Source organism: Phoca vitulina, unplaced genomic scaffold (assembly GCF_004348235.1).
Source record: "Phoca vitulina isolate PV1807 unplaced genomic scaffold, GSC_HSeal_1.0 scaffold17, whole genome shotgun sequence".
In the NCBI taxonomy this organism is placed as follows: Eukaryota; Metazoa; Chordata; class Mammalia; order Carnivora; family Phocidae; genus Phoca; species Phoca vitulina.
In genome coordinates, this window is record NW_022589720.1 from 4,017,544 (window position 1) to 4,161,722 (window position 144,179).

The 144,179-nt window shown below is 46.6% G+C and overlaps 1 protein-coding gene across 1 annotated transcript; it reads left to right on the forward strand.

Moving 5' to 3' along the window:
• Positions 1–10,534: 10,534 nt before the first annotated feature.
• On the forward strand, positions 10,535–70,558 carry ICE1 (interactor of little elongation complex ELL subunit 1). The gene is given in 20 exon segments (XM_032415171.1): positions 10,535–10,844; positions 23,044–23,102; positions 23,629–23,663; positions 26,166–26,184; positions 26,939–27,050; positions 28,546–28,622; positions 29,569–29,606; positions 31,211–31,293; positions 31,489–31,528; positions 31,610–31,666; positions 38,570–38,656; positions 41,427–41,836; positions 43,945–47,931; positions 47,933–48,742; positions 49,978–50,146; positions 52,734–52,894; positions 56,502–56,692; positions 58,623–58,729; positions 64,509–64,607; positions 65,419–70,558. Coding segments are annotated over 20 exon segments (6,807 nt in total). The 5' UTR covers positions 10,535–10,760; the 3' UTR covers positions 65,601–70,558.
• The last annotated feature ends 73,621 nt before the right edge of the window (positions 70,559–144,179 follow it).

Below are 144,179 nucleotides of genomic sequence, written 5' to 3' on the forward strand. Positions count from 1 at the left end.
GGGTATCTCTTCCACAAACATGGGTTTCAGTGGAGGAAAGCCCTCCACAAATGGGTGATGGCAGGTGCTACTGAGAGCTCGGAAGACAAGGAATCTGGGGAAGGGACAGAGATTGCCCAAACTTGCTGCTTTGGATGGATCTGTGGTCACATGACATTGCAGCAGAGACAAGAATGGGGTAAGGAGAGAGGACGGCAGAGGTCAGGGAGAAGAGCATTCTGTAAGAAGGAAGAGCGACACAAAGGGACAGGGGGTGCCTGGTGCCCCTCCTCAGCCGGGAGACTCCCGGGCATGATGAGGGTGCATGGGAAAGTGGGGTGGGAAGGAGGACAGGGAGGTCACAGGTCTTCCAGGAAGGTTGAGACTTTCCTCTTCCCTGGTCCACAGAGGAACCTACGCTGGTTTATGTTTGGAAGCATCACTTGCATGAGTATGTGGGACAGACGTGAGGCACAGGGGTGGGAGTGATGGGGACTGCAGGTGCTTTGACTGCCCAGCTGTCAGGGGCAGCTGGACGAGGGGTGAGGGAGACTCCCCAGCTCTGGGCTCTGCACATGCAGAATGTGCCGCCCTGCAATGCAGCGAGCTGGGGAATGTTCAGGATTCCTGCCACACATTGTAGGAGAGAGCACATGGGCCCCCGAGCACCTGCCTCTAGAGTTTAGGCCAGAGGCCTCGGCTAAAACTGATCGCTCTGTCACATGGCTGGAGGAAACCACCCGGGTTTGGGTGGGAAGGGGGAGAGAGAGTCAAGGGCCGAGCTCCAGAGCACTCCCACATTAGGACTGGAGATGCAGAAGGGGCAGGGGAGCCAGGGAGAGCTAAGAGGGAGCAGCCTGCGGGGGGGTGGGGGGCATCCTGCCAGAGGGTCCGAGGCCCTGAGGACATGGGGTCAAGTAGGAAGGGTCGTGACAAAGGGTGCTGCGAGCTGTGCCAGAGATCAGCTCAGGCCAACATGTGTGCCCCCAGCTTTATGGATCTGTCTCCTGGGGCAAGGGACAACTCTTGCAGGGCCTTCTGGGCCATTGGAAAGTGTCTTATTTTATTCTGAGGGGGAGGTCCAACATTAGAAATGACCCAGGAAGAGCTCCATGGGCCTACACTGTCGTCAAGTTCAGGGACAAGACATGTTGCATTGGATCCTTTTCCTCTCACCTTCTTTTCCAGGAAAAGAAAAAAATCTCTCCCTTGACTCCATATTCCCCCTTCCGGCCACTACAAAAAACTTAGAAAGCAACCACTGAGCTGCAGAGCAGTGGTCCCCCCCACCCAGGACATGTGGCGAAGTCCAGAGAGTTTCCGTGATCTCGGCGGGGGCGGCCAGGGCGCTCCTGGCATTGCATGGAGTGTGAGGCGCGAGGGACGCTGCAGCACAGGGCCCAGGACAACCCCCCGGCCGAAGCCCCAGGAGACCCACCCAGAGCAGCCACCAGCTCCAGGCCCTCCTGGCAGAGCCCAGGGGAAACGCCATGGCAAGCTCACGAACCGATGACAGTATTTCCCTGCGTGGGACTGAGGACACCCACGGGCCGGCTGTGTCAAGCCTCGAAAGGGGATCCCGAGAGCTCAACTTCAAAAATGAAAAGATGGCGGTGAAATGCGGTTTAGCGTGATGACCATCGAGATGTTTTAGTTAAATGGACAAGGGGTCCTCCCAGATGACAGTTAGCAGGGAAGGGGTGCTCAGAGAGGGGAACCTGGGAGTCGGCAGGCAGTGTAGACACAGACCATTTCCAGAGTGGGGCCTCAGGGGGCATGAGGATGCAGGATGCACAGGCAGAAGCCGTGGGACCGAACCCGTCTGGCTGTGAGGACGCACAGTGGAAGCAGGTGGGGGGACAGCCAGGAGCCCAGGGCACAGAGAGGACGGGAATTAGGCACAGTCTCCAAGGAACAGTAGAACACAGAATGCCCAGAACCCTGTGAAGACCGTGGCTGAGGGTGAGCAGAGGGCTCAGACTACCTGCTGAGGGGTTGGGGGAGGTGGCAGCAGACACCCGGGGCGGGGACGGAGCCTCCAGTGTGCCTCCTCCAGGGCTGCTGGGGGGAGAGGGTGGGCAGTGCGGCCAGGCGGGGCTCCTGGCCCGGAACAGCTCCCCAGGTCCAGGAGCGCCTGCTTCTATGCAGCAGCTGAGACTCCCATGAAGTAGAACACGGGAGCCCGTCCTTAAAGGAGCACCACCAGCCTCGGACAGTGGCCATTAGAGACCCTCCTCCAGACCTGCCTAAAAGGATCAGGGGGTCATACGTAACTTGCAGGCAGGTGCCAGTGGACGGCTTTAAGGTACGGCAGCTCTTAGTGTGGATCTCTTGTGCAATCTGCCTTGCTCCTATCATGGGGTGCCGGAACGCACTCTCTCGGCCTTGAGGTGGTCATACCAGAAGGTTCTTTATAGGGCATCTGATTTGGAAATGTCCTGGTGGACTTCCTAGGAGCAAAACCCCTCTCAACTGGCTTTGGCTCTGACTCTGGCAAAGGACCCCGTTTCTTCTGGGAGTCAAATCCCTCCGTGATGGCATCTTGGAGAAACCCCAGTGGCTGATCTGCTCCGGCAGAAGTGGGCATGAGGGGACAGTAGCTGCCTCTTGTTCTGACAGTCTCTCCTGACCCAACGTTGGTGATGCTCTGAACTCTCAATGAGGCCCTGACTCCTGGGCTTCTGTGCTCATCTCTGCACTGTCCAGTCTTATCCAGAGTTCCACTGAGTCAGTCTAACCAGAACCCCCTCCCTCGACATCTGGCCCTCTTGAATCTAATCTACTGTTCCTCTGGAGATACCTGGTCATCTGGTCAGGCTGGCTGCCTCTGGCAAAAATCCTGTTAGTTCAGTTTTGCCTGAAGCCCCCTCCCCCTGATGTTTGCTCTTAGAAATGTTCATTCTTTACATCATGAGCACTGGGTGTTATATACAACGGATGAATTGCTGAACTCTACCTCTGAAACTAATAGTTCACTATATGTTTATTAATGGAACGTAAATAAAATTAAATTTAAAATAAAAGAAAAAAGTGTCCCATGCTTGAGCTACTCCGGGGTCATACTCAGTATGTCCCAGGGCCCCCTGGAGTCTTCAACTTGGCCCCAGGAGACTGGAGTAATATACAGCATGGGTGGGAGGGGTCCTGTGTAGCCAGAATTGTGAAGTGCCTGGACAGACAGGTAGAAAGGAGAAGCACGAGACCTGGAACCAGAGTTTGGCGAGGGTGAGAAATCGGTCAGTGCCCTTGGACTGGCCAGATGCTGGTGCCTAGAATGGGGAGCAGGACTGGGGAGATAGGGGCAAAGCTCCACTACAGTGCGCTGAGTCTGAAACAGAGGGTGGGTTGGCCATGACTCTGGCCCGGGGGGAGGTGGGACCACGTGGGGGCTGGGAGCAGGTCAGGCTGGGAGGCGGCTGGCAGCACCGCTCCCCTGGGGTGCGATGCATTCTCACCAGGGCTCTACTCTTGTTCTCACGCTTTGCTGCTGGCATCTTAAAAGCTTTAGTAAGTTTTGAATGAGGGGCCTGGCATTTTCATCTTGCACTGGGCCCCACAAATTGTGTAGTCAGCCTTGGTGCTGGAAGGACCTAGAAGCTAGCTGGGCCCGAAGTGTAGGTGCTTTCAAGAAGCAAGCCTGGTGAGGCGGGTCCAAGCCGACAAAGCGGCTGGGGAGTAAGGGGGGGAGCAAGCTGCATGAGGGCAGGGGTGTGTGTCCCATGTCCCCTCCCTGAGGCTTCCCCCTGTGCCTGCGACAATCCCCGGCACAGGTTCTCATCCAGTAGCCTTTGCTGCATGATGAACAAGCGCTGGGGAAGGTACGAGAAGGTGAGTGACATGTGCTCTCTGTCTCCGGTCTCAGTCAGCACACAGGTGAGCAGGGGCAGGCCCACGTTAACGTATAATTGCAGCATAAAGACCCTAGCAGATCCCAGGTGGACCTGAGGATATGCAGGAGGGAACCGGGCAGAGGTGGGGAGAGCCCGGGGGACCCACAGATGGGAGGTAATGGGATATTCGGGCCAAGTCCAGAGAAGAGCCAGGTGGAGGCCGAGATGGGGCGCAGAAGCATGCAGGGATGCTAAGTGGCCCCGCGGATGCAGCTCTGACACCTGCTCGCTTTGAAGAGGGAGACAAGCCGCTTCATGGCTCCTAGTCTCAGCTCTTTGTTTGTAAACTAACACCCACTTAGAGCTGCTGAAGGAGCACACCTGCCCCCTCGCAGAACAGGAGCTCTGGGCTCCCTGCACTCCCTTTGGCTCTGCCTTTGAGAAACACAAGCTGGGCAAGTGGCTGCTCCCTGGCGCCCGTTCCGGGAGGACAGGGACAAGGCGAGGCCCCTACACCTCTCTCACGTCTATCTTCTTCCCGGGAGAAGTGGGGTACTATTTCCTTCTTCACTGTTGTGAAGGAAATACAGGAGCCATATGCGAGGGGCATGTGGGCTGAGATCCGGACCAGGGAACAAGCCCGCCCCAGGAGATCTAGAGGACAGTGGGGGAGCATGCACAAAGGGGGTATGGACCAGACCCAGGGGAGCCTTGCTGGCCTTGGAAGGGGGTCCCAAATTTGTTTCTGCTGCAGTGGAGGTGATGCAGGGAATCCGGAGCCTGTCCACCTCTCTCCTCTCGGCTGCATCGCAGTCATGAGCCCCTGGACGTCACTCATGCTGGTGGCAAACAGCTGGGGCTCACTCTGAGGGGCTCCTGGCCACCACCAGGAGCTGGTGGTCCCTGGAAGCTAGTGGCGGCTGCAGGGGCAGGGAGGTGGATGCCTGGAGACGTGGCCCCCACAGGGCCTGATGATGCTCAGCTGTGCGGAGTGGCGAGGGGAAAAAGAGGAGCAGGAATGATATCAAAATAAGACCATAAAATGGGACATGAAGGGGCACCTGGATGGCACAGTTGATTAAGCGTCTGACTTCCGCTCAGGTCATCATCCCAGGATGGAGCCCTGCATCGGACTCTGCGCTCAGCGTGAAGCCTGCTTAAGATCCTCACTGCCTCTCCTTCTGTTCCTCCCTGAGCCCCCCTCCCCCGCTTGCAATCTCTAAAATAAATAGATAAATCTTTAAAAACAATGAGACCTGCAGAACAATAGCAGGGAGATGCCCAGAGGAGGTGTGCGGGCAGGAGCCTTGAACTCGAGCCAGGACCACCTGGGACGCCGAGCGCCACCACTCCGAGCTGGGCCTGGGGTGGCGAGGTGTGCGCACTGCGGAGCCGGGCGTTGCCAGGTGCCCGGTGCCCACGGCGAAGCGCAGCACAGCGGGCGTAAGAAGGAGGACGGCGCCCGCACAGCGCACAGCCCTCGTGAAGCCGCTCCTCTGAGTTTTCAGTCACCATCCCTGCCCTGCGGCTCTGGCTCCCCAGGGCCTCGCTTACCCTAGACCACATCTCGGGCCTGTGGCCTCGCAGATGTTCTTGGGCAACACAAAGTCCAGCACGATATACTGGTCACTCATCTTCTGTCTTCAGCTTGGAGCTTCTGCCATCCCTGGAGCTCTGGCCTGCTCTCAGATGCCAGCAGGAGGGGTGGGGGAGAGAAAAGCCTGCCAAGCCCACCATCCCCAGCCAGGGTGGGGTCCCTCCACGGTTGGGCAGGGAGGAGAGGGGATGGGGAGACAAAGGTACCCTCTGTCACGGCTAGTTCTGCTGTGACTTGGGTTCACCACCTGCTTGGATCAGAGTGCGAGCTGGATGAACCTGTTGTTGAGGTGAGTCCCCTCCTTCCATCCCTGCAGGACCTTCTGTGTTGCAAGATGTTCCTGCCACCCCTCAGGCTGTAGGCAACCAAGGGAAAAGGATGGGAGGAGCAAAACATGGACACTTGGAGGGCGTGCCCGCTGGAGCTCAAATTCAGACATCGGAGCAGGGGTCCTGCTGGGCTAGTGCTGGGTCTCTGCACTTGGAGACAGGGTCCCCTGTGTCTCAGAGGCTGATTCTGCACATGTCAGAGAAACTGAAGATGGAATCAGATGTGGCCTGGGGCAAAGCAAGGACGAGAGAGAGGGACAGGACCCAGAGTCCAAGGAGAGGAAAAGCGAAGCCCCTCGCCCTCCTCCCATCGCTGTGGACCAGTGCACTACCTGTGGGCAGAGTCTGCCAGGCCCCAGCAGGCAAGGTGGCCACGTGGCTCCGCGCTCCCAGTATCACAAAGCAGGGTACACAAGGGGAGGTTTGGGGTTGAGAGACAGTAGCTTCATGGCTGGCTCAGTGCCCTGGGGTTCATCTCCGCTTCTGTGGGCAGGAAGCAAAGATCGTGAAGGGGCCTTACGAGCCAGGCCCCTGCTGCTGACACTCAACCAGGAGAACATAGTTGCATGCCTGTTTCGAGGAGGGCGGGGGAGTTCTTGGACGCCTCGGAGAAACTGAAACAGACTTTGCTGAGCAGCGGATAATATACACAACTCCGGGGGTGGCCAGAGCCGGCCCTTCGCAGCTACACTTTTTCTGATGGTGGGTGTGGGAGCCACGTTTTACTTCTGGCTGCCTGCTTCTACTCTGCCTTGGGCCCGGGCATCTAGAACACCTGCTAGGCATCTTACCTCCCTCCTGGCTGTGCTCTTGGCTCCCTGGAGAGCTTCCACTGAGAGGTCCACAGTACCTAGTGCACAGAAAACCTTCCCTTTTGCCCCATGCTGCAGTGCACCTTGCTCCCAGTGCTCCCTGCCCCACTTCCCACAGGCCCCAGCATCTCCCACCACTCTGGCCTTCCCGGGCTCCCGTGGAGTCACGCCAGGGCACAGGTCTAGCTTGGAGTGGTTCACCCCGCTCCTCCCTCTCCTGCCCTCTTCTTGGGGGTGGGTGGGCTGCACCCTGCCCACCAACCCTCCCTAACAGAGTCCTCTCTCCCTTGCCCCTCTTTGAGACTGCCAGCCACCTCCCTTCTACAAATCCCCGGAGACGCAGGAAGTGTCTTAGGAGACAAGCTGTTACAGCTGCCTGGTGTTTACAAAATACCCCAAAAGGGGAGTGACCCCCTTCTCCCCTGAAGGGGGTCACACAACCCTGAAAGTCCTTTAAGACTGTGCTTCATCATTAACAGTCATGTAGGTTCTGCGCTCTATTGCAAACGATGCTTGTTTGGGGAAATGGATTCTTCTGCTTGCTGAGTGAGCTCAATCCTCCAGGAAGCAGCCATCCTTCCCCTAACTCTGCATCACTTCCAGGGTGGGAGCTGGGCTCTAAGCAAGGGTCCAGGGCCTACTGCTGCCCATGGGGACAAATCATGGCCTAACCCAGGACAGTAAGAAACACTGGAGCAAAGATAACTTAGGACCATGCCTGGGGGACAGTGAAGGGGCACAGGTGCCCTGCAGAGTGCCTCCCCTGGGATGCCTCAGAGGAGAAAACAGAAATCTGTTGGAGAATTCCATTTGTCTCTAGGACACAGGGAAAGACTGGCATCCTGTGGCCATTTATTAGCATTACATCACGGGTCGGAAAATGCGTAGAACTTAATCAGATACTGTCACTGAATCCTAAACTGTTGGAGCCGCCAACGACTCCATAAAACATATCTAGGGGCTTTAAAAGAAATAATGTAACATAGTTTATTTTTATTATGGGTAAGTGCATCAAATGAAAGAATGGCTCTTCATGAAGCAAAATATAGGAACTTCCAGGGAACAAATCGCTTTCCATTTTGAGTTCATATGATGATAATCTCCTTGGCTTCTAGACCAAATCCATTAACCATTTCAGTGGAAGCAGATGTTAATAAATCATCAGTTTAACTAGCCTCTTAATTATGTTACATTCTAAAGCTTTAATTTGGAGAAGTGACCGAGTATCTGGGAGGTTGTGAGGCAAGAACTGAGACTTTTAGAGTCAGATCCTCTGAGCAGTGGGCTGGACTCCAGAGCCACAAGGGTGCCCCCACATCAGAAGCCAGAATCTAGACATCCCTCCACGTCTGGCGACACTGACAGAAAAATGCAACATTTTTCTTGGAAGTTTGATATGAAAAATGACTTAAAAAAAAAAAAAAAGAGCCACACCCCCAAACCAAAACCACCCACTATTTTTCTGTGAGTAAACTAAAGACACATTTGTTTTCCAAGATGGATCATGACGTCAGTAGCTTGTGATGAACTACTCTCTGCATAGTAGATCCTGTGGATTTGGCCCTGTCCTGGTCGCTTTTCACTTAAATGACATCTGATGCTCTGTAAGGGAGTACCAGCTCAAATAGGCTGCTCACTTGAGAACGTAAAGCCACTGAAATGGTTAATTCACTGTTCATGACTCCGCAGTGTAGACGCTTGTTTCCATCCCAATGACCAATGGGTGTGGCTCCTCATGTGGGAAACAGAAAAACCTGATTTTTAGCCTTCCTCAGTCAGTGGCCTCCATCAATTCCCATTATTACCTATGACGTGTTTTTGTACGGCCTGCAAGGTAAGGATGAGTTTTACATTTTTTTAAAAGATTTTATTTTTAAGTAATCTCTACACCTAACCTGGGGCTTGAACTCACAACCCTGAGATCAAGAGTCACATGCTCCACCGACTGAGCCAGGCAGGCACCCAAGTTTTATGTTTTTAGGTGGTTCTTTACCAACCAAAAACTAATGACAAATAGGCAGCAGAGATCTGTCAGGTCCCCTAAGCCTAAAATAGTTAACATGTGGCCCTTCACAGAGTTTGCTGACCCTGCATTACACAAACAAGACTTTTTTTCTCTAAATGTCCTAAGGACTGGTTTGAGGTGGGCAGAAGTAGAAACAAATGCATTTTAAATTTTGCACATGAGTGCTTTTTTTTTACCTTCAATTAGTTGCAGCAAATTTGGTCCACTCTGACATTCACTGAGCACCTACTGTGTACAGCACTTCACAAGGTTTAAAAGGAAAACTAAGAGGTCTTAGAAGACATAAAAATCACTGCGATCCAAGTCAAAATGGTTTGTTACCAAAAAATTAGTGCAGAAAAAAAGGTGGGTGTCAGTCGGGGTGTTGGAGGTAAAGTGTGGGACCTGGAAGGACTCCCTGGCTGATTGCAGCTGGTGAAGCTGGGAGGAAAGCATTCCAGGCAAAGGGGAAGAAACAGGCGAAGACACAGGCAGGAAGGCAGCAGTGAGAGTTCTGAGTGCCAGGGAAAGGAGGCGAGCTATGGGTGTGGGTGGACAGTGTAGAGGGAGAAAAGGCTCAAGGCTAAGCTGGTGTCTCCTCCACTAAAGTAATTTGGAAAAAACAAACAAACAACCCACTCATTTGGGAAACCTTAAATAAAAGGGAAGTTACTGTGAAAACGTATTTGTCAGGGATCTGAAGCCAGAAATGGAAAGTCATCAGGACTCATACATGGTCTCCTCTCCCCTCTCTAACGGGTCCCACGGGGGGTCTTCCAAGGTGCTTCCCGCTGTGCTGCTCACTTCTCCATTCCCTTTAAGGCCTGGTCTTGTTTTCTGCTCTTGGGTAAATGGAGCCATCAGAGCACTTCCTCTCTCAGGTGCCACCTGAAGTGTCGGGGACAAGAAACCCAGCGGTCAGGTCTAGGATACCCGGTCCATCACTCCACAGCACGTGCCAGCCACGGATTATGTACTAAAGGGCAGGGCTGTGGCATTTGGGGAGGAACCAGACGGCTTTCTCGGAAGGGTTTCCAGCTGCGATTCCATACTGAACATTTTGGAAAGAGCTGGTGAAGTCTGGACGTCTACTTAACACGTGCATTGACTGCACTGCATGCTAAGAACCTGGACTTCATAACCAGACGCTGGGAAGCCTCGGGAAGTTTCTGAGTAAGGCAGTGATCCTTGAAAAGATGATTCTGGTGGCGGAGGATAAGGTGAAAAACCTCGTTCAAGATGAGGATCTGGGTCCGAATTTACCCAGTAACTGCGGCCTGGGAGAGGACTTTTTTTAATTTTTTCCCCTCAAGAGGCATTAACGTGGGATTTGGCGGTGGCTGGCTATGGTCTCTGATTGGGCTTCGGGCCGCGGGCTACGGTCTCTGATTGGGCTTCGGGCCGCGGGGAGGGTCCGGCAAGCGGACAAATGGACCGCAGCACGCACGGAGAGCTGCCGGGAGGAAAGACGGTCCCGCAGGAAGGACCACTGTCGCGAGGGCGGCGGCGAGGCGCTCAAGCGCACCGGCTCGGCCGGAGGATCGCTCCGGGGCGTCCGCCGCGCGGGGCGTCGGGAACCGTAGTCATCCAGCTCCTCTGGGTACCCGGCAGGACTCGCACAGAGCGGCTCCCTCCGCTTACAAATCCCACACCTGCCCGTCCGGGTGCGGGTCCTTCCAGTCTAGCAGGCGCCTGAGTGACGTCATCAAGGGGGTCACCGCCCCCTCGCTGAAGGCTTTGGGTGTCTGTGGAAAGTCTGTCACACAGCAAGCCGACAATAAAAGATTAACTCCCTACCCAGCACAAGGAATTCACCTCCGATGCCTCTGATCTCTCTGGCTCTTCCTTAGTGGGCGTCTCTCCGGCCACCTCGGCCCGCTCCCCTTCCCATTTTGCTCAGGCGGCGCCCCGGGCAGGCCCACGCCGCGGCGAGGGGCGGGGCGAGCTCGGGCGGGGCGGGGTCCTGGCTGGGCGGTGTCGCGCTCGGGGGCCGCGCCGGGTCGCGTTTCTCTCTAGTGCCTGAGGCGGCTCCGTTTGGGAGAGCCTTTCGCCAGCTCCACGGGGACCTCTGTGCACGGATGGACCCGCCCGGACCCGGCGGGAAGCGGCCTGGCAGGCGGCGGCCCCGGCGGTGTCAGCAGAGGGAGGACAGGGCCGAGGCCGCGGGTCCCTGAGGCGCGCGGGCCCACAGGGCTCGGCGTTGGCACCATGATGCCGGGCGAGACCCACTCGGCGGCGCCCGGGACGGCGGCGGACCTCTCGCGGTGTCAGGGCTGCGCCTCCCTGCAGCAGGTGCGGCGCCTTCCCGGGCCGAGGGCGCGGAGGAGCTCAGTTGGCCGGCCAGGGCGCGGGGCTGGGGGTCCGGCCCCGCGCTGCTCGCACTCCGCGGCGGAAGCTCCCCCTCCTCCCCTTCCCACTCCCCTTTCTACTGCAGTGGTTTGGGGAGCCGCCTCTTTTGTCTTATTTAGGCCTGTGACCCAGGACTCGTTTGCCGTGATGCGGCGGTGGCGGCGCGGAGCGAGCGAGTTCTGGAGGGCCCCTGCACTCACCCAGTCTCGGGGCTCCCCAGGCCTGATTTTGAGGTTGACGAGGGGCGGGTGAAACGCAGAGGGAAGCTGCCTCTCTGAGGAATGAGATTTTCGATCGCTCTGGCTCATCCTGAAATATTTTTTGCCGGGAGGCGCGACGTGCGGGTTGGCTGGAGGGTCGTCCATCCATTAAAGGCTTGCAGTTACTGGAAGTTTCTAACAGCAGAATGGACTGTTGTCTACAGTGACAGAAGAGGCGTTGCTGGTGTCTGGCTGCAGGTCTTGTGAGGTAGTGGGGACAGTCCCAGGTCCTTGTTTCCGGCTAGACCCTCCTCGCTGTCTGATGTCGAGAGTTTCTTAACTCCTAGGCTCAGTGCCTTTGATGGCAAAGTGGGACATCACCCCACCTCCTAGATTGAATTAAATTAGCACCGTTTCCAACGTAGTGTTCTGGGCACCAGGGTCACGGTGGTGAACGAAGTAGACGATCTGTTCTTAAAAGGAAGACACGCTTCCAAGTAAGACTTTGGGAGGTTTTAAGTATTCTGAAGAAGGTAAAGGAGGAGTCGGAGTGGTGCTCTTGGCTGGGTTGGTGGGCAGGGTGTTTGTGGGGAGGTGAGGTAGGGCGATCTGAACGGTGAGCAGAAGAGGTGTGGGAGGAACTTCTCCGTGGAGGGATTAACAGGCGGGAACGTGGGGAGGTGAGGGGGCGCAGGGCGCCTCTGAGGAGCGGAACAGTGTCCGGCTGCCGCGCAGAGCAGAGGGGAGATCAGAAAGGAATGTGGGCACAGGCCCTCCAGATAAGCTTTTTTTTTTATTTTAAGTGCATTATCTATGAACTGATCCCAAACGTTTTAAGTGTTGAGAACAGGGGAGAGAGACAGGGATCATGCACTGGCATTCTGGATGGAAGGAAGACCGAGAGTTAAGTATTGAGTTGAGCTGCAGTGTATAGGCATGTATAACGTGCTTTTATTTAGTTTTTCCTTTAAAACCCCAGGAGCATGAGTGAAGTTCTCTTGAATCTTTAGTGAATTGTATTTATTCTTTGTGCCAGTTTCATCTAACACGTACTTGTAGGTCATGTGCTGTGTTTTAGGCAATGTGATTATAGCAGCAGGAAAAAAGGCCAACATCCTTGATCTCTTGGAGCTTCCGTTCTAGGAGGGGGGAGGAGACAGATTAAACAAGTTACATGAGAAGATAAGACGGTAGAGAATAATTAAGCAAAGAAGGTGGAAAGGACCAATGGGCGAGGAAGGGCCTGCTGGCTGGTGGAACTGATGTGGGAAGTCCTTTCTGAGAAGGTTGTATTTGAGCGGAGGGGGTGACAGAATAAGCTTTGAGATACTTCAGGAGGGAGTGTCCCGTGCAGTGGGAAGGTCAGGTGTGGATGCCTGGCGTGCTTGGGAAGGCGGCCATTGTGGCCGGGGTGGAGTGCATGTGGATGTCTGAGTCTGTGCTGGGTTGCTATAACAAAATACCATAGACTGGGTGCCTGATAAACAAGAGGAGTTTATTCCTTGTAGTTCTGTTAACGGGGAAGTCCTAGATCAGTGAAGCATGGGCAGATTTGGTGTCTGAGGAGGGCCCGATTCCTAGTTTGTGGCTGTTTTCTCGCCCTGTCACCTGGTGGATCATCTAATGGAAGGGTGAATCGAGCTTTCTGGGGTCTTTTGTAAAGGGCACTAAACCCATTCATGGGGGCTCTGCCCTCCTGACCTAATCGCTTCCCAGAGGTGTCACATTGGGGGTTAGGTTTAAACATACAAATTTGGGGAGCGGGGCACAAACACAATAGCCAGGAAGTCCGATGACATCAGTAAAAGAAGGGTCTGATTGTGTGGGCCCTTAGAGACCATCGAAGGATTTGGCTTGAAAGGATAGTGAGTTGTGGCTTTTACTCTGAAAGGATAGTGAGTTGATGGGGGCCTCTGTGCGGGAGAACAGCATGAGTTACACTTTTCAGTTGTGGATCTCGTCTTTCTCCAGAAGCCTGGTCTACCCACAGTAGTCTTCATCTTAGCTAAAAGTAGCACCTGGCCGGAAACTCGGTGTCATCCTTGGTTCCTGTCTTTCTCTCGCATCCTGACTCCACCATCATGATCCCCCTCAACCCCCACTGGTCCCCGCTGCTTCCAGCCCTGTGTGAACCCAGTGTGCTCTCTGGCCTAGAGATTCTGGCTCCAGTCTCCAGAGAACCCCCCCTTTTCCACCCTTGCCGCATTCCTACTAGTGGTTCTCAGAGCAGCAATAGGAGGAATCCCGTTAAATTCTTCAGGGGTCTGCAGACTTGTTCCGCAAGAGGCAAGATCCTCAGATGGAGGGCTTGTGGTCTGTTCGCAGGTCCTCTACCCATTGGAAGGTACAAGCAGCGCAGGCAGCAGTCAAGGGATGGGCCTGGCTGGGGCCTTGGCAGACCTCTTCCCTAGGTCAGAACACTCCACTGCATTGGGGTGTTTGCCTGGAATGGCGTTTTAGGGGAAGAGGATGATTAGTCACGTGTAGAATCTTGAATGAGTCTTTAATTTTGCAAAGGAAGGCTGGAAAGATAGGTACGTGGCAGATTATTGAAGATCTTGAGTGGTAACCACCAAAAAAAAAATATACTTATTTTTGTCTGTGTTACGGAGTAGAGAGAGGTTTTGCACAATTACCACACAAGAGCGGTGTTTTTGGTAAAAATAGCAGGTGGCGGTGAACAGGCTGGACTGGAGGAGGTGCAGCTAGCTCCAGAGCGTTATTTTACTCATGCACACTAGTGATAGCAAAAGCCTGGGTGAATTGAAGCTTCCCAGGAATGGGAATAAAAAGCAAACGGTCTCAATATGAAAAACTCCAGAATAGGTGGATTTCAGATCTGGGGGATAAAAGATCCAGCGATTAAAACCCGAGTCACTGAGAACTGTTAGAGGGAAGAGAAGTGGAAACCGAGACACAAGAGGTGTTGGAAATGTGGGATTGAAGTTCTGGAATGAGGTCAGAATTGGGAATTTTCAGCGGCTTTCACAGTTGTCGTTAGTGGAACACAGGCCTCCAGAGCACCTGACGGCCTGCTGAGAAGATAGAGCAGAGGCCTGGGTGGGTTGGCGCGGAGTGCCTTGTAAGAATTTTTGGGGGGGAGAGATGGTGATAGGAGAATGGGGGAGCACATTCTGTCACTTGAAGAGATTTTGAGAACCTCTGTGGCACGGTATGAGATGAGGTGCCGTCCTCAGGAGTCAGTGAAGGAGAAGCTGCTGGCTACTGACGGAAGGCGGGCATGGAATGGCGAGGAAAGGAAAGTAACTGGGAAACAAGAAGCGCCTAGGAAATGAGGGTGGGAAAGATCGAGAACGGAGCAGACAGGGATCTGTCAGTCAGGATACCTCACCTTAGGATTGGGTGCTGGGTTCCCTACTTGAGAGACACTGTGTCAGAGAGCCTAGGGGTGCCCTGCACAGAGAAGGTGGCCTGCTGGGTGGTTTCGCGCGGGCACCTCGCACCTGGCCGAGAACGGGCAGGCAGGCTGCAGGTGTCTCCCCACTGGAGGTGGTCATGGCCATGCTGGGCTCGTTCTGAACCGCAGTGGGAAGCTGGCTCTCTCCTGAGCGGAGCAGTCCTTTCCTCTTGCTGGAAATCTTCTCCCCTGTCCTCTTTGCATTGGTGTTGACAAATGGGGCTGGCTGTGATCGTCGCTCCATTCACAAGTGTGTGGATTAACCACGCGTTAGGTATCCTTTGTTTTGTAGTCCCACAGCCCACCTCCTGTCTGTGCCCACCCTCAGTGGTGGTGCTGGTTGGTCACTGAGCTCCAGCCCAAGGTCCCTGTGGGTTGCCGGACTTGAGTAGTCACATCAGAGCAGCGCGGGTCCTTCCTGTGGTGAGAGTGTGCACTTACACACTTCTTAAGCTGAGTTTTCAGTCCAGCAGCACAAGTTGCTCTGTCCTGGTGGAGGAGAGGCCCCTCTTCACCAGTTCCATTCACTGCAGAGCAAAACAGTTTAACCCTTGGGGGCCCTATGAGAGTTCAGAGCTCGTGGTTATACTTTTGAGCTCATGCCACTACAGTAGGTTCAGAATAGATGGTGTTTGGCTGCCCTTGGTGCAGATTTGAGCCTGTTATTTATATAAGCTTGTGTTGGGCTCCCACTGATAATTGCCAGTGGTTTAAACTTCATCATTTGGAACCTAAACCATGACTTCTCTTAGACATACTGATTTGTAAATGATTATATTACAAAGAAGGCTCACAAAATTGTAATTCATTCAGTGAGCAAACATTTCTTGAGCATCCCTGGGTCTAGGATGCCATGCTTTGTTTTGGAATACAGTCATGAACAGAAGAGGCTTGGGGCTCATGTTCTAGTTGGGGTGACAGATGGTGAGAAAACCACCACGGAAGGAGTATATTAGTAAGTACCATGCTGGGGGGCGCACAGGGGACCCTGAGAGCACCTAGGAGGGACAGGGGAAGGCTTCATGGAGGAGGTGAATCTGAATTGAGGTCTGTCTGAAGGGTGAGTCTTAGTTGAGGAAGAGGAAGAGATGGAGGGGATGTGTTGTGGACAGAGGGCACCATGTGCAGAGACCGGGGTGGGAGAAGGTAGTTTGTGATGGATGAAGCGCAATGTGTGAGGTCAGGGCAGCTGAAGACTAGGCATGTGAAACTGGGTCCTCCCTTCCCAGGAAGCAGAGCCTCTCAGCTTGTTTGGTGGGAAGTTCCCAGAGTGGAGTTGGGGGGTGGGGGTGAGCATTCCTACCTTCCTGCCTGTTCCAGTCCACTCTGAGCCAGAGGACATCACGTGGGGTCCTTGCTCACCGCTCAGGAGACACGCTCAGCTCTGATGCAGGTCAGTGTAGACTTTACATAAGAGCAATGGATAGAAAGTGAACAAGTAGGAGGAGGAAATGTCGTAAATCAGAGAGGATGCGAGCTGAGCAGTGAGCCAGACCACCCCCAGCAGAGCAATTAATGGGATTGGTGTGATTTTTAAAAATAATTTTTTTTTGAAATAACTTAGAACTTAAAGAAAATCACCAGAATAGTACCAAAAACTCTGGTATTCTCTTCACCCCGTTCACCAGGTGTTCAGGTGTCTCCTCGTTTGCTTTGTCATTGGCATGCACACACACACTTTCTGTGTCCCGCACACCGCAGGGTGTGTTTCCCCCGCAATCTGAACACTTTCCGACAGAGTGAGCCCATAGCCCTCCAGCCTAGACATTGGCATTGGTGCCGCCGCTCCATCCCATCCCTGGGCCCTTCAGATTTTGCTTGCAGGCCCAAGAATCCCGCCTGCCTTGCTGGTTCCAGGTCCGCTCGGGGACGTGGGTCATAGAGCACTGTCATGTCTCTTCAGCCTCTTCCAGTTGAGTCGTTCTCTGCCTTTCATGTGCCTGGAAGCTTAAAGAGCACAGCCTTGTATTCTCGTTGGCAAGGTCTGGAGACACTGTGGGAGGTCACACTGTATCAGGGATCCCTCACCCCCAGCTCAGGGTTTTCCTGCTCACCGGGTGGCTCATTATAGTGAGAGCATACAAAGCAAAGTCTGCCAGGAGGAAAGGCCATGCATGGGGTGGGGTCCCGAGGAAGCCCAGTGAGGGTGAGTGGACTCACTGAAGTTCTCCAACAGCGTGCTGTGACATGGCACAAAGTGTCTCTTGGGCGCTGCTCACATGCATATGCCTACCTAGCACATACCCAGACGCCAGGCTCCCAGAAGGAAAGCAAGTTCCAGCATAAAGTACATTGTGCAGTTAAGCACAGGGAGCCACTCTTGGCATTGAGAGAATGGTGGGAAACCTCTAGAAATCCAAGTTCCCAGATACCACCAAGGGCCCACCTTGCTAGCACACCTTTCCAGGGACAGCATCTCAGACCTGCTGTGTTCACTCTGCACGTACACCTTGGTGGTTGAGGGAGTACTCTGGCCACCTAATGAGTAGAGGACAGAGACGCTGACGAACATTTGCTCGGTGCACAGGACAGCCACCACAAACAATCTTCCAGCCTGCAATGTTAATGTTGAGGTTGACTTTGGCAATGTACTTGTCCTGTTATCACCTGCATTTATCTGCTATGTATCTTCACATTGTACTGACTCCTTTAGTATTGCCATTTTCCCAAGCACACTTGCATCTGCTCTCCCCGCCTCTGCCCCACGAGTCCTGGCTTGCCCCTTGGCCCTGGGTTATCCTGATGCCCCCTACTCGCCCTGTGTGCTCAGCCACTGTGTTGATTTCACTTCTCTGAGAAGGGAGGGAAAATGAGCACAGATGGATTTCTTTTCTTTTTCTCAAGTGCTAAATGTTCACAGTGACATTCCAGAGGGTATTGTGTGGATAAAATTAAAACAGTACGCTTTGGAAAAGGAGTAAATGTGGAATAAGTATGAGTAATAGAACGTGCTGCTTGGGAATTGTATTAGTGAACAAGTATAAAGTACAGCTTGAGGGACTAAGCCAGAAGCCAGAGAAAGAAGAAAGATGGTGGTTAGGGGAGAGGACTCGGGGGAAGCCTGAGCATTGCAGTGGGAGTTCCAGAAGAGCAAGACCACTGGGAGAGAAGCAGCAGTCCGGAAGCACGTCACTTCAAACTCTCCTGGATGGGTGCACCCCACACCTTGCTTCCAGAGGCTAGATGGTGGTGGGGTGCAGTGTGCCCCCATAAACGCACACAGGCCGCTGCGACCCAGCCTGCTGCTTGCTCATGCTTCCGAGCTACATTAGAAACGGTTGCAACCATCTTAAGCAGCGTTTGGACCAGATTGGAGAAAAACAAGAGACTGTGTTATTAGGGTGCTGCGTTATCTGCCTGAATTTGAGCTCTGAGAAAAAAGTCAGGGCCTAGAATGCTGTAGGGAACGGAGACTGTACTTAGTCTCTGGCTTTTCCTTTGTAATGCTGTTTTGTGGTCTTAAATTCTTTATCAAATATACGTGAACACAGTTTAGAGAGGTAGCTAGATGTACAAGACGTGTTAAGCCAGCCCGGTGTCCCCAGCCGCATCTCTCCCCTCCCACTTTCCATTGCACTGTGTGTTTTATGATGAGCTTTAGTATCGTTAAGTAATAGACTTGCATTGCTACTTCTTGTTTTTCAGTGTAGGGCGGCATATTGTTCAGTTTCTGCCTTTGGAAGATGCAGACTGAGCTCTCCTTCCACCCTGTGCCCTACCTGCCTAAGCATTCCTCCGCTGCTTCCCCAGTCTTCTCAGCCTACATAGGATTTTGGTTAAGTCACTACTCAGAGTGGACGTTATTATGACTATATGTTATTCAGAGCTATACTCTGGAGTAAATTACGATTGTTTTTCCTTTCCCATGTGTTTTCTTGTTTCCCCTGATGAATGATGGTATCCTTAATTCAACTTGCTCATCTTGAAATGTTAAGGACTATTTACCCTATGCTAGGGACTGGGTTAAACCCTTTCTGTGGCTTTTCCTATTTACTCCTGACAGCTGGCCAGCTCTGCCCCTCCCTGAGTTTCAGTCTCCTTATCTGTAGAATTGGAAAGGGTACTGAGGCAGGGGGAGGCTAAACAAACTTGCCCAAGGTTCACTCAGCCAGAAAGAGGTGGGATAGGAATTTGAATCCAGCTGTGTGTGACTCTAGAGTCAGGTTTCTGGAATGTTTCTTGCATAGTACTTAACATTACAGAATGGCATCTGGAGGCAAGGTGGAGAAGATGAGGCCCACTAGGAAAGAACTGGAAAGAGGATGGGGGGAAAAATAAAGGAAGAATCACTTGTATTAAAAAAAATCCTGATTTAAATGCATGGTGAATACCAACTACATTTATTTGCAATTCTCTGTGCCAGTTAGGTAGAAATGCCGTCTTAATGCTTTCACTCCACCAGATATTCTGTCGCTTTCTTAAGGGAAAAAATTCCCTCCTGAGCCTTTGGATCTGCTTTATTCTGGGGCACAGCTGCCTTCCTGGATTCCCATTACCTCTGTCTTGGATGCCACGTCATCTTGTCTGGGTTTACTTGCGATTTTGGTGGATCGTGTTCACATCCTTCAGTACTTCCCTAAGTAAGGATGTAGGTAGCTTGGAATTCACGTTCCTTCAACATTTTGAAGGCTCGCTTTCTAGGTCTCTGGATTGTTGTTCAAGGCTGAAGCCATTCTGATTCCATATTCTTTGTGTTTGACTTGTTTGGTTTTATATTTCTCTTGGGTTTCCTATAAGGTCTTTGCTTGTCTCTGATGCTCTGAAATTTGGTGCTGATGTTTCATGGTTTGGATTCTGTTTGTATTTATGTGCTGGGATCTTTCAGTTTGGAAACTTCTGGCTTCAGTTCTGAGATTTCTTGAATATCACAATTTCTTTGACTATCTCTCTGTCTTTTCTATTACTTTCTATCTGGAACTCTTAATGTTGGGCGTGTGGACATCTTGCACTGATACTCCAATTGTTTTTATTTGTTTTTGTTCTTTCTCATGTCTGTGTTTTGCATTATTTGGGGGAACTTTTTTTTTTTTCAATTCTTTCATCAAATCTTTTGAGGCTTTTATTTTGCTTCCCTATTTTTAATTTAGTTCTGACCGTTTTATTGAGATATAATTCACATAAAATTCATCCTTTTTGTGTGTACGATTTAGTGGGTTTTAGTTCAGTCACAGTTAAGCAACTCTGTCACCACTTTGTAATTGTAAGACACGTTCATCTCCACCCCCACCCCCACCCCCATACCCCTGCCAGGAACCCTCTTAGGCATTAGCAGTCATTCCCTGTCTCCGTTACCCCAGTCCCTGGCAACCACTAATCTACTTTCTGCCTCTGGGTCTCTGGATTTGCCTGGTGTGGACAATTCATATGAATGGGCTTGTATGGCATGTAGCCTTTTGTGACTGGCCCCTTGCATGTAGCTCAGGGTTTATCCCTTTCGTCAGAGGTGTCACTCATTTGTTTTCATTGCCGAGTAATCACGTGGTATGGCTGCGTGACATCTCATTTATCCCTTCATCATCTGATGCACGTTTAGCTTATTTCTACTTTTTGGCTAGCATGGATAATGCTCTAAGTCAGAGTTTGGCATGGACGTGTGTTTCCAGCTCTCCTGGGCATAGACCTCGGAGTGGAATTGCTGAGTGACGTGGTGAACTCTGGAACATTTGGAGGAGTTAGGAGACTGCTGTGCGCCACAGCCGCTCCACATCATCCTCCGCACAGAATCCGAGGCTCCGGTTTCTCCACATCCTCACTGACACTTGTTGTCGTCTGCCATTTTGGTTTCAGCCATCCTAGGGGGTGTGGATGTTTTTAATTTTTAGGAGCTTTTAAAAAAATTTTCTAGGAACTCTGTTTATTCCTTTCAAAAATACTGTTGCTTCATGAATATAACATTTATCTCCGATCTTATTAATCTTTGCAGTTTTCTTCTCAGTTTCTGTTTACTCCAAGTTGCTCTGTCTTGTTTTGGTCTCACTTTCATGTTACAGGTTTCTCTCTGATGTGTGGAAATCCATGATTGTTCCTATTAAAACTGTTGGCTAATATGTTGGCTGGAAATGCTGAGTGTGTGGGGCATCTGGACCTTGAGCTTCATTGCAGAAGGTCTGGTGGGCCATTTATTTCAAGGATATCTCATGTCAGTGCTGGTTAGATATCCTCAGAGAAAGCACTTTCAGTCTCCTGCCTGGAGGGCAAAGGATTGGCTGTCACTGTCTGGGAGCTTAATGGGGACAAGCAGGTGGTCAGTGTCAGGTCAGCGTGCATAGGGCTGCCTCATCCCTTTGTTTTTGGCACAGCGTTCGCAGTGTCCGAGGCAGAGAATTCTTCAAACAGCAAACCTTTTGCTGGACGGTGGCGGGGCAGAGAGGTAGGAATTTGAGGATTTGCTTATAAGAAAGTTTGCCACTAGTTCTGTGAGTGCCGCCCCTGCCCTTCTGTGTCAGAGCACCCTAGTGTCACGGACTCTTCCCCCTTCCCAACTCTCCCGCTTTCTTGAGCCTGCTAAGTCAGTATTCTTGAATCTGCTTTCCAGTTTCCACTTGTCTTTTATTCTACTCTCATCTTTGTGGGTTTTGCCTTTGGGGAAAAAGTTTCTTGGCTTTAGTTTTAGCTGGCTTTTAGGGAGGGAGTAAAAGCAGATGCATTATTTACCCTCTGTGCCCAGAAATCTGTTGTTGTATGAAATTTATTTTGTATATAATGAAAGATTGTTTTTGAATGTGGAAAGCAAAATATACATTAAATACAAATATGGAATGGACCACTCATTGTCCTTTTGACTTACAGTGTTTAGGGTCTACTATATAGAATATTAGAATGGTTAAAGATATAAATACAAAAAATAAAAGCATAAAAGTACTAGAACAACATAGAGAAAAATCCTTTTATTTTAGCATCTTGGGTGGGATAGAATTTTCTAAATATATCAGGAAACCAATACTTTTAAAAAAAAGTGACAGATTCAGCTCTGTGAATATTTAAAACTTCTGCATGCCTGTGTGGTTGTATTTTAGTGATCATGTGACAGACATTATGTATATATTTGTAACATTTATTGAAATGTTGCTATTGCTCAAATATTGCAGCTCATAAGAAAGTGCAACCACACCAGTGAGCAAACAATGTTAAGGAGCTTTTAATAAGAGAAAAACTAAATGGCAAGAGATTTCTCAGTCATACTTGTAAATAAATATACATGGAAAAATGGCTCTAAGATTTTCAAAGCTCATCACTATCACTAATGCAGGAAATCTATTTGGACTTGATCCTAAGGAAAGATAGTATCTCACAGGAATGGTCAGGGACACTCATGGTGTGCAATGGTGGAGACAGAAATGAACCTGAATGGCCTTCAGTAGTGAGTTGGTGGACTGAGCACATCCAGATGTCATTTACAAATGCAGGAACTTTCTGAGAGGAAATACACAAGGAGGAATAGAGATTTTTAACTGGTGGTGGGAATATAAGAAAGACTTTTTTTTTTTAAGATTTTAATTATTTATTTGAGAGCGTGCGTGAGCCTGGGCGGGTGGTGGAACAGAGGGAAAGGGACAAGGAGACTCCGAGCTGCACATCAGTGAGCATTGAGCTCGACATGGTCTCGATCCCACCACCCCAAGATCAGGACTTGAGCCGAAACCAACAGTTGGTTCCCAACCAACTGAGCCACCCAGGCGCCCCGAACTAAGACTTTTTATTTACGTATTTCAGTGTGGACCTTTTTTATTGTAACTAATACCGTGTTACATGTCTGACTGCAAAGAAGATACACAGACTACTGTAAAGGGAAATATTTCTGTAATTCTCAAAATCATTTGGATTACCTAGAAAAAAGATGTTTTGGGATAATCAGTGAAAAATAAGTTCTTCTGAAGTATTTACCAATGAAATATGAAGATATTAGGGGAAAAAGTCACTTGAAAGAAAAAAATATCTGTTTTTAAGTCTTAGGAACATTTTGAGCAGTGTAACTAATGATGTTTTCCCTATTGAATTGATAGCAGTAATTTAGAGCCAGATTTGTAGTTGGTCCCTTATAAAATGAATTTTTCATTGAATTTCATCCCTATTTTAATATTCCTATTTGTTCTTCCCATGTTATTTTTATTTTCTTGCTTTTTTTTATATTTATGTGACTTTTTGATGTCTTAAATCCTTTCAGAGACAATGCAGAGTGAGTTGTAGACGTGATTACTAATAATTAGTGAACTAAAATAGTGAGTATGTACCAGATTCTCACTGATTAAGAGCACACGGAGAGTCTGCACAACCCCCTTACTGTCAGAGAGAGAGAGCGCCATCCACCTAAAGAAAGATTCAGAGAGATACAGCATGGGTTCAAGATCACACAGAGTAGGTCTGTGTTTCTATGTAATGTAAATAATATCTTAATGTATTTCTATGTTTATGTGAGAGTAAATATGCTCATGTTTTACAATAAGTCACACGTTACAGAAGATACATTTAGAGTCATTCATATTACAGAAACAAGTAGCTGATTGTAGCTGTTTTTTTCTTTCAGAATTTAAACGAATATGTTGAAGCACTAATTACCTTGAAGCAGAAAATTATTAATACAGAGTGAGTATGTTTTCATGTGTTCTGTTGAACTTCGTGAACCTGACAGACAAGCCAGAGCAGGTGGTGTGTTAGGCCTTTAGTCTCTCATCCAGGGCCCATGGGCTGTGGGTCGTGGTGGAACCCTGGTGAGCCTTGTCCACAGGCTGAGGCTGTGTTGTTGGTCCGCAGCCCTTTACAGCAGGCCTGCGGGTTAGGAAGTGAGTTTTGCTAGAGTGGCAATTTTTTTAAAGCTGTTTTCTATCTTTTAAGCCTTCTTAGCTTTAGCACTGGATCTCCGATTTCCTCACAGTATTTCACAGCCATGGTAGGGGATGTATTTTTATTTTTTTTAAAGTTCATATATCATTGCAGCACTTTTAAGGAATTGAAGGTGATATATATGTGTGTGTGTATTCATATTTAATTAATTAAACATGATTTGTTGCAGGAAGCCTAGGAAGAAAGGTGCCTAGCATATTTTGAAACATGATCTTAACAGTATATTTTCTAGATCAAAAAAGTAATGTAATTCTTTTCTTTGTTGCAGTAATTTATTAACAGAATATCAGAAGAAATGTGATGATATCCTTTTACTAGCTTTTTCCTTGGAGTTTTTAAATTTACTTATTTATAGTTTCTTAGAAGAACCGTGGGAATTTTCAGTTATCTTTGGAAGGTAATGTTTACAGCCTCTAAGGAAGGAACCCTTCTGAGCAACACAGTGAACAGGAATCTTTTCCTGTGAGTACGTGTTTCATGATGAAGACTCCTGGTCTCTCTTTTAGAATGTTATGTTTTTGTCACTGATTTTGATTTTCTTCAGGGCGCCTCCTTTTTAATGGGTAGGTCTTTTTCGTTTGTACTGAGGATGTGACAAGTTCTGCAGGCTTAGCCATGAACTTAAGCTGAATAGGATACTATGAGAATTTCTCAGGATTTCTGTAAGACCTGCCGTGTAGGAATATTCAAAATGGTGGACAAGTGGCTTTCGTTAATTAGCTTTATGATTTGTAGAGAATGACTATATATATATATATATATATATATATATATATATATATGTATGTATGTATATACATGTATGTCCATAATCACAGTGTGATTTTGTATTTACAAGACAGATTTGGTCAGCGTTTGTTCAGTAACCATTCAGAGCACCTGCAGTGTAGTTGGCCTCTGGTGAGATATTTTACTGGTAGGGTGAAAATAGTGTGCGTAGTTGTCTTTTCTGCATTTCGTGGTGAAAACACCATGAGTGAAATCTCCCATGAAAATTAGCGTGGGTATATTTTTAGGGATTCACTGAAGTGCAGCTTCAGCTTAGGTCTTGGGACAGATGCTACTCTTCAACTTTGGCAGGAACCCCAGGCCTGCTTTGATATTACTTCTGGCCTCCCTGAACTTACACGTGACCACTAATTATTTGTTTGTGTTGGTACCGTCATGTCTCACTTGTGTGATTAGAGTAATAAAATCAAGGCGTAAGACTTAGATTTATTTTTAGTACTGAATTTTTACATTAAAAAATGTAGGTCAGTGAAATCCCCCCCTTGTGCTTCATTTGTTAAAACTCTCAGTCTGTTTAACTATAAATGTATATTATCACAAGAGTAATACCTTTGATTAGGAAACCTGTATAGAAACAGTTATTATAAGTACTTTTAATTAGCTAAATAAGAAATATAGGTAGCCAATTAATTCCAGTATTAGGAGAGTATACTTTCATTATATCCTTTTTAGCATAAACTTTTTGAGGTAATTACACATGTAATCTAGCAGGGAAATTGATTTACTTTTTAAAAATTTATAAAATTTTTAAATCAAAATTATTAGAATAGTTTATTAAAAATTGATAAACCTTGGGATTATTCTGGAATACCCATTCGGTGATACGATAATCTTCTTCAGCCTCAGCTACAAGTAAACACTGATTTTTTTTTTTTTTAAAACACATTTGGTATTTGCCCCAAATACATATTTTTTGTACCTTAGGTGTGCAGTAGTTTGCTCTTCCAACCCAAAGTGCTAATGGTGCAGGTTTCAATGGCTTTGTTATATAACTTGATTTTTTACCTTTTTTTTTTTAGAGATTTTTATTAGAGAGATAGCAAGGGGAGGAGCAGAGGGAGAGGGAGAGAGAGAATCTCAAGCAGACTCCCCGCTGAGCACTGAGCCCCACAAGGGGCTCCATCTCATGACCCTGAGATCACGACCTGAGCCAAAACCAAGAGTCAGATGCTTAAGTGATGGAGCAACCCAGGCACCCATTGATTTCTTACTTTTTTGTGTAATTCTGACTGTTTTGTTAAGTTTATTATTTCCTTTTTTGGAAGGAGAGGGTATATTTTATTTCATCAGGTATTTTGAACTTCTCTTTTTTGCAACGACTGCTAACTTAGGGTGAATGTAGTCCTTAATCTGGAGAAGTCTGTATTCTGACAGAGGAGGACAGAGGCGTGTCATTATAGACATTTGCCACCTCATGGTATATGCATAGAAACTTGTAGGAGGTGAAATTTAAAAGGGTAATTGTTTTGCTGTCCTAGAACATTTCACTGGCAGCATGAGATGGGAAATGAAGTTACATTGTGTAAATTGTAAAAGTGAGAGGTTATCTAGGTTTTATGTTCTCTTGTTTCTTTTCTCGTTACTCATTGAGTATAGTGATAAATGGTTCTCATAAGTATCTAACTCTTGTTTGCTGGAATTATGCTCTGGACTATTAAATTCAGGATAGGCTGTTCAGGGATTTTGTTGTTTATAGGATCCAAGGTAGTGTTCATTCATTGAATATTGCTTTGTGTTTATTCTCGGGATTCAGTATTAATCATCGATGTAATTGAGTACCTATTTTAATTTAGAGAAGTAGATATTTTGACTTTAGGTACATGTTACGGTAAATAGAGTAACCTAGTAAAAATTTTTAACACTGTGTTATAAATGGACCTTGGAATATTGTTTTCTAGGAATTGTGAATTTGCCTGTATATACATTGAACAGAGATTATTACAGGTAATTTTAAAATGAGTTTAATCTTCTGACAAGTTTCAGATAAAACTGAGAGTTTTCTTTAACAAGTTTTACAGCTGCAGTTTGCAAGAAGGTAAGTACCTGTCTTCATGGTTGTTTTGGGGTAGACATTGATCAGACTAGATTTCGAAACAGATTCAGTCAAAGTGCCACATAGGACTGACCCATCATATTGAATGTTGCTTTGATGGTCATAATAAAAGAAGATTTATATTTTCCTTACTATTGTATTATCCAAATGAAATTCTTACCAAGGTCTAAAGTTACGGGCTGGTATTTGACTTTATTACTTTTACTGATGGTGTTGCCATTGAAATGGAGCTTATTGTTAATCAAATTATTGTCTGCCTGAATTGGATTGTTTAATAATGAGGTTATCTTGTGTATCTTAAACAATTTAAAATGGAGTGAAAATTTAGCAGTGTTTCATATTCTGAATATATTCGTCCCCTAGAAGAAGGCAAAACATTGTTACAAACTGGATCACAAAATGGCCTGTGATTTAATTTGGATAAACGGGGATTTAGTTCAAGATTGGAAAAACCTAATTATTTGGCATATTGTCCTTTCATATATTGTCTATCAGATTGAGAATCTACTGTACTTCTCAAGTAGTTTATCATATACTTTTATTAGAAATAGATTATAATGTCAAAATATTAGCAGTATGAAGATCATGTTGGTATAAATAGAATGCATTTAAAGAGAGATTCTTTTATTACTTTTTCCTTCCAAGTTAGAAAAAATAGAATAGCAGCAGTCAATATATTTAATGATTCGCTGTAGATACTTCTGTATAATAATGCTAATGCATTGTCAATTTTTAGAGAGAATAGTACTCTGCATCACCAAGTGGAACAGATGCTTCAAAAAATTTCTCCTCTGCAGAAATGTCAGGAAGAATTGGGATCTTTAAAAGCAGAGCTGGAAGAGAAGAAGGTACCTAAAGGAATTTTCCTGTGAAGGTTTATCTGCCATAAATGAAGATCTGTTTATTCACTGTCATTGGCATGAGGGGGTATTTTACATCTTAACAGAGGAAACAAGGGGTACTCAAAAATCACAAAGTGTATTCCTCTGTTTAGAGAACATCGAACTAGTTGATTAATGGCTTGGTCCTCACAGTAATTACTAGCTCTGTGATGCTGTGTTAGTTGCTTATGTGTTCTTTGAGATTCTGCAGAGGAACCTTCTAGCTGGGACTTTTTAGGGCTCTGTGTGTCCTGCGTTGGTTGCCTTTTCACATCGGTCTTGCTGTAAGTGTAAAATAATCTGCAAGAATTTAAACTTAAAGGTGAAGAGATCATGTTCTCTGTTTCAAAATCAAGTGGCAGTAAAACAGTCATTTAAAATGTTGTAAGCTTGGGGGCAGTACAAAAGAAAAATGCTGTAAACTTGCTTTCTGGTATAAATTTTGGTTTACTCTTTTCAGGAGTCATAGGAGAGAATTCATAGCTTTTACAGATAACGTAAGTTGAAGGCCAATAAAGTTAGTTGGTTTGCATGAGACATATACTATCCGAGCTGGAATGATGCCTGCTTCTCAGCTGTTCTCAGAGCTCTTTTCATGATGGTGTCTCTGCCTCTCAGGCATCGACTTGTACTATTTTAGTAATGCCATGCACTGATCTGAGGTCTTATATATTTCAGCAGTGATTGGTTTTCCTACTTCTGTAGAAAGTCTTTATTACATTTTTAACTACTTGAAGTTTAAACAGAAACAACTACAACATTGAATTTTGTCCGCCTCTAATATATAACAGTCTTGTCAGCCATATCTGAGAGGAAGCATCCACTTTGGAGTCGGACCTCAGTGAGAAGTGCTAATTACTCATTCTCTGTGACTTTGGAAAAATAAGTCAGCTGGTGGATCCTCAGACTCCTCATCTATAAAAGGGGGCCATAAAATCCATCTCAGAGCTGTGGCAGTTAAAGATCTATCATATGCACATTGTAGTGGGATACAGTGCTCAGTGACAGACTCTTTCCCATTCCATGGTGGCCGTCAGGATGTACCTGCTGAGTGGTGGTAGCACATTTTTCCCAGTGATTGTTAAGTATAATGATTTGCTTTATATTTTTATGTAGTAGTAATGATAGCTTATATTTATTGAGCAGATTTTGTTGAATTTTAACTGGTTGAGAAAAATATTGGCTATTCAGTCTTAGGAAGATTTGGAGTTGCCCTAAAATTAGTACATCTTAACTTGTGTAGCTTTGTTGGCTGAGACTATTAATCATATTACATCTGTTAAGGATCTGGTTATCTCTATTAAAATGTTCGAAGAATATACTTTGGTTTCCTGTCCAATATATGTATTCATTTGGTTGATTTCTTACTGTTAAATGGTAATAATTTCACTTACCAAGGTCCAAGTAAATTCTCAGTGATGGTCAGTGACTTTCAAATTGACAACAGCTATCTTTCTCTTAGAGTTCTCTGAAGTTGTACCAAGATACTCACCAGGAATACGCACGTGTAAAAGAAGAATGCTTGAAAACTGATGCTCAGTAAGTTCTAAAATGACTGTGGACATACGGTTTTCATGTCTGAAAATGGCTGGTCCTTAAATCAGTACTATCTCTCTCCTCTCTGTCTTTGGGTTGTGGGCTGTAACTGTGATCTTAAACTAGTTAGTCACTCAGCATTAGTCTCTAGGTCTGTCAAGTGGAAATTATACCTCCCCTGAAGGATTATAAGTCTTGATTTGTTAAAGAGCTGCATGAGAAAGAACTCCATAGAAGTGTTTATGTCTGTACTCGTGCATACACACACCTGTCTGTGTGTTTTCAAACATGATCGTCAGCTCCTTCCTCTGTACTGGGACTTTAACAGGTATCCTGTGGAATGGGCGTCTTTGTTACCATTAATAAAAAAGAGCTTTTTGAAAGCATCCAAGTGATTATAGTCACATGATTCACAGATCTTGTGAGCTACACACACAGTAGTCAAATGTACGTGTGATGTAATGGTACCTCAGAGACTTTCTCAGAGTTACCTGCCTTCTCTGACCCAAAAGTCTATCTGAAAACTGGTGCAGCTCTCCAGCCTCTGCCTCCCATAAAATGGAATTGTGAGCACTACTGCCACGCGTGCTCCCAAGAGTGACATTGCTGATGTAGATGCTGGACTGGTTCTAGGAGACCACTGGGAAACATCAGCTTGGCCTGGACATGAGGCCATTGTGGCCCAGGGAGACTCCCAGATGTGGCATGGCAGAAAAATACAGATTTCTTTCTAGAAATATTACACACTAAATAGCGTACTGTTCTCTCTTAGTTTACTATACTTTCATAACAGTTGTTGATGATTTCAGTGGTTGATGCACAATGCTCATCATGACCAACATTCCTTTGTTATATTTCAATAATTAAAAAATAAAGCCACGAATTGTGTGTGTGTGTGTATGTGTGTGTGTATTTATTTATTTATTTTTACTATTTATAAAATTATTAGGAAGAAGAAACTAGAAGCCAAGGTGAAGAAGCTGGAAGGTAATTAGCACTATTGTTGTCTGGCTAATGGAAGTCATTGGTCTTCACACAGATCACTGATGCCCGTACAGAGTTGTAGGACTTGATTGGTAGCTGGGTCATCGTGTTTTCGAGGGTGCATCCCGAATGATCGCGCTAAGGCCACCATTAAGGAGAAGTTTGAATACTCCTCTCCGTTTCCGGATAGGAACATGGGAATGGCATATGCCGGATCTTTGAAATGTTGTGCACTCAAAATACTGGCAGTCCATATTTGTACCTTAGAAAGCAGCAGTCAGTAAAAGGATTTAATTTTGAGATTTACATGTTACGGGGCTTTTCATTTTTTTCCTGAAGTAAGTGGTTAGTAGAAAGAAAAGGTTACTGCTTTTAGTACCGGGAAACTTGATGTTTTTAGATAGTGATGACACAGTGATGGTGCTCTGCCTCAGAGCATGGTTCGTTTTTCATGTGGAGTGTGAAGAATTTAAATTTAGCTGGATCGGGGCATATAGAAGAGAACTTGCTGAAAATACTTCCAGTCATGAATTTACCTAGATTGAGCCCAAGGTTTTTAGATTTAAACTCTACAAATATTTTGGTAACAATTTTTCCTCTGATTTGGTTTTTGCACAAACACTGACAATATGGCAGTAAATATGACATCACTGTGTTCTTTTTAAGTATGGCTTTCTCTTGCTGGTATGTGGAGATAAATTTCTATCTAAGGAAATGTTTTAAAGAGATCTGAGATGCCTGTGCATTTCAGACTATGTGCACCTTTTAGGACAGATTTCCTTTGAAGAGAATTGTAGCCTTTATTTCCCATGTGACAAAAATATTTTCCCCTAGTGAGCGATGTGGCCTAATAATCAGGTAAAGAAATACTCAAGCTCATTAGAGGAGTCAGGAAAGGATTGTTACTATGGTGTTTTATGGGATTTTAGTTTTCATGGCAATTGTGTATGAACATACTCAGGTAAAGTTAATGCTGGTTAGATTCTTAATAATATATTTGGACCATGTGCTTCAGAACCAAAAACCAGACTGAAGAATTTGCTGAAGATCCAGGGAAGAGCTAAAACAATACCTTAAAAGTAGATCTAGAACAAAGGTATTAGCAGCTAGAACTATTAGCTTGTTGAAGGGAGTTCCAGGAAGAAGTAACACTGTAATAAGCATGGAGAAGATTGTCCCTCCTCCTCAATACAGAGGATGGTATTGACTATATTCCGAGATGAAACCACAGCGCTAAAATCTCTGAAACATGAATGTTGGTTATTGCTGAAGAGCAGGAGGGAGCAGTGCCCCTCCTTCTCGAAAGTTCATGTGTGTTGGGTTCTTGCCTGACCAGAGGGCGTGGGCTGGCTCCTGCTGGGATTGCAAAGGCGTCTTGGGGCCTCTGCCAAGTCTGTGGTTTTATAGATAACAGTTTAAACAAACCATGTTCCTGCATTTATCCCTGACTGAGGAAGTGCTGAAGGAACAGTAACTTTTTACAAAATTTGTTTCAAAGTTTTATGAAATGAGAAAAGCTCTCAGTAGATGATATTTTGAGTATTTCCTTAGTGGTAGCTGTGAAGTTGGTCAATTGTTGTGTGTCTTGTTCATTGCGCTCTTTAAAGAGGCTGCTGTCAAGCAAACGCAGGACTTCAAGCAGCTGAGGAATGAGAAGAAAATACTTGAAAAGGAATTTAAGAAGACACAGGTAATAGATAATAGTGTGCACCCAGGTGACACTCGTGGCCTCAGGGCTCCTTAGTGTCCTCATCACATGGGAGTCGGGCGGGGCCGCCTGGTGGAAGCCGTCCAGAGCGCCGCTGGGCTACCCCCTTAGACTGGGTGTGGGATGCCTACACTCCCCCTACCCCTCACAAACACTGTCAGCACTTTGTTTCCACAGGAACGGCTCGATGAATTTTCTAAACAGAAAAATGAAAAGGGTGAGTATTCACTTACTGCTTGAAAATTCTGTTTTGACATGCAATATTCTTTATTAACTGTATTTTTCCCCATGATTTTAGAGTTGAGACACATTGGAACACAAATTTCAAGTGATTCTTATGGAAGCATAGATAAAAGTGAGTATATTACAGATTTCTTATTAATTTCTGTGCCGTTCAGTGGTCTGGGAGGTTGCTTGTCACTCTTACCTGTAATTGCAGAATTTCTAGGTTTAGCAGATGTTCATGTTAGAGAAGTCATACCCTATTTTACGTATTCATCAGATCTGTTGTATGTATTATATTACCTTGCTGTCTGATCACATCCGGTGAATGAAAAAGTCAAAAAGCAATATTGTTTGGGAAATGAAAACTAGTCCGTGGTATAATTTCCATACTTTGCAATAAATAAGTATAGTTTTTATTAGGTTACAGTTTGCCAAGTTAATTTATAAAATTTCTTGGCTGCCAAGTATATAAAAATTGTTAAGGTCAGGCAGGAAAACTGGAATCAAAGCCCTCCAGTGTATTTTTGGAGGGAAGCCAAGTGTTGTAAGGGGAGGTAAGACAGTGGTCGTGGAACAGGGAAGTCACAGATGTTTCAGTCTTCATTTTGTCACGCAGTGTGTTAACGTTGTAGGCGAGAAGATGAAACACCAGGTGCTGAGAAATTGAAATGTTTGCTTTAATGTTTCTCTTTATTAGTTGTGTGATCCTTGGCCATTTACTTCTCTGCGTTTCATTCTTCATTTTTAAAAAAGGAGAATATGGATTTCTTCTCTACCTATCTCACTTTCTTGGTGGAGATGGAATTCAAATGATAAATAAGGAAATAATGGTATTTTTATGTTACTGATGTGTTATTTTTCCTCCAAGTAGAGATTACTAAAACCACTTCCATTGTTCCACAAGGATATAGCTTATTTTTAGAAGCCTCCTTTACCCTGTCTCTTCATCCTTTACTTTTGTTTTTAATTCAGAGCACAAGATCACCTTTTCCTGTGCTCAAGACTTTAATAGTTAACACCTTTCGGTTGCCTGGGCACTTGTTTGCCGTTTCCCACTGTCACTGCTGCCTAGGTCCACATGCTTCAATCCTCTGCCTTGCCCCTCTGTGTGGAAGGCCAGGCTTTGAGTCCTAGGTGCTGCCCAGGGAAGTGGAGGGCTTGCCGGGCTTGGTTCTCCCAGCCAGCGGTCAGCTGCTGCTTTCGTCATCTTCTCTTTTGGACCAACGGGTTTGTTTTAGGATTTGACTGTTCTCAAGCCTTGCTATTTAAAACTGAACCCTCCCCCCCTGTGTCCTCGGAGTTGCTCTCTATCTCTGCATTCTGTTTTCTCTTCCCACACCATGAGGGTGATTGTTTTCTGCTGTACATTTTACTTCTTCCAGGTAAATACATGAAGTCTTTAGGAATCTGTTAATTATTTACCTGTGGACCTTGGGGGATTTAATTCCTAATTGCTAAGTATATCTTTAACACTTTTCTCTCATCATACAGTTGACCCTTCAGCAACACTGGTTTGAACTGCATGCATGTCCACTTCTATGTGGGTTTTTTTCTATAAACACAGTGCTGTGCTATGAATGTATTTTCTCTTTCTTACGGTTTTTTAACATTTTCTTTCTTCTAGCTTACTTCATTGTAAGAATATAGTATATGATGCATACAATGTATAAAATACATGTTATTGCCTGTTATGTTAACAGGAAAGGTTCTGGTTAACACTGGGCTATTATTAGTAGTTAGGCTTTAGGGGAGTCAGAGTTACAGGTGGATTTTCAATTCTGTAGAGGGTCAGCACCCCTGTCCCCCATGTTCAAGGCTCATCTGTACTTCTGAAAGCAATTCACAAGTTAGAAACTATTGGGTTGACTTCACTTTTCGAAAGGCCACCTGAATGCCACATTTGCCTTTCCTTCCTTCTAAATCCATTAGAGATGGCAGAAAATTAAAAAAAAAAAAAATACTCTTTTTAGAGTTAAAATTTTACTACCAGTGGAGGAAAATGTAAAGCAGATGGTATCAGTTGGTGGTGAAACCCAAAATTACAGAGAAAACAGCAGGCTTCATAAAGAAAGTTTGATTGTAGAAGCCCTCCGTTTCTTTAGATCAGAGGTGCAGGGAGTGGGAGACAGAGCAAGACATTAGTGGTTTGCCAGGTAATGGATTCAGGGCGAAGAATGTATAGCCTTCTGGTTTCAAAAACAGCTTCTGGCATTTATCCACACGTTGTGGCCCAAAGTTTAGTTCTGTGAAGTGTCATTTGCAACATAGGAGGCGCTCTGAGCGGGTGTGGATATAAGAAAATCAGAAAATTGGGTAATTACACCTGCTTTGAAGGATAGCCACTCCTGTTCGCAGAAAATTAGATATTTACGTTCTCCGTATAAATCCTTGTAATTGCTTCACTCTGCATCCCTTCCCTCTGAAGGCAGGGTCCCTTAGGTCCATGAAATGAGAACCTGCATGTATTGCCAGAGGAATGTAGGCTGATGAATTATATACTGGCTCTCAAAGACGACCTGCCTCAGGTTTCATCTAAAACTGAGAAGCAGAGTCGTGGGGAAGAAAGGCACCAAGGAGAAAAACCCTGAGGAAACGGTATTGAATCACGAATGGGAGGGAAGAAAATGTTAAGAATATAGAGTTAGTGTCCTTAGAGAATCGGCTGCTGCAATGAAATTGAGCCAGTGGGATTCTCAAGTATGGAAAACAAGATCGTAGATGTCACAGTGGTCACATACCAGGACCTCTCCGAGGGGAGGCCAGAGCCCTAAGGAGGGAAGGTCACCAAGAAATAATTGAAGGACCCATCTCAGAGCAGGATACACATGTAATATTTATATTGGAAAGGCTTTTCAGGTGTTGAGCATGATTTTGTGTACGATCTTTATTTCTGGCATGTTAGTAGGAAGTATTTTTAAAATCAAATGAAGTGGAAAGATTAAATGTAGAGAGATGGATAGAGAAATTTCGAGCAAATGCTAACGTGAAAGCAGTAACCAGGCAAAAAGTAATTCAAGCCTAGAACTGAGTTTACATGGTTTAAAAGGGAATATCCAGGTTTCTTAAAGGTACAGTTCACCAAGAAGATGCTACTGTCATAGACTAAGAACACGAAACTCTACGGTAAAATGCCTGGAAATTCTAGAGGGAATAGTTACCTGTTTCCATGGGAGGCTTTGGTATGTTTCTCAGAGACCATTGTTTGTAAAAGCAGACAAAATAGGTGGAATTGGATTTGTGATTTTAGGATTGACGATTTATATCTAACTCTTTTAAACCACAAACCTAGAATTCTTTAAAATACTTTCCAACTTACCCGAAAGCTGACTCTTTGCTAGACAACGGAAACTCCAGCCTAATATGAGATATTATTATGATACTGATATTTAGTAAGATATTAATAAAAATCTCTCCCTCCCCCTGACCCCCCCCACCCCCCCGCCAAACCCCACGACTTTCCAAACCTGTCTGGTAAGTGAGCATGCATTAACACAAACAAACTCCTCTTGGGTAGCAGAGAACATTAAAATTGAAATAAACAACCATAGGGCAGTATTAAAATCTGAGATACTCTCAGTATGGTATTCACAGGAATGAGTAATCTTCCGTGATTATTTTAGAAAGCAAGAACTACAGAAAGCAAGAATGACAGGAAAGTAGGAAAATGCAACAGAAACATGAAAGTGGAAAGAAGGAGTTGATGAAGAAGAAAACCTAAGTTAATGAGCCAAAGCAGTTGATTTGGGCCCATTAAAACAAACAGCTGGATCTTTGCAGAGCTGTTGAAACCGACAGCTCTTCGGCAAGTCTGATCAAGAAAGGAAGGAACAGAAACACAAAAGCAGCATGACGGAGAAAGCCATGAAAAGCCACAGTGAGAGAATTTCTGAATTCACACATTTATATTCAGATTGAATCATGTTTGTGAAATGGACCATTTTCAAGGAAAACATGCTCAGATTGACTTGGGATCGTTGTTGCAAACCTGAACAGAAAAATAATGCAGAAGAAATTAAAAAAAAAAAATAGTTAAAGATCTAATACCATACAAGATCCGAATGACTTACAAGTGAGTTCTATAAAGGCTTCAGTGAATAAGACTAATATCTTTATTGTTATTTTGTTTCTCTGAGAACTTAGAAAAATATAGACTACTTTTCATGTCGTTGTCTTAGACTCAAATAGCCCTGCGCCAGAGCCAGCTAAGAATGACATGCACACACATGCGCTGTCACTTAGGAATACAGCTGCAAAAATACCAAATGAAATTTTGAAAACTCCAGTCTCGTAGTAATAGAGAATACAGACACATTATGATTTAGGGGTTTATCTCAGGAAGACCACAACCACTGGTTAAGAGAAAAATGATACGATCATCTCAAATCAGCACCCATTCCTCATTAAAAAATATCTGGTGAGGTAATGATAGAAAAACACATTTTGAAATTGAGGAGGATGAAAGCTGAAGAGCCTAGTCTTCACCGTCAGACTACCGTCACACGCGCTTCTTGTTCCCTGCGTTCCGTACGCACAGGGCGGGGGGCCCTGCTCTGTGCAGCGGAGCCAGTGGGGGGAGAGCAGGGTCTGTACGTCCTAATAAGGAAGAGTCAGAATTGTCATTATTTCACAGATGAGACCGTCTAGGTAGACTCAACTTGAAAACAAGTATGGGAGTTTGGCAGAGTGCTGATACATACTTTGAGCACACCGAGTGCGCCATCCTCAACCTATCAGAATAGGGACGGAATGAGAACAACCCGTTAAGGCGACGGGACCGTCATGCCTAGGAAGAGAAAACCTAAAAGCAGGCGCCAGGCTTCTCTGAGGAAGCCCGTGAAGCCGTGGAAGAGGGTGAAAGACCAGAACACGTGAGTGAGCATTGTTACTGGATCAGAGGCTCACGGTGTAAAGATGTGAGGTTTCCCCAGATGTATTTCTAAAGACCCAGTCTTACTCAAATCCCACTGAGGTTTTAGATGGGAAAGGACAAGCAGATGGTGAAGGCTTAGCAGGATAGAATAGATGTTCGGAATAATCAAGTTTTTGAAAAGGAAAAACCTGAGCAAGGCTCATGCCCACACAGATTGTCAAACACAGTTGTGACGGTATCACAGTGAAAGCCTGGTGTTCGTGTAACGCCACACAGCTCAGTGGAGCAGACGAGTGCAGAGACACTCATGGACGCCTTAGATTTTGATTCAGGCAGGATTGTACGGGATTGGCGGAAGGTGTGCAGTTCAACATAATGAGCTTTTCTCTTCACAGCTAAGGAATGAAGTGGTTTTTTTTTGTTTTTTTTTTCTGCTTTACTGGGAATGGATAGTCCTGTTTTGTCAGATTAGAAGTAGTGAATGAGTGCTCAGTTAGAATAGGCATAGCTCTGCTTAATAGCCTCCATAGGAATAGAAAAGTAACTTTTTCTCTTTTTTTTTAAGGTTCCTTGTTTGCTGCTTTGGGTATACGTAATAAGCAGGGATCCTGGTCAGGTCATTTAAGCAAAGGGGATTACAGTATTTGGAAGCAGGCTTTTGGGTAGGTTAAATCACAATGTAGATAAGTTACTTGATCACAGAATTTTGGAACTCAAGAATGGACGTGCCTCATACACAGTGACAGTCAGAAGTTGATTGGGCTCCAGAGAGGCTGGAAATAGGAAACTTTTTAAGCTTGCCTGTTACTATGTCCTCACCACTTACCCTGGTCCCCTCTTCTGGGGACAACGCTCTTTGTGGAGTGACGCTGTTTGCCAGCTTAAATAGGGCTGACCTATTTCAAAATTTGTGAGTTCTTGCAGATATTTTGTGTTAGAAGGTTGGTCTTTTATCTTCTCTAGAACTAGATCAAAGATTTCAGTATTTTCGATACATGCTTCAGGCCAATTTAAGAACTTCAAGGAAACTATAATAGAACTTGGGGTGGCCTGAAATTATCTAATACTTAAAGCTTATCTTTAGTTGAATTTTTATTAGTGTGGTTGGTCTTTTTATGCATATTTGACCACAAGTTATTCATACTTAAATTTTTATGAATAGTTTTTGTTCTGGGAATTTTTTGGGATTGTATGTACGTATTAATGTTAAACTCACTTTAAAACCATAGTGTCATATTCCTAAAGTTTTATGAATTTCATTAGGCTTGGCATAGTTAAAACGATCTGAATTCACAGATCATTTAGGATCTAAATCTGTAGAAATATGTACCTTTCAACCTCAACCAATGGTTCTTAACTGTTGTAGGAATCCTGACCCTTTTGAAAATTTATAAAAATTCCAAGGCTTTCACTTTCCTTCTAAAAACATGTGTTTCTCTGTGTGTCTGCTCGTTTGTGTGATAATCTCTTTCTTTCCATGTGTTTATACACACGTTTTTGTCTTCCACCCTGTTACCCCTTAAGACTATTAATGGATTTTCTATTGTCCACAAAGCCGCCAGGTTAGTTAGAGCTTGGCCAAATCTTTTTTTTTTTTTTTTTAAGATTTTTAAAGTAATCTCTACCTCCAGTGTGGGGCTTGAACTCCCAACCCTGAGATCAATGAGATGCATGCTCTACCCAGCATGGTCAATTCTGATGGGTTTTCTGACACCCTCATGTCACTGAGGGGTGCTTTTCTATTATTGTTTAGAGTAAATGTAGAGCCAACATCTCTTACATCGGTCATTATATCTTTGCTTCTATCCCTTATCTCTTACCACTTTCTGTAGAAAGTGCCAAGAATGTGTATTTGGTCCATTCATACAAAAAGGTGATAAAGACCTTTACCAGCAAGTAGATTTAGTCTTTTGAGTCCTGTGCCCTCCCATTCCCCTCACCCCTAGGAAAAAATAAGCCTGTCTTCAGCATTCAGCTGGAGCGTTGCAGGCCTTCCCATCAGCAGCTTAGCCAGTTATGCATAGTGGTTGGATTTGGGGAAGATATCTCAGTGCCTAGTTATTTCCCCAGCCCCTGAGAAGTCCTGATTTCCCAGGTGTGTGTTTCGGCCTTTTGTAGATTGAGCCAAATGACATGTCTTTAATACTTTACTCTTTTTCACAGGAAAAGTAAAGCTACTTCTGAAGGAACTCTGGCTCTGCATAAACACAACACACAGACTACCTGGTGAAGGCAGCCGATGTATCACAGGTGAGAGAGAAGCTTCCAGAAGTACATTTCATGCATGGAAGTAGAAATGTTTACCATGGGTATTGTATGCCTTCAGCTTTTACTGTCTCCTGAATCTGACACTGAAAGAATGAAATAAACTGGATTGGGTACTTTCAGTTACAGAGCTCCTTTCCAAACTTCAGTGTGGCTTCTGGTCTCAGTAAGTGTATCCGGCTTTTACTTTCTTAATAGTGGCTTTCATCAGAGGACATGCGAAGCTGGAAGGACACACAGGGGAGTGTCTGTGGCAGGAACATGCAGAGGACTGGGGAGGCATGGTGCTTTCTGAATCATTTCACGAGCGTCACCCATCCAGTAGCGGCCTCACTGAATTTACTTTTCCTGTAACAGCACACAAGCCAAAACTGAACTGATAGCGGCCGATCTGTACATTCAGTCTCCTTTAGAATACTGGTGTTGTCCAATAAGCGGTTTCCTTTCCTGCTGTCACGTCACGTCAGATGATTACTCTGCAGCACCGTCCGCTAATTTTCAGTTTTGACTTCATCTGTGGGCTATCTTGATCCGCAGGCAAAGCTGTGGAGGCCTTCTGCCATGTTCTCAGTCACACCCTACTCAGGATTTAAGATTTGGAAATAGGTATTAGTCATCCCAGAATGGATGGGGAGAAGTTAGCCTTCATGCATAAGATTAAAGTGCTCCTTAACTCTTTTTTTTTTTCGTTTTACTGGTTTCTTATCATTAGCTCCTGTGAATTCACAGATCGTTGAGGATCTAAATCTGTAGAGATGTGTGCCTAGTTTTTGCTCTCAGGCTTCTGAAGGCAGAGTTCCCTCAGAAAAATGTTACCAGGCAAGTTGCTGATTCTCATTTGTGCTTGACGCAGTGAGGTTTTGTGAGGTGGAGAGAGGCCTGTTGGATTGTCGCCTGCTGCGTGGTGGCACTGCAAGTGCAAGCAGGTGGCGCCTGCGTCTCGTGAGCCAGCCCCTGCGGTTCACGGTCCGTGTCTTCATCTGTTCGCGCAGCAGCAGGCCGGGGCTCTAAGTCTGCCTCGGCAGCTAGCAGTCGTATTTTATCCTAAGCACTTGATTTCACGTTGTTCAAGGTACTATTAAAAGGGCTCTCCATTTCATAATTCGGTGTTTTTATTTAAAAGCAAACTATTTTGAGGGATAAGTGTATTGCTTTATGTTAACTTTTTCAAGTAGAAAGGAAAGCATGGAGTCTTTGGAATCTTCAGTCTTTAAATACACTTTTTTTTTTTTTTTTTAGTTTTTTGTTTTTATCTGAGAAAATTTTAGAAAACAGTGCAGAGAATTCCCTTAGACTCCTCATCCAGATTCCCCTGAATTTATCCCTTGGTGCAAGACTGTTAGCTAAGCGAAAGGTCACATGGATGTCTCTGGGCATGTGTCCCTCCCCGGAACCCACGTTGCACCTAGCAGCCCTCCGCCTTCCGCCCCCCTAGTCTGGCAGTTCATCTGTGTCGCTTTGTCTCCTGTCTTACCCACTTTCAGAGAGGAAGCATCATTTCATAGGAAACCTATCAGTTTTGGGTTGTGTGCTGTTTTCTCATATTAGGTGAAGACTTCTTTACAGCAAGAACTCCACAGTGGTGTCTTTGCGCTCTTCTCCGCACTCTGACATTGTACCGGGGAGGGGATGGGGGGATGGATGACATGGGTGAGAGCAGGACCACTTGTTTAAGGTGGTGTCTGCCAGGTTTCTCTACTGTTAGGTTACTGTGAAACATCTTGCGGGAGACATATGGATACTCTGCAGATAGTCTGTTTTTCTCCCACTCTAGCCCGCTGATTTTAGCGTCCACCACTGAAGCCTGCTTAGTCTAATAGTGATTTTGTATTTCTCTCGTTCCTTCTACATTAATTAATTGGAATTCTTTATTCTCTGCATTATAATTCATAACTACCATTATTTATTTCATCGTTCAAATTATTCCAGCTTTGGTTATCGGGACTGTTTTCAGGTTGGCTCCTGAGCCCTTGAGGCATAGCCCAGCCTGTTTGGAGAACTTCTTTCTGACTCTGCAAGATGTTTCAGCCCCTGTTTGTATTTTTCCCTCTCCAGCCCTATAGTCAGTCACTTCTCCAGGGAGCCTTGAGTCCTTATGTAAAACATATTTTTATAGCTTTAAGGTATTACAAATGGTTATTTTTACTTATTTCCATGTCTTCACTGATAATAAGTACCACTTGAAGTTCACCAAAATCAAGACCCCCAAATCACTGGCTTTTTACAGTAACTTTCCTATTGCACTGTAATACACAAAGTATGTATGTGCCTTGTTGAGTCCCTTAATTGCAGCATTGTACAAATATCGTTATTGGGTAGGCTTTATGTTGGCTGATTCTTGATTGTTTTTCAGACAGAGGAAATTGTGTTCCCTGTCAGCCTCCCTGCACAAAGCTGTGTCTCCGAATGCTGCTGGTTGTGTGGAAAGATAGTTACTGAGAGGGGGAGCATGCCATCCAGGCCCGTTCCCACCACCACGATGCCTTTCCACCCGTGTGCCCTGCTGCCCGTGGGCCACAGGGCATCGCCTCCACCCGCCCGCCTGCCTTCTTGTCCTGCTTGTTGTGAGGGAAGTGTACCTACATGAAATGTGTTCAGGTCTTACAGAGTAATCTGTAGGAAGGGATTGGGTGCCTTTTAAAAAACGTTTCTCCTTATTTGGGTTTCTTCAATAAAGCATTGTGAACAGTTAGGATAATTTTTTTAAGTTTTCTTGATGTTACAGATGTTTGGTATTTACTTTTTTCTCCTACAGAGAAACCTGCCAAAGAAAACCCCGGACCCGCAGAGTCCAGGGATGACGGCCTGCCTCCTCCAGCGGGAGGCCGGCCGCTCAGAGCTGCGGCTGTGCAGACGTGCCTGGCACAACTGTCCATGGAAATAGAGGGCGACTTCTCTGCGTGTGGACGTGTGGGGGGAGAGGGGCCCAGTGGAGCCGCGCACTGTGATGACCACGTTTCTCACGAGGGCCAGCATCCTGCACTCGCCGTGCCGAGGAACGACGAGGACAGTACTGACTTCTCTGATCGTGATCACTGTTTTGATGAAGATCTCCAGGCAGCCGTTGATTTCTTCAGACTTCCCCCTCCTCTGTTGTCTCCAGTGCCGTCGCCCCCTCTGCTGTCCCTACCACCCCTGAGCACATTACCTTCTTCGCTCGCGCCTGTGAGTTTGCACTTGGCATTTGAGTTATCATGCGGGCACGTTCCCCATGCTGACACCTTAGCCATACTCAGGGGGTGCTGCTCAGTGATACTCAGGCCAGACTTTACTGGGGACGGACGTGAGAGCTGACTAGGGCATGCCAGTGCTCTTTGGATCAACGTGGATCCCATGACATGTTCACTTAAGGTTGCATTCTGTGTGTCTTTATCCATGACCAAATTCGTAGTCCCTTATGGGAGGACTGTGTTCTAATTGTTCTTCTTTCTGCCGCCTGGCACCTAATGCAGTGAATGGATTAAGTGCACGTTTGCGGGTCTGGAGTTTTTCAGAGATGGGGAATCCATGTACGTAGCATACATGCCCATTAACCTGTGTTTGCCGAATTCCCCGCTTTTGCTTGATGACTTCAGCACCTTTACATGTGTTTGCAGAGTGGTTTATTGTAAATTCTTAGGAAGTTAGTCTTGAGAAGCAGATTTGTATGCTTTTTGGCTTAAGGAGCAGATAAATGCATTGCTCTGAGTCACTCCCTTCTTTCAGGAAGCAGTGTACGTCTGTTCTGTTCAGGGGCTGTGCTTGGCCTGGGAACACGGACGTGACACAGGCCATGGTTACCAGTTGCTAGATCTTGTGTGGCAGTTGGGTGGAGGGGGGAGCAGGCAATTGCACCACTTTGGTAGAGACTGCCGGGCTGGGGGGCACACCGGCTGGAGAGGACACAGGCCAGAGGCTGGCTCCCGAGGGAGGCGGCTGGCGGGGGGCAAGGATGCTCTGGGAAGACAAGGCCCAGCTGAGTGTTCAGGAGGGCCGGGGTGCTTCAGGTGGGGGAGCTCTTTACAGAGTCATGGGACTGAAGGTGAGTTTGTGCCAGAGAATGTTCACACTTCCCAGGTCCGCAGAGGCCATCTGTGCCCTTAGGACTTTCCATTTTATCGTGAGGGCAGTGGGAAGTCCTTGGTGGATCCTGGGAAGTGGACTTAATGATAGATGTTCAGTTGTAAGTTTCTATTTAGATTCCGTGTGATCGAGTAGGGAGTGGGGGTAGTCTGGACAGAGGCAAGAGCATAGCGCGGGAGATCCCTGACTGAATCAGCAGCTGCCAGCATTCTCGAATTCTCATCCCTGCAGCAGCACTGGGTTCAAGAGGTGGGGCTGGTTTGAGAAATGTTATGAGGGTGAATGAGCAGCGTTTCACGAGGTTTTCAGTGTGGTGTTTAGGGAGGTGGAGGAGGTGGGGAGGCTGGAAAATAGCAAAGAAAAGCAGCAGCCCTGCTTGGGTGGGAGGGTGCTGTGTCAGGTGTGGATCCGAGGCATGCATGGGGCTTGCAAGGGGACTCGTGCAATAGGATTTTAGAACCATGAGCGTGGTGCTCAGAAGGAGGCCAGGCGGTTGAGGAACCAGCTTTCCTGCTGGGCCATGTGATGGGGGCTGTTCAGCCAAGACAGCAGGGGCTGCCCAGGGGTTGTTTAGGGTTTCTGGGGCAGAGATGGAGAGCGGGCTGTGTGGGAAGGAGCAGTGTCAGTGTGCATACTGTTGAAAGAGGTAGAGCCTGTCTGCTTGGTAGCAGCATCCCAGACGTAGGCTAAGCATGAGGACCTGTGGGCACGAGATACGTACAAGATGTCCCCCAGAGTGGTGGCCGGTCCCGCTGCGCTGGAGCTGGATGCCTGCGGGGGAGTGACCTGGAAGCGGGGACGAGAGGCTGTGCAGCCCGAGTCGGACACCTTTTGTGCCGGGAACCGGGAGGGAGAGCTGGAGACTCGGAATGTTTGGCCCTTCGGAGAGTAGACCTAATCCTGGCTGTGTCTACTGTGGGAGGAGCGAGTGGTGGGAGTTTGGGGAACTCGGGGGCACAGGTCAGGGAAACGGCGGCAGCTTGGTGCTCAGACTGCAGTTCGTCTACCTACCGCTAGCTTCCAGACAGGGAATCACCCTTTCCTCGCTGTGTTTTAAAGGATTCTTCAAGAATGCATTTAATGGGTAGTTATGTTTAGTAGGTTCAATTAGTATTTAGTAAGAATCACTTTTTTAAGGCATTTAATTGGTAGCTATGTTTAGTAAGTTCAATTAATATTTAACTAATAAGAATAACTCATTCATTTTTAAGGAAACCTACTTTGGAGAGTATACAGATTCCAGTGATAATGAATCGTCCCAACATAGAAATTCTGCTGAGTCTGTTTCAGAAGATGAGACGTCTGAATCACAGTATTTTGGTTCATCCAGAAAAAGTAAAGGAAGTAGTGGTCCCTGGGAGGAAAAGCTCAAATCACATGAAGCCACCCAAGCTCTGACTACATTGGAAGTAAATGAAGTGACAACTGTTGGGTTTGGGACATTCACAGCAACACTGAGAGAGCCTTCAGCCACATACTCCTTAGCTCGTGAGAAACACTGGATGGTGTCATCTGAATCGACGAGTGATAGGAGAAGAGGCGTTTTAGATGAGGCACAAAGACAGAGAGAGGTTAGAGAGGCGGATAAGTCAGTGCAGACTGAGAACATGCTTCATGAGCCCATCAGAAATGTGTGTGTTGAGACGTCGTCTGGCAGCCGGGCACAGGGCAGGGGAGAGGCCCTCCAGAAGTCTGACGTGTGTTCTCCCCTCGGCAAGAGGCCATTCAGTGAGCTCATGGATTCTGAAGGAAAAACCCTACTATCCAAAATGATAGGATCACCCAAATCACAGTTTACTAAGTGGATGCTAACTAATGAAATCCCTCTTGAATCAGATCATCTGTCGATCTCTGACCACTTTCAGGGAATGTGTAGAGTATTGGGGAAGGAGAGAGATGTTCAAGGGTTCATTTTAGGAGCATCACCTGAACCAGAGGACGATGCAGGTGATGCAATGGGTGCCACAGGGCTCAGTGTTGACGCCAGGCTTTCTTCCTCTTCTACCTCGGGAACATCGTCTGTCTGCAGTGACTCCCCGTCTTCCTCTGGGTTAAAGTATGGTCATGATCTACACATTCCTGCTAAAGTTACCCCTATGGAACTGCATCACTCTGAACAAAAGTTACAAGCTGAAACCTTGAACATGTTAGATCTGCAGCCTGAGCCCCCAGAGTGTCCTGCCGGACAGAACCATCTGGAGAATAGCTTGTGTGCTTTGAGCCCTGAGTTGGGAGCATCAAATTTTAATAATCAGAGCAGTACTGAGGTCGGGTGCACAAACGTTGTGAAAGGCATGCCCAAAGTCTGTTCACTTGCACAGTCCGTATTTATAAAAGCTATGAAAGAGGCACAGTGTGGAAGTCAGGGTCCCAGAACTGAGCTCCCCCTGACTAGGGCGGATTCTACACCATTGCTAGAGTCTCAGCGTGGCTTGACCAAGAGTGGGTTTGGGTTTGTTAAAAGCCCTTCATGGCACCATAGTGATCTGTTAAGGAGAGGTGGGGAAGAAAGGCTGAGAGCTAAGTCAGAATATGAACAGAAGACCAACCATCAGGTAGAAAAGGCAGTGCCATTCTTAGAGAGTAGAGGATCCACATCCAAGCCTGAACTTGCTAGAGAAAATAATGCTGTGGGGCTCAGGGCTGCTACATCACTGTTGCCAAACCAAGTGTCCGTGATCACCAAGCAGGCCAGGCCTGACACGGCACAGAGTGCTAGACCGGAGTGCTGGAGGCGGGGGACTGAGTCTGCCTTCGGAGCAGCACGCGCCGGTCCTGGGGCTGCACCCATGTCATCTGTAGCCGGCCGTGGCAGAGAAGGAGAGGACACGGCACGGGATGCCCAGGGGGCGGCTGCTACTGAAGGGACCTTGCCACAAGTTTCCGCCTCATGGAGAAAATTAGATTTCAGTTTTCCAAGTGCTTCTTTACCAGTAGGAAATTCTCATTGTTCCACAAATAGCGGACTGTCTTTCTCTGCTAAAAACATCCCGGTCCAAAACCAAGACGTCGTGACGGAAGCCTCAGCACAGGAAGCAGTGCAGAAGCAAAGTCTGCTCCTTCATGCCACGGATCTGGACTCCTCTGGGCTGGATGGGGATCGACTCTTTCCCGCCACAGAAGTGCCAGTGTCGAGAAGTTTTCCTGTGGACGAAGTACCCTGTGGTGGCACGGGCAGATCTAGTGGTGAGGCCCTGGCCGTCCCAGAGGGTTCTCCTCGTGTCCGGCAGAGCCTGGAGTCTCTAGAGCTGCCATCTCAGACTCCTGGCAGTGCTTCTCCTAAAGGTGCAGGCACTACAGGGACTGCTCTTCCATCGGCCATTCTCAGAAAAGATGAAGAGACGCATGCTGTCCCCCAGAGTGGCCTCGCTGGGGCTCTGTGTTACACGGGCATTCGGGAGGCAGGCGGTGGCGACACTGAGGTGGAGGAGAGTGAGGCACCTAGCTGCAGCGAGGGGGAGAGTGAGTCTGAAGCCGCGATGGGGGACAGACAGCAAGGTGCCGCCCGTGCCTCCAGAAAAGATTCAGGAGCCCGCGGTGCTGGCGCAGCCGAGCCCAGGCCTTCTGTCGAGGTGGGGTGCTTGACCTCCGCGCTGCAGGACTTCAACATCAGTACTCTTCCTGAGGTGGACGGACTTTCTACGTCGGAGGTCGTGATGTTTCTCGAAAGTTGTCAGTTAAGAGATTATAGTTCAGGGGACTCTGTTTCAGAATGTTCGAGCAAAGGAACCCTATATAAAGAAATGAACAAAGACTTAAAGGCAGGTGAACTCTCAGGAGGGAAGTACAGAAAGCAGCTCTGTGAAGAAGAAACCCTTGAAACCTCCGAAGAGTGGATTGAATCTGAGGAAGATGACGGTCCTCTGAGGAGCACGGATCAGCTCACTCGGCGTTCCTTGGAAACGCTGTCTGAGGTACTCACCAGGGTCGGCCAGGCGCTTCAGACCAGCTGTGAGAGCTCTCCTGGAAAAGACGCCGGTAACTTGGTGCTCTTAAGTACGCATGACGGCCTGAGCACTAAGCCTGTCCGAGAGCACGTCGCACCTCAGGAGGTGAGTGGCTTCCTGCCACACCCTTCAGGAACACCCTCTCCAACAGCCAGCGTGGCCGGCAAGGGCCGTCCTCCGGCCAGAGGCACATCGAGTAACAAAGTCACTCCAGGCAGTCCTAAGGGTGTTCCCGATGTCACCAGCCCGATTTGTGGTGGGGCAGAGGTCCTGTCGGAGCTGGCAGAGCCCTCCCCCCAGCGCTCTGACTCCATGGTGGGGCAGACCACGGAGGGCAGTGCCGAGGAGGGGGCAGAAACGACATTTCAGTGTCAGATATCAACAGTGACCTCCGAAGTCATAAACGTGCTCATCAATAAAGATCAGAATCTCGTCATTGAAAAGGGGGACCACTGGACCATCATAAATGGGGTCGCTCTCATGCCAAATGTGGACCAGGTCATACTGTGTGACAGTCCCGAGGACATTCCTGTTTCTCCAGATCGAGGAGACCTGGGAGCTGGCTTCCTTTCCGTTACTTCCTTGGACAAGTCCCCAGAGACCAGTCACCATCCATTTCAGGAGCCCCAGTGTGGCAGCAACCTGTCATGTGCCCAAGAGGAGATTTCCAGCAGCAGCCAGAGCACCAACTTCGATAAAAGTCGTTTGCGCAATAGGCCTGTCAAACCTAGTGTAAGGATTAGTTCTGAAATCTATGATCAGAACTTTGAGTCTCAGACTATTGCGTCTGATCACACATACTTTAACTCGAAACTAGAGCCATTCAGCAAAAATAAGAATCGATCAAAGATTTCAAACAAAGATCAATCAAACAAGCCGGCAAAGGCTTTAGCATCGAGCCGAGTTGAAGCTAATCAGAGTGAAGGTTCTCAGTCATTTTCAGGAGAAAGAGAGAACACAAAAACTCAGAAAAATCAAACTCAGACCATTCTAGCCAATGCTGACACATCGACTCCTACAGATTGTTCTGATACTCTGAGTAAAATCCGGCAGGAGGTGGGGCCTCCCCTGCCGCCCTTGCTCGCTCCTCTGGTCGCTACACCTCCAAGGACTTCGCAACCAGTTTCTCCTCTGATAGCAACTTCCTCTCCCTCCTCACCTACCTCTCCTATTGGCCAGATTTCTCCCTTGTGTGAAATCCCAGTGCCTCCTATGATGTCTCCTTTGCCAGAAGAGCCGGGATGCCTCTCCCCCCCCGTGCACGTCTCCGTCCCCGTCCACTGCCCTGGCCGGCGAGAGGGTCTTGTCATCACCCTTGCAGTTCTGTGCTGCGACCCCGAAGCATGCCCTCCCTGTGCCTGGCCGCCTCCCGCCCTTGGCACCTGCGCACACGGCTGTGGCCGGAGCCCCGGAGAATTCCGTTAAAATCCTTGACACCATGTACCCAGAGCTGTCCGCCAGGGCCCGCACCCTCAGCATCCTCAAGGGGAGTATTCAGCTCACCCGAGGTCCGTCTGCAGACTGTAAAAGCTTGGCAGGGCCTGTCAGCGCGATAACAGGATTCAAGGCAATTACCTCAACGTCCACGGCCTTTGTGAAGACGGGGGGCGGCTCAGGGAGCGACTGCAGTCAGGAGAAGCCCAGAGATGGGGGGGCTCGCCAGGATGCAGGTGGGAAAAGGACGTGGTCTGCATCTGCGCCGAGGAGCGCCAAGAGACTGCGGCTGGACAGCGGGTCCCCAGAACCAGAAACTGGGGGTGCCGCTGCGGAAGGAGTCAGCAAGACCCTCCGGAGGAACCTCCCTCAAGCTGAGGGTGGGACGACAGAGGAAGAAGGTTCTCTTCTGACCATCAGTACGGTTTCACAGGTGCCTCCAAACCCAAAAGAAACCGTAGAGTCCCATGACCAAGCCATAGCTGGTGCCCTGAAGAAAATCGCAGAGTCGTCTTTTGATCTCTTACCTGTCATTCGGAGTCATGTGTATGTGGGAAATATCTCTAAAAAGCCTGTAATGAGAGATCAAGAGAAGGAAGTTGTTTATGAATTTAGCACAACCAAAAAGGTACGTGGCTGCTTTTCTCTAAGAGCGTTAGGAATTACATGTCTTCAGGGATAGGTTGTCTGCTATCAGCAAAGTGGTAGATTGCCCTGAACAGAAATTTTATTTTAGAGATCGACAGTTATCCATATGAACATTGTGACCTCTACTTTGTTTCTAGTCAGCATTTTGTACGCTTGAGGCGTGAGAAGACACTGGCGATTTGATCATTTGTATTCATCAAATACCTTAAAATTTTGAAGAAGTAAAAGTATCTGTCAGGACTACAATTGCATTTTTCCCATTAATTCTGGCGTGTTTAAAGGCTCGAAAAGATTTGCTCCAAAGCATCAAATTATTCTCCTGTAACAGAGCCTTTCTTTTCCGTGAACAGCACACACACATTTGAGAGTTTGAGGGTCTTCCAGAAAGAGAGTAAGGGGTTTCCCTGCCCCTCCTTTAATGCCTGTCACAAATGAAACGGGAACAAATCCTGGTTTCAAGATAGGGACAGTTAAAGTGGGAGCATTGTGCAGATTCACACACCTGGTTTATTAGGACTCTTACAGGGTTATATTTTCCAAGTGTCCATGTGGACACCTTGTATGGATTATTTCCAGTGCCCCATGGATCCTGCTGTACTGGTTATCTGCACATCCTTGGAGTCATAATAGTGTAAATATGTTTGTATTTTTCTTAGATTGTTTACTTTCAGGAAACAGAGTAATACATGTAACTTTGAAAAGATACTTATTTTCAAATGAACAAATGGATCAAATTATTTAATGCCCTTTTTCTTAAGTAGGAAAAAAAACGTTGCCCAGTATTTGTAAGACCTAAACAAGATAAATGTGTAGGGCACATCAGAATTCAGAAAACAGGAATGGGAGAAGCATTAAGAGTGGGTGTAATGCACACACACAAAATTATTTTAGCCAAAACCAAGGCAGTGTGCTTGCTTGGCGTGGTGGCCGTGACGGCGGGCAGGCGGGTGTGCTGGGACGTGGCCTGTGGCACCTGCAGGCAGCCCGCAGGTTTGGGCCTCTTGCCCCGCACACCCAGGCGGGGGTGTTCACGGCCGAGTCAGGCAGGTGGTTGGCCGCAGTGACTGCTCTTCTCTCCTGTCTGATACGGTGCCCGTTTTACGGCCCTAATAGATAATTTTGTCATGTTTAGCTGTTCTTCAGTAGGCAAAAGAAATACCAGTGTACATTGCCTTTTCTTTCTTTCTTTCTTTTTTTTTTCCCCCTCCTATCCAGCATTTAGCAGAGTGCTTGCTTCACTCTATTCTCTCAGAACTAAAAATTCAGAAGATCTCTATGGAGCGCAATTACATTCACGCCCTCTGCAGAGTGTATGTGGGTATTTGTCGGCAACTTGGAGACTTGGAAAGAGCTCGTTTGTTTTGCTACAGCCTACTGAAGGAAGGTATGTTTAGATAGTGACATTTCTGTATTGGAAGTCTGCTACTGCTTTTTACCTCATCATTACACTTGGATCTGTATTTGCAGCTAAGTGATTGCTGCATATCTTTCAAAATAGCATTAATGTTTGGGCATTTACCAGAGGACACGAAGGGCGTTAGCTGTGCCAGGCCGTGCCTGGTTTTCAGTGGGAGAATTTACATGACTTAAACTTACTTCTTGTATCAGCACATACATTTCCGCTGGTACATCATCGAGGGTCTCTCATTACTGCGTTGTCTGTCTCTTCCTGGTGCAGCTACTGAAGAATCAGACACAGGCGACACGAGATAAGGGGATGATTGTAAAGTCAGTGACCACACTGCCGCATCCCTGGCTGGAAAAGGCAGAACTCTAAAATGGACTAGTGAGCCCATGGCAAGAAGAGGACCAGAGGGCGGTGGATAGGAGGGCTCTCCTGGGGTCCCCTTTTCCCTTCCTCTGCTTCCATCCCCGCTAACGGGGCAGATCAGGAGTCATCCTTTGTAATAGGACATCCTCAGGGGAAACATTTGTAAACAGGGAAATGATACACAAATGCAATGCAATTTCATATCAGAAAGTCTTCTCTCGACAATGAAGGTTTTCCATCCTAACAGCATGATGTTCACAGGGCTTGTGAAGCGGGTAATGGAAGGTGCCCATAGCATGCAGACCTGTGGATGAGGCTGCCGTCTGTTGCCCTCTTCGTGTCTGTGTTTACTCTTTCAGTCATTGGGGGGCTCCATAGTAGTTCACGGGGTGCTCGCTAGGTCGTAGGGCCTGGCTGGTGACTGGAACCTGATGCAGACCGCCCGTATGGTGAGGCCCGTCCTTGCCGGTCACGTGGCCCTGGCACTCGTGGGGCTCCCTCAGCGGCAGGTACTAGCAAGGCGAGCAGACAAGGTTCTGTTCTTGTCACACACCGCCAGCCCCCTCTCCCTTCAGGCTCGTGGGGCGCAGGTCTCTCCCTCAGAAGCTTTCCCCATTATCGGGGCTCCCACAGCCATTCTTCGTCCTTCAGGCTCCTGGCTTTTTCTTCATTGGCGCTTATCCCCTTGCCTTGTAGCCTGAACCCTTTTGTGTGCTGTCTCTGGCGTCCCCAGATTGCGTGCTCTGTCAGCACAGGGGTTCTGTTTGTCTTGTCCCTGCTTATCCCTACCCCACAAGAACGCATTGTACGCAGCCACTGAGGATCTGTTGCGTGAGGGACTGTGCCGTGGAAGGGGCTTTGTGAGAGTCTGGGGGGTCAGGGAAGCTCTCCTGGTCAGAGCGGCTTCTCAACTTGAGGCGTGGAGCTCGATGCCAGCGAGCGCCTACGAGAAACGTGAGGGAGAGGCTGCCGGGCAGAAGGAGCAGCATGTGGGAAGGTCCTGGGGCGGGAGGACATCCTGTCTCCGAAACAGCTGGTCAGAATAGACTGTGAGCCTCTGCTTTGACTTATCTGCTCTGGAAACACAAGATGTGGCTTCCTGCCAAACGGTAAAATCTGTATCTACTGGTTCAACCAAGTTGCAAAACACGGACAGTTTCTTATAAAATAAAATATTCATTTATCGTATGACCTCAAAATCCCGCTCGCAGGTCCTTATCTAACAGAAGTAGAGACTGCCCTCACCTAGCCTGGTACTCACATAGCCACAGCATCTTCACTGGTCGCTGCCCATTGCTGGACACAGACGTCCGTCAGCAGGTGAAGGAAGCACAGGTGTGCGGTCTCAAGCAGTTGAATACTTGGTGGCCACACAGAGTGAGGGGCCGCTGATGTGTGTGGCAACACAGAGGGATTGCAGAATCATCCTGCTGAGTCAGGGAGCCAGACAGAAAAGAGTGCGTGCTATCCGAATCCATTCATGAACATTTGAGGAAAGACAGCCAATTTACAGTGGCAGTAAGCGAATCAGGGTTGTCTGTATCTGGGGTGACGTGACTCACTAGAAGGGGTCAGGCCATGGGAATTTGGGATGATGGAAATGTTCTCTGTCGATTGTGGTACGGGTTACATGGATATATTCATTCATCAAAATTCATCAAACTGCGTGCTTAAGAAGAGTATATTTTATTGTATGTGAGCTGCATGTGGGTTAGGTTGATTAAACAAACAGCCAACCATGGGAAAGAGCATTCACAGTAGAAGATTATCATCCGTAATGTATATAAAAACATCTCTTTAAATCAAAAGCCTTTTATGTGTTTCACAGGTGAGTTCTGTCTTCCAAATGCATAAGAAATAGCCTGAATGACACTTCACAAATGGAGAGGTTCTAGGGTTGTGGAAGTCTGGAGAGACAGGCTTACCTTTGCTTCATGTTTGGGATTTTATGGTTCTTTTCATAAGACAGTGCTGTATATCCAGGCATTATGTTTCAAATTTAATTAAGGAAGATTTGCCAAAGTGAAGGGGCTGGGGAAGAAAGAAGCAGATTTGTAAGAAGCAGGGCCTCCTCGGGCACCTCCTTTCAGTGTTAGGAGACCTTGCAAGGCACAAGTGAAATTATTAAATAAAGTAAGTTCTTAGCTTGTAATTTATTCACTTGATGAGACTTAAAGGTTTTTTGTCTTTTTTCTCATAGATTTTCCAGAGTCAGAGAAATTGACTTTGTTCATTGCAAACATGTGGCATGATATATTTATTTCCCAATCGGTGATTAATAAGGCAATGCAGTTGGTTGCCAGGCAACGTGCTAAAGGAGAGGTTCGGAACTGTTTGAGAGCCTTTCTCAACTGGGAAAAGGTGAGGTTTGTTTTTATTGCTCAATTGTCAGACCTTACTTGCAGATCTCACATGAATGTTCTTACTCGGTTTTGTATTTAGTGTCCACTTAGTTCATAGGCATTTTAGAGACAGGACTCTTCCTGTTCGATCCTTTAAAATGCCATTTTAGCCTAAGCTTATGCATTTAGTTCGGAAAATACGCATGAGGCACTTTGGTAAGAATTGGAGATGGAGGTGTTGTGTTAATTTAACAGAAGTTTATTTTGTTCACTGGTCTACAGCTGATGACCGTGTAGAATATACATGTGTGTGCAGGGCTCACGGGAGCTACATGGCATTTGCTTCTATGGTGGGCACTTGGAGAGCTGAAAAATGGCATTGCAACTCCTTCCTGTTTTGACTTTTTTTAATCTAATATTGTGTATTTTTCTTTTTGGTTGATGGAATTTTTATTTAAGTATTTTGTTCCTGTGTGTTGTTCTCCTTTTTTTATTATTTTCTTTGGTAACTGGGTGCTAATATACCATCTAGATTGGTGTTCTTTTATGTCATAGTTGTTTATCTAGTGAGAATCTCTGGAGGTTGAATTGACAGTGCTAAACTCTAAGGAGATGTCGAATTCAGTGAGGGGTTGATTTCGGTTTGTTTTTTATTTGTTTATTTAGAGAGAGTGTGTGCACGTGTGTGCAGGAGGAGGAGCGGAGGGAGTTTTTTTTTTTTTGAGAGAGAAAGAGTGCAGAAGGGTTACAGGGGAGAGGGAGAGAGAGAATCCCAAGCAGACTCTGTGCTGAGCAGAGAGCCTGATGCAGGGCATGAGTCCACAACCTTGAGATCCTGACCTGAGCCTAAATCAAGAGTCCTGATGCCCAACTGACTGAACCATGCAGGTGCCCCGTCTTCTATTTTCTTATGAAAAGTAAAGGAAAGGGCTATTAGTAAACAAAAGTTAAGGAAATACTAAAAAGCAAGTCTGTAATCATCTTTTCAGCAACTCATCCACAAACCAGAGTGTAGTCCTGGGAGGGTCCATCGGATTCAGGTCAGCGGCTTAGTCAGAAGAGCCCTTCCACCTCCTGTCATTGACCTGCCTCAGTCACGCCCCCTCCCCCAATACCTGCAAGGCCCCTCCCCCCAGGGTCCTGCAGGGGGACTTGCATCTGCTTTGGTCTTCCTTCTTTGGCCTGGTCGGAATGAAACCACATATGGTAACTTGGTGATAAAAGACATTATAAAGAAAATAGAATTTTAATAAATGCGTTTGCTCTATATCATATCAAATAAAAATATAAAGTCAAAGGTATAAAAAAATGAGTAATACTTGGGGTAAAAATACCATTATAATATAAGACTTCCAAATTTTCTCTCACAGAATTCAGCAGATCAGATAGACAGAAATGAGTAGAAACAGTGGAATTCAGTAAAACAAAATGTAAACTTGAATGAAGAGTATTTCTTTGTATGCCTATGGCACATTTATAAAACCAGTCATGAATTTGGCCACATGAAAACTTTAATGCTTAAAAAGTAAAGATTCCATACTCAAGATTCTCTGGTAGTAGTTAAGTGAAATTCGCTCTAAGTAATTCAAAGATTCCATAAACACTACTTGAAAGTTGGCGTACATGGTCCTGGACAATCTGGGAATACATAGGAACTCAAAAGTAAAATAAATTTTTTAAAAGTCTTTGGAAAGGAAAACCCGTCATACCAAAGATCTCTAGTTTTTACAAAACTTATTAAGGTAGTTTAAATGTTTTCATTATTAGATAGTAAGGTGGCTGATTATCATCTTAGAAATTAAATATCTGAGAAGGAATCTAGGAAAAATGGAATAGAGTATAAAAGGTAGTAGTAATGAAGCAGAGAACAAAAGAACACAGAAGAAAAACACATTGCCTTTAAGAAATAGTAACAAAACAGATAGCTTCCAGGTCAGATTAATGAAAAAAGAGAAAATAGAAAATACTGAGGATTTCAAAAATGAGAAAGAAAACAGACTCCAGATGTAGGAGAAAGATTGAGAAGACCACCACCTGCAGCTCTGTAGTGACAGATTTGGAAGCCGAGGATGATTTCTTAGCAAAATAAAAATTATCACATTTGGTTTTAGAGGTAGAACACTTGATAAACCAGTTGTTTTCAGTTATCATAAAACAAGTGGAAACGTTGATGTAAAATTTACTGTATAAAAAGCATGTGTAGATTCCATCTGAATTTTGCCTAATCTTTTGAAGAACCAAATAATTCCAGCCTTTTGCAAGTATAAGATTGAAAGCATTCTGTTTATTTTTATTTTTTTAAAAGATTTTACTTATTTATTTGACAGAGACACACAGCGAGAGAGGGAACACAAGCGGGAGGAGTGGGAGAGGGAGAAGCAGGCTTCCCGCAGAGCAGGGAGCCCGATGCGGGGCTCGATCCCAGGACCCTGGGACCATGACCTGAGCCGAAGGCAGACGCTTAACAACTGAGCCACCCAGGCGCCCCTCTTCCTGTTTATTTTTTATTTGTTGAATTACATATTTTTTTTATGTAGACTCCACGCCCATTGTGGAGCCCATTGTGGAGCTCGAACTCATGACTCTGAGATCAAGACCTGAACTGAGATCAAGAGTCGGGCACTTAACCGACTGAGCCATCCAAGTGCACCTCTATTTAGTTTTTATTTTTGTTAACAAAACCCAATAAAAAAATAGCACAAGTAAGAAAAAATTATAAATCCACTGTAGGTATTTGTCCAAGAGAAGTTAAATTAATGTCCACACAAAGCTGTGTTACATGCATGTTCATAGCAGCATTATCATGGGTAGCCTAAGGCTACATAGCCCAGATGTCTGTCAGGAGGTGAGTGGATAAGCAGACCGGTCCATCATGTAAAAGGGTAACATTCACCGACGGGAAGGAGTGTTGAGACTACCGGTATGGGCATCATCAAACGTGCGATTGTGTGAAAGATGCCAGATAAGGAGTATGGTGTTGGCTGATTCGATTTTATGGATTTCTGTAAAAAGACTGGTATTTAGGGTCAGAAGAATGATAGAAATTAAAGAGCTTTTTCAGTGTCTAAAAAATATTATAACTTTCTCTGATTTGAGGTAATAAAAATTTGCATTTCTATCTGGATTGCAGCTAATCTCCTTTCTACCTGACTAGATTCTGCATCCTGCCTGGAGCTTTCTTTTTTTTTTTTAAAGATTTTATTTATTTATTTTAGAGAGCACACAAGTGTGTAAGCGTGTGCACCCTGGGGGAGGGGGCGGGGCAGGGCCAGAGGGAGAGTCTCAAGCGTGGAGCCCCCAGTCTCGACCTCAGGACCCTGAGATCATGACCAGAGCTGAAACCAAGAATTGGATGCTAAACCAACTGAGCCACCCGGGCGCCCCCTGCCTGGAGCTTTTTTATCTGACCTGCCAACCTCTATGCTTATAATCATCTTAGGACAAGTATTATGAGTAAGATAAACATAGTTCCTTATTCAAATACAACTTGCAAAAAGTGTCTTTTAAAATTAAATGATTATTCATTTGATGCTTGTTACACTCTATGAGATGACTAATGTAAGATGTGTTATATTTGAAACTCTAAATTTTATTTTATTTATTTTTTTCTTTTTTCATTTGCTTAGAATGCTCCTGTGGATGTGGGTTTCATGGTTTCTAAGCTGCTATTGACCATACAGTTGTGTCCAAAAACAGAATTTCAGTCCAGTGAAAAATTTGGTGAAGACTTAAGTGACAACACTTGGGAGTACATATTTGCCATTGATCTGCTCTGCTGCCATCAGAAATGGATTTGGACACATGATAACATCATAAGGTACAAGGCTGTTTGGCTAACTGGAAGTTGGGTTCTTGAATTGGAAGGTAGGCTGTCGAATGGTTGCTGAATCGTGGTTTGAATAGGTTTTGCTCTTGAAGGTCGCTGAAACATTTACAAGTGACGTTCTGATTTGGTAAGAGTTGGTAAAACTCCCATTAAAAGACTTGTATTATTGTCACATCCCCTCGCTTTATGTTTTTGTGGTGGCTGTGACTTCATTATATTCTGTTAACTAGTGTCTCTCTCCCAAGGAGCAGTGACCCTCATGAAGGAGGGGTTTGGGTTCACTGGCATGTCCCCAGCTCATACAGCAGTGCCCACAAAGGGAGCCGTCCACGGCTAGTGTAGGAGGAAGTGTCATGATTGGATCTTAACGTTCAGATGCTCTGGAAGACCCATGTGAACAGACACAGCAAGAACTCCACGTTAGCAGCTCTTCTCACGTGGGTTTCAGGAGGGAACTCTGTCTCGGGCATCTGTTTTATGTAATGAATCCACTTTCCTCTGCGTGGAGAATTCTGGCACTAGCTGTGTACCACCTCTGGGAGAATGGGAGGTGGGAGAACGGAGGAAATTGTCATTCAGATGATTGTTCTGTAGATCTTAATTTTCTTGGAAGCCTGATTGAGAAAGGCTGATTTAAAGGAGTTTATGACATTAAAAATTAGGATTCACAAAGGACTGATAGTCCGTACCCTGGAGATACTTGAATGTGTTCTGTGGAAAACTGTGGTCTCTTCTTTTCCTCCTTAACATTAGGAACAGATTTAAATGTCAAACGATAGGGAATCGAATTATGGTACTTCTGTATAATGAGATACTGCCACAGTAAAATAATCGCTGTAAGTGGATGTTTAGGTAGTGACAGGGGAGTAGCTCACGTGCTTTGCTGACTAAGGGAGCGGCGGTGCGGTCGTCCAGTGCCGTCAGTGTAAATTCGTGAGTGCCTCCTGTGGGCCTTGTCTTCTGGCTCCTCGGGGGAGCCCAGCAGGCAGGGTGACAGGTAAGCCCCCCAGGAGTGGTCTGGGCACCCCCGCTGAGGGAGAGGACAGAGTGCTGAGCGGGATCTCTGCCTGAGCAGCGCCACACCCGGAGCCTGGAGCGCTGTGGTCCCCTCCACCGGGCTTATACGTACGTGCGCCTAGAGAAGCACAGGGAGAGAAAAGTCCCGAATTAGTTGAGTAATGTTATCTGAAAAGGTATTATTTGGGGTGCTTTTAATTTACCTTTTTCTTCTGTGTGTTGGCGTTTAACTTTTCTGATGCTGTAAATACCGTGTAAGAAGTGATTACACTTCGGAAGGAAGAGAAGGCAAAGAGGAGCTGACACTGTTTCCAGGCAGTCGAGAGTTTCTAACATGTGGTTTGATTGTTGCCTCTGAGCTCCGTGCTCCTCTCGGAACATGGTAGAGGCTTCTAGAACACAGGTGCCACATGTACGTCTGGGAGGTCCCAAGTGAAAATCCAGACTCCCACCTCCTCCAGTTCTGTGACTTGGGGACATTGTCCAGAGTCCCACTTAAAGCCTTGTAAAAAGGGTAAAAACAGAATAAAGATGCAAGCATAGGTAGTTGTAGCCTTTTTTAAGCCAGTGTGGGCCCAAATATCGAAATAGTTGGAGGGTGTATGAGCTTCCAGTGTCTGATCTTATTTTAACCTAGAAGGTTACATCTTCAGAAGACCTTCTTCTGGGGTGCCTGGCTGGCTTAGTCAGTAGAGCGTGTGACTCTTGATCTCAGGGTTGTGAGTTCGAGCCCCACACTGGGCATTTAAAAATAAGAAAAGTCCCTCTTCTTTATCAGTTGTCTATTTCTTATGGACCATTTTAAGTTAATATTTGAGTGATGGTGAGCATGCATGCTTTTCACGTCCGTGTACCTAAGTATACATATATATATGTATATATATATGCTGTTGTTGTTTTCTAGTAAAGAGCTGTGGCCTGTAATGGATAAGTGGATAAAATACAGAAAAGGACACGCGAACATTGCATATACTCCTGATATTATTATAGCATCGATACTGAGGCTGATTGGTGAGTTGTCTGTTTTATGAAATGTTTTCTTGTTATTGATCACGTCTTGGTGGGAGAACAAAAGTATAATAATAGATGCCGACCAAAACCTCACCGTAATGACGGATTTTTACCACCACATATTAGATGCATTCTCCTCAGTCACATTCTTTCTTTATAAATTAATGTTTTCTCTGACTTTGTCAGAGATGAGGTCTTCGTGCAGTCCATTGTACGTGTGATCGAACGTGTGCTGCTCACTTCTTACTGTTTACATGCACACGTGCACACCGGCACACGGGATTGCGGTCAGTGATGCTCAGGTCTCGTTCGGTGTCTGTAACCCGCTCTCTCTCCCTCATGCACCACGTTCTTCTCTGCTGGCCCAGGCAGGGTCGAGTCATGCAGCTCCGTAACTGGGGACTAGCTTTGTTTTCCTCCAAGCCCATATACAGAAATTAAAATCCTTGTTTAAACAGATTTTAAATGAGGCATAGATTCTCTTCCATCTTGGGTGCGCAGGACCTCAGTGGGTTTTTGGTTCTGCTCCCTGTCACCCATACTTTTTTTTTTTTTAAAGATTTTATTTATTTATTTGATAGAGAGAGACACAGCGAGAGAGGAACACAAACGGGGAGTGGGAGAGGGAGAAGCAGGCTTCCCGCTGAGCAGGGAGCCCAATGCGGGGCTCGATCCCAGGACCCTGGGATCATGACCTGAGCCGAAGGCAGACGCTTAACCAACTGAGCCACCCAGGCGCCCTACTTTTTTATTTTTTATTTTTACTTATTTTTTCCTCCTTGCCTCATCTCTGACCAGTCGCTCTCCAGGCCCTGCAGCATTACCAGTGATGAGATCTATTGATTTTTGGCAGGCTCTCCTGACTTATCGAGTGGACTTCTCCATATGTAGTATGTGGCCCGTGCCCCTGGGGCACGCCATCGAGGCTCGTCTGACACCTGTGTTGTAGCCCCTCAGATCCTAGAACATATTCACCCTGACTTTTAAGTATCTTTGGCATTTAATTGATTAGAACTTCGAGATAGTACCACTTGAAATAAGGTTTGCGAATATTTAAGTTATCTAAGTAAGTCCCATAAATAGGTCTGTCTGTGACATGTACGTCATGGCTAGTTGTGTTACCATCTCAGTAAATAGATATTGCTGCCCTGTGCATACTTTACATGCAAACTGAAGAACATGGTGCTAAGTAAGTGTGTAAAATGGTCCAGGCTGCTCTCAAGGAAGACACCTAATTACGCTGGATAGAACCAGAAATACACGTGGAGTGAAGTTACCAAAAAGAGAGCATGTGGGCCAGGTGATTGCTGGAGAGGTTGGGGGAATCAGAAGAGATGCCTGCAAAGATAGCTCAGGGTGTGGAAGTGAATGAACTGCTCCCTGGGGGACTGTCTCAAAACACAGTCTGTGGCATCCCTTATTTCAGGGTGCCCTGACCCGGAAGCAGTAAGGCCAGAGCAGGGCCAGGGGCAGCCTTCTCAGCGGTCCGCTGGCATCTGCATGTCTGCTCGCTCTGCTTTCAGTCGCATCTTCTCAGGGATTCAAGAAAAATGTTCATACCTGGAACTGACATTTTAAATTACAAAACTTACTTGAAAATTAAAAAATTGGGAGATGGTGTAAAATCCATAAATAGATATATCGACCTAGATAAAGTATCTTCAGAATTTTGAAAAGAACATGATAAACTTTTTGAAGTCACACTTACAAAATATGGTGTGATTTTTGCTGCTGTTGTTTGCAGAGGCGTTTGTTTACATATGTGTTGGTCGTAGCAGGAGAGGAGCCGGTGTGGGAGGGTGGAAGGCTGCACTTCTGGTGCCGTGCGCACAGTCCTGTGCGTCTGGCAGAGGGTCAGCCTCATGGATGGATCTCCCCTACAGTTGGCTTTCAGGAGTCTTCCGCATTTGGCAGGCCGTCCAAATTGCCTGAGAAGCTTTGTAGAAAATGTATATGGATACTCACATAATTAAAGTCATATGTAGTAAGTTATATATTATGGGAATGATTGACAATACATAGTTCACAGTATTGTTGGGTAGAATGCTAATACATATATTGAATGTGATCCAAAGGGTGGATGAGTAGGAGGTGGTGATGTTCAGAGCAGCAGAGCCAGGCCTGGAAAGCCGTCCTCAGGTCTGCAGACAGGAGAGGGCCGCTGGGACGGCCAGGCTGGCCACGGTGCCGTGGGCCGGTGCCGGCCCTTGGTGGCGCAGCTTTGCCTGCTCTGGCTGTCTGGCCACCGAAGCGATATTGCTGGTTGGTGGGGCAGGGTGTGGGTGGGCGGCCGAGGGTGGGGAGCAGAGACAGGTGAGACCTGCTGGCAGAGTGCTGAGGAGTCCTGTCAGGGTTGGGTGTGCATGGACCCTTCTGCACACCTGTCAGACTTGGAGTTCGAACTGTTTCTAAGAAGAAACTCCATTAGAGAACCTTCTTGCAGTTTTCGAAGCTGACACTCAACTGAAGAATTTAGCAAGTAATTAAATTGCTAGGCCGTGATTTAATAATAATGACCGAAATCACTAATCATTCATAAAATAAAGGAGTTGTGTTTATTCTTATTTCCAGATTTGCTAAACCCTAACTGGATTTTCACTTCATGGGAAATAAAATACGCTTTCTGTCAGAGCAGTTCGGTGTTGTCTGATGTTGGATATCGCTGTTAGCAGATGTGGGATTATTAGATGAGGGTCTAACATCTTCAACAATGATGTGTTAGAGCATTCTGTAGAGTGTTTGCATTGCTCTAGATTCAGGGGCCCATGGAGAAGTGGTAGAACCCGCTTCAGTCTGCTCGTCTCAGGGCAGACGTGAGGCTTGGAAGGGAGACCGAAGTGTGCATGCTGCTGGATTGAGTTGAGTGCAGAGCTATGTGGTACCTTTTTTGCCCCCAAAGAGCTTATTAACCCCCCGTGGCCCATCTGGTATTGACTGGAGCCTAGAAGCTAGGAGAACACTGTTTCCTACAGCAGGTTTTTGTGGGGCCGGCTGAAGTAACCATTGTCGATTTGTACCCAGTCTCTTGCCAGGCCTGTGCCCTTTTCTTTGAAATTATCTCGACTCGCTTTTCACACGGCACGTCTGCACCTGCAATCTCGAATGAAAACCGTGGGTGGCTACCCAGGTACCTTCCCGGCAGGCCCCCAGCTGCCCTCCGCACGCTTCCCTGAGTGCTGGGCACTGCTGTTTTTGACATGGAGGATAAGTCCACGTTTCTTACTTGTTGTATTTTAATGTGGCTGAGCCACCCTGGACTCACATTCCTTCTACATGTAGGAGGACTTTTCTTCCCATGTATTCAGCAAGTTTGTCCATCATCTTTGTCATCATATATGTAAGTTTTTCCTCTAAGCCACCTACCTCTGAGTCATGATTTCCTCTTATTGTACCCCGATAGCTCCATTAATTTAGATCACTTATAAAATCCAACAATTCATTAAGCATTTTTAATTGAAAGAACAGAAGCCATTTTAATAGGGTTCTGTATTATCTGAGCATGCACTCATATCCCAGGGCTGGATGAGCCCACGTCTGTGTTTGGCACACGTCCCTTCCCCGTCTCTACTGTCAGTTATGTTCTGAACACCCCTGGTAGATTGTCTTGGAGGACAGATCTGGGCTCATACAGTTACCAGTTTGATCTAATTGGAAGCAGATAATTGAGTGATCAGTAAGTGAAATTCCTGATTCCTGAAGTATAATGCTTTTCAACCTCACTGAAAGATTTCCCTGAAATTATCCAGATGTTTATAGTTTCGTCCTGGGTTTGAAATTTTCCAGGCATGCATCCATCAGCAGGAATTTACTGAGTGTCTGCTCTCTATCACGGCATTCAGGGTGCATGTAACCTGCACTAAGTTGTTTTCTCTCAGGGATGCTAAGTAATAAAGGTCTCTGTAGTGTCCTGGGCTTCAGTTTCTCCATATTCAAGATGGAGATGAAGCTGAGGTGAGGGCCTGGGTTCACATACAAACCTGAGAATGTGTGTAGTGGGCCCAGAACAGTGAGATTGCAGGGTCCTGTCGTTAGAACCCAGGAGAAGGACATGGATAAGAGCGCATCCAGTTGTGTCCCAGAGTTCTCTCTCCATGAGAGAGGAGGGGCAAAGAGCATGCGGCCTCGTCCTGAGGGAGGGAGTGGGGCCTCTGCTTCAAAGCAAGCTCGAGTCCCCGGACCCTTGGAATAAAGGAAGGACCAGGTGAGTAGGGGCTAGCTGTGTGGCCTCATCTTGCTTGCTTTAGCCACCCCCCCCAGCCCAGTGAGAACCCCCAGAGCTTCTGTCACTTCAGGTCCTTTCTACCAGGTGTTAAAATGTTCAAAATTGAAAATAACATTTAGCTATTCGTTTAATGTTGATAATAAACCAGTGTTAACATAAAGGACGTCCTCCATGAACAATATTTCCCCAACAACAACAGTGAGGAGAACGGCCCATTATCTTGTCGCAGACCTCTTTACTGTCTGGATTCATGGACCTTCTGCTCTGCACTCAGGCTCTTGCAGTACGTTGTTTTGGTTGAAGTGTATGAAGAAAATCCAGTTTTGTATGGAGCTGATAAAAGGAGAGGAGTATTTTAATAGCTTTTTCAGATCATTGTGGATATTCTTCTTTGACACTGCATTGACCTTCCACGAGGGGTAACTCCCTGCAGGCTGGATGCAGTGTGAAGTCTGAACCCTTCCCGGGGAGCCTTCCTGCCGTGCTGCCCGGGGCTCTCGCACCTGCATGGAGAAGGCCTTTTGCCCAGTCACGATTCTGTGACCTGCTCTGCTCACTTGGAAAATATTGATTTGCATAGATCTTCCAAATGTCAACAATATCGAGAAAACAAGCATTAATATCATCGCTGATCTCATCAGAGAGGTCTTCAGTTTTTGAAGCTGTCAAGCTCTGGATGGCTGTTGGAAGTTTTTCCAAAATTTTAGTTTTGCTTAAGAGCTCACATTTTATCTTTGACAACAGTGATAAATTTCCTTGCAGTGACAGATTCACTTTATTCAGTTTTGGGAAATTGTCTGTCTCGGTCTGAATAGCTTGAGTTAGTCATTCTTTCAGGGGAACGTGGGGGTTGAATGGAGAGGTGCCCAGTTCCCCTCCCAGGTCGAGCAGCTCCACCATGTGCATGTCCGCTTTTTGCGCCGGGAGCACCTGGTGCTCAGGAGTGACCACCTGCCGCAGCCGCCCTGGTTGGTGCCAAGGTCACGGTCGTCCCAGGCCCTGGCTTTGCTGCCGTCCGTCTGGTCTCAGCCCTGGGAAGAAGGCAGGTCACTCCTGAGTGACAGCTGTGTTGTCGTGAAGATCATTTTGACCCTGAGGACTCGGGGGGTCTGCGGACCACACTTGAGAGCCGCTGTGCTGCGCAGCTGGGTCAGCACGGTCAAGTGTCGGACCGCAGCCGGGCCTGCTGGGCAGCGCGGGGGGCGTCCTGGAACCTCGCGGAAGTCCGCCGTCCACAGCGAGCCTGCTGCAGCCGGGCTTTCGCCTGAATTCCGCTCCTTGTGATGCCTTCACCAAGGAAGCTGTGTGCTGTGTCCTGAGTGTGAGAGCGGGGGTGATTGGTGGTCTCGGTCCCCACCACCCCCACCCCCAGTAAGACACACGGTGCTCTGTGGCTCCCGGCTCCTCACCCTTTATCTGCTTTCATGTAGGAAACACGTACCTGTTTGAACTTAACGTAAATAGTGATGCAGGAAAGAGAACAGAAATGTTAAAGTCTCAGGAAAAGTGAACATTTCACTGAAGGCTGTTGGCACTTTGGTTTACTGTGTCCTCCAGGTCGTTTAGGCCAGCTGGGCTTGAAGGAAGGCTTCCCGTCCGCCGTGAAGAATATTAGCTCCGTCATTGGTATGTTCATCCAGCACGCGCAGGACGAAGGTAAGACCTCTGTTTACAGAAAGGAGTTTTGGGTCCCTCGCGTTCCTCCCCTTAAGCCCTCTGAGAGGTTGCTGCGCGGTGCCCTGTGCCCCCTGCCCGCCGCGCCGTCGGGTCGGGGGAGGGACTGGCAAAGCGGCGCGCCTGCGTTCTCAGCACGGACATTGAGCGCCTGTGGGGTTTCTGGTGTGTGGTTTGAATTACAATTTAGCCAGAATTCGGCCGAACTAAATGTTACTTGAATACCTTATAAATAACCTTCTGCTAAGTGAGAGGGCTCCCCTAGCAGAGTCTCAGGCTGGCCGTGACCCGCCTGCTCGAGCACGGCGGTGTGCTGCGGCGGTGGGTGTGAGGTTGGGCTCCAGCTCGCCCCAGGTCTGCGTGCTTCCTGTTCGGGGCCCACGTATACGCACCTCCAGTGGGTGGCCAGTGCAGTCACTTCCTTGTCCAATGCTCTGGGATCCACATTTTATTGAAACTTACATTATGGAGCGTGATGCTTCCAGAGCTGCTTTGGGAAGCTTGGCGTCGGGCAAGCGAGGCCCGGAGCCCCGCAGCCGCGTGTTCTGGGCTGACTGCCGGTGCTCGGGGGCCTGGCCGGCTCCGGGGCTTGCACACAGCTCCTCTGCGCTTCTGTTTCTTCCCAGCTGCAGATGCGTGCTTAGTTCATGTTTTCATTACGGGGTTTTCCTGTTTTTCATTGCCGGCAGAGAGGGTGTCCTGTATGTGAGTAGTAATTCAGTGGAGGACAACATGAGCGTTTTGAATAACAAGCCTTTTCTTGTGTAATGCCTGATACGAAATTCCCTTGCAGATATCCCGTGGGGCATCCAGCTGGCCGCCGTGTACGCGCTCTGTGATTTGAGTCCCAGCAATCCAGCGGAAATATCCAAGATCCTGGAGGCCTGGCGCCAAGAAACCGCGCACAGCGTGCCTTCCGCGGTGCTCAGCTGCCTGGAGGAGGTCAGCTCGCTGTGCGCGGAGGAGGTCGGCTAAGCTGCACTGCGCCACTGCGTCTAGAGAAGTGCCTTTACATATCTCAAGTATGAATAGATGAGTCAGCTTGGCGGAGCACAAACTGAGGTTTCAAAAGGAAAGCCGGAGAAGAGAGAGAATGCCCAGAGGCTCTGGTCACCGTGGCGAGGAGACAGAAGCCAGCCATGGCAGGGCTGCCTTTCCCCAAACCGCATACATTTCACTTAAGGCTGTTGTGATTCCATGACATGTGGGTTGTATTATTGTGTCTTGGTCAAACAACAAAAACTTGAACTTAGCCCTTTTTTGCTGCAGAAAGTGTCCTTTTAGTCGCTTTTTAAAATTGAGTGGCATTTTATAATGAATTTAATATAAAAGCATTGATTTGGTTCCTGAGCTAATTTTGGACTTTGCGCTGAAATGATTGACTAGGGAAAAATAAATCGGCTAAGAAAGAGCTAGAAGACTCTTCCACTGTCTTAGCTGGAAATGGGCTACAAAATTGTTTCTCAAGGTAGAGTGCGCAACTGGTCAGAGGAGAACCTGGGAGAGCCTTAGAGACCCGCTCTAGTGCATCTTCTTCTATCTCTGCAGGTCCTTAAAACCGTCACTGTATCAGGACAAGGAGGGCTGAAGAGTAGAAGTTCCCGTGCAGGGTTTCTGTCAGCGACGTGTGTATAGACGATTCAGAGACGCGCGCAGGCAGGTCTCTGTGTGTGCTGTGTATATATGGACCGTGCTATAATGTGTTTCACATTTGATGATATTCCACTTTCGGAATTTTAGTATTTGTACATAGAAGATGGGTTTAATAACTCACCGTGGTTCTGATTTGTCATATATTCATCATTTCTTAAAACTCTTGTATGTGTTTTTTATAATAAAAAATAAAAGTAAGCCATGCACACGATTGTTCTGATCAGTGAAGATTGACACTGGGCATTACATCTACTCTTACCAAAGATGGAAAATTCTCCACTCTAACCAAAGATTAAACGGCCATCCCAAATGATAGAAATATGCTACATTGCCATTGTCCAGCAGGTTTCTCCAAGATGCTCTTAGCGACATTGGACACCATATAATTACGTACTGGTTGGCCCTCATGATTGGATTTGTTTACTTACAAATATTGCTGCCCTTTAAAAAATTATATTGGATGACTATTTTGTTACTCCTGCCTCGTATTTTTAAAGTAATTATAACAGACATAATTGAGATTTATAAATAACTCTGCATTGCCCTTTGGAAGCTTTTTGTTGGCGTGTTGTTCTTTCTACCAGTGTTTGCTGAGCATGTGCTCGTGCTAGGCGCCTCAACGGGAGGAGCTAGAGAGCAGACAGCAAGGGCCCAGTTGGCAAAGACCTGTGCCCTGCTGGGAGAGAAAACCCTTCACCCCCCAGTGAAGGAGCAGTCAGAAATTGTAGTAAGTGCAGTGAGGTAAGCGTGGAGGCCCGCACTGGAGTAGCAGGGGCGACTCCTGTCTTTCTGTGTATTGGTCAAGGAGGGTCCCTCTGAGGAGGTCGCAGGTGAGCTAGGGTCTAGGAGGAGGGAGCCAGCCCTGAGAGGAGACGGGTGACTGGCTCTGGGAGGGAAGAGCCCACTGTGTGCAGGAAGGAGGCTGGTGCAGCCTGGACAAGCTGTTTAAGGGGGCTAGTGTTGTTTGTTCAGTCACACAGGTAACTGCCGTCACTGGGACCTGGGCAGCCCCAGGTCGTCCGTGCTTGGACGGAGGTTTGAGCAGAGGCGTCCTATGTGATCACATTGCACTGGCGCTGTTCTGGGGCCAGAGGATGGGAGGAGGGCAAGAGTGGAAGCCGAGACCACTCAGGAAGTCTGGGGAGAGCACAGAGTGGTGGCGGCACAGAAGAGCGAGGGTACATGGGGTTCAGATGTATCTTGAAGGTAGGATCACTCCTAAATTCATGCAGTGGAGGAGAGGGACCGGTAGGAATCGAGGTTCCCAGGTTACTGAGTTGGGCACCTGGGATTGGGGACAGGTGCACAGGTTTGGTGGTTGGCATCACAAATCTTAAGTGTGTGTTTGGGATGTGGGAACCGAGAGACATGCAAATGGAGGTGGCAGCCTTTACAGGCAAGAGTGTGGAGGTAGACTAGATCGGGCAGAAGTTGGGGAGTTGACATTGTGGGGAGGCTGTTTAGAGCGGGGGGGGTGTGTGTGCACATGCTCAGGCGGTCACGAGGGAGACGACCTTGCCAACTTGAAGTTGCTTGGCTGGTGGCGGTGGTGTGGCCCCCCCAGCGGCTGTCTCCTGGCCATGGCTAAGAAGGCGGGGGGGCAGACAGGTGGCTCTCTGTGCTGGAGCCGCAAGGTCAGACAAGGTGATGGTTGCATTTTACCTCTGGTGGGTGGTGGTGACCTTGGGGAGCATTTCCCAAAGGTAAGGGCATTAAGGCAAAAATTAGGTTTGCAGTTGGGCTTGTGGGGGAATTTGCCTGGTAAATGGGTTGGTCATATGCTTCCAAACCGTTTTTTAACCTCGGTAGGTTTATGTGTTTTTAATAGGCAGAGGATAGGTAGCACCGGGGCTTTTCTGCTGGTTGCTGTACTCTGGCCACCAGGTGCGTGGAGTTCACCTGTCGGCATCCCTCTGGTGCTGTGGCTTGTTGAGGAACACACCTGGCCTCCCCTGGACTGCTCTGGCACCCTTGGGGGGTGAAGCAGTTTTAAGCTGTTGTTAGATTGAATTTCTGGTACCCAAGCAGAACACGGCTGTGGGTTGTATCTTTTAAAACAAATGAGTAAACAGCCAAGTGAATGAACATTTGACCCTGGAGTTGAGTGGGGTACCTTAGACTAGCGCTGGGCCCTGTGCACCCAGGAGCACACAGGTTCTGGGTGGCCCGAGCTGGGTCCCGCACAGCTCTCTAAGCAGCCCGTGCAGGCCTGGCGCACTGCTCTGGTGAGCTCGTGGGAGGCCAGGTGCTCCGGGCTGGGCCGCTGGGTGCTAAGGGTGCAGGAGCCCGAGGAGCTGTCCCTGGGACAGTGGCGTGAGCAGGGGCAGCGAGCAGTGTGGCCCGTGATCTCGGCTCACGTCTGAGCCCTGTCCCCATGGACTCTCCTGTGGAGGTCCCAGCCTTTCATCCCAAGCACAAAATCCACCGGCCTGTGAGATACTTCAGGCTGTCATTTTCCACCTGAGAGCACTGGGTCACTGCTCACTTTGTTTCTTAAGACAGGATGTGACAGTGTAACTCACAATTTGAATTTTTAGGAGCCTGGATTTTGAACTTGGGAATGGAAAGAGTTGCACCGTGGCCATTAGGGGGCGCTGCAGCCTCACCGATGGACGGCAGGGCCTGGGCCACGGAGGACTCCTCAGCGGGGCTGTGGCAGAAGGCATGGCCACGCTGTCTGCGCCGGCCACCCAGCGAGACCTACTTCTGTTCACATGTTGGGCCTGAGTGCAGTGCGTTTCCGGGCCTGGGCCCGTTCTCCCCGGCAGCGGGCGGGAAGGATGCGTGGAAGGGGTACCATGTAAGATCCGTGGAATTGGAGGGCTCCCCCCCCAACTACAAATGCACAGGTTTTGCCTGTTGTTGGGTTCTTTCCTGGATATTTTTTAGTGATCCTAGAGCGGAATGCTTTGACAGAAATGAACAAATGAGGCGGCCAGGTGGGTCGGTGGTGGCGCTGCTGGGCGGGAAGGCTCTGAGCGCTCGTCTGGTCAGCCAGGCGCGTGGACAGCAGGGACGTCCGCCCGCGCTCGGAGCGTGCCCGGTTACCCCAGAGAACATTCCTGGTGTGTCCGCTCACGTAGAACCATCTTGTCAGCAGCCTGTGCTGTGCAGAGAGCCCAGAAGCGTGCGTCTCACCAGCCTGCCTCATGAAGACCGGAGATGCCACCAAGGGTTCAGTGTGGAATGTTCTGGATGCCTCGGGGAAGGGCTTCAAAAGGAAGACAGCCACTGCCTTAAAGGCCTTCCTCCTCTGTGTCCTGCCATCTGCCTGCTACTTTCTCAGAGAAATTCAGTGCATGGTTGTGGAACACGACCCGTTCCTGCCTCCAGAATAACAAGGACCTACTTGCATGGCGCGGCATTCCCGTCTTCGTGTGCCGGGGTCATTTTTGTGAATTTCAGAGCGGTCCCTGTGCGGAGCCAGCGTGTTTAGGGCGGTCAAGTAGCGCAGTACGGGCAGCGAGGATCTGTGAGTGATACGCCGGCAGGAGGTGGTGCACTCCCGTTGTGGGAGAGCGACGGTGTCTGCGTCCTGTGGAGGACTTCGGGGTTTCGGAACAATGCTGGGACCAGGGCTCCCTGGCACACACACCCCAGCGTGCCCAGCGTCCACGCTCGGAGCCTGGCCTCCCCCGGGTGGGCCTCTGACTCTGCTGCTGGGGAAGCTGGTGCTGCCCAGCCCGGCCAGGGGCTCTGTGCCCAGGGAGGGGCGGGGGGTGCCTGGCGGGCTGATCCCGGGCCCCTGGTTCTCGGAGGACAGGGCCTCACCCCACACCCACTGAGTGCCGAAGCGGGGCTGTCCGCGGGCGTGTGGAAGGATCCTCCGGGCCAGGGGCACACCCCCAGCAGTGGGGGAGCCCCTGAGAGCTGCCTCTGCCCTCCCAGCCGCTCTCGGCTGAGCCCTCCTTGTCCCCTCCTCATTCATTTTGGGGAAAACGGGAGAGGAAGAGGAGGGGAGCCTATTACCCTCCTCCCGCTGTCTAGAACTGTCGTTCTTTGTTTTAAATTGTTCGCGTAGTCTTTCAGGGTGTTAATTTTTTTCTTAACAAATAGTCATTAATTGCTGCTCCAGGATAATCTCACCCTGAATCACGAGTGTACAACTGACGAAAGAGGAGGAAAGCGAGGGGTCGAATGTGTAAACCCTGAGCCCAGTGCGCCTTTCGCATTCATGGAAGCTGCCCCACTCGATTGTCATGTTTCTATATGTAAATATGTATTATTATATACCCACTTTTAATAGTTTACATTGTGATCCAGTGTACTTTTTTATTTAATTTTCCATGTTGATTTTGTACTGTATGCATGTCATAAATTAAAAGTGAAAGCAGGTCACACACTGGCCTGTCAGTCTCCCTCTGGCCCCGTTCCTCCTGCCCTGCTTTTTGGGCCGACAGCTCCATGACCGGGCTCCTGGGCTTCCTGCCACATCCACAGGCGGGTGTCCTGAGGCCAACATCAGGGGCCACATACCCTTCTCACCGCTGTCTGCCACGGACCCCAGAGGTCACCGACAGCTGAGCTGCAGACTCTCCTGCCCGTGGGGAGCTGGGTCCTCTGGGGTCGCTGTCCCTTTGGTGGAGGGCATGGGGACGGGAAGGCCTGGGGTGACCAAAAGAGCTGAATCATATTGAGCCGTTCGAAGTGTGCACCCTCCGAAGCTGAAAGTGCCGGGGAGTCAGGTCTGGAGGGCTGTTCCTTTGCTCCAGCCTCGGGATTCTGGGTGCAGGGGCTCCCACTGGGGCTTTTGCTCCCCCTGAAGAGCAGGGAGCGCTGCGGAGCCCACTAGCCAGAGGGGAGGGCAGGTGGGCAGGGGCGTGTGGGGGCTCTGAACCCAGCTTTCACCCAGACGCTCGTATACCTGAACCCCTAACTCAGGTGGATGACTGTTCTATGATTCCCTGATGTCCAAGCCAACACCAGTCAGATTCTTACAAACGACCTTAATAAATAGTTAGCAAACCCCCAAATGAAGGAACCATTCTGACTTCTGAGGAATCCTATTTACGGTGTTGTGACAATCCTCTAAAAATAAACACCTAGTGATGTTTTGGGGGTTGGAGTGTAGAGGCAATAAATGTGTTGCATAATGAGTTAGCCAGGTCAGCGTCTGTTTACACCTGCTTTGTTCCAGGCCACCTCGATCGTGTGAACTGATGGAAGGGGACAAGAGGTTAGCGAACCATTGACAGTGTGGCCCAAACCGCACATGCCAGGCACTCTGCCCTGTCAGCGCACCTCTCCCACCTGTCCCCCGGGGGCCGGGAACATCCTCCCGCACGCAGTCGGGAAAGCCCGCCTCGACATGCCCATCAGTCACTAGCAGATATAATCCGGGACTCGTTTTCTTTTAATCAAAAACAGTCCTGTTTGCAAATGTTTGGACAACCCAAATCTGACCTGCAGAAACTTCCTTCATGGGAAGACTTGGTTAAGTGCTGAATGCGCTAATGAGGCAGAAAGGTCTCCGGACCTGTATCTCTCTAGTTTTTCAACAGTGCTTCTCCTTTGTGGAAAAAAATAAGTTTGTGCAGAAACACTGTGGAGTGTTAAAAAAAAAAAAAAAAAAAGGCATTTAGCATTTAACATAAGAAAGGGTTTCTTCTGTTCCTGGAGCCCCTGCCAGCCCCGTACCTGCCCTGGGCAGAGGAAGCTCTGTGCTGCAGAGCAGGGGCGCCCCTATCAGTAATTCAGAGGTTCTCATGATTTCGTCTGGAGCATTTGCTTTTACATCACCCCAGGGATATGGGGGAGAAGAGGAAAGAGACACCCCCCCAGGGGAAGGACCTGCCTATTGTAAGGTGTTTACTGATTCCGGAGCCTCGTGAGTGTGGAAACATCTAGAAAAGCAGAGTTGGGGTCCCTTGTGGTGGCGGCAAGTGCTCAAGAGTCCTGTCTCTTCTGGAGAAATCCAGGGAGAGACCAACTGAGAAAACCAAACAGGACTCTGGCCCCCACCTTCAAATGCAAAAGAAGTGCTTGATAAAATGGGAGGAGTCCCTTTGCAGGGCAGTCTCCAACCTGAGACCCCGGGGATAGTCCCTGGGGAGCCCCCTTGCGGTGGAAGGAGGGGTGTGACTCAGTCCCAGCGGCTGTGCGGACAGCCTCCCCTCCTCCTCTACACCGGAGGGCCAGCCTTTGCAGATTGGAAATCTGTTTGTTACCTTGGCTCTGGAGCGGAAAATAGTTTTAAAAGCGCTCACTCCTGACCTTTCCGAATTTGTATTTTTAAGGAGACTGAAACCCGGCTCTTAACATGGTGGCGATCCTCCGGAATAACCTTTTCATGTGTCTTTCCGTTCATAAAGCCTATTTCTTTAGTGATGAGGAAATTAGTGTCCTGGATTCTGATGCGATTTTGAAATCTATAACTTTAATTTCTAAATAGAAACACTGACATTGGAAAAAGCAAAGTAAGATAAATAGACCTCAAGGAAATGTCAGTTCATATGGCTTTATTCCTGGCTTTCTTCAGCTGCCCACCCCCGTTTTCTCAGTGCACTTAAGCAAAGGGAGAGGTTATGGAGCACGGTTTGTTTTTACACCTGGCCCTTTACCTGGCAATTCCTTTCCTCTCAAACTCCACAATGTGGCCAGGTGGGGAGAAAGGAGAGGGAGAAGAAAAGTCTAAGAGTAGGAAGACCCCTGTGCCCAGGATTTAGAAACAATGTGGTGCAGGCAGCTTCTGTGGGAGGCGCCGTGCCCGGCCTGCCCGGGAGGGGGCGCGCTGCACCTGGCCAGCAGCCGCAGGGCCCCTCACGCCGGCCCAGCCGCGGGGTCCCGGGTCCCGAAGAGCGTAGACACAAAAGGACCTCACGCACATTGCAGGTGAACCCAGACGTGCCCTGGGGTGGGTTCCGGGGACGACCTACCGCGGAAGCACAGACTGCAGGGGCTGGGGGTGGGGGAGCTCCGGAGGGCCCGGGAAGGGGCTTCAAGCAAGGGGCTTTGCCCTCCGCCCTCCCCTGTTAACCCAATCCCAAGGCGGCTTCCCTGGAGCCCCTGGGCTGGAAGCAGGGCCAGGCGTGTGTTGTCGCTAAGGGGGGGTGGGGGGGTGGAGGGGGCAGTGTCTATGTTCTTTGGTGACTTCCTGAGGCTCCTGGCGTCCCTGGGACTGGTCTTCTGTCTTGGTGCAGCCCTGACTGATGTACACCGTAAATCACATCTTTCTAAGAGGCACCCAAGAAATTTTGGTGGGGCTTAAAACTTTGTTCTATAGAAAACACAGTGTCCCTGAAAAATACCCATTCAGATCCTGAGAATTTGAGCTCAGGAGACACTGCTTTTCATTAGCACAGCCCACTAATACTCTAATAGCATTCTGCCGGGATCCTGGTGGCTTGGTCCTGGGCAGCTAATAATCTTTCACCGTTGGAACGGAATTATTTTGATTACTTTCTTTTGCCTTTACTGTTTTCTTGTTGATTCTGATTTTTTTGGGGGGTGGGGTGGGAAATTTGCTTTAAATGTTCAAGTTTATACCCAAATATCACAATATTCTTTGTTAACTATTGAAGTGATGAAGTGCCACTAATTTCATTTGATTAAATTTTAAAATTTTTGCTTGGTAGAGAGTTTTTCAAGGCAGACTACTTTTATTAAAACAGAGGACTATTATATATCTCTGTCTTCCTGAGAGGCTGCTTGGACCTCAGCCACAGCCATTGGTGTAGCTGCTCCCAGAGCTGGGGGGCAGCAAGCCACGGCCTCTACATCAGTGACGATGTGGGCTGGTCAGGAGCACTAGGCAGAATTACAGACACTTGTTGCTGGTTGGTGACGTGTCCGTGGCCATGGATGAGATGTTTCCTGCATCCCAGATGCTGGGTGTCCCCGGGTAGGTTGAACGAAGGCATGACAGAAGATGTCAGAAAGGTCAGGCTTGGTTTACAGCCATTCCCGTCATCTCTTGATGTCTCCTGGAAGAAGGGAGATGCAGATGCGCCCTGGCCGACAGAGCAGGACGGGCAGATGAACGTCAGCCCCCCGCCCCCAGACCCGCCACGGGGCGGCAGAGACTGTGGCTCAGTCTAGAACCTGCTCTTTCTAATGCCCGGGCCACTGTCTGCCCCCAGCGTGTGTCCACACCTGAGGGGTTTCTTCTCTGCAGAAAGGGAAAAGCAGTGCATATTAAGAATTCCAAGGTCGCTTCCACTGTTACCCTGGGCTGGTTCACAGCATGTCCGTGTAGTTCCAAACCTCATTACGTACTTCCCTTTACTGAGCTTGCACAGACTTACTCCACCTTTCACTCCGAAAAATCTCTAAGAACAGTTAACACCAGACAATTTCTAGTCATCATTTAGAAGTATGTATTTCTGCCCAATGATTAATTTAAAATTAGAAATGATAGTTACGTTTTTTTAAAAATCATAAGGGTTTGTTTGAAATTTAATTTGACTAAAAGTAAGTTTGTGGTAATGATACATTTACTTTTAAACTTAGTAACATCTGTATTCACTTCAACATTTACAGCTGCCAAAATAAAGACCGATATAAAAGTCACTTTAACCCAATGTTTTTAAAGTCCAAACTGGCCAGTGGCCTGAGGAAGAAGCAGGATTTCCTCTTCAGAAAGTCTGCAAGGTGGGCATCCAGATGAGTGCGTGGCTACCTTATCTGAGAAGTGCACACGACTGCCCTGCTCTTACCCAGATCCCGAAGGTGCTTTGAAACTGTGGCGCCCGGGGTGCCTGGGTGGCTCAGTCAGCGAAGCGTGCGACTCTTGGGTTCAGCTCAGGTCTTGATCTCAGGGTCCTGAGTCTAAATCCCCCCCCCAAACCCCCCGTTGGGCTCCACGCTGGCTGTGGGGTCTACTTAAAATTCTCTCCCTCTCTCTGCCCCTCCCCACCCTCTCTAAAATGAATGAATGAATGAATGAATGAATGAATGAATGAAATGCCTCCCGAGGGCCTCTGGAAACCACAAACTTGCACACTAGTTGTCAGGAGAGCCCAGTAGAAATAAAAGATAAAGAGGGAATCGTGCAGAATTGCAGACAAGGAGCACAACTAAAAAATGCTGAATAAAACATTGAAAATCTAATGCATAGTTGAGGTGGCAGAAAATCAGAAAATCTCCTGAAGGTGAGAGACAGGACAAGAAAGCTGAAATCCATAGGGGGAGAGATCGGAATCTGCCTGGGTGAGAAAGGGATATAGTCATCCAGTCTCAGGTGGCAAACAGGTTGAGGTTTACAGGACACAGAGAAGGATAAAGATGACAAGCCTGGGGCCAGAAGAGCAGGAGGTCCATCAGTGACAGCCAACCACGTCTCATGAAGCCAGGACACGGGTAGGGATGAAACTCTGAGTTAAGCCACGAAAAAAAAAAAAAAAAAACAAGAAGGAGAAGGTAGGGACAGAATCCCCTCTTCATCCTAGCTATGGGTGGAACAAGGAAAACCACATACACACACACACACACACACACACACACACACACACAAAAAAAAAAAACCAGTATCTTGCATGAGAATTCCTACCCCAAGTCCTGCACTTGAGTGGACATGGGCAGGAATGTATACCACTTGCATGGCCCCCCATCCCTCCAAATTCGTTCACAGCGATCCCAATTTAATTGTACTTAAAGCATCTGGAGTCAAACGCAAATTCTTATTAGAAGAAAGATTTTTTTAAGCCCAGTCCTTAAAGAATCCCCATAGGTAAAGTTCCAAGGAACATGAATTCCTACTCATACCCACGAAATTACTAAACAGATGAGAAAATAAAACCCATCCCATGAGTGGGAACTTCCAGAAACAATAAAGTAGGTTTTTAATCAGATTTATGGAGTTTGTATATGTCTTATTTCTCAGATTCAGGGTACATGCAATAATGGTATTTCATATTTTAAAGAAATTGGATGGGAATATGAAAGTATGACAGGAAAACAAGAGATTATGGAGATTCATCAGGCAACAGATGTGAAGAACAAAATAGAACTTCTAAAAACAAAGATACACACACACATATATATTTCAAAGTATAATCCCAGAAGGCAGGATATAAGCAGATAAGTTACAGATGATGAGATATTGGTTTAAGGTTGCTCTGCACATAATTACGGAAGACAACTCAGACAAAATGGTAGAAAATAGAAGGTAAGAGCCACAGAAGATGTCTCCCAAGAGTCTCTTGCTCTCAGTAACCCAAACAAGATGTATAACCCACAAAATCCTAGTCTTTCTAAACCACTCAGAGAGCTTAGGATATAAAAAAATCCCATCAGGAACTAAACTACAGAAAATGGCAAGGTTTTCAGAGGCGAGAAAAGGCCCATAGCTACTCTCATTCTTGGTGTAGATATAAGAGAAAAAGGATTCTGCCATAGGTGGGGATAAGAAGTGAGCATGAATTTTAACAATCTTTTAATGGCCACATGAGGCTGACAGATTAGAATTCTGAGGACCCTCAGTCACAGAGCAAGTCTTTCCCATAGGCCTTAATCAAGTGCTCAGGATCAGAGCTGGACAGAAAGCTGGAGAATGTCCCCAGACATTCCTGGCACCTCCTCCAAGTCCAAGACAGCCACCTACAAAAGGAGGAGAGAAGCAGAGCATGAGACCTCATGTAAATTAATCAGAGGCACTCTGGATTTTCAGCTACCAAGGGCTAGGCATGAGCAAGAGACCTGGGGGATTGTCCATGAACGTTAGCTGCAGGTGGGGTGGGAGAGCTGAAAGAACCCATCCACGCACTCCAGGCCGAACAAGACCTCTAACACGTATCCCAAGGCCTGTGGATGCACCAGAAAACAAAGAGAGCTGCCCATCCATGTACAAAACTATTGGTTGACTTACAAATCAGAACGATTTTATGGTGTGGAAAACTGGTGTTTTGGGTAACATGAAGAAATTTGGGAACTCTTACTGCTGCCCAGACCCCAAGCACTGCAGAATGGAAAATCCTAAGCCCAGTCTCAAAATATGTGAAGGTGGTGGTGAATAACTAAACTTGCCAAAAAGCTCGGAGCTAGCTTAACTGTAAAACACATTTACTTGGTTGCTCCAAGACAGTGGCCTGAACCAGAAAGGAAGTGACTATAGGAAAATATTATTTACTTCAATCACTACTGTTCTCATATATCATGATCAAGAAAGGATATGTAAATAGAAGCAGGCCCATAAATGGCCTAGATGTTGGAATTATTTGACAAAAGCTTTAAAATAACTAGAAATATGCTAAGTGATCTAGAAAAAGTATACAATAGATATGAAGAGATGGTGAATTTTAGCAGACACTAAGAAACTATAAAAATAAATCAAGTAGAAATAAGAAATATATCAGAAATAAATATTTTATTGGGTTTAATAACAGAGTGACTCAGCAGAGGAAATAATCAGTAACTTGAGGACAGGTTACTTGGAAGTATCCAAACTGAAATACAAAGAAGAAAAAAAAAAAAACAGTTTTGATAAGAGTGTCTTAATTTGTGGGACAATATCAAATGGTCCAGCAGGTGTGTAATTGGAATCTAAGGAGAAAAGAGAATGAGAAAGAGTAATATTTAATGAAATATTTGCTCTGAATGGTCTAAAATTGATGAAAGACGTCAACCCATGATTCCAAAATGCTCAGAAAAAGCCAATCAGGAAAAATACAGAGGATGTACACACGCACACACACACACACATACACACGACTGTCAACCCAGAATTCCATATCCTGGAAAATAGCCTTAACAAATGAAGCTAAGGCAATCTCAAATTGTTACATCCTGTACAATTTCATTCTTGAAATGGCAACATTACAGAAAGGAGAGACAGATTAGTGGTTACTAGGGGTCACTGACGGGGTAGAGAGTGTGAGGTGTTACAAAAAAGAGCACCATAGTAAATTCTTGTAGGGTGGACATTCTGTACCTTGACTGAACCAGTAATAATATCCTGGCTGTGGTACTGTACGCAGTTTTGGCAAGATGTTATCATTGAAGGAAACTGAGTAAAGGGTACGTGGAATCTCTGCTTCTTAAAATCGCATATGAATCTAATATTCTCTCAAAAATAAAAGATTAACTTAAAAGTGGGAGCAAAATAAATACATTTTGAGAAGATAAAAGCTAAGAGCATTTTGCTCTATTAAATCTTCTCTCCAAGAAGCACTAAAATAATTTTTCAGGGTAAAGAAATATGTCAGCTCCAATTCCAAATCTGTAGGAAGCAATGAAGAGCACCAGAAAAGGTACATATTTGTATAAATATAAAAAACGTTGTAAGTGTGTGTGTGTGTTCAAAGTAGAGAGAGCAAGAAATCAAGGGAAGTGAATCATCTGGAGACTGCCAGGCACGCTGTGCTACACAATGGAGGGATGGGAAGAAAGCACTATTTTGATGGCAAGGAGACTGATAGTGATTATTAAGTGTGGCTGATAGGTCTGAGTGGCGCTGGAGAATAGCTGAAAAGGCAAGAAGAGCAGGCAGATCGTCAGGGGGCCATCTGAGACCCCCAGGTGTATGAAAGCCAGTCGTCACCATCTTTGTTAATTGCCAAATTGAGGAAAGAGTATATTAATTGCTCGATATTAATACCTTGTTATTCAGGTTTTAAAATGTGCTTTGCACAAGATCCTTTTTTTTTTTTTTTTGAAGAGAGAGAATGTGTGTGAGCAGAGGGGGAGGGAGAGAGGGAGAGAAAGAATCTCAAGTGGGGCTAGATCTCACCATCCTGAGATCATGACCTGAGCTGAAATCAAGAGTCAGATGCTCAACTGACTGAGCCACCCAGGTGCCCCTGCACGGGATCCATTTTTAAAAAAAGAAACCTCAAACACAAATTCACTCCATACAAAATCCTATTTGAGACAGACCAAAATGTAAAGTCTCAAACAAGAAAGAAGGAAAACATAGAAGACCATTATTTGTGAGCTTAAGATAAGCAAAGATTTCTTACTAGACAAAAGACATGCTCATAAAATTTAAAAAAACGGTACATTAGACTTCATAAAAATTTTAAAAAATAATCAAAAAACACTATTAGTAAAATAAGCAAGTCAAAGACTGAGGATATATTCATAAGACAAAGTATTTGTATCTAGAATATATAAAGAACTCCTGAATTCAGGAATAAGGCAGCGCAGTTTCACAAGTGTTGAAGGCGAATAGGCACTACACACACACACACACACACACACACACACACACACGAAATGGTTAATAAGCACATGAAAAACCGTTCAACTTTATTAATCATCAAGAAAATCGCACATTAGAAACCCAACGCAGTATTGGCTATGATATGATATAATGTTATTAATGACATACATGCTGTGCTAGAATGTCTCCGTGCACAGGGCCGACCGCAGCAGAGCCTGGAAGAGATAAAGGACACCAGAGCTCTCACATGTTCTTGTAGGAACATAACCACTTTGTCAAACTGTCAGTTCCTATGACACAGTAATCACTCTTAGGTATTTGTCCAAAATAAATATGTGTGTCCATGAAAAGCCTTTAATAGGACATTTATAATAGTCACACCTGGATTATTGATCAACAGAATGGATAAACCATGCTTTGTTCACACAGCTGAATATTAACAATGAGAAGAAATGAACTACACATACACACAGTATGTGTAAGTCTCAAAAATAATAGGCTAAGTGGAAAAAGCCAAACACAAAAATGTACATCCTGGGCAATTCCATAGATACAAATTTCTAGAATAAGCAAAAGAGACCTATGGTGATAGAAATCAGATCAGTGCTTGCCTCAAAGCCTGAGGAATTGTCTGGGGAGGGAACAAGGCAACTTTCAGCTCAGGGAAGTGCTGTGTTCTTCAGTGGATGTTCAAAGCACCTCATGGAATAATTCACTTGAGATCTGAACATTTCAGTGTGTGTAAATTACATTAAAAATGGTTTTTCCTTGCGTGAAATTGGGTACTTTTGCTACCCCTGAGGCTAAGAGAGCAGAGCTGAAAGGTGAAGTGGCCTTCAGGGAAATTTCTTGGTGGAGGGGGGGGAAGGAGCAGATTTGAGAATATCCCCAGAACAGCGGGCTCTGCCTGTCCTCCCCCCACCCCAGCCTCCGCCCTCCTTGGTTTCCTATCACCTCAGCTCTCTTTGCGTCATCACGTAGGGCTGATGGACTCCGCAGCATGTGTGTTCTCTGGGGATGGATGATTGTTCTTGCCCCATGGAAATTCTAGAGGGAAGGTAATGCATACCAGCTGGGACAGTTAACTTTACACATCAGTTTGGCTGGGCTGTGGTGCCCAGATGTTTGGTCAAACAGATGTTGCTGTGAAGGTACTTTCCAAACGTGATTAACATCTACAATAGACACATAGGTTTAGATATGTATATAGGTAGACATAATCTCTTTATATCTATCCATATAAATAACTGTGTAGATATATAGAGATATCATATCTAGATATATCTGAAACTAATATGTATCTATCATCTATTTATCATCTATCTGTAGTGCATTAGTCAGGGTTCTCCAGAGACACAGAACTACATATTCCTAATATATGTCCTATTTGTCCTCTGTCTCTAAAGAAACTGGACTGATACAATATAGATAGGATTATATCTATCTATCTATCTATCTATCTATCTATCTATCTATCTATCTATCTATCTATTTAATCCATCCATTCATCCATTCATCCATCCATCCATCCATCCATCCATCCATCCATCCATCCATCATATCGGGGTTCTCCAGAGACACAAAACCACATATTCCTTACTACCATATGTCTTATTGGTCTGTGTCTCTGGAGAACCCATACTAACTCACCAACACAGCATCCCATTTCAGAGGAAGCAGGTGGACTGGTGTGAAAAGTTATTTATTTAGAAGGAGACATTCTTGAAGTGACTGACAGGGGGGTCTTCAGGCTGGCATTTTTGGAGACAGGGGCATTCATACTTCTGAATCCAGATTCCCTAAAACAGTGTGCAGTATTGCTCATCACATACTCCTTCATGATGTACCTGTTCATTATTTCCTCAGTGAGAAGCAGTGGTTGGCTGCAAACTGGTTGAACTGCAATCTCTCCATCTTGGGGCTGTGAGTTTTAGTCCCCATGTGCTCCTTTCTGCTGAGGACAGTTGCGTTTTTGGTTACTCTAGTGTGAGTACACCAGGTGGGAGAATGTCGGTTCTCATAGTCATCATAGGATTAATTGCTTGGCTGTGACTGGAACCCCAGAGTGAATGGGTATGAGGGCTTTGTCCACCCTGCCTGCACCCTGCCACCCCAGTCCACGCCAACACAAGGCATGCATGCAGTCCCACTCACCCTCACGGCCTCCCCCCCCCCCCTCCCCACAAGGTGTATGAAGCCCTTTGCTTCTAATCCCGGATCAGCAGCTCCTTTCCAGAGTCAAACCACGGCCTCTTGAGAACCACATGGTACTCTGTCTCACATGGGGTGCACCAGGTGCACTGCAGAATCCCACGATGGGGCCCAGATGCAACCTGGGATCCTCACTGTATCCGGTGGTGCAGGGTTGTCATCAGCACAGAGTTGAAGGAGACAGTTGCATCCAAACTGAGATAGGCCACAGGTTCCAGAGCAGAAGGAAGGTAAACGCTGGGGGCTTAGAAAGAAACAATGCAGCAATTCCTCTTAAGGACAAGAAATCACCCAGATTCAGACCATGATGGATGCTACCTTGCCGTCCTCCAGATGGGTGCATGCACTCCTGTCCCTAGCACCCCACCTCCTCTCTTTTCTTTCCTCCTTTCAGGTGAGGCTAGGGAGCCTGTCCATCCCCTAGCACCCCTCACTTAGGAGACAACACACAGGAAGCCTTCAGTCTCCTTCCAGGCTTGGATCAGTTTCCCCTGCTGGTTGTTAGGATGTTAATCCCACTACCTTTACAGGTCACCTGCCTCCACTTACCTGCCACTCTCGCTGTTTGGTGGGCCGATGGGGAGACCAGCATTATTTGCTCCTTGCTTCTCCAGCCTCATCTTCTCACACGCCACCTGCATTGTGAACACCCAACTGGGTGCACTTCCATCTCTCATGGCTTCGCTCATGTTACCAATATCTGGGATTTCCTTCCCTTCATGCTCTTGGACAACAAGTACTACACTTCTCAACAACTGAAAGCTCACCCCCTGCAGCCTTCCTGAGGAGGCTGCCTCCCTGTCCCCCCCACCGCTGCCCAGGCTCTGCCCTTCGCCCTTCAGTTCTGGCATGAAGACCCTTGTCTGCTTCCTTCCTCTACCTGCTGTTCTCCCAGTGGGGACCCGGGGCTAGGCTTGTGCCTGAAAACTGCCCAAGAACACAGAAAGAAGCTGGCATCAATTTCTCCAATTATCTGGAAATAGCATATGGTGCCGGCTTCCCATGAGTGATAAAATATTTCCTCTACGGCTGAAAGGAAAAGGGTGAAAGGAGAGGCACAGTGTGCAGCCTTGTGCCGTGCACAGGCAAATAATATGGAGAAAGAACACAATGGGCTCTAAACTCAAGCATGACTCGATTCCTATCGTCGACTTCTAATTCATCTGTTTTCCTGGAATCAAAAAGTTATTTGCAAAATTGTTAAGTCAAAAAGAACCAAATATAATAAAATTGAATAACTTTTCAGTACTATGATAAAAATCAATATGCTGCAAGTAGTTTCAGCAATAACACCAGCTTCTGGGAATAAATATTTATTTAGATGGGTACTTGTGCATGTTGAAGGATCTTGCAGAATAATTTAATGGCATCCTTTCTACAGTCCGTTCATTTTGCTTTTTCTGAGACTCAATTCCCAATGTGGTAGCGGTGCTTACCGGAGATGTCATGGGGATGGTTGTCTCCAGAGCTAGAAGCACACACTTGGGGATGATCATGTTACAAAATTATGTTGAACTAAAGAAAGCTGATGTTCTATCATAATGGTAAACACAGCCGGAGGGGAAGGGAAGCCGTCACCTACTCACCACTCCTGGCTTCCCAGGTCACATACGGTGGTAAAGAAGGTGTCGTCCTGGGGCCAGAACTGCAAGTGTGGAGCCCTGGGAAAGTCCCTGACCTCACAATTTGATCTTGGCCAAGTCTCTGCAAAACTCTCTGCCTCATTTTCCTCCTCCATGAAGCAGGATGGGAACAGGAATGTCCCCACAGGTTGTTTGAGGACTGAAGATCCTGAATATACGATGCTTAGCACCGTATCAGCAGGAGGCTAATGCACAAGAAGTGATGGCTTCTTCACGTTTGATTCCATTCTCACAGCAAGCCTTCTGGTCTCTATTTTAAAAATGAAATACTTGAGACCAAACCTGCATTCTCCAGAAAGCAGAGCCTGGGGAAAGGATTACGTGCGGCTGGATTATGTGTGTTGGGGAATGAGGGAGCAGGAGTGTGAGGCACCAAGGGTGCTGTTCTCATCTGCTTAGGCTATCATGACAAATAACTACAGACTGGACTGCTTAAGTGACACACATTTATTTCTCATTATCCTGGAGATCAAGGTGCTGGCACTCCAGGTTTGCAGCCTTGCATGTCAGAGAGAACACAGAAGAAGCAACCTCTCTGCTGTCTCTTCTTATGAGGACACGAATCCCATCATGGCAGCTCCACCTTCATGACCTCGTGGAGACCTATTCACCTCTCGAGGATTCCATCTCCATACACCATCTCACTGGGGGTTAGGCTTCAACATATGAATTGGGGGGGGACACATTCAGTCCATAGCAGGTGGGAAGTGATGCCAAGGAGAGCCACGGTCAGGTGTGCACAGGTGAACCTGCTCTGCAGGATGGGTCCAGACAAAGCACCATAGGAGGAAGAAGAGGAGAAATGTGTGCTCCTTTTTATCCTGGCTCATATTGGCAAACATCTCCCAAGTTAATGAGACTGCATGTCCCCGGGGCAGCCACTTGGGTGCAGATCCCATGTGTTGGCATCTTGCCCAGTTCTGGAAGTGGTGGCAGCAGCAGAGAGGTGGAGCAGGTCCGTGGTGATGGTGTTGGAGAGGCGCCGTGCTCCGGGCGGCCAGCTGGGGGCCCCAGGGGTATCTGGAGGTGTCTTGTGGCTCAGGCAAAGTCTAGTGCTCAAGGGCCTTGAAACGTGGCAGCAGGAGGCTCTGAGGAAGGCACATGATGAATGGGAGGGATGCAGAGAAGCTGTGGGCTTGCTCCCAGAAACTCAGCCGTAAGTCATCGGGGCACCAGGCTATTTGGTGCTGGCCTGCTCCCCTCTCAGTGCCCATTCAGTGCAAGCAGCTGGGGCTCTTCCTTGAGGCTCTGGCCTTGGGCTGTTGGACCTGTCCTCCCTTCTGCACAGAGCAGAAGTGGCGGGAGCTTAGGGGTGACTGCTAACCGTGTCCCTGGGTCTGGGCGCCTGGCACTGGCTGTCTTTTTCGGAGAGGCAGAGCTCACGCCAAGAACTCCCTGTGGGTTCGGCCGAGCTGCGCTTGAAGGACTCTGCTGACATCTCCCCTTGCTTGGCTTCCTTCCCGTCCTTGTCCAGCTTTGACCCTGGCACTGGTTTCTGCATGGCCCTCCTCCCTACCACACGCACATCCCTCCTTGCCTCAGGTCTGCTTCTCGGGATCCCAACTCGACACATCACCAAAGGCTGCCCAGCTCCAAGCCAGGGACCCTGGACTGAACTCGCTCTGCTGCTCTGTCCTTTGTCCTGCTGTCCCTTCCATATGTGGTCACGTTTCCGGTCCTACATGTGAAACTCCGCTGAGGTGCCGAGAGAGATGCGCTAACTGGCCATTTGAGGGGTCCACCTCCCATAGGTCCTACCAAGCAGCGTTCAAAGCCACCATGTTGTTTTTCCTTCTCTTCAAAGGCCCACAAAGAAAACCAATGCTTCCCCAACAGAGAATGCCCTCTACCTGAGAAGAAAGCTAGTTGGAGAACACCAGGAATCTCTTCAAAGAGCTCTGGACTGAGAGAGAGGCCTTTCTGTTCCGTTAGGAGTGCCCATGTAAACCAGAAGTTCTCTAGAAAATGATGTCGAAGGTTGTCCTCAGACCCCCTGAGACCTTACAAGATCTTTTATTCATCACAGGCCTGTGTTAGGTTCACTGGGAGAACTACCGGTGGTAGGACCCATAGGGGCACCTGATGATTATAATGGAGAAGTGGGTGAGGGCTGCAGGACCCGGGTAGGCTCTTGGGCGGAGCACAGAACCCCCGCTGAGGCTGGAGTACAGTAGGGCTCAGGCCTGGCGGTGTATGGGCTCAGGTGTGGCTGGAGTCTTGCAGCCCAGGTGGTGGGGTGGGGGCCTGGGGCTCAGGTACACAGAACACAGATTTGAAAGCACATCCTTTGGTGCTGGTATGATTTCTGCCCTCTTCACAGGCTACCCACATGTAGGCAAGCAGTTGGATCCATCCAGGACCAGAGTTTTGAAAAGTGGAGACATTAGTAGATTTTTTTGTCAAATCGTGCTGATGAATGGGATAATACACTGGAAACTACCATGCATACCATAGGTCAGTATACAAATATAAGTGATCTTTGGTGATGGACCATCTACACACACCTGATATATAAATAGAGCTTACATTATAAACTAGAATATTTAATTTACCCATTTCCTGGCCATGCAGAAAACAAACTTTTAATTATTTTGTATACGTTAGATGTTTGTGCCAAGCACGTGAATGTAATCTGGCAGAAGATGCATTTCTTTCTGCAAGTCCAGGAGCATCGAGTGCCCTGAATTACACAGATGCTGCATGCCAGCACTGAACAGAGCTTGAATGAAGCAGATTATTCTATCTATTGTTCTCCTCCTGTTGAGAAGGCTTAATTGGTGGTTTATTTCATATTGTTCTTGGAAAACTGGGTAGCTGATGACATCAGTCGCAATGGTGTGATGCATTTTAAGCAGATATTTATTTACATAAATACCTGCTACTGCCAAAACCCAGCTCACAGAGACCAGATGTTTTTATCACAAACCCTTAGTATCCGGGAAAAAATAGGACAGCGCAGCATGCTGGCCGTTAAACAGTGCGATATCAAGGAACATACTCCTTAAAATGCCATTTTGAATATTCTCATAAATTTCTTCATTCTAGGAGCTACATTTATCTGAAAGAAGACGAGCTGTTAGTTGGAAAACAACGGTAAGGGTGTTTTGAATAAAATAAAAGAGGGTAATTTTGAATAAAATTTTTGGCCAAATTCACTCACATTCCAAATTTTTTTTTTTTGTAATTTTTTTCTAATGCTGTTTATCTAATCCTTGTGTTCTAACGTCTAGCTACCCTCTGAGAAATGATGGGATGATAAACAGGGTGGGAATTCTATCCTAGTGATACCACAGGTCAGCATTTTTTCCCTCCTTCTCTTAATGACTCTTGTCTGGGTGTCTCCAAGACCTGATCTCCTCCTGAAAATCCCACTGACACTGAGTCTCGTCTAGCGCACCCCGATACTCAGCCCCCAGTGGCTTTCATGGAGCCTCAGAATCCTACTTGACACGGTGATGCACCTAGCTGCTCAGAGCTCTCTGTTTTTGTCTCTCTCCCTTCCTGTGCAGAGGTCTAGCCACGCCTCTGAGTATCCCTCCTGCTGCATTTTTCCCTCTTGCCTTCTCTCACTCCCTCAGGTTTGACAGTTAATGATTTTTTTTGTGTGTTTTTTTTCACTTCTAAACTGTACTTCATCTGGTTTTCAGCCCACACCGTAATGTGCCTATTGTTCTAGCTGCTCTTGTTGTTATTCCACATCTACATGTGTTTGAGAGATAAATTAATCAGTGCATGTGATGCTTCAAATTAGTATTTTTCTTAATTTCAAAACTTAATTTAGCTGGAGAGGGTGCAGTCATACGGACACACTCATATACTATTGGTGTCACTCTAAACCGTTATAATTCTTTGAAAATAAATCTGACAGTACGCCTCCAGAGCCTTAAGTCATTAATCCTCTTTAACCTAGTAGTTGAACTTCTGAAAATCTGTCTTATAAAACGAATCCCAAACTCAAGCACAAAATCACGCACAAAGCTATTCATGATAGCATCACCCCTAAGTGCATCTAATGGAAAAGAATCTAAACATAATATTAGGATGGTTTTAAAAATGGAAATAAGGGCGCCTGAGTGGCTCAGTCGGTTAAGGGTCTGACTCTTGGTTTCAGCTCAGGTCATGATCTCAGCGTCGTGAGATGGAGCCCCAAGTCGAGTGCTGTGCTCCGTGTGGAGTCTGCTTGAGATTCTCTCCCTGCCCTTCCCCCTGTTTTTGTGTGCTCTCTCTCCCCTCTTTAAAATAAATAAATAAATAAATAAATAAATAAATAAATAAATAAAATCTTTAAAAATGGAAATAAATACACCAAAATATGACAATGAGAAAAATGGTGCAAACTGGGTAAGTGCTAAGATGGAAACGTTGCATAAGGACTGACAGAGACCATGGACTCAGGATAGAAAAGGATTGTGATATGGACACCGGACACGTTGGAGTGATATGGGCAAAATAATGGTGGGTGTTCTAGCTACTGAGTGCTGTGTAACAAACAAGCCCAAGCTTAGCGGTGTAAAGCAGCAGTCATTTCTCATGTTCACAAATCCTACGGGTCTGGAAATTATACAGAGTACAGAAGGTCTGGAGTCTCACCTGAAAAGACTCAAATGGCTGGGGTGACCTGAGTTTGGGACTGGAAGCATCTGGCAGCTTCTTCACTGAGCCATCTGGTGCCTGAGCTGGGGTGGCCTGAAGGCTGGGCTCTGCCAGGATGGTGAGCAGAATACCCACACAGTCCCTCTCCACGAGGCTTGGGCTTCTCACTGCATGGAGCTGGGCTCTGAGAAGGAGCATTCCAAGAAAGAGTGTTCCACAAGGCCCCATGGAGGATGCATGATTTATATGACCTTCCTCCAAAAGTCAGGTGGTGTCGCTTCCACCATATTGACTGGCTGAAGCAGTCACAAGCCTGCCTGACTTGAGGGGAAGGTCTGAGGAGAGACAACAACACAGAGATGCCACTGTTGAGAACTGTCCATGGATCAGAAACTTTAGAAGTTAGTAATGCACTCTGAAGTCTCCCTCCGTGTGTCTGGTACTAATGTGTTCAGCCTTGAGAGAAGAGCTCACAACACAAAGGGGATTTAGTGCCAAAATGCTTGATGCAAGGGGTTCTCGTATCTTGTTTCCAGGAGAGCTATAAAATAAAGTGAGTAATAATAGTCCATGTTGAATAGTCTAAAGATATTTCTATTTAAGGTGGAAGGAATTACATCAAATTCTTGGTTTCTATCATCCATTTGTAGAGGCCATTTTACCTTTTATTAACCTTTGAAGATCTCTAAGCAGAAATTAAAATCCATGCCATGAGTCCTGAGATAAATTGGTTTATTATTAAATGCTTGTTAGATATGATCTTACAAAGGTTCTGGGGTATAGACATGAATACATTAGCAGCCTGGTTTGTTCATATCCATCTAAGGATTCCAGGGGGAAAAAAATAGGAGCAGACTCAATCCACAGAATTGAAAGAAATACTTCTCTCTCTCTCTTTCCTACTTGAATTTGAAAGTAAATTTTAAATATTTATAAAAATGAAATTCATGCTCAATTAGTCATCATTCTGAATGTTTATTTCCAAATCTTCTGATTCGGTGACCTCCCGTGATATTTTCCCTGTGTCTCTCCAACATCATATCATATCTAGTCTTGGATTATAGTTATTTGTACATTTATCTGACCCATATTAGATTATATTCTAGTATATTCTAAGCATAGAATATATTCTATGCATTTTGCATATGGTCTAATTTAATATTTGTTTTACTGAATTGAACTGCTATTTTCCTGCCTTGTTTTCGGGTATGCACAATGATTAACAGCTGAAGTTTTCAATCGTGAAGGCACACTGTATGTTTTCTTATATGTTTGGAGCATTAACCATTTGTGGTCTTCCATCAGTAATATGAAAAAAGACTATATTCATGATCTTTCATAATTTTTATATTTTAGTTATATTTTGTAATAGATTCTTAATTACATGTTTAATTTTTTAACATGAATGAGCAGGGGACTCCTCAGTGACGCAGTCGGTTAAGCATCTGACTCTTGATTTCTGCTCAGGTCATGATCTTAGGGTTGTGAAATCAAGCCCCATGTGGGGCTATCTGCTTGGCAGGGAGTCTGCTTCTCCCTCTTCCTCTGCCTCTCCCTCACACTTGCTCTCTCTCTCTCTCTCTCACCTCTCACTCTCTCTCAAATAAATAAATAAATCTTAAAAAAAAAACATGAATGGGCAGAATCATTTGCTATTTAGAGAATATTTATTTTGTTCTTTGAGACCAATGTTGTGAATACCTTTGCCTGGTCCCTTTTTTTTACGTGATGCCCTGGTCATCAGGCACCTGCTGTCTTCCTTACGACCATGGGAAAGTTGAATAGAAATAGGTGCAAAAGTCAGTAATGAGCTGGGGGTGATTTGGTCAAATCCTGTGATGGTCCGTATTGCAGCTTTCTTACTTGTAAATGAGATATATGATACCAGTCTTACCTACATCATGAGGTTGCTTTAGAAACAAGAGAAAAAATAATGATGTGCCCTGACACACCACAGTAAGTCTGGAATAATTGTCATTGTACACACATTTTAATGGGAGAAGTGGCAAATACAGAAACACCTGTGCACTGCAAGCCTGTGGCTGATGTCATTCCTTAGAATTGTGTCCTTTGTCATTGACCTTGATTCAGCCTCAGAATGTTTCTCAACACGGTGCTCATTGATAAGATTTGGCACATGAGATAAATGTTTTTAGGGAGTATGTTTCCTAAGTGGCCTAAAAGAGTGATTAGGCAGGGAGTGTGCGGGCTCTTCTCCCCTCCTTGCCCGCATGCATCTGTGAGGACGTCTTTGCTCATTCGTACAGGGAAAGCTCCCCCAACACCATCTCTACTTTGTGCAATGAGCTCCACTTCTGCTCCTCCTTTCCCAGTCCTCACCATGCTCAGGCTCTGTGATGGGGTCCGGAGAGTAACAAGGCCCAGAGTCTGGGGGACGCACACAGGCAGACTCTGAGCAAGGCTTCAACTCAAACTTACTATTGGCTCTCATCCTCCACGCTGCATCTGGAGAAGAAATGGATAATGAATTAGGCTGTGTAGGATTGACTTGCTTGACGCTATTTCTCTGATCTGTCATTTTGCTTTCTTAATTAGAGTTCTTTATTCCCCCTGAAAATATATTTATTAAGTTTGAGGTTAGGTTGTCGATCTTGAAACCCCATATCCTGCCCCAACTGCTACTTGGAAATTTATAACCTGCATGTTTTAATGAGAGGTGGGAAGTTTCTAAGAACACAACATGGTGAAAGCCAAGAGAGATATACTAGTTTCATAAAAAGTAAACTCTTTAGGCCCTTTCTGACACAAAAGGAGGCAGGGAAAATAAAAAGCTTCATTAAGGTTACTTGAAAGAATGTGCTTAATGCACTGTATGAAGTCATTTGTGCTTATACGTGTGGGGACGGCCCAGTGAACTGTGTCTTCCTAGGCATCTGCCATGCTGATGGGCTAAGAACACTAATGGGAGGACCTTTGTGAACTTGCTATAAGCAACTAAGAAAAGACTTCTATTTCTGGTGATGGAGATAGATAATGCAGACCAACCTTTCCACTGAGAACAGAAAGAAAACTGAATACAATAAAAAGGAAAGAGACCTGTCTGTTTGTGGCCATTGCACAGTTCCCGAGGCCACAGGATTTGAGGACCAGGATCCTGGAAGCACGGCAGGTGTTGAAAAACCCTGAGGTCACACTGATATGAGGAATTCTTAATCTCAGGAAACAAACTGAGGGTTGCTGGAGTGGGGGGTGGGGTGGGAGGGATGAGGTGGCTGGGTGATGGACACTGGGGAGGGTATGTGTTCTGGTAAGCGCCGTGAATTGTGCAAGACTGTTGAATCTCAGATCTGTACCTCTGAAACAAATAATGCAATATATGTTAAGAAAGAAAAAAAGAAGAAGAAGAATGTAGCAGGAGGGGAAGAATGAAGGGGGGGAAATCGGAGGGGGAGAAGAACCATGAGAGACAATGGACTCTGAAAAACAAACTGAGGGTTCTAGAGGGGAGGGGGTTGGGAGGATGGGTTGGCCTGGTGATGGGTATTGAGGAGGGCACGTTCTGCATGGAGCACTGGGTGTTATGCACAAACAATGAATCATGGAACACTATATCTAAAACTAATGATGTAATGTATGGGGATCAACATAACAATAAAAAAATTAAAAAAAAAAAAAAGAAAAAAAAACCCTGAGGTCAGATGCCACTTTACCCTCAAGATACTGTAGTAACCAAATGTCTGAGCATCTGCCGAGCTCTCAACAGTCTCCTGGACCTGGGAGGACAGAAACAGGATCTCAGAGACCTTCCTGAAGAAGTCTTTAGAATCATTCCATGCTTTCAGGTGAGAATCCAGGATAGTATGTAAGATGTCGGGCTAAGCCAGAAACCGTTTAGGTCTCCTGCAGAAGGGGCCCCACTGCACACTCACCCAACCCTGGACACTGGGCCAAAGCAAGAGGTAGTCTTCTCTGCAGAATGACAGTGTGATGAAAACAAACAAACAAGGTGAGACAAATAAGCCAGACAGCAAGAACCAAACCATGGGCGATCCAGATATTGGAAATAGCAGACACAGACTTAAAATAATTGTGATGAATATGTTCAAAAATCAAAAGTCGGGTTTTGCCCGAGAACCAGAAGCAGGAGAAGGAAAATATCCAGACTGAATCACAGAAAGAGTAAGTGATGGAAAATAAGGCAAAGAATGGAGGGACAGAGCAGCATAATGAAAACGTTGGATGTTCATAGACTCGACACCCCAAAGGTGAGAAAACAGAGAATGGATCAGAGATGATCTTCAAAGAGATGACGGCTGAGAATTTCCCAAATGTCCTCCTGATGAAGGACATTGACTCACAGATACAAGAAGCTCATTGATAATTATCACTTTTTGATGTTTGTTTAGCTGTACACATCTGGACTCATTTTCCTATATTTAATTTAAAAAAACTGTAAATAAAGCACTTTGAAAAAGACAAAGAAAACTCACAAAAAGCAATGAGGTTGGAAGTAGTGTGACTGATACAGGAACCTAGGGAACCCTATGCCTATGAAACAGCATAATAACCGTACAGAACACGCCATCCTTTATCAAGTAGTAAGGACACTGTCGTGGAAAATCCAGTGTTTCTCAAGTCTGTGGGACCTGGATTTGAATCCCAAATCAGTGTCTCACGAGCTCAGTGATCTCTGGCAAGTTGCTCTACCCGTTTCCTCAAATTAAAGAAGGAATAACACTTCACAGAGTGGTTGCAATGACCTGCCTTGCTCCTGTCTTTCTGCACGTCCCATGCTTTGTGGAGCTCCAGTCCCCTCCACCTGGGCAGTCTCCTTTGCGGGTTCTCTTCCCCTCCCTGCTCACCAAAACTTGATACCTCTTCCCTTCTCTGCTTGCACTTCATTCTCCTGGTTTTAAATGTCATACGTGCACTCTTGGTTCCCAGTTTGTACCTCCAGCCGTGACCGATATGTTCACTCCAGACTTTCATCTCTAAGTGGCTATCCAATGAGTCCAAGGGGTATCCTAGATGTGACATGTTCAGATGTAACTCCTGAGCATGCCCTTGCTACCTGTCCCCTGCTCTCTATATCACGGTACCCAGAAGCTCCATCCTGTCCACTTATTTGGGCCCAGGGAACTTGGAGTAATTGCACACTGATTTCCCGTACCCTCCACATCCCAGTCACTCAGCAAATCTTGAGAGCTGTGTCCTCGACACATATCCTGAGTATAGCTGCTCCTCCCCAGGAATGCCCAGCTCCCCTGTCCCTGAAGGAAGGGGAGGGGTCAGAGGCTGGGCATGGTGCTGTCGGGTGGGGGCGGGGAGGAGCCTGGGAGTCCCAGGCAGGGGAAAGAACAGAGGCAAAGGCCCTGAGGCTCAGGTGCAGCTGACAAATTTGAGGACTAGCAGGGAGGCCAGCATGCAGGGAGGCCAGCATGGAGTGAGGCCAGAGTTTGGGGGAGGCCAGCATGTGCTCGGCCCAGTTTCTCCTGCACGTGGTTTGAATTTGTTTGTCCCCATTTGAGGCAAAGCCAACTTTAGTCTTGATGAAAATTTTATACTCAAAAGACTAAAAAAGCCACAAGCTTCCTAATTAAAACATCATCCAGTCTCTTCATTTCATGTGGAAGGAAACTGAGGTCCAGCAAATGAGATAGAGGCTCATTCAGGACAATGAGGATCCAGGAATTTTTCTTCAAAGTCCAAGTGGGTGTTGCGATGCGCGGGTCCTGAGGAAGCTGATATAACTCCAGTGGCTGCTCGGTCACACCAGCCCGGAGGCTGTGTCCACCTATTTGAACCAGCAGGTGTTTGGAGTCTCAGAGGGCCAAAACCACACAGTCACTGTGGCCACACCTGGATCTGACCCCGTCCACTGTCACAGGTCCGGCTGCAGCCTCTGCCTTGGAGAGAGCGGGCAGCACTTGATGGAAAGGCAAGGGCTTTGCGGCTGAAACGGAAGCTGTCCTAGTAGCTGGGGCAGATGCAGACACAGGGCCATCCAGAGCTGGCCGTGGCCTGGGGATGCAGGTGAGAGGTGCCGTGGCTAATAGCGCAGGATCGAACACTGGGCTTCAGACCTCAGCTCTGCCCTTTATTTACTCACGTGAGCCTGAGCAGGTCACTGCACCTCGACCCCAGCTTCCTTATCAGATCCAGAAGCCCACCCCCAGGCTCTAGCGAGGTTTTAATAACAGTGCAGGCGTGTGCTCAGGTCATTACAATGCTGCCCTGCCATCACGAGCCCTTCATATCTGGTGGCTACTTTTAGCTTTTATTATTATATGTCAGGTCCTGTTTCTCCCTTCTTTTTTTCTTTAGGGAATTCCCTGTGCACTGGAAACACTCTGAAGACATAGACGCGGGGCTGCCGAGGACAGCAGTCTTCCCTTACAGAGCACCTGTAAGGGGAGGGCCTTCCATGGCCTAACTCGGCCGGCAGCTGCCGACCCAGCCCCCGAGCGGGCCAAGCCCAGGTCTTGAATGAGTAGCCCTGCAGTGGCAGGCGCTCTTCTCCCCGGCCACACCCGCTCAACCTGGGCAGGCAAGTCAGGACACACGGGCCCTGGTACAGCCACACTGAGGGAGGCCCGGGCTGGCGTCAGCATGTCCTCACCAGAAAGAGCTGGACACTTTCCCGTGAGACTCTCCGCCTCAAAGGAGGAGACCCAGCCGGGAACCCCATACTGTGTGGGGGTGGGGGACAGGGAGGTGGCTGGTGCCCAGTCACGGTGGGTTCTGTGTCTGCACATCGGAACGCAGGGCTGGTGGAGTGCAGTGATGGGGGGCATTGTAATCTGGGGCCCAGTGGCAGCCAGGGCTAGACCCTCTGCAAGCAAGAGCACAGTTCAGAAACAGGGCCCTCCCCAGCCCTGCAGGGCTGGATGCAGACCGGATTCCGTGCGGTGAGGAGTGGTGCTATGAGAGAGGGCCAGCTGGCCCCCCGTGTCACCCAGCTCGGTGCTGTCAGCTGACTCGTGTCCCCCAGGAAGAGATGTCCACGTCCTACCCCCCAGTACATGGTGAATGTGCATTTATTTGGAAATGGGGTCTTTGCCGAAGTAACCTCGTTACTAAGATGAGGTCATGCAAGTGTAGGTTGGACCCTACTCCTTTGGCCGATGTTCACGCGGGGGGGCGGCAGGATGAGAGAGGCAGAGGTCAGTGAGACTCAGCAGCAAGCCAAGGAGCACCAAGGAGGGTGACAGTACCAGAAACCAAGAAGAGCCTTCGGGAACCCTGCCGACACCCTGAGTGCACACGTGTGGCCTCCTGAACCGTGGGAGAGTAAAATTCTGTTGGTTTAAGCCACCAGTTTCCAGCGCTGTGTTACAACGGCCGTAGGAAACGAACACCCTTGGTGGACGGGACAAAACAGGCATACAGGGTGGAGGAAGCCTTGTGCGCAGAGGGAGAGGAGGCCTTGCTGGGTTTGAGCAGAGTGGAAAGGTCAGGGAGGGGGGAGATGGGGAGGGGAGGGAGGACCGGGCATGGAAGTAACAGCAGATGCAGAGTCAGCCTGAAACACCAGCTGAAAATTCCAGAATCTCAGCTGAAGACCATTGACTGTGGAATGAAAGCCATGCAGGCTTTTGGCAATGCCAGTGAGATGACTAGGGGAAGAGTCTTCCACCAGCCTGCTCAAGAATGAACGGGACGTGTCACACACAGAGGACCGGCAGCCACGTCGTGGCACTTGGTGGCGGACAGAGCACCTGTCAGGACTCCGAGCGCTGCGGAGTCACTCAAGGGAAGCGATTCCTCACAACTCCAGGAGTTCCGGGCCTTCACAGATTTCAGGAGGCACTCGAATGCTCAGTGTGCGGGGGTCCCGGGAAGGTGCTGTTCTGCAGACTCTGCTCTCCAGATGGCTGAGGGACCAGGTATGAGTTTCCCACAGCTGCAGTAACAGACCACAGGCTTGAGGGCTTCAGACCACACAGGTGTACTCTGTTCGTTTCTGGAGGCCAGAAGTCTGAAATCCAGGTGCTGGCAGGCCCTGTGCCTCCAAAACCTCCAAGGGAGGATCGTCCCTTGCCTCTTCCAGCTTCTGGTGGTTGCTGTTGATCCTCAGTGTTCCTGGGCTGGTAGACATGTCACTTTATTCTCTGCCTGTCATCACATGGCTTCTTCCCTGCGTCTCCGTTTTCTTTTTATTAGGACACGAGTCATTGGGTTAGAACCCAGCCCAATCCAGAATGACCTCATTTTAACTAATGGCATCTCTGCAAAGACCTTATTTTCAAAGGAAGTCACATCATGAGGGTGAGGGTAGGAGGGTAGATGTGGATTTTTGGGGAGACACTCTCTTACCCAGTACACACTTCATAAGCACACACACACACTTACCTCCTCAAGCTCAGGACCCGAATCCTGGCGCCCCTCAGCTATGCTCATCTTGCTGGGCTGACATTCTTTTCATAATTCAAACCTCCTGGGCGCCTGGGTGGCTCAGTTGGTTAAGCGACTGCCTTCGGCTCAGGTCATGATCCTGGAGTCCTGGGATCGAGTCCCGCATCGGGCTCCCTGCTCAGCAGGGAGTCTGCTTCTCCCTCTGACCCTCCTCCCTCTCATGTTCTCTGTCTCTCATTCTCTCTCTCGCAAATAAATAAAATCTTAAAAAAAAAAAAACAACAAAAAACCTCCTTGAGGTATCATTGGGTTTGGTGGTAAGAGTCATGCGAGAATAGTAAAACAATCAGAGAAATCGAAAAATTATATCTGCACTCACACAAAACAGTTTTTTTTTTTTTAATAAAGAGAAATTTAGAAATGTTATTTTTTTCCAGTCTGGTTGGGTGAAGAAATCACATTAGAAAACCAGTGTTTTCTATACACTGTTGTTGATAAAGTCACGAGAAGCGAACAGTTAAGCAAAAGCTCTTCCTTAGGCACACCACCAGAGAGATCATCCTCTGCCCTGCTCGGCGGGAGACTGCCGCTCCTGTCTGCTCAGCCAGGACGCTTGTCCTTTCATGTCTCTCCCTGGGAGCACGCACGGAGGTTGATGTGTTTTTCATTGCTTTTCAGCACGATTCTCCCCGTGCCTCCATTACCCGTTATTGTTGTGTGGGAGACACCGGGTGGCGTGCGGCCTCCCCTTTCATTGTGGGTGTGGAGCCTCCTCCGACAGTCCGTACATCTGCAGCTATCACCCCGGACAGTCTGGGTTCTCTGCCCAGTTCATCCTTTGCATCCTCATATTTCGGTCATTGTCTTGACTTGTCATGTTTATACTGCAAAATCGAATTTGCCTCTTAGCAGCCTGAGCCTTGGTAGCCTTGAACTTGGTTTTCCCCCAGCGTGTCGCCTTCCAGCTGGTGACATGGGATGGTTCCTGTGTCACCACCAGCTTATTTTTTCCCCTTTGTTTTCTTTTCTGATTCAGAATGACAGAACTATTTCAGTATTTCTTTGTGAAATTAGGAATATATAGATTGCTTTTCAAGAGTGTTCTCTTTTCAAAGGAATGTAAGATTAAGGTGCACACATCTGCAGTCTGTAAAAGGCCTTGAGGGTACATCTTTTCAATAAAGAGATTGTCTTTTTGTTTGCTTTGATTAAAAACAGCAGCATTCCCTGCTGCCAAATAACTCACCTGGGTTTTATCTCATCACTATAAATAAGCAGAGCAGGCATGCATCACAATGAGCTCCATTCAGAACATCAAGGCGAAAGTCTCCAAAAAGGCTCCCCATGGCCATGAGTCAGTTGCACTTTCAAGATCACAGGCAGCCAGTTTCTTAATATCTTTATTCTTAGCCATCTGGTCATACCGCTTCCTGGGACTGGGGTCCTCCTGCTCGGGTCCACTGAGCTCAAAGCTGTGTGTCCAGGCTCGTCTGTGGTGCTCAGGTGCACACAGTGCACGGCTGGCGGTTGACGTGCATCCCTGCCGGGGGGAAGGGCACTCCACTTTGCCAGTGCCTCTGGGATGGGCATGGCTGCGCACACTGAGTTCCAGAGGTCTGAGGTGGAGCACTCAGGAGTGCAGGAGGTTGGAAAAACAAAGAAGGAAGAAACAGTATACCAGCTCCAGAATGATGGTGATGGTGTTGTTGATGATGGTGATGATGGTGTTGGTGATGTGATGATGATGGTGGTGGTGATGGTGATGACAGATGGTGTTGATGGTGATGTGATGATGATAATGGCGGTAATGATGATGGTGATGATGATAGTGATGATGATGATGGTGATAATGGATGGTGTTGATGTGATCATGATGGTGGTGGTGATGATGATGGTGATGATGGTGTGGATGGTGATGATAATGAAGATGGTGGTTATGGTGATAATGGTGGTGATGATCATGGTGATGATGGTGTGGATGGTGATGATGATGAAGATGGTGATGATGTTGTGGATGGTGATGAGAACAAGGATGGTAGAAATGAGGATGACAATAATGATGACAGTGATTCCTATTGTTTGTAGAACTTACTCTGTTTCAGGTATATAATTGAAGCCTCAAGCCCTAGGATTTAGTCACTATTATGAGCCCAGTTAGTAGACTTGGAAACTCGCCTTAATGGAGTCTTATTCCTCTTGTTTGGGACAGTTCTTTTGGAAAAGCTATAATATGGACTATTCAAAGAGCCCTCTCATGAATCTATCCTCACATATGTGGTATTGAAGTCCAGATGCCATCCATCCCTGTCTGATGGCCCCATGAGGTGAGACGTAGGAACTGAGGCACAGTGCTCAGAGGAAGATGAGAGAAGATGAAAGAAGCTTAATAGGCCAGTCTCCACCAGGAGTATCAGAGCACTTTACACCATCCACGGTTAGATGGACTCTCTCAGAGTTCCCGAGGAAGGTGTGGGTTGAGGCACAAATATCATTGCTGATCATGATTTTGCTCTTTCCTGAACTGGGCAGAGCTTCTTCTGACAGACCAGAGTGAAAGAGGCACAAGCTCAGGGCAGTGATTCCTGAATAGACACCAGCGGGACCAACCTTACATACTTAATCTCAAAGCCTAGAGCTCCAAGATGTGTTGGGACTCTTTATGTTGTCTCTCTGAGGACTCTCTCAGTCCCTCAGAATCTCAGAAATTCCTAATCTGGGACAGGTTCTTGGGGAGAATTTGACCCACCTGATTCCTTATCAAACTGCTTTTCTGTGGTTCATCCACTCCCAACCCCGATTAGATTTCTGACTATACAACCATCTATCTTTCATTTAAAATCTATATTATGAATAAGGCCATAAAATTGTAATGTCTCATGTTACTTTTAAAAATGATACTCTATATTTTCTCTTCCAGATCTTTCTTGTTAAAATACTTGCTAAAGCAAATTTAATGGTTGCACTGGGTCTAAACTATAGTTGTTGTGATTTCAAATTCCATGTTCTTATGTCTACTTCCTGGGACCTGCCTTTATAGTATTGCAGATATATATATCATTATCTGATATCATCATCACAGTTCAATGCAGCCCTTCTCTGGCAGAAGTCAAGAGACAGAACCCAACTGCATGAAGGACCTGGGGTCCTTTTACCAGGTCCTGGTTTCTGGGCCAATGACATACCAGCTCTATGATCAATGCTTGGCAGTTCCTTGGTGAATGACTTCCTTGATATCTGGAAGATGTTTTTCTTTCTAAGATTGCCTTTTTTATTAAACTGGTTAAGTATTTTTATAATTGTTCCATCCCCCACCCTCATTATCTTCATCATTATGTACTCTTTTTAAACCAGTGATTACCTCAGAGAATGCAACAGGCACCCTGACTTATCAAGTCTAATATAAATTAATGCTTTTACTTGTTTCCAGCCACAGCAGGCAAGGTGGGGTGCCCTGACTGCGCGTAGCCTTGTTCCACCTCTTGTGTTATTGTTGTCACTTACTTTAATTGTGTATTATTTGCACTTGATGTGGACACTTCTATTTAGATTTGTTCACATGTTTGAAGTTTACCCTTCTCTTTCTTGTCTCAGGTCTTACCTGGAGTCATTTCTCTTCCACCGGGAGGAGTTCCTTCAGCCTTTCTGTCCGGGTGGTCCTCATACTGATGGATTCTGTCCATTTTTGCCTCAACATGTTTTAATTTTACTTTCATTCTTGAGATATATTTGTCCCAGAATTTTAATTTAAATTCTTGGTTTTGTTACTGTTGTTTGAAGACAGAACTTGATTTTCTCCTGGCTTCCATCATTTCTAGAGAACAGTCAGCTATAATTCTTACAGACACAGCTCTGATAGTCACTTGTCTTTTTTCTCTGCCTGATTTCTCTCTTGTTTTTCTACATTTTCCTACATTGTGTGTAGGTGAGGGGTTTTTTTGTAATTACCCTGTTTGGGTTTGTAGAGCTGATTGAATATGTGGCTTTAGGTCTTTCATTAGTTTTGGAATATTATCATAATTTCTTCTGCCTCTTTATTTTTCTCTTTGTGTCTGGGTCTTCAGTTGCAGGTAATGGAGACCTTCTTGCCACATCCCTGCCTCTCCTATATTCTTTCTGTCATCTTCATTATGCTGTCTGGGTAATTCCTTCTGACCGACTTGTCAGTTTGCTAATTCTGTTTTCCACTCTTCATAGTTTTCTGTTACATTCGTTAACGTGGTGTCATTGTATTATTTAGTTCTTGAAGATCTGCTTGGGCTTTTTTGTAGTCCTCTACAAAATTCTCTACAGAAATAGTTTCTAGTTCTGTGCAAAAATTCTCAGCTTGTCCTTTATTTCCTTAAGCACATTAAGCCCTGTTACTTTCCAACCTATGTCTGACAATGCCATTGTCTGGATTCCTTCTGGGATGAAGTTTCTCTCTAATGTTTTCTTATCTCCTCATGCGTAGTAATTTTTGACTGGGTGCAGACATTGTATTTGAAAAGTTGTAGAGATAATTTGAGGCTTGGTATGATGCTCTCTTCTTACACAGGGGACCATAACTAGGCGAGGGGATTCAAAGCTGGGGTTACCTTGACTCTCAGGGACAGGCGTGGATCAATGCTTGATTACCATCTTTTTTCTGAAGGTCAGTTTACTTCTGGTTTACCCTTATTCCTAGGGTTTTTTTTTAAAGATTTATTTATTTTTATTTTAGAGAGAGAGTGAGAGAGCATGTGAGCAGGGGAGAGGCAGAGGGAGAGGAAGAGAATCTCAGGCAGACTCCCCACTGAGCATGGAGCCCAACTTGGGGCTCAATCCCATGACCCTGAGATCATGACCTGAGTCAAAATCAAGAGTCAGATGCTTAACAGACTGAACCACCAGGCGCTCCACCTTTATTCCTAGGTTGCAACTCTTTGATGTTCCAACTCAATGCCTAGGTGTTTACAGAGCCACCCTCTGTGCCTGGAGTACCCTGAATTCCAGTTTTTGTCTCTATCCCTGGGAGTCTGTCAAAGGCTCTGGCCATCACTTCGTGTTCTTCTGCTCATTTCAGCAGGAGGAGAAGCTTCTAGGGTAAATGTCCCCAAATGCTAGACTCACCTGTTTTATTTTTCTCTCAAACCTTGGTTCTATATTTTTTATTGCTGTATTAGTTTTATGACAACTCTACATACATTTCAATAATATTTTCTCAGATTTTATGGCTGTTCCCATTGGGAAAGATTAGTCCGGTATTAGTGGAGCTGGAACTCACCTGTATCTTAACCATTTTTTAGATAAATCTATTTCATAGAAATGTTGCATATAATACATGGGAAAGCAATTGAACCTACCTGCCAATCTCCTTCTGTACAGCTATGATCATGTTAAAAAAGACAGTTCTCATGACTGCAATATTTTTGCTCTAGATTGTTCATGATACTCAGATACCCTGCCAACCTGATTGTGTTTTCTGGTATTAACTGCCATTGAAATCAGCATGGAGACGGTCCTCCCCTTAAACAGGGCACCGGATCATCTGGCTGCATCTGCCATGTCCTCACCTGCCCACAAACTCTGTAGAGTCTTGGCCACCATCGCTCCCCCTTCTGCCTTGAAGCTCAGATACTTTTACCGCTCAGGTATCCTTATGGCCTTCATCTGACTCGGCCTTTGTTTTACTGCACATGGTAGACAGTGATTTGAAACCCTTTCTGGCTCACTTTTATAGCCACCGTTTGCGGAGCCACAGTTGTATGCCTGGCGCTGCCTCCAAGAGCTCCCTTTTGGGTCTCAGGCACACCTCTTCACATTGCTTTGCGACTTTCATGCTTCTATGCTCACCTGACAGGTTAGGAAACAAGCCCGAAGAGGTTACATCAGTTGCACAAGGTCACACAGGGAGTCTATAAAGGAGCCAAGGTGTGAACTTAGGTTGGGCTGGCTCTAAGGTCTGTGCCCTGGGTCTTGCACCACACTACTTTGTCAAAGTATCAGCACAAACGGAATCACCTCAGTTTCCAGAAAGGACAACTTAGGTATATAGAGGTATTTATTCTTAGGAATCAAGAATGTCTAATGCTATTGACTTTGATTTTATTTAATAGGACTTTAGCCTAGAAAACTCAAATATATTACTGCCTGCAGGTGGACAAGTAGCACCTTCTATGGACATTCTTTACTACTTACCTTTCACCCCTGTATATGTGTGCATGTGCAATTGGTAATTTAATGAGTCAGCTTGGCTGTGCCAGACCCAATGTTTAGTCAAACACCAGTCTAGGTGTCCCCATTTAAGTACTTTTTTAGAAGTAATTAACATTTAAATAGACTTTGATTAAAGCAAATTTTCTTGCTTAATGTGGGTGGGCCTCATCCAATCAGGTGAAGGCCTTAGAAGGAAAGACTGAAGTTCGCTAAGAAGGAATGCTGTCTGCAGAAGGCCTTCAGACTTGAGCTGCAGTGTGAACTCTTCCTTGGGTCTCCAGCGTGCCAGGCTTCCCTGAAGATTTCAGGCAGGCTACATCTCACAATTGCATGAGCCAATTCCTTAAATAAATCTCTCTCTCTCTCTCTTTCTCTGTCTATACATATCCTATGGTTCTGTTTCTCTGGAGAACCTGACTAATACATTATGTATGAAAAATATTTTATTTGTAAATAATTTACTGAGTTAATCCCAAGCCTCTGTAGACATCCTCTCATTTAATAGCATTTATGTTCTGAGGAAAAGTTCTGTAAGTGGAATGTGGTTTCATCTAGAAACAGTGTTTTCAGGACCTCCTATCGAACGCTCGACCAGTTTTCCAAAAGACCAAAGCCTGATATTATTTGAAACGGTTGGAAATGCTCGCGGGACAACCACGGGCTATGGTTTGCCAGCCTCTAGCCTGTCGCCTGGTCAAGGTTGTCTGGTGCGCAGATGCTGCAAACGTGTGAGTTCTGGGTCAGCCCCAGCGTGTGCGTGAAGGCATCGGTGTCTAGCCAACACTGTGCTTCCAGCTGAGAACCTGAGGCTTTTATTCATGTAAGCCTTCCATTGAAAACATTTTTTTTTCATTTAGTGGAAGCATCTTTCAGCTTTGTGTTGGATTTCTAGAACATGGAGGAACCTCAGGAGGTTGCATGTGTCTTTATTTTCAAGGTGGTTTGTCTTTCAGATGCTCAGCATGAATTCTGCAGGCCGACGTCTCACTCAGTGTTGCTCAAGGATGGGAGCTGAGTGCTTTCTCATCTGGCCACCAAGGCGGCTGTCATCACAGAGCAGGCAGATGCCGGGCTTTGAGTTACAGAAAGTGCCCTGAAACTAGCCAGGCCACCCTCAGGACAAGACTGATGGGGCCGGAAGGGGAGCTGGAGTGACCAGATGGATGGAGAAAGCCCTTGGTCCTTGTCACATCCTCTGGAAACGTATACTTCAAGGTTGGGTGGAGAAGGAGCCCCACCAGGCTCTCAGACTGGAGTATGTCTCAGGCACCCCCTGTAAGGTGGCTTTTGAACAACCATGATATAAAGTGTTTATCTTAGTTCGGCCATTGTTGGTCTCTGGAGTCAATGAAGGAAGAGGAGCAGAAGAAAGATATCATTTTACTCTTTAAGTGTGAGAAAAGCAGCAAGCATCTACCTCCACGTTTTACCCAATTCTGATTTCCCTAACCTTGTGTCATGGTGGTTTTTTCAGCAAGACAAGATGGGTCACTTCACACACTGGGCTCATGCGCTTGCATTGTTCTCAGTGACAAAAGGAGGCTCAGAATGGAAGTGTGGACACCACTGTGCAGAGCAGATTCCCTTTAAAGGCAATCAGCATTCATGAGAGAAAGAATGAGCGCAAGCACAGCTCTGGCGGGGAGGCCTCTTTCCAGCTATCTTCAGGGTCCGATTTTGTCTGACTTTGCTCTCTACAGCTGGAATGCTCTGATGGGAGGTGCAGACTTGTTTTCAATAGCAGGGGTGACAGTGATAAATCTTTCCTATTCACAAGCCACTCATTTGGGAGGCCTCGAGAGCACATAGGAAATCATGGAAATCATGGGGAGCCTCCATGTTTCACATGCCTCCATTTTGAAGGAGGGATCTGTCTGTCGTTAGGAGAGCTTCAGATTTCTGTTAAATGGTGACATAAGAAACAAAACAGTAACTCATGTTGGGCGCTGGTGACGTCAGTGGTGCCCGTGGACAGGACTGGCCCCCAGGCATGGGTCCGTCAGGGGCCCGGCAGAAGATAAAATCCAAGTCAGATGGTTCAGGAGACCTTGAGGAGAGGTTTGTTCTCAGATGTGTGGGCTTCTTTGAAGAAAACGAGGGAAGATTACTGTTACTCCCCAGACCCGGAGGGCCAAGGTGGCGAAGTGTCCCTCCTTGACCACACTCCAGTCAGGGCTCTCTGAGCCTTCTTCCCAACTGGACCCCGACTTTTGGACTTCCCTGTCCATCTCTGCCTCATGCAATTTTAGCAAAAGCCCTGCTAAGTTGGTTTAGCCAGGACCGCCCACCCTGTGCAGTGTGGTTACCCTCAATATCTGCAAACACAGATAGAGAGCATATTAGAGCTTTTTAAACGCACGCAGGACTGAATGAATTCCACTCAAGGCATAAAGTTTTAGAAGCAACTATAGCACAAAGTTAGAACATGACTCTCTTTACATTAATTCACAGTAGAGTAAGGGTGTGAGTCCAAGACCCCGGATGCTGGAACTCCCCTCTCCTTGTCCCCATCTCCATGAGATCCAGGATAGTTGGCTTTCCCCAGGGACCGGCTCTTGGATGGCGTGGGCACAGTTATACACTGATGTATGGCAATGGAAAAGAAAACCAGAAGTGAGTTGCATGTTCTTGATTAATCCACGTTTTTCCTTCTCTGTGACATTTGTACCTTATAGCCCACAGCACAGGGACCCCCAGAGGGTCAAGAAGAGATAAATGCCCATGGTGGGAACACATGCTTCTTAGAATAACAGCAGACAGGACGTGGAGTGTATATGCCTGAGTATGTGTGCGCACCCGAATGTGTTCGTGTTGGGAGGTGTTACCGGTTTAATTGTGCCCCTCCCCCAAATTCATATATTGACATTGTAACCCCTAGTACCTCAGAATGTGACCTTATTGAAAAACAGAGTCCTTGCAGGTGTATTTAGTTAAGATGAGGTCATGCTGGAGTAAGTGGGCTCCTGACCCAACATGACGAGCGTCCTTATAAAAGGTGGGGGGGATTTGAACAGAGGCATGCATGCAGGGAAGATGAAGGCAGAGGCTGGGGTGATATATTCACAAGCCAACAAAGGCCAAAGATTGCCTGCAAACCAGAAGTCAGGGGAGAGGTAGGAAACATTCTTCCTGAGGCCTCAGAAGGTACCAACCCTGTTGGCACTTTGATCTTGCCCTTCTGGCCTCCAGAACTGGGAGAAAATACATTTCTGTTGTTTATGCCACCTGGTCCGTGGTACTTTGCATGACAGTTCTAGCTCACTCTATCTTCTATGTCCATCTTTGTGTGTGCTTTGTATGTCTATAAATATGTGCACCACACACACACGCACATGCACATTGAGCGCATCTTCCAAATGTATAAAGAAGTCCCTACATGCTCCCACCTACACCCCAAAGTCCTTGTTGGCTTCCTTTCCCCCTCCTCAGGGGGCAAGGAGTAGCCTGGGATCCATGTCAACCCTAGCCCACACGGCAACCAACCCTTCCCTTCTGATCCCGGCTCTGCAGGCGTCTTCCCATCACAGAGCTGGGCCCTGTGGGAAGTGACCACACCCCTCAGCAAGGGCCTGGGCTTGGGCACTGACACTGGCCTGTCCTCTGACATGGAGGAGCTCCCCTGACCCCGACTCCAGTACCCAACTGAATGTTAGATCCCAGGCTTAAAAACAGACCAGGTTCCTAAGGAGGAAGTTAAGGAGACAGTGAGGGGTTTCAGGTCCATGTAAACGTGGGCCGGGGATGCGTGCGGTGTGAACGCTCGCCTGCTGTGCTCTCTTAGCATGTGGGACGCGCATTTCACAAAGCAGGTGTTTGCCGGTGTGTCTGTGACAATCGCAGATGTCAATCACTGAAGCAGCCAGACGCAGACGCGGCCCTCTGTGTCGACTCCATGTGTGTTTTTAGACAAGAACAGGGGCACACACCTGAGGAGCCTAGAAAGATTTATGATTTTTGAACCTTTATATATTAGTCAGTTCAGTTTTCTTTTCAGTTTCATTAAAGCCTTCTGCTGTTGTTTGAACATTTAAAACAAAACCCATGTTAGCATTTAAAACAACCTTAAGATGGAAACTATCTTTTGTTAATGGTTAGATAGCTTCCAGTTGGCTATGGTAATTTTTAAACCCTGCTCCAAACCAGAGAAAATAACCCAGATTGTTGTTAAAAACAAGACAACAACTCAAAATGGAGTTGCTTATGCTAAGGCCCACATCACTGAACCAAGAACTAACTTACTTAGAATTTGGGCTCTCTCAGAAATGGAAGCTTAAGTGAGTCAATCAGAAGTCAGTTCATTGGCACTGATATCATGTAGGTGATCTGCCTGATACACCCTGTAGGGGCCAAGACCCTGCCCCAAACTGCACCACTTTGACATACTGATTATTTATTTTGAATTAAAAGATACTTAAGAACAGCCAGTGCAAGAAGAATACTCTAACCCCCACTTTGCCTCTAGAAGGCAGGAAATAAATATCCCGTGTGAAAGGTACCCGGAGGTAAAGAGACACCCTTACCACTGGAGATATGGAACTTCGAGCCCAGAAGGCTGTATAAAGACCCCTTGTGGAAGGAGCCGAGATGTCCTTCAACAGATGAATGGATAAAGAAGATGTGGTCCATATATACAATGGAATATTTCTCAGCCATCAGAAAGGATGAATACCTACCATTTGCATGGACAGATGAAATTGGAGGGGATTATGCTGAGTGAAATAAGTCAATCAGGGAAAGACAATTATCATATGGTTTCACTCATATATGGAATATAAAAAACAGTGCAGAGGATCATAGGGGAAGGGAGGGAAAACTGAATGGGAAGATATCAGAGAGGGAGCCAAATCATGAGAGACTCTAGATTCCTGGAAACAAACCGAGGGTTGTGGAAAAAGAGGGTGTAGGGTGATGTGGTAACTGGGTGACAGGTATTAAAGAGAGCACGTGATGTGATGAGCACTGGGTGTTATATTCAACTAATGAATCATTGAACATTATATCAAAATGATATAATCAAAATGATTTACTATACCTTGGCTAATTGAATTTAAATTTTAAAAATGAAGAAAAAAAACCCTCTTATTACTTTTTACTAAAAGTAAAAGCCCAAATTCTGTTTAGAATACCTTACTAATTGAAGCTCCAAAGTTACTTTTTCCTTATCAATTCCTCATAGATTTATTTTCTGTCTAAAAAGTGTAAAAACCATCTGCCTTGGTCATTTTTTGGGTCTCAGTTTCATTATTGGGTCTCTGAGTACACATAATAAATCTTTGTGGTTTTTTTCTCCTGTTAATCTGTGTCATGTCAATCTAATTATTAGACAAGCTGGAAGAATTTTGGAGGGTAGAAGGGATTATTTTCCTTTTCTACAACCCCTTCCAACCCCTAAAGGAAAGTGACCTTGCAATAACCAACCTGTTTTTGTTTGTTTGTTTGTTTGTTTGTTTGTCACCATAATTTCCTTATTTATGCTGCCCTGTGCCTACAAAAATCTTAATTTTTTTACAGGACCTCGGAACTCCTTTCTAGCTGTTAGTTTGGATGTTGCTGATTTGAATGGATTTCTGCTCAAATAAACTCTTAAAAATGTTAATAGGCCTCAGTTAATCTTCTAACACTGCCAAAGGGGAAAAACACATTCACATGCAATTAACGTATACTGATGAGCAAGGGAAACTATGTCCAAAGTCTGTCTGCCTGGACACACCTGTCCTCCTTTGCAGAGAATATCTTGGTTGAAGTAGGTTCCATATTTTTCCAATGACTGACCCTGTGAATTGGACTGTGGGATTGACAAGTTGCTGGAACATTCTGGAACCCTGGTCTACCTTTCCTGGCAATATCAGAAAAGAAGGGGGTGCTAGAGTGTGTAGACAAGTCAGGTCCAACCACAGGATGACAGGAGACTGAGCTCAAGGTGGGGTCTGCAGACAGGTGGAAGCAATGAAGCTCACCTTCAGGGCTCCACCATCTCCCATTTGAATTCCTCCTAGCCCACCCCTACCTTCTTTTGTTGAAAACCACCTCCTTTTCTGAATGGCTATGCCTTTCCTTCTTGTCTTCTGCCTGTGCAAGCTCTCTCTCTCTGGACTGACCCAGGCTTTGGTAGGAAGCACAATGTGGTTTAGGTAACTCAGCTGCCGGACACCTGTCCCATATGCTATTCCCTTTGCTGAGGGTCATGCCGACCTAACAGATGACATCTCATGGTACTCTGTCTCCTCTCCAGGACCATCTCCAGACAAGGTTTTGAGTTCAGAGTGGGGCATTCATTGATGCCAGTGGTGGAGACAGGGTTGGGGAGGGAGGTCTTAGGGTCCCAATGGATAGATAGTCACCTTTGCCGAGGGCTGGCGATGACCGTGATTACACTCAGTTCTTGGAGTCATAGTGAAGTGAAGCTGCGTGGAGCGACTAAAAATGAAAATGATAGAACAATTCGCTGGGCCAGTGACCAGGAACTGACTTATGTTCATTGACATGTATTCATCGATCCTGTCCCAGACCTGGGAAAACCAGCGCCAAGGCTGGATGATGTAATTTACCATCCACAAACACCTGGCTTTGGCATCATTTTTCCTGTTTGTTTGGCTTTATTTTCCACAAGTCAATAGATTCTGAATGGTGTTTCATACTTAACTTCCTTCCCATTCAAGAGAACTCATTTCATCAGATTGTCCTAAGTGAAGGGTCCTAAAACATGTTTTCTTATTTGAAATTGGGACAAATTCATATAATATAAAATCCACCTTTTAACAACTTCAAATTCTACATTGTAGTGATTTTTAGTACACTGATGATGCACGCAACCATCACCTCTACCTTGTTGAGGAATATTTCCATTGCCCCAAAGGGAAACCCTTACCAGTTGGTGCTCACTCGCCATCGCCTGCTCATCCAGACCCTGGCGATCACTAATCTATTTCTGTCTCATCTGCTTTGCATACTCTGGACATTTCATATACGTTGAATTATACAACACATGGCCTCCGCGTCTGGTTTCTTTCACTGAGAGTCATATTTTCAAGGTTCATCCATGCCGCAGCATGCATCAGAGCTTTGTTCCTCTCTATCGCCAAGCAATGTGGACAGACTGCTCTTGCTTACCCATCCATCACTGATGAATATTTGGGTGGTTTCCACCTTTTGATTTTTATTACATGCATATTTTTTTTTAGCGGACTTCTTCTTTGTTGTTTTCACCACGATTTAAAAACATACAGAACTCATTCTTCTTGCAGACGCATGCTAGACTCCAAATTCCCTGTAGCCTCGTGTCCGGGGTTAAAGAGGGGCCTGCGTTCTCTTAGGATCCCATTGCCAATCAGGACAAGATAAGGCATCCAGAAGGAAGCTGACTTCTACAAAGCAGTGCAGCCTCATTTGAGGCAGGTAGGAATGTCGGCCTCCAGAACTCTTGCTCAAAAGACTGACATGTGGGCTCTGCTGAAGTTAGTTCTCTATGGCATGTCCCTCCCCTAGGCATTCACACGTTCTGGAACTATCCCCACCCAGATCACTGTGTAATGAAGACGTACCGCATCTGCCAGGGGCGTCGTGAGCAGGAAGACAGTGCTTCAGCTGGAGGTGAACACAACAGCGCGTCACCTACACGCGTCCCTGTTCTGACGTGTGACTATTAAAATCCTGTACTTGGGAGAAAGAAGACAGACCCCAGGATTAGAGTGTGAATGGTTCTGACCTCAGAGGTGGCAGTGGTAACCTTGGTTTCCCCACCTCTGCTCTATGGACATTTTGGCCTCGATTATTGTCCTAGGGGCCATCCTGCGCATTGCAGGGTGGTGAGCTGGTCCCTGCCTCCCAAGACCAGAGCTCACAGAACCACTCCACCTCTCTTCAGTCATGACCATCAGAAACATCTCTGGACACTCCCAATGTCCCCTGAGTGGTGTGTGTGTGTAAGGGGGTCATCTCTGCTTGAGAACCACTGGGTGAAATTAAATAAACAGACTTCTTATTCCCAAAACCTCTCACCTGGGTCTTAGAGGGAAGGAGGGATAGAAAAAGCAGCAAGAAACCACAGGTGGAAGGGGGTTCTCTGGAGAGAGGAAGCCACACCAAGTAAGATGTGTGCTTGTGTGTTTGTTTAGATTCAGAGGGTTTTCTTATCTGGGGACACTTTTTAACACAGTGGCTGATTACGGGTTCAGGGCTCATTACTCCCAGATTGCCTGTCTGCCTCTGCTCATTAGAAGAGCCTTTCTTTGAAATCTGTTTCTGGTTTTTGCCCTCTTTGAACAGAATAGTGAACGAGGTCTCTGGGATTAATGGCTAAAGCCACTCTGTTCTGATCTTTCTCCAGGGAAAACAAATCACCATGTTTTCTAAAAGGAAGACGCTTAAATGGAAACACTAGCCGTGGCGGGTGAGCCCCCATCAGAGAGTTCCAGTGGAAATCCTTTGGTGGACTTTCCTATCCTTTTCTCAAGCACCTTTGGAAAGAAAGTGTCAGATAGGTAAATAAAGTGTACCATCAGACTCCTTTGACACAAAATATCATAGAGTTGTGATCAGAGTCTCAGGTGGGAGTCGCCTCTGCCTCAGTACAACCCCCCCCCCCATGGTGTTTCCCACATTGAAGCTGCCCAGGACCCTGGCATGGTCCTCCGTGGATCTCTGTCCTTCCTTTGCTCCATCTGGAAGTTTCTATTCACCTGCTGTGTGCTGCTCTCCTTTTGACTTGGCGTCTGTGCTTTCAGCCGCCAAAGCTGTGGGGATGGATGGCTGTGTCCTCAAGCCCTGTTCCTGGCCCGCCCTCCGATTCTCTCTTCCTCCGCCCAGAGCGATTCTTCCCGCTTTGTTTAAACATTGCCCCCGCTCCGAGTCATTCTGCTAAATCCCTTCTGCTCTACTTTAAAATCAGGGCTCTTACATGTGTTCTTCCTTGTGCTTTTGTCTTTTTGGCATTAACCGATACGCTAACAGGAGTCAGCAGACTGGGGGCAGCTACCGTCTGCCACTAACAAGCTCTGTGACCTTGCTCGGGCCACGGGGGTCTCCCCTCCCTGCCTCTTCTGGAAAAGAAGGCTGATGTTTTCTGCCACAGAGGTGTAGTTAGGAGATGATGAGATGCTAGTTTTTAAAGTGCTTTGTGAAGTGAGCCTATAAATGGAAAGCCGTGTCTATATTTACCTTGTTTCCATCGCAGCCCACGCCTCTATCCTGCTGTCTAGCACATTCTCCTTACCCTACTTACTCCTAGCTGCTTTTCCATTTCTCCTTATCTCCAATTTCTCATTTGTTCCATGTAATATTCTGTAAAGAGCTTGGAAATAAATGCAGACTCCAGAACATCTGCCTCTGAAAGGTCCCTGGTACCGAGCTCTGCTGGAAACAACGCCTCTCCGGCAGAAGTGCCCACTTGCCTCAAGCAGATGGTCCTCTTCTGGATGAAAAGCTTCTCTCCAGAGACACCTGCGAGCCCATCCTCACCTCCGCCCCCCGCGGGACCATCAGGCCAAGAACATGCACTAAGATCCACAGCTCCTGCCTCGTCGCCCCCTCCCTTCTTTGCCTGTGTCCCTTTTGGGGAAAGGGATACGAGGGGAGAGACAGGGAGAAGGGCAAAGGAGAGACTCGATCTGTACAGACCGGGGAGAGCAGCGTCTAGCCGGGACACGCCACCAGGACTCCTCCTTGTGTGGGCTCTGCATGGCCGTGGCCGTGGTGGCTTCCTGGGAGGCCAGGGTCAGCAAGAAAGGGCTGGCCCATCCGCGGGCAAGGTCCACACAGGTGCTGGGCCTGGCTGAGGCAGCACATGGGCGGGGAGTCTGGGCTCCTGCTCAGCCCAGCGTTGGTTACTCTCTTCTTTGTGGTTGTTCACCACTCAACGATGTGAGCAGCTTCCTGGCACTTTTCCCCTTTTGTGCCTCCGTGCTGACCAGAGGGCGACTTGAGTGCTTGTAGTGGTGAAGGGACGCTGGCGAGGCAGCTTTGCGGGCAGCCCCTGAGCTGCGGCGTGCACCTCGCGCCCGCACACTCAGAGCAGTCGGACGTGAGTGTCTCTCCTTTTCCTCTCTCCCCGTGTGTCCTTCAGCAACCCCTGCTCTGAGTTCACTGGCAAAGGACATGTCCATCTCGGCAAACCTTCACAGCCCGTGTGGCTTTGACAATGGGTCAGCTACAGAGACGGAATCTTCAGAATCGTGTTCTCCTAGGGGCACAGAGAGCAGGGGCCGTCTCCGGGGTCGAAGGAGGTATTCTTTCTCTCTGCCATGTCATCCCTGCCCAGTGGGCTCCAGAGGGCTCTGTCTGCCGGCATCATTCAGTTGAGACTAGTAACTTTATTTAGGCTGGATAGTTTCTACCATCGGTGACTCAACCATCCTGCCCGTTCTAAAGGCAATTACTGGGAGCTGATAGTGCTCGATAGGGATGTGAGGACCCATCATTTCATTGTGCCCTGTGAATTCACAATGGCCAAGCGTCCTTGTTGGGCCATCACATTAGGAATGGGACTTTCAGACTTTTTCAAGGGAGCTGACTCTTTCAATCTCTGGGATAAGGAAGTATGAAGGGAGTGTTACATTTTCCAGTATGCAGTTAGTTTTAAAATTGAAAAGAAGATGAGTTGATGTGGAACACAGTTGGAAGTGGAAGAAAAGAAGGGACAATTATCCTTGGGGTCTGGCTGGGGCAAACAGAGAGAAGGACATAAGGATGGAGACGGCAGCTTCAGTCTGGAGAGAGAAGACAAGTTAGCAGAGCTTCTCTGGAAGGGAGTTCAGCTACAGCTACTCAAACTCTGGGAATTTTGCAAAATCTTGGGCCCAGGGATCCTACTTCAAGGAAGTTATTCTGAGGCATATTTGCAGGTTATCTCATTTACAAAACCGTAAGCGTGTTTATTATGTTGCTCCTGATAATAAAGAAATATGGACACCTTACACAGAAAAGGTTGACTGATGACATTATAGGAGAATATTTATAGTTCCCTTATTGCAGAACTTATTCTATTTATTAAGTAAAGCCAAAAGGTTTAAAAAGCAGCATACGCAGCTACAGTAATAAAAATGGCATAAAGGTAGACATATAGGCCAATGGAATAAAAGTGAGAGTGCAGAATAAACCCATACCTTTATGGTCAATTCATTTTCAGCAAGGGTGCCAAGGCTGTTCAATAGTCACCTCTTCACTGGGGAGAGAATCATCTCTTGGAGAGGTGCTGTTGAGATGACTCGATTTCCACATGCAAAACAGTGAAGTTGGACCCCTACCTACACCACATACAGGTATGAACACAAAACGGACCAATGATCTAAATATAAGAGCTAAAATCATAAAATTCTTAGAAGAATACATTGGGGTACATATTCATGACCTTGGATTTAGCAATGGACACCAAAAGCATGAAGAACAACAAAAAGCAGAAAAATTGGACTTCATCCAAATAAAAACTTCTGTGCATCAAAGGACATTATGGAGAAGAGGAAAGACAACATACAGTCTGGAAAAAATAGTTTTTTGTTTTTTTTTTTAAGATTTTATTTATTTATTTGACAGAGAGAGACACAGCGAGAGAGGGAACACAAGCAGGGGGAGCTGGAGAGGGAGAAGCAGGCTTCCCGCGGAGCAGGGAGCCCGATGCGGGGCTCGATCCCAGGATGCTAGGATCACAACCGGAGCCGAAGGCAGATACTTAACGACTGAGCCACCCAGGCGCCCCTGGAAAAAATAGTTGTAAGTTACACATTGATCATTACTATATACTTCAAAATATGTAAAGAGCACTTAGAAGTCAACAACAAAAAGACAAACAACCTAATTTAGAAAGTGGGCAAAGAATGTGAATACGGACTTTTCCAAAGAAGGCATACAAATGGCCAACAAGCATATGAAGAAATGCATCATTAGTTATCAGTCAAATTAAAATAAAAACCATGAAATACCATGTTAGGCCCTCCAGTATGGCTGTAGTAGTTATAAAAAAGAAAAGAAAAGGTAAATAACATGCATTGGTGAGGGTGTGGAGAAATTGGAGCCTACGTACATTGCCAGTGGGGAGAAAATGGTTCGGCCTCTGTCTAAAACAATTTGGCAGTTCCTCAAAAAGTTAAACACAGGATTATCCCATGACCTCCCCCCGCCATGCCTAGGTATAGACTCAAAAAGTTGAAAACAAGTACTCAACAAGTGCGTGTCTATAGCTATCAATACATGTACAAGAGCCAAAAGGTAGGAACAGCCCAAATGTCCATCCACAGATGACTGAATAAAGGGTAGTATGCCGCACAATGGGATCTGATTCCACCATAAAATGGAACGGGGTACTGTTTCACGCTATAAAGTGGATGAATGTTCACAAGTATCGTGCCAGCTTCAGGCAGACAGACATAAAAGGGCACATATTGGATGATTCTATTTATATGAAATGTCCAGAATATACAGATCCACGGAGACAGAAGGTAGACTAGTTGTCAGAAGGTTCAGGGCGGGAGGAACGTTTAATGATGAGTGGATTTTCCTTCAGAGGATAAAGACGTTCTGGAACTAGACAGAGGTGGTGGCCGCACAACAATGAAAGTACTAAATGCTACCCAATTCTTCACATGAAAATGGTTAATTGTGCATTATGTGAATTTCACCTCAATAAATTATTTTTTAAACTGCAATCTATGCAGTATCATATTTTTGTCAAAGGTTGGCAAGAATGTGGAAAAAGGGGCACCCTCTTACACTGTTGGTGGGAATGCAAGCTGGTGCAGCCACTCTGGAAAACAGTATGGAGGTTCCTCAAGATGTTAAAAATAGAGCTACCCTATGACCCAGTGATTGCACTACTGGGTATTTACCCCAAAGATACAAATGTAATGATCCAAAGGGGCACATGCACCCTAATGTTCATAGCAGCAATGTCCACAATAGCCAAACTGTGGAAGGACCCGAAATGCCCTTCAACAGATGAATGGATAAAGAAGATGTGGTCCATATATGCAGTGGAATATTACTCAGCCATCAGAAAGGATGAATACCTACCATTTGCATCGACATGGATGGAACTGGAGGGGATTATGCTAAGTGAAGTTAAGTCAAGCAGGGAAAGACTATTATCATATGGTTTCACTCATTTGTGGAACATAAGCAATAGCATGGAGGACATTAGAAGAAAGAAGGGAAAAGTGAAGGGAGGGAAATCAGAGTGGGAGATGAACCATGAGAAACTATGGACCCAGGGGAAAAAAACTGAGGGTTTCAGAGGGGAGGGGTGTGGGGGGCTGGGGTAACAGGGTGATGGGTATTAAGGGGGGCACGTGTTGTGATGAACATTGGGTGTTACACGCAACTAATGAATCACTGAACACTACGTCAGAAACTGATGATGTACTGTACAGTGACTAAATGAACATAATTTAAAAAATAAAAGTGTGTGCACATACATTCATACGGGACAAATTCTGCTCGATGGTTTTACAAAAGCGCCAACAGTGGTTTCCTGCGGGAGGCGGGTTACAGGACGAGAAGCGAAGCTGCAGCCCTGGGCTGGGGCCAGGTCTAGAGGGGTCCGCAGTGGCCTGGTCACTTCTTGGCTTTGTGATGGGGCAAGGTATTCCCTTCTGCCTCAGAGCTGTAAGTTTTACAGGAGCTGACACATTTAAACCTTCCGTGGGGAGGAAGTGTCATCGGAGAGGGGCGGGCTCAAGGGTGAAATTCATGGGCGCAGAGCCGGTGCACGCGCACACGGCCTCCGGCTGATGGGCGCGCCCGACTCCGCTCCAGCTTACTGTCCCCACAGAAGCCGCTCTGCGGACCTTTCCCGGGCAAAGAGAAACAGGGTCTGAGAAAAGCAGGCTGTGACAACATTCGGGGCACTCAGGTGACACGGAGCACGCGGAAGCGCAGGATGGGGTTCAGCTGTGGATGGGGCATTTTAGAGCCGTTTTTAAAAGGGTGGCTGGACTGTGCAGAGTTGAACCCAGGATCAGTAAGTAGCTGGAGACATGACGGCAAGGGAGGTGGCGGGCCATTTGTCACTGCTCTCCAGCATCCCTGCAGGGGACCAAGATGGGAGGAGATGTCCTGGGGATAGTCAGGAATTCCTCAGCAGCTGGGGACGCCGCCAAGACCTATTTGGTTTCAGGCCCTCCCTGGGTCAGAATGTCTCCAGCAGCCGGGCCTCACTTCCTGATCATCCGTGTTTTCACTGGAGCGCGTGTGTGTTTGCGTTCAGTGCAACGGAGACTGCTCTCCATGCTAGCTGCTCCCAGAGACACCCGAGGGAGGTGTGAGGCAGACTGGGGGGGGGGGGTGGTCCCTACAAGGGGTCCCAAGGCATGAGCCGTAGGGCCTCAGCTCACTCACCAAACTGGCCACTTCTGGTTTCTCTGTGGAATGGAGACCTTCCGGGAGATCAGGGGCGGGGGGCAGGGGGTGCACTTGGACCCTTCACACCTGGTTCCCTTCCATACTCTGTCTTGGGAAGTAGGTCACTAAATCCAGCCCACACTCAGGAAGGGCAGCACCAGCCCACATGGGGCTCGGGAGGGAGAGTACCTGTAAGATGGAGTGTTGCAATAGCCTTTTGCTTGGTTGATTTCCTCTATGGTATCCAAATATGTGTTCTAATTAACCTTGGGGTTCGGGGGTGGGCATGGATTCTTTCTACTCAGGTTAAAGAAAAATCACCAAACTAAGGACATTATTTTTTTTACGTTCCTGATCTCTAAGGCATTTGATAAAATGAACCGCTCCCTCTTTCTGGACACTAGTTTCCTTGATGTCCTTGACCCTGGCAGCACTTTTCTGCCCAGACCAGCAACCATAACCTCTATGCCCCGGTCTCCAAAGACTGTCCCTTGTACAACGTAATTTATTTCCTGAACATCCTGGATGTTCTTTTTCTTTTTTTATCATAAAGCCCACAAGCCTAATGACTGAGCTTTTGTTCTTTCCCCCAAATAAATCCCCACCCTGAACCTCCATGTGTTTATACAGTGAGTGATTTTCAAGCTTCAGTTATGTTTATTTTCCTTCTTTTTCCTACCTCCCAGATTAATTCATCACCAAGTCTTAAACAGAATTGTATATGCGTGTATTTTTAATTTCTGATACCTCTCTGTGAAATAATGGGTGGAAATGGTCTTTGGGGTTAGACAGACCCAAGGGCAAATGCTGGTGTGTTACCTGTGCTTTGTGTGGTGAATTACTGGACCTCTCTAAGTCTCTGTTGGGTCTCCCACATGGGCATCACGTACTTTCAGAGGGTGTGAGCACAGTGGGCCCGTCGCATGAAGGCGTGCTGGGCTGTCAGGCGGTGGGCTCGGCCCATGCTGGGCCCTCCTGGTGGCCGGAGGGCCCTTCCCTTCCCTGCTCTGTGCCTTAACTCCTTGTTCCGGTTCCTCACCAGCCGTGCCCTGTGGAGGTGATCACAGTGACGGCGTCTCACATGGAAAGTACCACGTCCCTCACCCCGTGGCCTCGCCCACAGCCTCATAGAGTCCAGATTCCTCAGTGGGCTATCCCAAGCCATCACGATTTGTCTCCATCCTCACTTCCAGCCATATGTCTTTTATCCACAGCGTCCTGGATCACATGCTTGTCTGCAATCATTTCTGGCCTGTTCCTTCTTCTCAGTCCTTGCTACCTGGAGCTGCCTCTGGAAGCTTCTCGCCTTCCACCCATCCACGGGACCAAACCCTACACCCTAACTCCATTTCAACTCTGTCCTCTGCCGGAGGCCTCGTGGCCCGTCCAGCCGACAGCAGCTTCTGGTGCTCCTGCGGCCACAGCACGTCTCCTCTCCGTGAGCTCCCGGGGACCCGCCGCTCTCTGCCTGCCCCAGTCTCTGGTTGAGCCCAGGGGGGCTGCCAGGCAGGGTGCAGGAAAGAAGAATGAGAATATAATGGTCCGATGGGAGGAGGCAGAGCAGGACTGCCACTCCCTGTCAGGACGCCGGCTCTGTGGGAGCCTCAAACTATCCCTCAGATGCCAAACAGCACCTTTTCCCCCTACTAACCCTTGAAGTTGAGTTCTAAAAGAAAAAGATGACACACCTCAGTCGTATAAAACACACTGGGGTCACTCTGGTGCTTTTTTTTTTTTTTTCCTTAAACAAGAATTTATTTTCAGGACTGTGGTTTTACTATCCGGGGCTCTTGATTCTTTACAGACTTCACAAAACCACTGTGAGCGACCTCGCTGGAGGAAGGCAGGCCAGGCCACCGCGGGGCTCCGGGCACCTGGCGAGGTGCCAAGGCAGGCTCACTGCTGACGTTCATGGTCAGGGTAGGTTATAATCCAGGGCACTTAGGGCTACAGGTGCTGAACAAAACACATTCTCTCCCTTGGTCTTGGCCACCGTGCCTTTCTGAGGACCTGGGGGCAGGCCAGTTTGAATACGGATTCTCAGACTCTCCCAGGATAGAGAGAGGGGGCTCCAGGCTCGCCCCACAGCCCCAGGGGCCTGTGCTCAGGTACCCCAAGTGTGGGTCTGTGCTTCCTCCACCCGCACCTTCATCCTCCGGCTGGGGCCTCCCTCTCTGGTGGTGAGGTCTAGCTGGGCACACCAAGCCCGGGAGATCGGCTGGAAGGGGCACATGGCTGGGTGGCTGGGGAATTCTGGGTCCCTGAATCTCGTGTCCATGTCCTGGAAGGGGTAGGCACGGCTCTCAGTGGGCACACTGTCTTAAGAACACTTGCTTGTCATTATTAACTCATTGCAGAACAAAATAGGGAAAAGCGTGGACTCTAAGCAAAGAGGTAGTCCTTTGGTTAGGGGGCATTTGGATCCCTGAAACCGCTGTGCTCCTCAAGCTCCTCTAGCTTTGACAGCCACTCTGAAAATTTGGGCAGCGCAGTGCTGGATGCAATCCCAGAGCTGGGTCAGCTCTCCCTGTGCGGGAATAGAAGCTGACAGCGGCAAGCAGGGACCGCTCTCGTCATGGATTCCTTCTGAGCCTCTGCATTTCTTGCCGGAATGTGCTTTGGTTCAGTTTAGCTCAGTAGAAAGAAATTACTTCCCCCGCTGGAATTTTGAAGGGTGATTCATTCTGGTGGAAACACTTATAATTAAAAACAGTCACAACAACAATGAGGCGTCAGAACATATGAGTCCTGGACAGTCCTGAGCCCCGGAGGCGCCCACGTGATGACAGCAGATGCGAGAGCAAATGAAATTTACAGCTCACTTGTGCCCCCTTTCCAGGGGTGAGCTCGCAAAACCGGCCAGTTTATGCAAGTGATCATAAAGTGTGGAATGCTTTTCTTGAAAATGATCATGCATATTTAAGAGTCATTAGAATGTCAACAATACATAGGTGTGAATGCCAGGAAGAAGTACTGCTTGCTTCAGGCGAGTCCGCTGCACACGGGAAGGCGCAGGGACGCGAGGGGGTGACTGATGCACACATGGTGGCGTGTCAAGGTCAGCTCAACGCGGCGACCTCAGAGCCAAGGTGCAGTGACACTGGCTCGGATGAGTGATAAAGAGCTCGTTTCCATGCCTGGCAGTGTGTGATGCTCCTCCAGCCAAGGTTGGGGAGACACCCTGGGGTCGGGGATACGGAGGGGGTGACTCCAGTGCTCTGGAGTGGGGGTAAAAGGTCTGCGTCCCTTTCTCCAGGCTTAGTGCGTCACTGCTGCATGGCCCGGTGGGGCTCTGTGCCAGGGCCCGGCGGTAGCCACACCAGCACTCAGCATCTGCAGGAGTGCACTTTGAATGTGTCTGTGCATTAAAAAAAGAACACTCTTTGCAAATCGTTGCGTTGGCCTAGCACCAAGTGAGGGGGTGCCTGGGCTGTTCCCGCGGTGGTGAGTCCCGGGGGATGTATTTCCTGAGCGGGAGTCCAAGCAGGGAGCTTTAGGGACCTGGAACGTGAAGGTCACCGGCAGCAGCCTGGCCTTGCTCTGGCTCTGAGCCACGGCCGGGCTGCAGGAGCCCCTGCACAGGGCCGCCTGGGGACATGTCCCGGCTGAGGGAGCTCGGCCAACTTCTCCGCTTCTCCGCCCACACGCTCACTGTGTCGCGTCTCTTGCTGCTTCCGTCTGCACTTGCCCTCCGAGCGGAAATCACAGGCCCCAGTCCTGAGGGTCTCCTGTTGCTGAAGAGCTGGCCCCAGGGGAAGGAGAAGAGCCCCCCGAGGGTGGGTAGCGGCAGCCCCTAGCTGCTCTGACGAGGCAGGAGGCCTCGCTGTTGCTCCCCATCATCCCCCGCAGATCCTCAGAATCTCCTCCTTATGGCTGGGCGGTGGCAAGTCCAGGCCAGGGGCCCTTGCTCACCTCCTGCCTTTCAGACACCGTGTCCCCCTGGCCGCCCGGAGGCATCTGGGGGCGGGTGGTGCCCGGATCCGAGCTGCTGCCTGGCCTGGTGCTCAAACCTCCACTGGGACAAGGTGTGAGCACTGAGGGCACAGTCGGGGTGGACGGGGCTGACCCGGGATGACTAAGCTTCCATATGGAAGATGCTGGAGACCAAGGGACCTTCACCCCCAGCCAGCTCTGCGTCCTGGAACAAGAAGCTCCCCCCGTCCTGGGTTTCCATCCTCAGTCTGTGGAGAGATGGCAGGGAGGGCCTGGCTTCTCATCCCGCCCGGGGTCATGCCATCTCCCTCCTAGGGGCCCCCATTGCCCTTTCTGTCCAAACCCCCAGGGCGGCAGCCTGACCCGCAGGGACTCCCCAGGACCTGTTCCCTGAACAGCCGCGCTCCAGCGACGGGCAAGGTGGCAGCAGAAACAGCCTCCAGCCTCTGGGAAGCTCAGTGCCGGAGCCGAGGGCAGGAGAAGCTGGGTGTAGGGAGCTCACGAAGGGCCCCCAGTTAGTTTGCTGGGGCCGCTGTAACAATGCGCATGGATGGGCCAGTTAGCAATGCTTGATCGCCTGCTCCTGGAGGCTGGGAATCCCCCATCAGGGTGTGGGCAGGTGGGCTCCTTGAAAGGCTGTGAGCGGGAGTCCACCAGGCCTTGCCCTTAGATTCCGTGCATTGCTGGCAAGCCGCGGTGTCCTTTGGCCTGTAGACGCGTCACCCCGATCTCTGCCTTCGTGTTCACATGCTGTTCTCCCCATGTGCGTGTGTGTGTGTGTCCATGTGTGTGTGTCCAAAATTCCCCTTTTCACAGGGACTCAAGCCGTACTGGGTGAGGGCCCCCCTCCTACAGTGGGGCCTCATCTCAGCTTCCCTGCACCTGCAAGGACCCTGTTTCCAAATAAGGGCACATTCTGCGGTCCTGGCGGTTGGGACTTCAGTGAATTTTGCAGGCCAGCAGTGCAAATTCAACCCAGACGGGGCTGAGCCTGGCTCCGAGGGCCTGCTGCTCCCCATGCTCAAGGCACCGGGAGCGTCTGCCCTGCTGGGGAGAACTGGCTTCTTCGCTTTTAATTTCCGCAACATCAAGGCCCAAGGCAGACGGGGTTTCTGGCAAAGCAGTAAGTGCAGTGTTTAAGGAGCTGTGCCAAGGATTTGGGCCCTTGCTGTTGTCTCCAAATACAGTAGCAAATCACTCCGGGGATAGTTAAGTGAGTCCGTACCTTCTTCATTCCGATTAAAGGGAAGGTTACGAAACTGGACTTCCTGCATAGGTTTCCATAGAAACAGAGGTGCTTCTGTTCCCGGGACACAGCCCGGCCCCACCTGGCAGAGGCCTTGGGTGCAGGATGAGGGGCGGGAGCGAGCAGGACGGACCAGGGCTGTGGCACTTCTGTCAACAGCGGATGCTTAGAACTGATGGGGAAGAAGACGTTTTCAGTCACCACTGATAATAATTTTAATTTTTAATAATTTGGTTTTTTTCCCCATAGAAAGCGGTAAATGTCAAAATCGTTGAGTCTCGGACTTTACCTATAATGAGACTCAGTTGTATTTTTCAGGAAGGCATAGGGTGACAGGACGGAGCGGCAGGAAGCCAGGGGCCCCTGCAGAGAGAGGGACAGAGGGTGGTTTTGTGAGGACGTGTGCTGGCGTTGAGCTGACGCCCTGGACATGGGACAGCTTCTCTGTCCCCTCAGCCCCCTGTCCTACATCAGCTCCCAGAGTCAATCAGCGTGACATGTGTTAGTTATGACTTTCCCACGGAGCCTGTTTCTTTCCTTAAATCTTTACTGAAGATATTACATATTATGCTTCTAATTCAGGTTCTGTGAATGGTCACTGAGCCCCGGCTATGCAGCACCCACCTTCTGTAGGACGGACGATGCGGGCGTGGATGCGAGCCGAGCGGGTGAATTTCAGGGTATTGGGAAGAGTGTCACCTTGTGATTTTTAGGAAGGTCAACAGGTGGTAGGCGGGAAGGTGAACCATGTCTGCACGGGGAGGAGGGAGTCGGGTGGTGTCAGGAAGGGTGGGCGGTGCCAGGCTTGGCTTTTGACAGGGAACAAGGGGAGGAGGAGCATCCCAATGGGCGCACTAGGGTCATCCAAAGCAGAGAGAGGAAGTGGTGCTCTGGACAGTCTGTCCACTGGATGCAATTTAACTCAACCCCAGTGAGTATTCCTGGTTGAGCAAGGTAGATCAGGTTCCAACACAGCACCTGGGGTCGGAGGGCATGATCGTCCCAGGAGAGTGCTGTTTAGCTTTGACCGTGTCTCCTTGATAAGGAGATCTGTCAACTGATCACTTTCTCTCTCTTTGGAAACGTTGCCCTATCTGACCAATTGTTATTATTCATTTCCATTCAAGCCACACGTGGAAGTCTGTATCAGACATCCTGAGACGCTAGACAGCCAGTGAGTCTTCCCACCTATGGGTGACATGGTTCGTGCTTTTTGCTGGTGACAAAGGTGACGGATGTCCACGCCTTCTCCTAAGACATCCTCAGCAGGGTGGCTTGGGAGAAGAGCAGGTGACCACACTCTTTCTGGCTGTTAGGCTGGGCTTTTGTGGAATTGGTAGGATCTTGAGTTCATCTTCTAGTGAGAGAGTGAAGGACCCAGGGCTTCTCACAGCTGCCTCTCCCCTGCATGGACTCCCTCCTGATGAGGGTGACTTTTCAGGCACCTTGCAGAGAAGATTAACTGCTAAGGTAATAAAGGCAACTGCATTTAATCATTTTCCTAATTAATGCACTTATTGCAGATCCTTGCTGCTTTTCAGGCTGAATGTAATGAGCGAGAAGGAAGTAAGTATCACAGGGATCCTCGGCATTTTCACCTAAAGGTTAATTAACCTGGATGTTATCTAGAAGGTGATGCCCGCCGCACACTGGCGGGGAGGTCATAAGGACGGCACTGAGCACATGCCCAGACCGCATGCAGAGCAAGGCCACAGGGAGTGAGAACTTTGTCGATGGGCTGTTGCCTTTGAAACGATGTTAATGTGGATATTGATTGAATTCAGTGCCGAACACATTATACTTGGAAGCTTCTAGTAAATGAGGAATGAAAGAAAAGGGTTGCTGAGCAGGACCATAAATTGAAAAGCAGCCTCTATGCTGGAGCTTGAATGAAAATAGACTTAGTGTCCATTCACATATCGATCTGTATTCATCGCTGCCATCTACAGCCACTCGGGGCAAGGGGCTCTCTTGCAATAAAGCCGTTGATAGACCTTGATGGTGGGTCCTTCCGATAAGCTGGCGGAGTTTCCAGACTGGTGCATTTACACATGATGCTGGTAAAGGTCCAGTACCAGACTGCAGAGGGCACGGTTCCCCAGCTCCACAAACATGCCCCGTGTTGTTTAACAGCCGTGATGCTGAATCAGCTTGGCCCACCCGGAGAAACTCAGGAAGAGAAAGAACCTCATCTCTGGGCGAGAGCTCCTGTTTAGAGAAGAGTTCACTGTGTTACATAATAAGATTAGTAAAAGCAGAAATAACTGTATCTCCCTCACCAGCCCACAAATTAAGAAACAGGATGGAGCCCAATTTAGGAAAATGCACATGGCAAGTCTTTAAAATAAGCATACACTTAAGCTCAGCAGTCGTGCTTATAAAACTGTTATCCTAGAGAAAGAATCACAGATACACATGAATATTTGGCCAGAAAGATATTCATTATTATCATTTTTAGTAATAAAATTGGAGACGGCTATGATTTTATGATTTTTGATAGGAAAACCTACTGAATGTGCAGTTTCTCCACACCAGGCGATTCTGTAATTCTCTGTGGATAGCAACCTACAATTTAATTCAGTTCTGGCACGAACTGCTCAGAGTTAGCCCAGAGCCCACAGGTTAAGGGCTCGGTCCCATGACACTGCCCCCAATTCAGACCCCAGCTGTAGGTCTCAGTTTATTGCCTCGTCTCTGACCAACTGGCTATAAGTTAGAGACTCCCACACCCCTTGCCTCAGGCTGGACCATTTGCCATGAAGGCTCACAAAACTCAGGGAAACGCTTTAGTTTTATAAAAGATGTCATTGAGGTTACAAACGAACAGCCAGATGGAGAGCTACGCAGGGCGAGGTCCAGGAGGGTCTGTCTCCTTGGAGCTGTGGCACAGCACCATCCACGCATGGGGATCTGCTCCCCAGCCCAGAAGCTCTCGGAACCCTGGCATTCAGGGATGTTTTGAAAGGAGATTTCATCTTGCAGGCATGAATGATTATTAACCCAATATGCACCCCTTCTTCCTTCCCTGAAAAAGCTGGTCGGGGCTGAAAATTCCTAGCTTCTAATCAAAGTTTGGTCTTTTGATGACCGGTCTCCACCCGGAAACTACCTGGGGACCTCCAAGAGTCACCGCATTAGAAAAAAAGATGCTCCTAGCATCCATGAAATGCCAAGGGTTTTAGGAGCTCTGTACCAGGAACTGGAGATGACCAGTATATACGTCAGATTATAGCACAATATCTCATCGGCCAAATGCATTTTATCTGCGTACATTTGGGCACCTTGTGCCTTGTTTCCCCACTTACAACGTTGTGGTGCTGCTTTGAACTTTAAATGAACTGATGTATGTGAATTGCTGAGAACAATGCCGGCCTACAGAAACCCTCCCACAGCCAGATATTATTATCGCTATGATACAATTGTTTGGAGGGAGGCAGGCCCGGCAAAGCAGGATTAAGTTGTCGAAGCAACGCGGGGGCTTTGTGGAATGACAGAACGCTCACAGTCTACGTGGAAAGAGGTTACCTTAATTTGGTAAGTAACACATGATTCTACTTTCAGACAAATGTCCAGGTGTGCACAAATTCATGCGATAAAATGTAATCATAAATATTTATCTATAGATATATACTATAGATACATGTATTATATATATATAAAGAGAATCATTAACATTTATTGTTTTGTTAGTTCCATACGTACATTTCTAGTGTATATATGTATTGCGTATGTTACGTGTTTATGCACATACATGTACATACGTATAGTGTGTACATACATATATACACTAGAAGACGCACCAATACATTGTTAGCGGTGGTTCTCATTAGATGTAAGAAATAAAAGTGATTTTAAATTTCGTCTTTCTGTTTGCTATAGTTTCCAAATTTTTTACGGTGGAAATACATATTAATTTTTCCATTAGAAAAAATTCTTTAAAACATAATACTAAAGTTACCTTGACATCAGCTTCCAAAATCAGCAGTTTAGGATTGGAACTTCATTGTGAGAGAATACTGTTGACTTATTTATATATAAATATGTAGCCCAAGTATTACGGTTATTTGTGTCGAGTGTTGTCACCAGGCTGAAGGTGGGACAAGGAGCAGATTGGACAGCATAGGCACCAGCCATCCAGGGAACTGGGATGAGAGTTGGTCCCCAAGTTCCTAGCTTGCTGGACATTTTAAGCACTTGTGTTTATGTCCTGTCACGGGGTTTCCCAGTTCATAAGACTCAGTAGCCTGGATCCCTTTGGCAGCCCTGCAGTCCCAGACGGCAGTGTGGTGTTTCTGGGGACAAAAGCAGGCAGTCTGGGAGAGAAACGGCGTGATCCTGCCTGATCCACGTAGCGGATATTCTGGGCCCTCTGACAGTGGCTTTTTTGTGGTTGAGATCTGTCAAATAATATAGAAAGATATGAATAAGGGAAAGGAAGATACTTAGCACCACCTTTAAAATTATTTACAAAGCACTGATACACAAAATACTGATGAAGTACCCTATTTACATTTTTTGTTTCTTAAAATGAAATTCAGTCCACAGTGTTCAAGTTGCTCAAAGCTATTTCTTTAATTAAAAACAAAACCAAAACAACATCTGAATGTCACCTAAAGTTTGGAGATACTAATGGTTATTCTCTAAGCTGACCACAGAGGATAGCCTTAATATGGTGGGTGGGGATGGCAGCAAGTAGGAGATTAAGAAATAGGGCTGCAAATAGAAATCGAGCAAAATCAGTCTCCCTGTTGGTTTAAGCCTCATTGGGTATAGCTCTTAAATGAAGATAGTGAAGTAAAAAAATATTTTCCCTCCTTTCCACTCTTGCTAAATAATCACATTTGAACAAGATGCAACATGTTGGCAAAGACAAGAGAATCAATGAGTGTCTAAGAATTATCTTTTAAAACGTTCTCTGCGAAAACCCCATCACCTTTGGGATCTTCCAGTGGATTTCACTCTAAGGGGAAAGAACTGACAGGTGTAGAATCCCAAAGCGCTCATCTGTTCCTGTTTGTTGTTGTTGTTGTTGTTGTTTCACTCAACAGGACCCCCTTGCTGACTAAGAGGCACTGCTCTGGCCGAAGGAAATTCCTGACACAGGACTAGTCAATGCAGCCTGCTTTTATTTTTCTAGCCTCTCACAATTAGGAAAGACTACCCAGTAGTTCAAGTTTTTATATTTGTTTATTTTTCTCATATATTTGTTATGACTCACTCTTTATAGAAACAATGTTTCAAAATTCTCTGTGGGCGTGGTCTGACTTCAGAGCCTCGGCAGCTGTGGCCCTCCTCTCAGCGGTCAGTGGCTTCAGCCTCCGGGTAACATTTGAGAAGTCAGTGCCCCCTGCTTGATACAATTGTCTCATTCTTGGTTTCCAGATCATGGACCCTTTGGATTTTTTCTCCCCGTCTTGACTGGACCTTCTCAGGCTTATTTCCCATCCAGGTCTTTTTTTTTTTTTTTTTAAAGATTTTATTTATTTATTTGACAGAGAGAGACACAGTGAGAGAGGGAACACAAGCAGGGGGAGTGGGAGAGGGAGAAGCAGGCTTCCCGCTGAGCAGGGAGCCCGATGCGGGGCTCGATCCCAGGACCCTGGGATCATGACCTGAGCCGAAGGCAGACGCTTTAACGACTGAGCCACCCAGGCGCCCCTCCCATTCAGGTCTTTTTGGGGACTCTTTGGCTACAGTTTTCATTATTGTCTGTTAGTAGATAGTCCCTTTAATTATAGGAAGTAGGGGACTTGCTGGGACTTAATTAGCATTTAAAAGAAGAATATTTTGACATTTGATTTAATGAGCATAGTGAAGCTATAGCTCTGATCATCTTTGCAAAGACAATGTGAACTGGAGTGGAAGTTTGCAGCTAATCTGAATATATTAAATCCACTAAAGTCTTGTTTAGCCACATACATAGAGCCGTATGTTTAACCATCAAGACAAAGCTATTGATGGCATGGACGATGACATGTACTGTGGTTAAGACCACACTCATGGGGTCCAATGCACGTGAATGCAGCAGCCTCCTGGCTTTGCCATGTCTCATACCCTCATCTGCAAAATGGAATATTAGCACCAACCTTGGGAGGTTGTTGTGATAATTCAGTGCAATAGTAAATGGCCAGTACATAGCCCTGTGCCTGGGACACAGTAGGCACTAAAGGAATAAATAAAGGAATAATGAAGATAAAATAATATAATGGGAGAGTCCTAGGTGATATCTTGTGAGTTCACAGTAAGGAGTTACACCTTATCTGACAGGCAAAGAGCACTCGCTTGTGGTTGTTCAGCAGACGGTGACTTGCCCAAAGCAGGGTTTTGTAACGATGAGTTTTGCAGTAGTAAAAAAAGTAAATTGGAGGAGAAAGAGGATACAAACAATATAATTGCAAAAGTCCATGCATGAACGACGTGGATGGAACTGGAGGGTATTATGTTGAGCGAAATAAGTCAATCAGAGAAAGACATGTATCATATGATCTCACTGATATGAGGAATTCTTAATCTCAGGAAACAAACTGAGGGTTGCTGGATTGGTGGGGGTGGGAGGGGTGGGGTGACTGGGTGATAGACATCGGGGAGGGTATGTGCTATGGTGAGCGCTGTGAACTGTGTAAGAGTGTTGAATCACAGACCTGTACCTCTGAAAAAAAAAAAAAATTAAATGTTAAAAAAAAAAAAAAAGGTAGTAGGAAGGGAAAAATGAAGGGGGGAAATCGGAGGCAGAGACGAACCATCAGAGACTATGGACTCTGAGAAACAAACTGAGGGTTCTAGAAGGGAGGGGGTGGGGGGATGGGTTAGCCTGGTGATGGTTATTAAAGAGGGCACGTATTGAAAGGAGCACTGGGTGTTATACGCAAACAATGAATCGTGGAACACTACATCAAAAACTAATGATGTAATGTATGGTGATTAACATAACATAATAAAATAAAATTTAAAAAAAAAGTCCATGCATGAGTAATGAATATAGCAGTGCAAATGGAAACAAAATGCAGATAAAAGAGATTTTAAAAGAAGAGATCCAAAAAATCAACTGGTAAAAATATGAAAGAGAATTTTTAAGGAAATTCTTTCAACTGTGAAACTGGAAAGGAGTAGAAAATAGAACTATTTGGAGTAGAGTAAATTGGGAAATGCTAAGTTCAACATCCAGCCTATTGAATTAGACATGCTGTGCAACGTTGGTGGAATGAACAGTGGAAAGCTGGGGGTGAGGATTAATGATGAGCAAGATCATGGTAGGACCTTCAGATTTGAAGAACGGGAAGTGCAGGAGGAGAGGAAAGGGAAGAACAGACATTAGGGATCCCATCACAACGGTGGCAGAAGGACCCAGAGGGTGGAAGAGAATTGCTAGAGGAGCATTGTTGAAAGTGTTAAAGCTGGGGAATGAAGATTGAGGAAAGGCCACTGGGCTGGTCACAGGAAGGACTGAGAGCTACAGTGACATTCTCAGTGCAGTCCCATGGACAGTGGAAGAGAAGATGGAAATTAGGCCTTGCCATGTGGAGGGGAGAGAATGGGAGGTGAGGAGCTGTCCTAGGTGCTGCCTTGGTCCCCAACTGTCAGGTGTTTCTGGAAATTAGTGTGTCTTTTGTTGTGGTTATGGTGGTTGTGTTTTTCCCTAAGGTTGAGCTTTGCAACCTTGAATGGGTGGGATACCAAGCTGTCATTTTTTTTTTTTTTTAATATGACTGTGGGAAGATTCCCAAAACTCTACTAATTTCCTAGGTAAAGAGATTGGGTGAACTCCATTACCGATTTGGGAAAACTGAGCTTTGATAAAGTTCTCAGAGCTAGTTTTCCCATCTGTGCTATCCTTGGATTAAGCTTTACAATTAGACTATAAAAAGGATAGTTACTAGATATGAGATGTGGTTTTCTGTTCATGTGAGCCCATGGGAGCAAATGATGCCCTTTTAGAATTTAGTTTCAGTTGAGAGATGAACGAGTGTGCTATAATGGGACTTAGTCTCTCTCTTTCTCTGTATGGCAATCACATCTATCCACAGAGATGGAACTTTACCCTCCCAAATCCAGTAACAACCACCCCCCATGACCTTTGCAGCAGTTTGGGTTCTGTCGACTTCTTCAGGTTTCTCACACAGGGGTTTATCTGAGGTACTCACTCAGTGCTTGTATCTGTGAAAAGTGGTTAAATACAGTCTGGACTCACTAAAGCACTAGCAGTGGGGGGCATGACTCACTGAAAGCCCGTCCTGTTTTCATCCTTTATAGCAATACTCTCATACCATTCCTATGTATGAGAGAGCTAGAAGGACATGAACACAATAATGGCTGACAAAATCCATGATGATCTTTATTCCCCACAACAGGACTGGGATCAGAACAATTTAGTAGTTGGGGCACCTGGGTAGCTCAGTTGGTTGAATGTCCAACTCTTGGTTTTGGCTTGGGTCAAGATCTCAGGGTCGTGGGATTAGGCCCCATGTCAGGCTTTGTGTTCAGCGTGGAGTCTGCTTGTCCCTTTCCCTCTGCCCCTACCCCCAGACTTTCTCTTGAATAAATAAATAAAATCTTCTAAAAAGAGAGAACATTTAGTAGTTGATCACATAAGAGTGATTCGCATTCACATCCCAAAGTCCATGTGGATCTGGGAGGGATGAAGAGGGTTGGAGCACAGGGAGTCGAAGTGTGGGGTGGTTGGCAAAGTGAAGCTTTCTGTAAAGTGCTCCTTCTCTGAAGGACAGTCATGAGCTTCCCACCGGCCTTCCCAAAGAAGTAGTGCATCTGGCTTCCTGAGATTAATAGAGGGGGTTTTTGAAAAACCAAAACCATATATAGTCTTGTGGGGTCTTGTTCACATAACAGATTCTCTACTTGACCTAAGATATTCATATATGAGAGAAGGAGGAACTGGAGACAATACCCACAATAAATGTGATGGTCAGATCACAGAAAGCGTTCATGCACAAACAGAAGAGGAGACTGAGGAGTGAGCAAGTGTGATACCATGTGGACACAGGGTTTCATGCTCTGGGCTCTGCCCAACTTTTTGCTTCATCTCCTACCCATTGCCCAGAGACATCCTGGGTTCCAAGTGGTTCCCTAACATGGACAGAGTTTACTAGTTATATGGAGATTTCCCATCTGCTTTTCTGAATTGCTACCACAAGGGATAAATAGGTCGGCAAGCTGTGCCTACATTCATTATATTTTCATCATGTACTCCTTGCATCCTTCTAATGTGATTGCTGTGCACAGACCCAGACAGTGTCTGTGGGCAGCTTGCTGTGTCCTCTAAAGTTCCTTGTGTTGTGCTTGCCAGCCATATGCTGAGAAGCAACACCTTCTATCACAAGTGACATTATCCAGTGTGACATATTTCGCCTTGTCTCTCAAGACACAGTGGCTGAGTAGCTGCTTCATCCAGGGCAAGATAGGAAGCAGGCCACCATGTTCCATCCCTACGCTCATTGCAGAGTGCTTTTGGATGCACGAGGGGCCATGCAGATGGCTGGATTTCAACATGAGCCAGGGGATGTGCAGGTGGTACATGATGGCCATTGGCTGCCTCTCAGACTTTTGGTACTGAGCACAGAGCGATGCTGAGAGCAGGCAGGCAGAGCCATCTGTGTCAAGTCAGCTATGTGTGATCGGGATGAGTCTTTCTCCATGAAGTTCTCATCCTGCTAAGAGCAGGGGATGGACTGTAAATAAGCCATCTTTACCTGGTAGGAAGACACATAGATCCTGTGAACATAGCTGGCTTCTCTCCCTGTGGACTCTGCCCTTCGCTTGTCCCTGAAATCCGTCTTAGCATGCTTCTTCACGGTCATGGCCCTGGCTAGCAGGAGGTCTAAGTGATGCCAGCTGAGTGGCTTGTTGGGCACAGGGACTTCTGTCCAGCTCTCTCCTTGCAGATGGGAGATCACAGGCAGATGGGAGATCACAGGCAGATGGGGGATCAAGGTTGTCCAAAGCCCATCTTTTGGGAGGGTTAGTCTTAGTTCTGTCCCTTCCTGGCTGTCATCCTGGGCAAATTACTTAACCTCTCAAGCTCTCTGTTTTCTCATCTGCCATTTGGAAGTGATTCCAGTACGTTTATCTTGGTGGCGGTGTGCAGATAAATGAGATGACCCACAAAGAGACACTTATCTATCACTTAACAATAAAGAAATGTGTTCTTTAACTCTGTCCTCCACCTGTCACTTGCTGTCTTATTGTCACTGTCCAATGGAGGTTTTTGTTTTTTTTTTTCCCCATGTAAAAAGGGTTCTACCTGGTTGTTTAATGTTATAAGTCTTGTCATTATTGACAGTAGCTACCTCAAGTTGTAAGAAGTTCTTCTCCTTCCCCTCCAAATCATTAATCCCAAACTGTCAATTCAGTGTTACCATTGCAATAAAAATGTGATTTCTACTTGCTTGGAGTTTTAATCTCATCAATGATTTCATTATATTTTTAACCAGAGAAGTTCAGAGAGAAATACATTTTCACGTCCAAAAAGAGGTGGTTATTATGTGAGATGATAGAGTTATTACCTGTGGTGGTGATCATTTTTGCCATAGGTAAGTGTATCAAATCAACACATTGTGCACCTTAATCGTCCACAATGTTATATATCAATTATATCTCAATAAAGCTAGCAAAAAAAAAGATTACTTTGCTGTCCATTTTTTAAAAGCTTCTTTGAACTAAAATTAAGAAGCAAAACATGTATTATACTATGTAAGGTAACTTTTTTTTTTCTCTTAAGATGCCCAACAGACTAAGGGAAAAAAGTCAGACAACAGTAAGAGTTTTAGAGTAGAAAGGATCCAAGAGGCCACGTGACTCCTGTCTAGGAAAAGAAGTAATCCTCAAGGCCACGAGTCTTGCTCTTGTCTGCATTTTAAAATCACCTGGGGACTGTACCCCAGGCTGTCCCCCAGATCCATTATATCAGAGCAACAGTGTTTTATAAGACTCATGATCCCAGTGGGTCATCGCCTCGTGAGTTGGTTGATGACTTGATTATTGTCTTAGTTCAGGCTGCTATGACAAAGCACGATAGACAGGGTGGCTTATAAACACCAGGAATTTATTTCTCACATTTCTGGAAGCTTTAAGTAGGAGATCAGGGTGCTAGGATGGTCAGGTTCTGGTGAGAGCTCTCTTCCAGGGTGGAGTTGATGTCTTCTCACTTCTCACATGGCAGAAAGAGAGCTACCTAGTCTCTGTCCTCCTCCTGTAAGAAGACTAATCCCCTTCTTGAGATCTCTATGCCCTTGACCTGATCACCTTCCAGAGACCCCACCTCCATATGCCACCACACCGGGGATTTGAATTCACTACATGAATTTTGGGAGGACCCAAGGTTCCGCTGGGACAGAAATAGACAATCTGAATAGACCCTTAACCAGTAATGAAATTGAAGCAGTAATCAAAAACCTCCCAAAATACAAGAGTTCAGGGCCAGATGGCTTCCCAGGAGAATTCTACCAAACATTTAAAAAAGAAGTAACACCTGTTCTACTGAAGCTGTTTCAAAAAATAGAAAGAGAAGGAAAACGTCCAAACCCGTTCTATGAAGCCAGCATTACCCTCATCCCAAGACCAGGCAAAGACCCCATCAAAAAGGAGAATTACAGACCAATATCCCTGATGAACATGGATGCAAAAATATTCAACAACATCCTAGCCAATAGGATCCAACAGTACATTAGAAGGATTATTCCCATGGCTCCTTTTCTTTGACTTGGAGAACGCTGTGGCTGTTGTCTCCGGAGCCACGGCTGGGAGCCCAGGGTGTGCAGAGAGCACGGTCGAGGAAACTGCAGCACCGAGGCACATGGAACCCAGCAGAGACAGAGAGTGAGCCACGTACGAGCGGGGATTTAAGAGCAAACCAACGGAGAGGTGGAGGCGTGCACATGCTTGACAGATCGAGCCCTTCCTTATCTGACCGGAAACTCATAAAGAAGGGAAATTAAAATACACTTTCCCACCGCTCTGGCGATCATCTAATAAAGAATATTGGCTAATGCCTTGTTTTAATGCCTGCCTCTCTAGAAACGATGTGCAAACAATGCATAAGGCATTGATTTCACTGCAATGGATCCCATTAGTCATCTTGAGATTTCTACACATAAGATAGAGTCTGACACATTCACAATAATGAAAAGAAAACAAAAACAAAAAACTTCTGAGGGGTGCAGGATTCCAACAGAAAGACCCAGGCAGGAAGGCAAACAACAGCTCCCTGGTGTGAAGGGACTGAGAGAGGGTATGCCCAGGGTGCTTGTAGAGGGGGCAGATCTGTGACCTTTTGTGGTAATAAGAAGGGGCAGTATCGCTCCCATTCTCATCACCCCTCCTTGGCTCCTGCTGGTACAGTGCACAAAGCTTTCATCAATCTTCCTCCCATCATGCCCACTGCAGCCAAGTCCACGTAAGACAAATTAGCAGGTGAAAGTGCTTTGAGCACCGGGTGACGAACACAACTCATTAATCCCGTCATCAGTTCTAGCCAGCATTGGGAGCCATGCAGTCAGGAAACGAGGTAATGTGACTCGAACCCAGCCCTGGCACAGCGCTAAGAGACTTTGACCAGGGTATTTGACCTCAGTGCTTCTCTGTTTCCCCATCCGTGAAATGGGGAGAGCCATAACTGTTCTGAGTTGTTGAGAGAGACAAAGTGGGCACTGAACTTGCTGCAAAATACCTGGCACAGGCTGGATTACCATAAATGGGAACAGCCGCTTCTGCGGTCTGCAGGTTAGAGGAGAGGGTGGCTTAATGTAACAGAGCCTAGGCCAGTGACGGGGGTCATTCATGGGCATTTTCTGAGCTCCCGGGGTGCACCACGCATCAGCTCTAGGGAGATGACTGTGTAGAAAGCACAGGTGCTAATGTGAGGGAGCCATGTGTAATCAGGGGGCAAGGGGTGCCTTCGGGGGAAGCATGGTGCATGGTGTCTTATTGCTGCCATAACAAAGGACCGCACATGGGTTGTTTGAAACAAAGGAAATTTATTCTCACAGCTCTGGAGGCCAGAACCCCAAGACCCTGCTGTTGGCAAGTTGGGTTCCTTCTGAGGGCTGTGTGGGCTTACAACCCAGATGCTAGTCTTTGCCTCTACTGTCACATGGTCTTTGCCTCTCTGCATCTCCTTTTCTGTCTTATGTGACGACACCGGGCATAGTGCCCACCTTCATTCAGGATGAGCTCATCTCAAAACCCTTACCTTAGTTCTGTTTGCAAAGGCCATTTTATTAGGGTCACATTCTGAGGTTCCAGGTGGACATATCTTCTGGGGTGCCCTGGAGACACGGAGAAGGTGCTGGTTTCTCACAAAGCTGGTTTCTCTGAGCTGAGGTGGAAGTCCCCAGGGGTTGGCGGAGATTAGAGAGGGCGCAAGCAGGGTGCTGTGAGCAAGGCCTATGGAGAGAGCAGAGGCCAGGAGAGGGGAGGGGGCCAGGAAGTGAAGGGAAGTCCCATTAAAACAGCTTCTCTCTCTAACACGCCACTTCAGGGAATCTTAGCACCGGGGACACCTTGGGAGGTGTTGTATTGTACACCTGGGTGTTAGATTTGGCTAGTACTTTTCTGAATTTTGGGAATCAGTTTGGAATGGTGGCTTTTGGAGGCAGAGAAACCAGTTCATATGGAGACTGTTCATAAGGTAATTGCCGGGCAATCCTCCTGCAGAGTGGGGGGGGTCCCTGTATGGACACGCAGCCTTGTTGGAAGATTTCATGACATCAAGAAGAGAAGTTGTTTCCTGGAACGGGCTCCTTCAAGTCATTTCCGACCCTCCTCTTGTCTCCTCTCATGTTCCTACTTAGGCAGCACCTTCTATTGAAGTAAAATGTAAATTTAAAACTAAATGTAGATAATTCCAGAATGTTTCCTCTTAGATACAGCCTGGTCTATGCAACCAAATTTTACGATTTTAACCTCCTCCCATGAACTAATTTCTGAACCATGATTTGATGACAACAGACAGAATGGATCGCCCTAGCGGGCTGGGCAGCCCCAAGTCTGCCGGGGGGGCTCCGTGGGGAGCTGATGTCTGCGGGGAGTGATGCCTGTGCTGGTGGGCTACGAGCGGCCTCACCCGTCCTCCCTTAAGATAATGCCAATCCTGTCTCTTGTGTCTGTTTTGGGGGAGAGTCCAGAAATGTTCCTTGTTTTTGTAAGGCAGCTGATTCGTGCTTAAAGGGGGAGAGGGTGACCCCAAAGTCCCTGGGAGGAGAGGGCCCCGTTGGCACGGATGGTTCTTGCACTGGGTTAGCCTCAAATGACCAGTGTACGGATTCCTCCTCACATGGCCACCGGCTGTGGCCGTCTGGGGCAGCTGGTCTGCAGGCACTTCAGCAGCTTCCTGGTGACGATCCAAGGACACACGGAGCCCGGACACTCAGCTGCCCTGCTCACACCCACTGCCTGGACTGTGGTCAGATGGTGGTACCCTATTCACTGGTGAGTACTTTACACTGGACACAATCTCAAATATTTTAACTTCAGATAAATGTTATCTTGGTTGGAGCTGCATTACAATGAAGTATTTTATTCCAGAATTTCTCAGCCCTGGGCCTGTTTAAAAGGACAGCATTGAAAATAATTATTTAAAATGGTTTTCCTATAACATGGCCTCCTTCTTGTGCTCCTCAAGATGACTTCTAGCAGCTGCTTCTGTCCTGCTCCGGGCTCTACGTGCTGATGGGACATATTTTATCAAAGTTCCACCAAGCCTTTAGAAAATTCTTAGGTTGCTCTGTATTTTTCAAGGTCTTTGAAGATTAATACTGTTATTATCAATAATCCTGTCATTTTCTGAATACTGAAACCTTTTGGATAGTGTAGAATACACATACTCTGACTCTCACTAATAAGAAAATTCAAAATCAGTAAATAACACACAGATAAAAATAACCATGCTTTAGAGGCAACTATTAAAAACATTTTTATGTATTTCATTGGTCTAACAAGAAATCATAATAAAATGAGAAATTTGGAACTCCGTTATAGTGGAAATGTTATATACTAAAATGTGTAATTTAGGAAATTCCTATAGGAGACTTTATTGTCTTAAATCTATACATCATTAAAGAAGAAAGATGGAAGGTGAATTGACCCAAGTATTGAAATCACATTAGAGAAAAAAATAGTGGAATGCATTAAATAAAAGAAATGATAAAAATAAGACCAGAAATTAAAGAAATATACAATACATAAGATCAACAACAACCATAAAAACCTGGTGCTTCACAAAGAAGGTTTGAAACTTGATGAATCTCAGGCAAAGCCAATCAAGACAAGATGCACATAAATTAATATCAAGAGTAAAAATAGGGAGATAGTTAAACATAGAACAGAGCTTGAAATTTATAAGCCAATATCAAGAGAAAATGTCATGCCAATAACAATTTTTTGAAAAAAAAAAAGAAAGATACCACAATAGACACAAAAAGAGAGAAAAATATCTATTTAAGCCCTGGATTATTCTTGAAACTCCCTGCAAACGTGTGTGAGGGTTGGATGGCATTCCTGGTGGTTTATCAAACCTTCATGAACTAGATGAGTCCCACCCTGTGCAAGCCGTTCCAGAAGACTAGGAGAACAGGAGAACGTCTCAACTCCTTCTATGAAGCTAGTGTATTCCCCTTGCTAAGTTAAACACGGAGAATAGAGGTAGGAAGGAAAGGCCAGTATCACCCAGGATCCTAGATTCAAGCAGCCTAAATAATACCTTAGCAAACCAAGTTCAGTAATGCATAAATGTAAAATGGTAAATAAATCTATATAAAATAAATTAAAATGTATGTTTGGACGTATGTGTAGATACAGACATACCCACACACATACATTTCGAAAACAATATGGAGGTTCCTCAAAAAAACTGAACACAAAACCACCATATTACCCAGTAATTCCACTTCTGGGCACGTATCTAAAAGAAACAAAAGTGCTAACTCAAAAAGATCTCTGCATCCCCATATTTATTGCAGCATTATCTCCAACAGCCACGAAAGAATACAACCAGAGTGCTTATGGATGGTTGAGTGGAAGAAGAAAATGTGCTATCATCTATCTATCTATCATCTATCTATCATCTATCTATCTATCATCTATCTATCTATCTATCTATCTATCTATCTATCTATCTATCATCTATCTATCATCTATCTATCTATCTATCTATCTATCTATCTATCTATCTATCATCTATCTATCTACATATATATATACACACATATGTATATATAGCTGTATGTAATATAATGAAGTATTACTCAACCATAAAAAGAAGGAAATCCTGCCATTTGCAACAGCATGGATGGATCTCGAGGGCATTATGCTTAATGAAATAAGCCAGACTCAGAAAGACAAATACCATACAGTCTCCTTATATGCAGAATCTGAAAAAAAGAAAAAACAAATTCGTAAATACAGAGAACAGATTGGTGGTTGCCTGAGGCAGGGGGTGGAGGGTGGGCAAAACTTTTAATTAAAGAAAACAAATAATTTTCTATTCTATTGGATTGGAAAAAAACACATTGCAGAAGAACACATTCAGAATAATTTGCTGTTCATGTAAATTTAACATCACACAAGCCCACTATTATACATGTGTGTGAGCGTTTAAAATAAAAACAATGGATCGTGGAGCACTGCATCGAAAACTGGTGATGGACTGTATGGTGACTAGCATAACATAAAATAAAATTAAAAAAAACTTACATGTCATGAATGATACATATAAATTTCAGAAAAGTAATGACTTTAAAAAATGGGATCAGAGAGCACTTAAAAAATCTGGTGGCAAATATATATATATATATTTTTCTTAAACAAAATCTGAAATAATTCTGGTAACTTGTCAACATTTCAGTATTTCTTAAAAGAGTGATGTGTAAGTGGGTGTTGGCTGTCTTTTTCTCCTCTTTTTTGCATATTTAAAATGTTCCAAAATGTGAAAAGAGAGAGGAATATTCAAAGTTCCCATATACTTGGGTTAGCTTCTTTCTCCTGTTGTAATAGGACCGTAGTTAGGCTATTTACAAATCCTTGGTCGTGTTGGTCGTTGTCCTTGGGATCCACAAGATGGCTGGAAGTGACTCAGCAGTGATTTCAACCACAGACATCATCACCACTGTATGTCCTTCTTCCCAGGCCTTGGCTAGGGGACAGGCACCAAACAGGTCCATGGGGTGACTGATTTCATGACGCTGCTGGCTTTGGCTGGAAAAATGAATTTATTTTCTTTTGAATGTACATTATATATTCTGTGTGTCATGTACCCCTAGCTTTCTTCCCCCACCTTCAAATGCTGACCTCAGGGAAAGTCTAGACTAAGGTCAGAGGTTTTAGGTTCTGCCCTGTCTCATGATCCGCTGTCAACCCTCATGCACTGGGTATTATCCTTGAAATTGGGGCCCTTGTGCACCATTGGTGGGAATGCAACCTGGAGCAGACACTGTGGAGAATGCTATGGAGGTTCCTCAAAAAGTTAAAAATAGAACAAACATATGATTCTGAAATTCCACTGGTTATTTTCCAAGAGAATTGAAATCAGGATCCTAAGCAGATATTAGCACTCCTGTGTTTATTACACCTGACTCACCGAAGTCAAGATGGGAAAACAGCCCGAATGCCCATCCACAGACAAATGGGTGAAGTAAATGTGATCTACGCATATGATGGAATGCTCATTCAGCCTTATAGAAGATGGAGGTTTTGCACCATGAGACAACATTGACGAACGAACCAGTTACAAGAAGACAAATCCCACATGATTCCACTTAAATGACATATCGAAAGGAGTCAGATGCGCGGAATCAAGGGGTGGGACGGTGGTTGCCAGGGGCTGGGGAGGGGAAGCTGGGAGTTACTAATCCATGGGCCTTAAGTCCCGGTGACAGAAGCTGAGCAGGTTCCAGAGGTCTCCTGTACGACACTGTGCCTACAGTCAACAACACGTTGTCATACACTCAACGATTTAAGAACGCAGATCCTGCGTGAAGTGTTCTTGCCACACACACACCATAAGAAAATTACAAACTAAAAATGGCTTGAAAGGCACATACGTGAAACAGTGAAGGTTGGCGGTGGGGGGTGGTGCTTGGAGACTTCAGGCTGCAGAAGACCCCCTCTGAAATGAAGCCTCTGTGTTGTCACGTGTTCCCATCCCATTGATAAGGACCCGGGTACCCAAAACAGCCCTCTGGCTTTTGATCTGCACAGTTCGGAGACAGATTACACCCATACAAATACTTCATGTCCTGGCTGTCTGGAAGGCTCTCTGCAGAGGTTCCATGTTGTTAACCCATGAGCAAATCAACATACATTATTGACAAGTTGTCGCAATTATGGTTGATATGAGAGAAATTCTTTCAAAAATGTAATGAAAATGTTTCTTTTCAAGTTTTGATGACAAGTTCCTGGAGACCATGAAGAAAATAATCTTGTCAGTTGGAAATAGGAATCTGCTATTGAGAAGATGGACCAAAGAACATCCCATATCTCGATAGGGTAGAATTTTAGCAAGAGACAACAAGAATGAATGAAAACAATCCATTTAGACTCTCGAGTAATTAGGCAGCCATTTATTGATGAATTCGTACTGTGTGTAAGCAGATATTCATTTTTTATGAAGCAATTATATCATGCTGGTAACTTTCATTTTGCCTTTTCAATTGTTCCAAATATCATTTTGTCCTACACCCTTGCATATTGTGTGTGGCTATTGTTTGCAATTGTATTAGACCAAGAAAAACTCTAAAGTGTGTTGTAAAAACTAACTGCAAATCAGGAGCTGTGTTTTTCTTCTTACAGGGATGATGATAACTAAGTGTGGATTAACCTACCACCTGGGGACTTAAGTTGATTCCTCAAAAGCAGAGTTCAAACACAGGGATTTGGGTGCTCATAATTTATTGAGGGATGGTCCTGTTGGAAAATCTGGAAGGAAGGGAGTGAAGTAGGATAAGAACAGGAAAAGCCCACCAAGCATGTGCTTACAAGCAAAATCCAGCTCTGGTCTGGTGCCGGGATGGGGGTGGGGTTGCTCAGGAGCATAAGTCAACTGCTGAGTTGCATCCCCTTCCAGATTTTGTTTCCTCATATCAGTCACTCGCTAGTGATGAACCACACCTGGGAGGGGCTTGTGTAACTTCCCAGATGAACAGTTCTGCTCAGCAGAGGATGACTCTTCAGGGAGGGAGTAGCTGTGAGCCGGTGGTTAATCTGGGGGTGTGGGTGCGAGCCTGGGTCTGGTCACATTGCCTGTGACAGTCCATGCCATGCAGTGCCCAAACCCACTTGTGTCCCACATTAACCTCACTCTGCTCATGCTTCTGTGGTCACAAGTCTGGGGAAGTTCCAAAAAGAGGCTTGAGAATAACCTATACCCACCACGGTCACAGAGAGCCTGAACTGAAAATGCTCCTCCCTACTACTAATTCAGGATCCTCACTCCTAACTAGCAAGGCTGGTCCATGCAGAACTGCCTGGAGTGTTGAGCCGACCCTCATCCAGATCTGAGAGCCTGGAGACCGGATCCTCGTCAGGGTTTACTGTTTACGCTGTGCGTGGGTCGCCAATATTATAAATCCTCCAAGTGGGCCCCTGGGGGTGGCGGTGACTGGGACCTTCCCTCCTTCTTCCCCTTGTTTTCGAGATGCAACAATTCTTCCTATGACGACACAGCACCAGTCATGTGAGCTCACGTCTGCAAGAAGCGGAGTCTGGAGACCGCAGGTGCCCATGAGCTTCACAGCCATGCTCCTCAGGAAATAAAACCGTGAAAGACAAAGCAATTCAGTTTGGGGAGGGATAATGCTGAGCAGGCTATGGTCTCAGGGAAAGATGCAGGGACGGGGGGAGCTCTGGATCCGAAATCACACCACCAAGTGTTATTACCCCCTTTGAGGCAGGGGACAGTCTTCTGTAACTTGAATCGGTAAGCCATTGGCTGTGGCCGCAGGGTGGGGGTACATAGCTTCCTGGGTGAGGCGCCAGGTGGTAGGTGGGCACCGGCCCCGGTAGAGAGGGTCTGAGTGAGGCACCAGAGTGAGGACTATCCCTGAGCCGTGTGGGTGCAGATCCTAACTCTGCTACCACCTGCTGTGTGTGCTGGGCAAATAGAGCGAGAGGGAGAGGGAGTGAGAGAGAGAGAGAGAGAGGAGCAGGGGGAGCAGCAGGCAGAAGGAGAAGCAGGTCCCCACTGATCAGGGAGCCTGATGTGGGGCTTGAACCCAGAACCCTGGGATCATGACCTGAGCCGAAGGCAGACGCTTAATCGACTGACCCACCCAGGCAACCCCTGGTATTTATTTTTATTGGTATTGTTGCTATTCATTATTCATTTAATGACGCTTTTTCCAAAATGCTGAGTATGAACCTTTTGGTTCATTGGAGATTAAAAACTGGAGATTATTTTTTTAAAATTTGAGATTAAAAAATGGATGAATATTTACTCTGTACTGTTGAATATTTTAGAGGCACAATTAGTAGCTACAAGGTCAGTTCTGAAATTCCCCATACTCATTTGTTCTTATAAGGTGATACAGTTGCTCAATGCTCATGCTGAGAAAAATAATTAATAGCTTGTTGAATGAAAATTATCTCATTATCTAAACATAGGAAATAAATGGGAGATACACCAACAGGTCTGGTTAATAGGTCAGGAGAGTTTGGTCTCATGCCCGGATCTATCGCTGACTCCCTGGGAGAGCTTGGGGAAGATGACAGACACCCCCATTCCCTGGTGGGGTGGCTCTCTTGGAAGACCGGGATGGGGAGCAAACCAACATCATTTCCTGTCCGTTAGCGTTAGCTCCGTCTGGGACTGGTTGGCTTAAGAAAGAGAAACCCACTTAAACTAACATAAGAGAAAGGACACGATTTTAATTTTATATGGTTCCCTCCATCTGATTCATTGTTCCCAAGTGGCTTGATAATCATTTCCATTGCAGTCAAAAAAGAGATTTGAAAACTCAAAGAAGAGTTTGGACTTTGGGGCTGGGAACGAACAGGTCCATTTTCCGACTCGACCCAGGCCTGCCCACCTGTCTGGACGGTGGGACGGCGCTGAGCCACTGGGGTCCTGATGCCGCTGGTCCAGGCCCTTTCCTTCCCAGCTTCGAGTGAGTCTCTGAGGCTGCAGTGTGACCCCGCTGGGGGACCGGACTTCTTAATGGTGAGCGATTCACTTAAAGTGCATTTGCATATACTTTGAGGATTGTAACTATTTGTATAATTTACATCTTATTTCAGGAAAGTAATAGCCAATTAAACTGTCTTCAGTGTCAGATTCTTGCAGAAAGACATTAACAGTGGTATTTTCACCTGTGCTCCACGAGTTCCTGTGAAAATAATTAGCGTGCTGAAGTGTTTGCTAATAATATGTTAGGTGGGAAAATGACTGCTCTTTCAAGGAATTTCTGTACTTGTAGAGTGATTTTTTATTTTAAGTTTAAAGATTAAATTTGCTCTCATCATTTTAAGTTATTAATCATATGAAGAATAATCAAAATGGGATAAAGCCATCTTGTTGGCTTAAAGAAAATTCCGACTTCCCGAATTGTGCTCCAGTCTGGGGGTGCGAATAACGGCCTCTTTTCTCGAAGGTGCGACTTGCTCAGTGAGTGAGGGAGACCATAAGCCTGGTACCCCTGGAGCAGAGGACTCCATCGTTTGTCTTAGCATCGAGAACTTCTGCGATCAGGATGCTTGTCCACTTTCAATTCTCAAGACATTTCGAAGGTTCATGTGAGCAGTCATCTTGACCGAATCACTCCTCACATCCCCTGTTTAGAAGACAATTTCTAAGTGGCACCAGATCATGTTCCAGGCAGATAGAAGCTGCTCCCTGGGCTGACTGTAGGAGCTATTGGTCAAGCACTGGGACTCATCACCAGAACAAACCACAAATGCCCTCCTTGGCTGCTTGACAATTGTCTGCTGGAGAGTGAATGGAGAGCTGGTGTTCTGCTCCGTAAAGTTCCTGGACTATCCCCGCCTCATCACACATCCTGTGCGTGAGAGGAGCAGGTAAGCCAAGACCAAGCCATTAAGACTCTTTATCTCATTGAAGTGAGTTCTACTCACTGGTTATTCATTGACACATGTAATCGTGTATGTATTGGACGTCTGCTAGATGCACGTATATTTTGCTTTGTGCAAAGGGGGGTATCCATAGTCGTGTCAATAATGACCTTGTGTGTCTTCAGGCACATGCACTCCGAAATAAGGTCTACACTCTGGAAAACAGGTTGACTCAGCTCTTCAAACACAATAGAGATTTGTTCTCATTTCCTTTGGATAAACACCGACAAGCGGAATTATGAGATCACACAGTAAATGTACATTTTGTTTTATGAAAAATACGGCCAGATCTTCAC